Below are 140,888 nucleotides of genomic sequence, written 5' to 3'. Positions count from 1 at the left end.
AAGATCTTTCCAGCAAGCTGGAAGAAACTATAACAGAAGGGGGTCCCAGGCTGGAAAAGAGTCCCAGCCTGTGTATTGAGGAACTAGACCATCTGTCAGGGGGAGACACTGCTTGATTCAAAGCCTCTTTAGTTTGTAGAACTTAGACTGGAAATTTATTTTCATTTCTTAGGTAACCAGCTTTGATCTCTACATTTGCTACATATAACCACTTAAAATCAATCTTTCTGTAGCCAATAAATCTGTTTGATATTTAATCTAAAACTGTGTGTTTTGGTTGAAGTGCTTGGAACATCTCAGCTACATTTACAAAGGCTAGTTCACGTCTTCTCCACATCAAGGGAGGGGGCGGACTGGGTAATGAGCTTATATTGGCCAGGCTTCTGACCAGGGCAGAACCAGGGCCGGTGCAAGGATATTTTGCGCCCTAGGCAAAACTTCCACCTCTCCTCCTCCCCCTGCACATCGGTTCATTGTGGGGCAAATTGCAATGAGCCTTTATAGACCCCAGGGGCCAGCCTGCCCTGGGGCTGCTCCCCAGACCAGGTTCCCCCCTCTCCACCCTCAGAACTCCCCTGGAGGATGCACAGCCCCCCGCGAGCCCTTCCCACCCCACTCCAGCGGCCCCCATCCCGAGTCCACTCACTGGCTTTGCTGGGATCAATATCATTCCCCATGCATCATCTGCAATGACCATCCCATAGGCACTTGCAGAGCCGGTGTACTCGCTGTGACAACCTGGCTGCAGACGCATACATTACACTCTAAACAGCACAGCAGCTGCAACAGTCACACACACTCCTCATTTGCACACACAAAAACCCAGCCCACAGCCACAACCAAACCTCACGCAGCCTGAATCTGTTAACTGGCCACTTCACCTTGAATCAGGGCCGGCTCCAGGCACCGGCCTACCAAGCACGTGCTTGGGGCAGCACCTTGGGAGGGGGCGGCGATCGGGGTTTGTTTCTGTTGTTTTTGGTTTGGCCAGGCGACGCTGGGGGAGTGGGGACTTGGGCGGCGCGAAGCGGCACTGTGGGGGCGGAGACACAGGCGGCCCAACCCGGTGCTGGGGGCGGGGACTTGGGCGGCACAACGCTCGGGGGGCGAGGACTTGGGCGGTGCGACGTGATGCTCGGGGGGCAGGGACTTGGGCAGTGCGATGCGGTGCTGGGGGGCGGGGACTTGGGCAGTGCGACGCGATGCTGGGGGAGCGGGGACTTGGGCGGTGCGATGCGGCGCTGGGGGTGGGGACTTGGGTGGCGCAACGCTCGGGGGTGGGGACTTGGGTGGTGCGACGCGACGTGGCACGGGGGGGCGGGGACTTGGGCGGCGCTACACGGCGCTGAGGGGGGCGAGGACTTGGGCAGTGTGATGCAGCGCTGGGGGCGGAGACTTGGGCGGTGTGACGCTCGGGGGGGGGGGACTTGGGGGACGCGACGCGGTGCTGAGGGGGCGGGGGCGGGGGGCAGTGCTCTTTTTTTTTTGCTTGGGGCGGCAAAAATGTTAGAGCCGGCCCTGCCTTGAATGGTCCCTTGAAATGCGTGTTAACTGCTTATGCTAAACAATCTGTTCCAATTTGTATTTAGCAGTGACTGAGTATATTTCCCAGAGGGAAGAAGAGCTCTGCTTGGCTCGGAAGCTCGTCTCTCTCACTAGCAGAAGTTGGTCCAGTAAAAGATATTATCTTGTCCCACAACCACACCCACCAGCTCCAGCCACAGACTCTCACCTCTCCCCGCTGCCAGCCGTGCAACACACACATGCAAACTTAATGTTGCGCAATGGATTTGGCCACATCCAAAAGTTCCTGGAACTCATGTGAGTCATTTGGGATGGGATGGTCAATGCCAGCCTCAAAGCAGGGGCATAGATTCAGCACTTATGTGAATTCCCAAGTCAGGCCTGTTTCTGAGGTCCTTAATGCAGCGCTGTTTGTGTACCCAGGACTGAGCCCAGTTGAGATGCCAGAGGCCAAAGCAGTACCAGGCCCTGAGCAGTGAGCTCTCAGCACCTTCCCCCTGGACACTCCTGGCTGCTAGTTCCTCTCCCCTGCTTGGCTGCTTCTCAGCACCCGCATCAAGAATTCCAAGATCATTGGGCAGCACTCATCTCTGCATGTCAGGAGCCGCTGCCGCCGGGGCGCGGGGCCCTGGGAGGGGAGGGGCAGCGGTGGCTCACACACCCAGGAGCTGCAGAACTGGAGCCCGGTGAAGGGAGGCGCTGGGGGGTGCGCCTGCCCAGGCTGCGGCCTGGCACACTCCCGGGGGCTCCTGCAGTGGATGCATGCAGGCAGTGCCCCCCGTGTGCTCCCCGGTTCCCCCCTCACCATGCTCGCGCTCAGTGGTTCCCAGGAGTGTGAGCTGCCACCGCCACTGCCCCTCCCGGCAGGCTCAGGGCCCCGCACCGCGGTGGCAGCTCACATGCCCGGGAGCCGCAGAGCCCGAGCATGGGGGCATGACAATGGGGGAGCTGGGGGGCACATGGGAGCCACCGCCCACATGCATCTGCTGCAGCCTGCAGAAGCCTCGGGGGGGGGGGGTTGCCAGGCCGCAGCCTGGGCAGGAGAGGTGGGGGGCACAGCTGCTCCCTGCCAGCGGCACCACTGCGTTTGCAGGGCTGCTGCCCCCACTGCACAGCACTGGCTATTCCATGGCTGGGGCTCGCTGCCCCCGCAAGCTGGTGCTCTGGCTCTCCGGTGCCTCCGGAAGGCGGATCCTCCCTGCCGAGCCAGGACACCGCTTTTTGGCACCCCCAAACACTTGGCGCCCTAGGCAACCGCCTAGTTCTCCTAGTGGTTGCACCAGCCCTGTGTGTAAATGCCCCTGGGAGCCAGGGAGGTTGGTGGAGTGCTGCTCCATTCAGTGTCTGAGCTCTGAATGATCAGCATGGCCTGACACGAGCCTCTGCCTCCCATAACAACCAGCTCCAACTAGCTAAGCCAGGGCCTCTCAAGGGTGCTGTTCCCCCCTCTTCCTGCCCCAGCCAAACTTATCCATGAAAACAGTTAACAACCAACACAAACACAACTTGGAATTTCAAATTCTTACAGCTAGAGCCTGGGGCATTCTCTTTATTGTTATAATTTTATGGTTTTTTTTGTGTGTGGGGGGGGGAAGAATTTCCTGTTATTTAATTGCATCCATGTGGGGGTGGGTCCTGCCGTTTGGGGTGGGAGGTCTGGAGTACTGTGAAGCATTCCTGCCCCACACTCACCCTGCAGTGGCAGCTCCTGTCCCATGGGGCTGAGCCCTGCCCCACATGCTGGCTGTTGTGACCTGGCACAAGGGATCACAGCACCACTCAGGTTGGGCCCAGCTGCCCTTCCATCATGATGACGGAGGATGCTGCAGCCCCATGCACCAGGCCACAATGTCACTCATTCAGATTTAACCCCCTGCCCTCACTGTCATGATCACCTCTCCATCAGTTGGATGCAAACAACAGAGGTGAGCTTAGGGGAGCTGGCCAAGGTGGACAGCCAGGAAAGGGCATTTCAAAAACATGAGGGGGAAGGTTTAAGGGGGAGCTGGGCATCTGGTCTCTGTGACCTCTACACAGAGGGCTTTACATTTATGAGCAGAGCAGTAACTATTGCAGGGACTGGGGCACTGTGGGGCAGGGGCTGGAGGACTGTTAGGGATCAAATAGGCCATGCAGTGTCTACATTCGCACTGTGCCAACCTAAGAAGATCAACCACAGCTCTGTGCCAGTCAGGGAGGTGGTTTTACTGCATCGCTGTGACAGGGTTTGATCAGCCCCGACACATACACAGGGCAATTTAGGTCAACTTAACTTTGTAGTGTAAACCCAGCTTCTGCCTCCCAGGGTCGTTTGTAGTGAGCCACTTTCCTGCCAGTTCCCAGCACTTTTCCCGGAGTCTGTCCCCTCAGCTGCAGGCTCTGGCTCAGTAGCTGGTGTCAGCAGAGCCCGGGGCTGCCCCAGGGACTGGTTCCAGCCACCCGAGAAAGTCCCCACCTGGGCTGGGCACAGAGGAGACTTCAATTAAAGTCTCTACTTAACTTAGCAGAGACACCTTTGGGGAACAGCAGCTGCTCAGCCAGGGATCCCAGCAGCAGCGTCTTATAACAGGCTTTAGCACTAACTCAGATTCAGGAGCCGCAGGGTTTCTTATTCCTGTTCTTTGTTCTCTCTACTTCACAGTCTCCCCTTTTCCCAGAACTAGCTACAACAACTCTCGGCTGCTTCGTCCCCTTCAACTTTATCCCAACCTCAGCTGCTGCAGCCCTCACTGGGACAGCGACTTTCTGCAGCTGGAAGGAACCAGCCCCAGACCCTGCACAGATTGTCTGGGGGAGAAGCCTGCATTAACCCTTCACTAGACCTGGCTCTGTCTCCCCAGGCCCCCGGGCTGTGACAAGAGGGGTGAGTCACTGCAGCTCAGCTCAGCTCAGCTCAGGGCCTGCTGGGAACAGGAGGAAGGAAACGCCCCAACTCCAGCCAAACAAGCTTCTCTGCTCTCAGGAAAGTGAAACTAAACTGCAGCGGCTGTTTCCCGTTTGCAGAGGAGCCATGGCTGCCGGGGACCTGGCAGGGAGCTTCCAGGACGAAGTGACTTGCTCCGTCTGCCTGGAGTATTTCACAGACCCGGTGACTATTGAGTGTGGGCACAACTTCTGCCGGGCCTGCATCAGCCAGTGCTGGGGGGAGTCGGAGTCAAACTTCTCCTGCCCCCAGTGCAGAGAAACCGCCCTGCAGCGAAACCTGCGGCCCAACAGGCAGCTGGGGAACCTGGTGGAGTTAGTGAAACGACTGAGGCTCCAGGCGGTGACAGAGCCCGAGGGGCAGAGAATGTGTGAGAGGCACCAGGAGGCTCTGAAACTGTTCTGTGAAGAGGATCAAACCCCCATCTGTGTGGTGTGCGACAGATCCCGGGCTCACCGCGCTCACACGGTGGTTCCCATCGAGGAGGCTGCCCAGGAGTACAGGGTAGGGAATAGCTATTGCCGGGGCTGGGAGTTACTGGGGCAGCTTCTCTGTGGCTACAGAGCCCCTAGCGCGTGTCTGCGCATCTCTGGATTAAAGCCAGGGAACTGCCTGATAACGGGACTGGGAGCTGGGGTGACCAGATGTCGTGATTTTATAGGGACAGTCCAGATATTTGAGGTTTTTTTCTTATATAAAAGCCTATTACCCCCCACTCCCATCCCAATTTTTCACACATGCTGTCTGGTCACCCTACTGGGAGCTGGGGTCATGTTTTCAGTGGGTTGGAGAAGGGGGACCTGCTCCCACAGCATCGCTCTGCTCAGTGATGATGATGTTATCGCTGGGCACAAACCAATGCACCCAAACCAGCCCCCAGAGCCATTGTCTCTGTTTGCAGGAGCAAATTCTGAGCCGCCTGCAGCATCTGCAGGAGGAGAGAGAAGAGCTCCTGGGACTGAAATCCGACTGGGACAAGGAAAGTGAGAGGCTCCTGGTAGGTGCCCCTGCCCAGCCCAGCAGGTTTGCACAGGGGCTTCAGCGACAGCAGTAGGGGGGGTCTCTGCGCTGGTTGGTCTCTGAGTCATTCAGAAGGTTAAAGGATTTCCAGGGTTGATGGAAGGAGACTGTTCAGGGCCATTTTAAACAGTGGGAGGCCAACAACTGCTCTCAGCTATCTGGTGTAAATCAGGAGTGACAACACTGACGTCATTGGGGTCAGGGTCAGACTCCTCTGTGCCCCTGGTGTTAATTCCCAATGGAGTCAAGGGGTTCACCCCAGGGTCGCTGGGAGCAGCCTCTGGTTCTGCCTCCTTAGCACTGGGGGGCAGGGGACAATGAAACTGCTGAACATGCACAGATGTTGCAGGGGTCAGGTTGAAGCAAGAGGAGATTTGTGCTGATCCCAGGGTGTGTGTGTCAGACGTTTCCAGTGATGCCATTGGGTGGTTTGGGCAGCAGCATTTGCCAAGGCCTGATCGACAGTTAAATCTGTTGCTGGTACAGAAATGGGTACTGGGGGGGCATTGGGGGGATGATTTTTGGTGACATTTTTACCCTGGGAAAAGCCCTAGTGCAGGCACAGTTCTGCTGGCAAAGATATCAAATGAAACGCTCTGTGCAGCCCGGACAAGGCTTTGTGCCATTTCCCATGATCCCCCACTCACCCTGTGTCCCCACCCTGTCCCTGCGTCTCTCTGTGCACCCCAGAGGCAGACGGAAGTGGAGAGGCAGCTGGTGGTGTTTGAGTGCGAGCAGCTGCGCCAGTTCCTGGCTGAACAAGAGCGCCTCCTGCTGGCCCGGCTGGGAGAGCTGGACCAGGAGATTGGGAGGAGGAGGGAGGAAAACGCCACCCACCTGTGTGAGGAGATTTCCCAGCTCAGCGCCCTGATCACAGAGCTGGAGGGGAAGTGTCAGCAGCCTGTGCCGGAATTGCTGCAGGTGAGACTGTGTCAGACATGCCCAGAGTCCAGTGCAGGGAGGGGACGGCCCTCGAGTCATTCGGGGCTCACAGGGTAACTCAGTGCAGGGAAAGTGGCCTTGGGTGTCTGCAGGGCCAGGAGCCCCAAGGCTGCAGACAGACAGGAGTTTGGGCTGTCAGGGAGACGGGGGGAGGCCGGAGAAAGGCTCTTCCAGCCCTGAGGCTCAGTTCAGGGAGACCAGCCACCTCTGCAGAGCAGCTGGTGTGAAAGGGGCTCTGCTCCCGCTAGCACAGCCCTTTAGTTCCACCATCCCACGAGGGGAACAGCCTGTGGGGCTGGGGATGGGAGAGCAGAGTGACCCATCTGGAGCAGGTGGCTGGGCTGCACCATGGGCACTGACTTTCTGCTCCATCTCTCCTTCCCCTCTAGGGTGTCAGAAGTGCCGTGAGAAGGTACGTCCAGGATCTGTCTGCCCCTCACGCCCCGTCATGCTGGGAAGAGGCTCAGAAGCCAGGCTAAAAACCCAGCCCTCTGACCATGGGACAGTCTCACCCTCTGGATCCAGCCCCCTTCCGTCCCCATTACCCGGGGGCTGCTGCTGCTGTGGCTGTGTGACCCACCCTGGGGAGGGGATTGCCCCACAGCTCTGGGCTGGAGAACCCTCCCTGGGGGCTAGGCCGCCACAGGGGATCGTTACTGGGGCTGGAGCCCTTTCACCCAGAGGGCCCAGCTGGGACCTGGCCCCAGCTTTGTCATGGTCCAAAGCCTGTCCCGTGCGAGGGGGGCCTAGAGGCCTTTGGGGAAAGAGCCGAGTGTCCCAGCCCAGGCCCCAGTGGGGCAGTTTCCATGTCCCAGAACCCCCCACCCCATGGGGAGTGACCAGACCCCTTGGAGGTTGACGGGAGAAGCTGAGGAGTGGCTGGGCCTGGAGAATGGGCCCCTCTCTCAGCCCTGGGTGCGGCCCCTCCAGGTCCTGGTGGGGCTCATGGGCCGGGCCGGGTCTGAGGGGAGCTGGGGTTGGCACTGCCCAGGCTGTCTTTTCTCTCTGGCTGGAGAGATGCCCCCAGTCCCCAGGCTGGGCCCCAGCAAATTGTGCAGGCACTAAATTCCCTGGGCAGCAGAGGTCAGGGCCCTGTTAACTCTGCCTGTGGCCCAGCTTCCACTCCCCTTTCTGGCTTTGGGGGGCGGGAACTTACGGCCGAGGAGGGAGAGAAATAAGCGCACTCATTTCCCTGCAGGGGCGAGAAGGTGATGTCTCCACATCCGGCTCCCAAGTCCCCTGAGCTGGAAAAGCGAATCAGGGATTTCCCTCGAGAGAACAAACTCCAGGAGGCTGTGACGGGATTCCTGGGTACGGGACGCTGCTGGGGGGTTGTGTCTCATAGTATTTGGGTCGGGGGAGAGGCTCCCCCAAGGCAAGCTGGGACTGCAGGAAGTGACAACGCCTGCTGTTTGCGTTATTATCAGTGCCTGTGTGTTCATATTCCCCATGCATCAGAACCAGACTCAGACTCCTGTGTCCCAGCCCAGAGGAACCCAGATCCTGGGAGAGCCCGTGTGGTCCCAGCTCCCCTGGCTGCACAGAACAAGGTCCTATGGGAAAGTTTAGATTTGAGTAAATAATTCATAATCACTGACCTGTGTGACCAGTGCTGCTTCCTGCTCTGTCCATGGCCAACTGAGCACAGGGGCTAATGCTCTCGGCTGTATTGACTGTTCACAATTGTGTATTTCGCTCACTCTGATTTGCCGCTTGATGCGCCGATTCTGATATTCGGGTCTGGAATTCTGCAGTGTGAGTTGGCAGGTTGAATGTGGAGCTGCGCCACTGGGCTGTGACTGTCTCTGTTCTGGGGGGAGGTGCACAGAGAGGGAGCTGGGAGTTCACTTTCCAGGAGTATTTGTGCTGATCAGTTAAACCCAGGCACATCAGCCTTCAGAGAAATGCAACCCAAAAGGCCATGAAAAGCTGTATTCACTGAGAAAACCCAGTGCTCCTCATGGGGAGGGGTTGGTGGATTTCTGAGCTCAGGGAAGCTGTTTTGAGCAGAAAGGAAGATTTCCTATAAAGACGTTAATGGCTGAGAACAGGAGCTTGGAGTGAAAGTTCCTCTCCCACTGTCACTATTTCTGCAGCAGTTCCCTCCTGCTGCTCAACGAGAGAGTCTCCCTCCAACGCATCCTGCATGGGGCCGAGAGACAAGGGGAGATTTCTTGGTAATGTTTGTAGCTGGTCGATGTGAGAGACATTATCACAGACTCGGGGCTGGATTCTCAGCTTCCTGGACACCAAAGGAGCTTCCTTGATTGACACCAGCTGAGCATCTGGGCCCTAGTATCTGAGCACCCTAGGCCAGATTTTCAGAGGTATTTGAATCATTAGGCACCTAAACAGGCACCTGTTGGGATTTTCAGAAGCACGAAAGCAGGTTAGGCACCAAACTCCCATTGGTGTCTATAGGAGTTGGGCAACTCACCTGACTATTCTGACACTTGTGAAAATCCCAGGGGCCTTTCTGCATCTTTCAGTGCTAAAATGAGAAGGGTGAGTCACATGACAAGGTGGCTCCTTGTCCTTAGTCCTTGTGGTCCCTATCACAGCATCTGACAGAGCTGTGACTTCTAGTCCTGGTCACACTGACCCATGCCAGTGATGGATTTTTCTCTCTTTCCTTCCAGAGGGGCTGGCTGCAGAGAGAGGTGAGAACCCTGGTCGCTGTTCTAGGGCACAGCAGGGGCCTGTTCCCCTGTATGGAGCAGCCCCTGGACTGGGCGCGTGTGACGTGATCTGCACAGGAGAGAAACCCAGCTGGTGAATGTGGCACAGAAAAAATGAGGAGGGGTCAGAGCCTGTTGAACCCTGCTCTGTTGTGAGATGGTGCAGAGCTGAGTGCTTTGGGGTGGAGGGTCCATGTACGTACCTGATCCGGATGACTCTGCTGTGTGAATTCTCACCTCTCTCTCTCTCTCTCTGCTGGTTGTTCCAGGACTCAGAAGAGCCCGAGGATTCGCAGGTAACTGAAGTTGATCTTGTACTGGTGACTCCAGCACCTTCCCCAGGGAGAGATTCACTCCCTACAGCCCCTCCTGGCACCATTCCCTGTGCCCCAGACCTGGGAGATGATACAGCTGGTGTGGGAGGGTTTACACCCCCAGTGGGGGAGGAGGAGGAGCAATAACAACAAACCCTGGAGCCTACTCCCGTGCAAGGATGACACAGGAAGGGGTGAGAGCAGCAGCATGACTCCAGCCCAGCCCTGGAGAAATGAGTCCCCATCCTCCCTGAGCCTGTCTCCTCTGCCTTGTTCGTGGGAATTGCCAGGAGCAGGTCAGTTAAATGGGTTCCGGTTTGTGCCCAGACTCCTGTACTTCGCTCTGGCAGAGGCTGAGCTTGGTTCAGCTCAGGTTGGTGCCTGACCAACGTGAAGCTAAACCCGATCAGCCGCATCCCACAGCTGGAGAGTCACACGGGTTTGTACCACGGTCTCTGCAGTATTTTTAAAGCAATTTAAATGAACCCAATGCAGCTTTCTTGAGGGACACGCTGTGGGGCTCTCAGGAATGGAGCAGGCTCTGCAGGGCCACTGGCCTCCTCACCCTGCTTGTCTGCAGCTGGGAAATCTGTCCTGTCCCAACCCTCACCCCCCACACATACGCTCCCAGCAGTGCAGAGACGTCACAGCCACTGTGGGTCAGACTGGACTGGAGCAAGGCTGATCGCTGTGGAGCCCTGCACCGAGCCAGTCTGCACCGAGATCACTGGCATAAGAGCCCCAGCAGTGCACAGAGCCCCCAGCACTACCCCACAATGCTCCTTCCCCATCAGTGACGCTCTGACAGCTCAGGGCACTGGCTCTGTCACCTGTTGAGCTGGCTATATACAGGCCGATAGCAGCATGGGTGGCTCAAGGCCCCCTCTCCTCCCAGAGTGGGAGGGGGTGAGTTCCAGCCCCGGCCCCTGATCTCAGGGGTTGCTGGGTGCACAGAGCTCTCCGGGTGGAGACACTTTCACAGACCCATGAATCTGTTCTGAGCAGTCCCACTGCCCAGGAGGCCGAGGGCTCTCGCTCCCCTGCTCTGGGGGGTGAAGGGAGGGGTCCTGGGGCTGGTGTTCCCTGTGCCAGGAATGGGGGGAAGGGAATGTGGACGCAGACAATGTCCCTGCGTGTGCTGTGAGGGCCAGACCCGGATGTCCCGGTGGGTGCAGCCTGTCAGCACGGCAGGGCAGGGAGAGCCGGGCCAGGAGCAGAAACGCTGTCAGAGCTCAGGGTCCTGGAGAAAACTCTTCCCGTCGGGGCCTGCGGAGCCTGTAAACTCCGTGGAGAGCATCAGGGCAGCCCCAGCCTGCAGCAGGTGTTTGAGGAGTGCATGAGCCCTGCAGACTCAGTGGACAGCATGTCAGCGCCGTGGGCCAGAGATCTCCCTGGAGGAGACTCACATGCTGTGCTGGCAAAGCTGGGGTGTCTAGATCCCAGGGGAGGAGCAAGGGGGGTTGTTATTATTGTGCCTGGTTGTGACTCTAGAGCTAAGCCCAGGAGACCCTGATCATCCCCCCCTCTGCCTGGGACATTAAACTGCTTCCTCCTACAATGTCCCTTAATGCTCTCCAGCCTGGGGAGAAAACTCTGAATATTTCAAGCCAATCTGGCCTGGCCCAGGGAGAAAACTGTTTGGCTTTGGGGCTCTGAGATGAGCTTTCTGAGCATTGTCCATTTTGGGACTCACCCAGAATGACACATTAAGCTGACTTGTCCTCCAGCGTAGATAGCACAAGGTCAACGGAAGAATTCTTCTGTTGACGTAGCAACCACATCTTGGGGAGTTGGGTTACTGATGCCAATGGGAGAATGTAGCATTTCTAGTGTAGACAAATCCTCAGGTTGTCCGCACAGGGTTTTCTTGCATCGATGTAGCTGCCCCTGTTCAACCCTGCTGCAGACTTGATGTGCAGGTGTGATCTGAGACTGGTACCCTGTCCAGATTGCTACAGATGGTCTCTGTTCCCTGCACTGTCCACTTAAACTCCCCATCACCCAGCCCTGCCCCCAGCCCAGCATGCCCCACCCAGACACACTGCTCATGCCCTAGGGGAGGGCCTGGCTGTGGGGTTTGCCTGGCTGGAAGGCGGTGTCCATGGGGACAGCCACTATGGAGAGTCCCAGCTGTGCCCCCTAGGGCAGGGCTTCCAGGCCAGTGTGTGTGGGGATGGCACCGACCTGCTCTTAGCAACAAACCCACCACACACAGCCCCAAAGCAACAGAGATTCCCTGGGGCCTGCATCTCCCTCACCCCCACTCTGTCCACTGGTTTCTAACCCTAATCTCACCCTTCTCTGACTCTCTGGCATCTTCCCCACTCATCCTCTCCTTGCTGGTGCCTGCACCTCTCCTCTCTGCTCACCTGGTGCCTGGACCTCTCCCCCATCCTTCGTCCTTAATACCTGCCCCTCTCCTCTACCCCACCTCACTCCTCCCCCATGTCCAGCTGGTGTCTGTCTGCATCCTTACACCCCTCTGCCCCAAGCAATGAACATACCACTCTCCCTTCAGGAGATATTTTGCCTCCATGTCCAATTCTGGGTGACTGATTGTATAATCAGAGATTAAACAGCAATTAATTGGGACACAGGTTGATTTCCATTAGTCTGAGTAACCAGCCCCTGCCCCTGGCACTATCTCTGTGACTCTCTCCCCAGTGGATGTGACTCTGGATCCAGACACAGCAAATCCCAACCTCGTCCTGTCTGAGGATCGGAAACATGTGAGACATGGAGACGAAGAACAGGCTCTGCCTGACAATCCTGAGAGATTTGACGCTTACCCTGAAGTTCTGGGCACTGAAGGATTCACGGGCGGGAGGCATTACTGGGAGGTGGAGGTGGGAGACAAGCCTGACTGGATGCTTGGGGTTTGTAGGGATTCTGTCATCAGGAAGGGGGAGAATGATGTATCACTTGAGGATGGATACTGGGTCGTGCAGCTGGCGGATGGGAAATACGAGGGCCTCACCTCCCCCACAACCCCCCTCCCCGTGAGCGTCAGGCCCAGCCGGGTGGGGATTTTCCTGGACTATGAGGCGGGCGAGGTCTCGTTTTACAATGTGACTGACAGGTCCCATCTCTACACTTTCACTGGCACCTTCCACGGGAAGCTCCGCCCTTATTTCTATCCTGGTCTCAACGCTGGGGGTACAAAGACGGCTCCCCTGATAATCTGCCCGGTCTCAGCTCAGGCCGAAGGGAATCTCTGTCCCTGACAGCAACACCGATAGCAGACGCTGTCCCCTCCCAGTGCTGACCATCCCCCAGGCCTGTTCCCATGGGGATGGTACAAAGGGCATCACCTGCCTGTCCCCCCCACTTCCTCCCGTCATGACCTTGGGGTTCATTAAGCAACGAACCAGTGAATGAGACAGGAATAAAACATAAAAAAAAAAAAACTAGAGAGCTTCTGTGGTGACCAGCTGTGCACAGCTACCCTGTGTTCTCAACCCCACCTTCCAGGCATATATCTAAATCTCTGTATTCCTAATCCTGTCCCTTATGAGGGAGCAGCTCTAAATTATAATCTTCCACAAAGATATCACTGTGCTCTCCCCTCTTGATCCCCAGCACCAGGCCTGTGAGCTGGGAGAGTGGAGAGGGGCAGAGAAGGAGGTGGTGAGCAGGCTATGAGCTGTAGGGGTGCAGGGGCAGAGGGGTATGCATGCAATGTCAAGGGTGGCTGTGTGGCCAAGGCTGCGGTGGGGAGGGGGCTGTAGCAGCAGGAAGAGAAGAGCCCAGGTCACAAAAGGAAGATTCCAGTGAGGGGGGTGAGGATGTGATGAGAGGGGGAGGGGAGAGAGGCCATAAGGAGGAAGAGCCCCTGACAGAGAGGATGAGATCCCAGTGTGGTTAGCGGGAGCTCTGAGAAGGTGGGTAGGGGGTTATGGGAATGGTGAAGGGGCAAAGTGGACAGAAGGGGGGATTCAGGAACAGAGAAGATTGGAGCCAGGGGAGGGAGGGATGTGAGGGAGAGATCTGGGCTCCACCAGCATTCTCAGTCTCTTGTTCTAGGGGAGTCATTGAGTGTATGGTCGCTCCAGACATAGGGTGACCGTCCGTCCCGTTTTTAACGGAACAGTCCCGTATTTAAGCCCTATTGTAGGTGTCTCGCCTTTTTTTAAAAAACGCACAAATTGTCCCATATTTTCTGCTCCCCCTGCTGGTCAGTCAGTGGTCAGTCAGCGCAGCCCCAGCCGTGTCTTGTTTGTGGCTGGCGAGCGAGTGTGGGCAGGCAGTGGCTTGTCAGTGAGAGCATGTGCTGCCCTCAGGCCGGGTGAAGAGGCAGGAAGATGACACGTCAGGTAGCCCCTGGTGCGAGAGGCTAGGCGTGTGTGTCTGTAAGGCACACTATATAAGGCCCTGGAAACACCCCCCCATTTTGTCTTCAGATGGCTTAAAAGATAATCTCTCCCCCCCCCAAAGAGATACCTGAAAGAAACTGGAATAAAGGTGAGTAACTGCAAGGGTGGGAGGGATTGCTGGACTCAGACTAGGAAGGAGTCTAGTCTGTCAAAGAAGCTTATTGGAACATCTCTGAGGATGAGATTTACCTGCATTTAGTTTCCTACTGTATTAGGCTTAGACTTGAGTGTTTTGTTTTATTTTGCTTGGTAATTCACTTTGCTCTCTCTGTTATTACTTAGAACCACTTAAATCCTACTTTTTGTATTTAATAAAATCACTTTTGGCTTGTTAATTAACCCAGAGCAAGTATTAATACCTGGGGGAGCAAACAGCTGTGCATAGCTCTCTATCAGTGATATAGAGGGCGAACAATTTATGGGTTTACCCTGTGTAAGCTTTATACAGGGTAAAACGGATTTATTTGTGGTTTGGACCCCATTGGGAACTGGGTATCTGGGTGTTGGAGACAGGAGCACTTCCTAAGCTGTTTTTAGTTAAGCCTGCAGCTTTTGGGGAACGTGGTTCAGACCTGGGTCTGTGTTTGTAGCAGACTAGCGTGTCTGGCTCAACCAGGCAAGGCACTGAAGTCCCAAGCTGGCAGGGAAAACAGGCTCAGAGATAGTCTCAGCACATCAGGTGGCAGTTCCAAGCAGGTCTCTGTGACCCAACCTGTCACAGTGGGACTGAAGCCCCCAATTCCCAGCCCCTGCTCCAGGACTGAAGCCAGAGCCGCAGGGGGACTGAAGCCTCGATTCCCAACGCCCGCTTCAGAGCTGAAGCTGGAGCCGTGGGGGAGAGGACTGAAACCCTGATTCCTAGCACCTGCTGCAGGGCTGAAGCCAGAGCCACGGGGCTGAATGCCTGAGCCTTGGTGACATCCATAAGGCTGAAGGTAGGAGTCATGGGGCTGAATCTTGGATCCCCGGTGCTCTCCATGGGACAGAAGCCTCCTGAGCCCATGGGCAGAGTTGGGGGGCACTGGGAATGTTGCCACCCCAAACTGCAGTGTGCATGAAGGGGTATCCCAGGGGCACTCCACACCCTGCACACTTCCTTCTCTCTCTGCCTTCCAGCCAGTTTGGAGGCAGGAAGCTGGAGCCGGGCAGTGCGGGGCAACTGTTCCTCTGGCTGGTGCCATGGAGCAAGCAGCCCTGGTGTTCCCTCTTCTCCTGCTGGCTGCTGCTCAGCTCCCAGCCCCGTTTTCTCACACAGCCGGTAACAGCCGTAGGGGTGGGGCTGGCAGAGCCCTCAGGGAACAGGGACTGCACCCTGAGCTACCCCCTGCCCATACACAGCCCCTAGCTACCCCCCTCCCTGCAACCTCAGCTACCCCCATGCCCACACACAGCCCCCAGATACCCCCTTCCCTGCACTCTGAGCTGTTTTCAGCCTTTTTGAGCTCAAGCCTCCCCCCCACACACATACCTTCGAGTTATAATTTTTAGTTGTGCCTCCCTCCCGTCACAACCCAGACAGGCTGGGTGGCCTCCTGAGGTGAGTCAGGGGGTGAAGGTGGCACTCCCTCCCCGGACCCACCATGTGGAGCTGGCTTGAGCCCTGCTGGCCTCTGCCCCCCAAAATAGAAGTCATACCACGCTTATGCCCAAGACCCTCCCCCGGACCCCTGAGGCCCCCCCTTTCCCTGCTGGGCTCTGGAGTTTTTATAGCATGTTGTGGGGGCTACTGCATAGTTCTGATTGATTGCTGTTGAATACAAGCAGTTTTACAAGGTGTCCTGTATTCAGCATAGGGAAATATGGTCACCCTAGCCATGGGAAATGGCAGGGGAGGGGCCAGCACAACCAGCTCTGTCTCTGCATGGTCCCAATTCCCAATTCTGCTCATTGTCAGGCAGCCAGGCCAGAAATTAAAGCCAGGAAAACCAGAATAAAGTACCATGGATCACAATGACATCTCCATTGGGTCTGTGAAATGACAGGGGTTAATGTCTCACCCAGCATCAGCATCTCAGCACACAAGGGAGCCGTGCGGTGCCTGGCTGTGTTAGAGCAGGGGTGGGGGGGGGGGTACAGAGCGAGAAACACAAAGGAAAGTGAATGTCTGTGAGGCTCTCAGGACTCCCATAGTGTGCTGCATCATTAGGAATGTACGATGAAGCCCTTTTAACACTACAAAACCTGCTTCCAGCCTCCCTTGTCTGACCTCCGCACAACACTCACCCACCTCAGGCTCACCGGCTCCCTTCCCACAGATGGCACTGAGGGAGGGAGCTGCTGGGTACAGAGCAGGGCAAGGAGGGGTTAGGGGTGTGGTTGTACAGGAAGGTGCCGAGGTGCAGGACGTGGATTGGGGATGAGCCATGTGGTCGGGTGAACACGTGGCGAGAATGGGAGACAAGCTGCCCAGGCTCCTTCCTGTGAGCGGGTCCCATTTACCCAGCCTGGGCCCATCACTCACACAGCCCTGGGCCTGGGGTCTCACTCCCCTTACCCTTGCCCAGCCTGGTCATTGTAAGTTCATTACCTAGTTTGCCACTTCGTCAAAGGAAAGTGGACATGCACCAGCCTTTGTTACCTGAGCAGATTTCCCAAGCACTTTAGACAAACTTACTGGTCAGGATAAAACATTAAAATAAGTTTGTTAACTAGAGAAAGATAGATTGTAAGTGATTGTAAGTGGTAGGCATAAAGGTCAGAGATAGTTACCTTAAGAAAATAAAAAGTAAACACACATTCAAACTCCTAAACTTGTAGTCTAAGCAAGAGTTGACTCAAACAGCTTTTCTCACCCTGACAAATGGTAAAAGCAGGTTACAGTTCCTCAGTACACAGGCTGGGACTGCCTTCCAATCTGGGACCACCCTTCCCCAGTTCAAAGCCTTGTCTTTCAGCTGTGCTGCCAGGTGTTGTGATCAGAGGGGAGAGAGGCCAAGTGATGATGTCACTGTCTCTCTTTTATGCTTTCTTCCAGCTTGCTAGAAAGATCTTTGCTGTACGTGGGTTAGGTCCTCCCCCATGGTGTACGTGCCTTCTCTGAGAAGCCTCCAGGATAGTGGTTTGTGTGATGATGAGCCATAAAAGCCATTTGGCTATTGATGGCTCCTCATTTGCTGTACCTGAAAGGCTGGTTGTGGCTTTTCCCAACCTCACAACATATTTCAGAGACACACACAGCAACACTTCATAGCTTTCCATACCATGATAGCACAGACAATCCAACAGGATATTATTTTTCAACAGATGAAGACTTTTAGAATGGTGCCTCGCAAGGCCTACTTAGTACAAAACCTATCATAGTCATATCACAGTGGTGAATATGGTGGTTCCAGGGTGCTGCTTTGAGGAACAGAGTGTCACACCCGGACACTGACACCTAGCAACCAGCCACTCAGAGGCAGATGGAGTCCCCCACACCTCAGCAAGGAAGCTGAGCAAGTATCCCCCATCTCGAGAATAAAGGACTGGAGTGGTTTGAGGTGGGGAATAAGAGTTGGCTGCTGGAAGGAGTTGGCGCTCTCCCCTGGGATCTGATCTGATCAAGGCTCAAGGGGGTCAGAGGGAGAGACAGACAGAGCTTGAACAATGTTTTATTGAAAAGAAAGGGAAATGTGTTTGCTTATTGTGTGGGGGTACTATTGAAGTGCTGAAAAAATTAATGTCGAACACCATTTCCAAACTAATCACGGTTCTTTTGACATTAGCCATCCACTTAAATCTGAGTTGAGAAAGGTTTGATCTGAGTTGATTAATTTTCTTCTATCTCTCCAGCAATCTGTTTTCACTAGACAAGTGGTAAAGTCTAAAGGTGCTACTATTGCTTCCTTTAAAATTGCTTATCTGCTCACAAAGAAGAAAAAACCCTTTCAAGACGGTGAATTGTTGAAGGAAGCATTTTTGACTGGTGCTGATTGCCTGTTTCAAGGATTTCCTAACAAGGGCAAGATTTTGTCAGCAATACAAGACTTGGAGTTATCAGACAACACAGTTACAAGGAGGATACATGCAATTTCAAGCGACATGCAAACTCAGCTAAAGGATGACTTGGAAACAAGTGACTGGTTTTCACTGCAATTCGATGAGTTGACAGATACATTGGATACAGGGCAATTGGCAGTTATGGTGAGGATGGTATTTAGTGACTTCACCATAAAAGAAGAGTTACTAAAAGTATTGCCTATGAAAGGGTGAACAAAGGGTGAGGACATCTGTAATTTATTCAAATCATATGCAACATCAATTAGTTTGCCACTACTCAAGCTGTCTGCGATCCCCACTGATGGGGCACCAGCAATGATGGGCAGTGCCAGTGGATTCATTGCACTCTGTAAGAAGAATGAATCCTTTCCAAACTTTGTCTTATTATTGCATTATCCACCAAGAAGCTTTGTGCGTCAAAGTTCTTTCTTTTCAGCATGTCCTGAAGTCATTATTAAAATAATTAACTATTTGAGCGAAACCTTTGCAACACCGACTTTTTAAGGCCCTGTTGGAAGATGTTGATGATAAACAATCTATCTTATCTTGCACACAGAAGTACGATGGCTGAGCAAAGGTAAAGTTTTGCACATTTTTTAAGCCTAATTGAAGAAATCAAAGAATTTCTGAAGTCCACAAATCAGAACTTTGAGCAACTAGAAGACTCCAGCTGGTTAATGGACTTCGCTTTTCTTGCCGACATCACTGACAAATTGAACATTTTAAATCTTGAGCTCCAGGGAAAAGACAAACGTGGCTCAAATGAAAACTTTTGGAATCTGGTTGATCGAAAAAAGTTTCCTACCTTGAAAAATGTAGCATACAAAATAAAATCGTATTTCGGTTCCACTTATCTATGTGAAGTTCTGTTTTCAACAATGAACATCATAGAATCAAAATACAGATCTCAGCTTACAGATGCCCATCTTGATGAATGCTTACGAATGGGAATATCATCCTACTCTCCCAACTACGAAAAATTGGCTGAAGAAATGCAGTGCCAAAAATCACACTGACTTTATTAGAAAAACCACGTGAATTAATGAGACCTATTTTCCTTTAAGTGCTGATGAGCGCGTATGATTGACTTGTGTTTAACTTTTTTTCATGTTTGTTTGTTTATTGAAATCCAGATACAAGTAACAATACAAAGAATATTTTTAATTAACCGTAACTGGCTATGTTAAAGTAAGAATAATAAATATATTTGGACCAGCAGTTCATCAATGTTTAACTTTTTTTAAATAAATAAGATGAAAACTGTTTATGATATTTATTTTGTAAAAACTCCTTAATTTTTCTTACAGGTAGATAAAAAAGAGCAAATTCACATGGTAAGGTGAAAGAGTAATTGACAAATAATTTAATAAATACCTTTTACATGTAAAATTACCTTTTTTATCTTATAGATTCATATATTATGCAATATTAAATATGATGTTTTTCATATTATTTAATGTACAAATAAAAAATAAGCCTTGACAAATTGTTGGTGCCCGCCACACTCTTCTGAAAACATGAATGTGCTACTGGCCACATAAAGATTGGGGACCACTGGTGTAAAGCCAGGCAGAGCTCAGCCACTTCACAGCCTCTGCTGGCATCATGTGGCCACCTCGTCCCAGTCACTTGCTACTGTTACTGTGACTTTACATGTGCTTGTCTGTAGCCAGATGATGAACCCAGGGGACACAATGTCTGTTCCAGTTCACCTGCCTTTTACAGTGAAATCCCCACAGAGAGCATGGGGGGGGGGGGCAGTGTGAGGAAGACACTGGCTGGTCACTGGACACAGGGGCATGGGGCACTCGGCCAGGCTGAGTGAGGCCAAAGCCAGCCCTGACAATGCCCTGGGCGCCCAACACCCATGTGAGCCCAAGGATGGCACCCGAAGGACTATTAGCACCAGCCCTAGGTCCTGAACATTGCAGCCTTAGGAGCAGGTTGTCAGAAGGAGCATCGCCCACATCCCGCTGTGACGGCTCCCCTTGGTGTCTGAGTGCCCAGCACGGGGCACCCACATCCCCCTGCAAACACCCTGTGCAGCGCCCTGTAAATCTCTCCTGTTCCCTCGATTTCTCCCCACTCCACTGTGTCCACCCCATGCCACCCAAAATAACATACTGCGCCTTTACAAAGCACCCTAGACAACCCCACTATGGAACTGGACATATTAACTCTGAACTAAAACAAACCCTTTATAGTTTCACCCACGAAAGCTCATGCTCCAATACATCTGTTAGCCTATAAGGTACCACAGGACTCTTTGTCCCTTTATGGTACGTTTCTCAAAGAAGTAAATATCCTTACAAATCTGATAGTGATTTAACATTCCTTGCTTCATGGACAGAGGCCCAGTCTGTGTAACTCAACATCTGGCTCACGTTTTCTCTGTGCCTTTCCTATTTTTCTTTCTCAAGAGGAAAGTGAAGAACAAGAGAGAGACGATTGCAGGTGAATTTAACAAACTGCACACACTGCTGAGAGAGGAGGAGCAGCTGCTTCTTCAGAGCCTGGAGGAGGAGGAGAAGGAGACTCTGCAGAGACTACAGGAAAATGTAACCAAACTCTCCCAGCAAAGCTCCTCTCTGCAGCAGCTGATCACAGAGATCGAGGAGAAGTGTCAGCAACCAGTTATCGAGCTGCTAAAGGTGAGACAGCATCAAAATTCATCTCCACAATTCAGAATGAGAACTCAGATCCCTGGGTCTGGATTCCAACAATTAGAGTAAATGTGTTCTGTGGTTTACTGACAAACAGAACATCCGGCTAAGGGCTCCATCAGTTCCAAAATATCCCAGTTCATGTTAGAGGGGAATTCTCCTCATGGAGACCCAGTGAGGCCATGGGAGATTAAATGGATGATACGAGAATGATACTGAGCTGAACCCATCCCTGCTCTGACTCCAAAACATTGAACCCAACACAGGTGATAAACACAGATACTGATGGGTTGGGTCCCTAGAAGGAAGAATCCTTTAGCTAAATTCCTGTCTCACCTACATAAATGAAACAAGTGTTAATGCAAAATGTCATAGGAGTTTTTACCACAAAACAGTGACGCCTGAGAGGGTTGATTTGTTTTCTAGGTGAAAGGTTGATGCGCAGAGTGAAAATTCACTGGCTTTTACACATGGTTTTAACTAAGAATATTGATTCTCTTTCTCCTTCCAGGATGTGAAAACCACATTGAGCAGGTACGTTTCCGATGTTCATTGCTCTTATATCCCCGGTAGCGCCTCTGCGGTGATGTGTGTACAGAGCAGCTGAGTGATGATGGGACATTTTCTTCATAGGAGTGAGAATGTGAAACTCTGGGAACCAGAAGCTGTTTCTACTGACCTGAAGAATGTGTATAAAATCCGGAGCGCTGCCTGGATATGCGAGAAATCCTGAAGAGATTCGCAGGTGAGTGGAAGCTCCTGGGACATTGAGCTGTGTTGTGCCTGGGGATCTGGACAGAGCCTGGTACCCCGGGACACGCACGGACCCAATTGACAGGCTTGGAGCTGTGATAGCTGGAGGCTGATGAGCTCAGTGCTGGGCAATTTGCCTGATATTCGCACTCACTAGGGTTGTGAACTCTTCCAGACAGGATGTCATTGACACAAATGGGGATGCGCCATCACCACAGTATGGCGTCCGGTCCATTTGGTCCGGGAGAGTTGGCAACCCTAGCACCCACCTGCTGGTACTTGCCCAGGTATCTGACCAGACCCCGTCACTCTGACATCCTGACCCCTCCATGGCTGAGTTAATGGGTGTCACTGAGCCAAGTGCTGTGAGGCCTGGACTGGGCTCGTTGTGCTGGGAGCTGCACAGACGGGTAATGGATGACGTGTCTGTGCCTCTGTCCTGGGACACGTGAGGGCTGCGTTGTGTGGCCACCGCTCAGCGCTGCCCCAGCCCCCATTAGCCAAGGCTGGCCCAGCTTTCTGAGCTGGAGGAGGGGCCGGTCTGGCTGCTGTGGTCTGACCTGGGCCGTGTGTTACTGGGTAACAAGCTGAATCCTACTGGCCCCTCGTCGGCTCTGAGCACAGCCCAGTGTGAGGTTGGGTCAGTGGTTTGCTGCTCAGTGAGTGAGACTCACTCACAAGTGTGTGACCCTGTCACAACGGCTGAGCGTGAGCTGCCCCCATCCAAACCCCTCCCACAACCCCAGCACGGAGACTGGGGGCAAAGGCAGAAACCTGACAGCGAGGAGGGATAGAGAAGAAACTAAGGCAGAGGAGAGGGGGGACTGAGAAGGTTCAGTGAGCTCGGTCTGTGATTGTTGAACTGGCCCTTTCATCCTACCCCCGCCCCCACCGCTCCTCTCCTCCCACCCACCCCCAGCAGGGGCAGTCGAAGGGGCCAAGCTGGGTGTGTCTGTCCCGGCCGATGGAGGCTGCACAGTCAGTGCCGGCTGCAGGGCCAGGATCTCAGGGCTCTGGGGAGCAGGAACCCCAGGTTGTGGGGGAAGCAGCTTCCTGTCTGTGAGTGGCTGGAGCCAGCACATCCCTGCTCCCCTCCACGCTCACTGCTCCCAGCCCAGCACAGTCTGTGCCCACTGGGCCCTGAACCCGGCTGGGCTCTGGGCCATTCCACACCCCTGGCCCCTGAGCCTGTCGGGATCCTGAGCCAGTCAGCTCAGTGCCTCGTTCTAGGGGATCACCAGCCCCTGGGGAGCCTCCTGTCAGCCCCCCAGAAGCTCCTTCCTGGGCAGGGTCCCAGGCCCTGAGTCACTCGCTGGCTGCTCCAGGCTGGCCAGGCCCAGGGTCTCCAGCAGGGCCGTTGGTGCTGGCACCGCGCTCGCTGCCAGAGCTCCCAGCCCCTGACCCAGCCTGGCCTGTTGTCCCAGCGCTGACCCCTCCCCTGCGGGTGGGGACGCTGCTGCTCTCAATGGCTGAGCCCCTCTCTCTGCCGCTGCCTCTGCTGCTGCGCTCGCAGGCTCAGCCCGGGCCAGGGCCAATGCGGCTGCTGGGGCTGCTCCTTCCCTCGGCACCTGGGTTCTCTGTGTCTGGGGCAAATGGCGGGTGAGTGGGCAGGGACCTGCTCAGAGACACACGCCCTGAGCTGCACCCAGAGGGCAGAGACCAGCCAGGGCCGGGCAGCAAAGTGCCACCGTGCTGGGATTAACCCTTTCCTTCCCCCCACCCCAGCAGCCCCGGCCGGTCAGTGCCACTCGACTGCCTGTGCTCTGACCCAGGGACCCGGGTCCAGCAGCTCAGGGGAGTCTTTGGGTAAATGTGTGGGGCAGAATAACCAGGGCTCCCTGAGGCCCAGGGTCCCCGTGTGCAATGGGGAAGGCCCCGCGCTGTCATGCAGATCTTAGGGGCTGGGCAGTGAGTGTTATTGATACCCTGAAATGGCTGAGGCTGGTATCTTGGCAAGCATCTTGCCTCAGTTTACCCTCTTCAGCACTCCTTAAATTACGCCTCACGGTCCAAAAGATCTGAGAGAAAAGTCCCCTCCTGGGGTCCGCTCTGAGTCCAAGTAAACCCCAAAATAAAATCTTTTCCCTCACTCTGCTCCAGCCTCCAGCTCTCGCTGCAGCTCCTCACTGTCCTGAAGTCAGGAGCCCTCAGTCCTTCCCAGAGCTGGGCTTGGATTAGTTTCCATCCTGGAATCAGATGACTCCAGCCCCCGCTCCTGGAGCTGGGTCTTTTCAGACTGTGCCTTTATTCTCTGCATCCACTTTCTCCAGCCGGGGGCCGCTCTCCAGGGCTCTGTCCTGCTACAGCTGCTGCTGTCATTGTCATCTCTGCAGCTCCTCCCCCTTAGGGGAGCTCCTCTGCCTAGGACAGTGGTCGCCAAACTGTTTTGGTCCTGCCCTCCCTTACCTGGTTTCTGTCCCCACCCTGGGAGCTGCTGTCAGGAGCTGGGCCAGGAAGGGGGCTCCAGTTGGGACCAGAAGCTGGGGGCCATGGCTGGGAGTGGACCCGCAGTTGGGGCCGGGAGCAGGGGGCTTCGGCCTGGGGCAGAACCATGTTTGGGGCTGGGGCTGCAGCTGGGTTCTCAGCCTGGAGCAGGACAGGGAGTCGGTGGCTGAAGTCAGGGCCGGAGATGCAGCTGGGGCTGAGGGTGGGGCCGGAGTGGAGCTGGGGGCAAAGCAGGGCTGGGTGATGTTCCCTTCCTGCCACCCATGGGGGCTGGTCCAGGCCCTGTCAGGCCCCCCAAATGTTCCTCCACACCCTCTAGGGGGGCACAACCCACAGTTTGGGGAGCACTGCTCTAAGAGCCCCTTCCAGGCTCGTTGCTCTGGTGAGCTCTCCTGGGAGCTCCTCTCCTCAGCAGCTTCCTGTCCCTAGGATCCCTTCAGCTGAGCCCTGGTTACCCTTTATCAGCCTCATTAGCTGTTTCGCTGCTGACTAGCCACCTAGGGATTTAATTACTTCCTGGTTGGTCTGGGTTGTCTCATTCTCCCTTACAGGCGCCTGTCACAGGTGGTCTGGTCCCTGACTCCCCTAAAAGGACCAGCCCTCTTGATAGATTTCCTCCCACCCTCAGAGCCAACCTGTATTCAAAGGGAAGCTTGACCATGGTTGACACCAGCGGACAGGAGCTCACATCGTAACTCACTTTAACGGCAGCCTCACCAGTCATCTCCACAGGGAGGCCAAGGCCTGAACGGGCCGCAGGGACGATTCCTCCCCAGGGAGAGGCTCCGACAGTTGTCAGGGCTGAGCCATATTGGCAGGACAGTGTGGGGCTGACACGGCCTCTGTCTCCTTATACCCTCAATACACAGAGCTCCAGCAGCCGGGGTGTAAAACCCAATTCATACCCCCAGCACTGAACTCACTGACACTGCCCCCAGGGTCCTCTCCTACTGGGGTTGGGGAGTGAGTAAGGGGCACTGGAAGAGGAGGGCCAGAGGCCACGGCCCCATCACATTTACCAATGGGAGGGCTATTTCCTCCCACATTTTACCAGCTGTAAGAGTGAGCGACGATGGGGGAGGGGGCCAAGAGGAGACACCAGGGGGTCAGGGTGTTGGGGAAGAGGTGGTGTGAAGGCAGGGGCTCAGGAAGAAGAGGCAGTGTGAGAGCGAGGGTTCAGGGGTGCGGGGACAGGAGCTCAGGGAGAAGGGCTGGCACGAATAGGGAGAGCACCCCTCTACTTTTAGGGAGCTTCCATCACTCCTGGGGAGAGCACCATCCCGGATCCTGATCTCATCTACGGGCACATCTCTGTATTTGCCGGGTGTACAGAGCTCTCTGTGTGGAGACAGTTTCACGCTCACCCAGGAACCTGTGCTGGGAGGCCCCACTGCCCAGGAGGCTGAGGGCTCTCACTCCCCTGCCCTGGGGGTGAAGGGAGGGGCCCTGGGGCTGCTGTTCCCCATCCCAGGAAGGGGGTGAAGGGGATGTGGACACAGACAATGTCGCCTCTTGCACTGTGAGGGGCAGACCTGAGCTCCAGCCAGAACCTGAAAATCTTTGTGGCTATTTTTAATTCCAAAGACGGAGCCCTGTAAGCCTGAATGTGTCCACCCTGTTCCAAGACTCGCTGCTGCAGGCTGTGTAGAGGGACCCAAAGTGTCTCCAGAGTCTGGGTGTGAAAGTTCCCAGCATGTCTGACCCAGTGCTGGTTAATGGGAGCGAAGGGGGTGGCTGGCGCAGTCATTAGATGGAGACACCTGAGCTCCTGGGGCTCTGAGACGGTCTCTGTGACTGTTATCCGCCCTGGGAGATGCCCAGGTGCAGCTGCAGAGGATCTGGCCACTAGCATCATCCATGGGACAAATGGCTCTAGGCAGAGAGTTCAGGCTGGAGCCAAGTCTCCATTTTCAGCCTGATTTGTGGGGGTGAGATCAGGGGCCCAGGGGGCATTTGCCTGCAAAGGGCAAATTAACCAGCAGCTCTGGAGTGTTTCATAGCTGATGTCCTGAGCCTGGCCTGCCTGTAACTGCGTTTCTGGGGATGTTGACAGTCTCTCCTTGCAAGTCACTGGGATTGGGGCTCCTAAGTTGCTCAGACAGGTTTGCAGTGGAGCTGGGTGAAATGTTTTGGACAAATAGTTTATTTGCTGCAAATATTTTGGGTCAACAGAAACTATTCGTGAATCCATGTCAGGTTTGCTGACTGGTTTCAAATAAGAGAAAAAGGTGCCGCCACTTCCCTTGTAGCCTTTAGCCCAGTGGCTGGGCCCTCAGCTGGGAGCTCCAGGTTCAATCCCCCGTGTGATGCCATGGGGGCTTGAACCGCTGAGCTCCAGATATCTGATGACGTCCCCCTGTGTCTCAACACTGCCATGGGCACTGGGCCAGAGCGTGGGAGTGAGAATGACTCTGCAGCCGAGTGGGTTGAGCCTGCACCTGGGAGCCCAGAGTCCAGCTCCTCTGCTCCAGTGACCCTGTAATTATTGATCCATAACCCCAGTGAGGGCCGGCTCCAGGCACCAGCCTACCAAGCACGTGCTTGGGGCAGCACCTTGGGAGGGGGCAGCGATCGGGGTTTGTTTTTGTTGGTTTTGGTTTGGCCAGGTGATGCTGGGGGTGGGGCGGGGACTTGGGCGGCGCGGCGCGACGCGACGCTCGGGCGGGGCGGGGACTTGGGCGGCCCGACGCGACGCTTGGGGAGGGGTCGGGCGGCACTCACGGGGCATTTTTTTTTTGCCTGGGGCAGCAAAAATGTTAGAGCCGGGCTTGACCCCAGTGAGGGGAGGGGTTACGGCCCCTGGCACAGCAGTGTCTCAGGCCATATCTGCCGGGGTTTCCTTGCACTGATGTAGCTGCACTGGTGCAAACCCCTAGTGTAGACACGCTGTGCAGGTGTGAACTGGGACTGGTCCCCGGTGCAGTTTCTCCCAGATGGAGGGGGCAGTAAGTGGGAAAATGCCCCCTCCCCTCCCCACTGCCCTGGCCTTATTGGCAACAGCCCATTATTACGCATTTATACCCCTCCCCCAGTGATGAGCTGCCAAATTTTTAACAACGGGTTCCCTCCTCCCTCCAAAATTTTAACAACGGGTTCCCTCCTTCCCCCCCCTCCGTGGGGGGGGGGGTCGTGCCCCATCCAACCCCTCATGTTCCTTAACACATACACTACGAGACCCCTGACCCATCCCCCCCTTCCCTGTCCCCTGACTGCCCCTTGCCGCCCCACCCAACCCCTCCTCTCATTCTCAATGGCCCCCCAGAATCCCTACCCCATACAACTACCCCTTCTCTCTGTCCCTGAGTGCCCCCACCACCTCATCCAACCCTGCTCTTTCCTGACTGCTCCCCGGGACCCTTGCCCCCATTCAATCCCCCTGTTCCCTGCCCTCTGACTACCCTGACTCCTATCCACCCCCCCCACAACCCACCCCCTCCCTGCCCCCTTACCACACTGCCTGGGGACCGGGTCCACTCTGCCAGGACCACGACCGACTCCCCGGGCCGCTCGGGCCGACTCCCCGGGCCGGGCCGGCACCGGGGCCGGGCCGCTCGGCCCGACTCCCCGGGCCGGGCCGGCACCGGGGCCCGGCCGCTCGGCCTGACTCCCCGGGCCGGGGCGGCACCGGGGCCCGGCCGCTCGGCCCGACTCCCCGGGCCGGCACCGGGGCCCGGCCGCTCGGCGGCAGCCGCGGGGCCCGACTCCCCGGCCGGCGCTGGGCTGGAGGGAGCCGCGGTCTGGGACCGGGAGCTGCTGAGCCAGCCGCACCTCCCCTCCCCCTCCGCGCCCCAGCTTACCTGCTGGCTGCCTCCATGCTGCTTGTTCAGGCTTCCCGCGAACATCTGATTCGCGGGAAGCAGGGGAGGGGGAGGAGAAGGGGGCGGAGCAGGAGAGGAGTGGGCGGGAACTTTTGTTAAATTTAGCAGCCCTTAACAAGCGGTTCTAAAATGGCTGCTAAAATTTAACAACGGGTTCCCGCGAACCCGTGCGAACCCGCTGCAGCTCACCCCTGCCCTCCCCCCGAAATGCAGACAACTGCCTCCGTGGGGGTGGGGCTCAGCCCGGCGAGGGGAGGGGCTGGCTGTGGGGTTTTCTTGGCTGGAAGGTGGGGCCTGTGGGGCCTGCCAGCATGGAGAGTCCCAGCTGCTCCTCCTGGGGCAGGGCTGCACCCCCAGTGTGTGTGGGGACAGCACCGAGCTGCTCTGAGCGAGAAACCAACCATATATGGCCCGAAAGCAACAGAGATTCCCTGGGACCTGCCTCTCTCTCCCCCCTCTCTGGCTCCCGCCCCTCCCTTCCCCTTCCCCCACCCCTGTGAGGGACCCTGGACCCTGCGTCTATTCTGACCCCTCACCAACATCCCTCGCGCTCTTCTCACTCCCTTTCTGCTCACCTGGGCCCCTGCCCCTCTACTCCCACTTTGCCTCCCTGGCACATGCCCCTGCCCTCCACCCATCTCTGCCCCGCTGGAACAGCCCATCCCTTCTCCCCCTGCCCTCCTGGCATCTGCCCCTCTCCCCAAACAGCCTCTGCACCCTGGAGCCCTCCCATCACTTCACACCCCCGCTATGTCCTGGCATCCACCTCTCCCCTTTCCCTCCTCTGTGCCATGTCTCCCACCCCTCCCCTCACCCTCCTCTGCTGTCATGACTTTCGCCCTTCTTACTCCCCTCAGCCCTCCTGGCACCTGCCCCTTCCCTCACCCCCCTGTGCCCACCCCTCCTCTAGCCCCACTCTGACCCCTGGCACCTGACTCTCCCCAACCCCCTCCCCTAACACCTCCCTCTGCCCACCTGCCCTGCCTCTCACCCCTCTCTGCCCCCTGGTGCTTCTCCCTCCCCTCCTCTGCCCTCCCTGTGCCTGCCCTTCTGCTCAATCCTCTCAACCCCCTGGCACCTGCCCTTTCCCTCCCCCCTGCACCCTCCTGCTGCCTGCCCCTTCCCTCATCCTGCCCCCCAACACTTGACCCTCCCCTTGGCTCCTTCCTTCCTGGTGCCCAGCCCCTCACCACCCTCTGCCTCACTGATCCTGCTCTCCTCTTGCCCCTCTGCCACCATCACCCATGCCACCTTCCCTTTATTTGTCACCCCCTGCAGCCCCCTGGAACCTGCCCTTCAGCCCCCTCTGCCCCCTGGTGCCTGCCCCCATCCCTTGCCCCCTGCAGCCTCCTGGGGTCTGTCCCCTTCTTCTCCCATGGAGTCCACCCGTCCCCTCTCCCCCTGCAGCCCTATGGAACCTGCCCTTCCCTTCACACCCCTGTCTGGTGCCCCTCCCTTCCCTTATCACCCCATAGCCCTTGTGCCTGCCCCACCCCTATGTCCCTCCCTCTGCCCCAGCTCCAGTCACATCCCCCTCCCCTTTCCTCTCCCAACATCAGTATGTCACCTCCCCTCCCCCACCTCCCCCGCCACCTTCTCACCCCTCCCCTGCTCCTCCTGCCCTTCCCCCTCATTGTCTCCTCACAGGCAGAGGGGCCCTGACTCCCCTCAGGCAACGCTCCCTCCCCCCCCCAGTGATTAATGGGGATGCAGGTTAATTTCCCTTTGATCCCAGTGGCCAGTCCCTGCCCCCAGCCCTGACTCTGTGATTCTCTCCCCAGTGGACGTGACTCTGGATCCAGACACGGCTCATCCCTACCTCGTCCTGTCTGAGGATCGGAAACGTGTGAGACACGGAGACAAACGCCAGGATCTGCCCAACAACCCTGAGAGATTTGATACGTACCCTGAAGTTCTGGGCGCTGAGGGGTTCGCGGGCGGGAGGCATTACTGGGAGGTGGAGGTGGGAGAGAAGACAGGCTGGGACCTGGGGATTTGTAGGGAATCTGTGAGCAGGAAGGGGCAGGACACATACAGACCTAGGAATGGATACTGGATTCTGTGGCTGAGGGGTGGGCGATACAAGGCCCTCACCTCCCCTCCGACCCCCTTCCCAGTGAGCGTCAGGCCCAGCCGGGTGGGGATTTTCCTGGACTATGAGGCGGGCGAGGTCTCGTTTTACAATGTGACTGACAGGTCCCATCTCTTCACTTTCACTGACACCTTCTCCGGGAAGCTCCACCCTTATTTCTGTCCTGGTCACAACCCTGGGGGTACAAACGCGGCTCCATTGATAATCTGCCCTGTCCCAGCTCAGGCCGGAGGGAATCTCTGTCCCTGACAGTGACCCCGCGGCACAGACTGGCCCTTCCCAGCCCTGCTGCTCTTCCCACCCCCAGTGGTGGGGGCCAGTTACTGCAACAACTGGACTTTCTGTGCTGACCGGACGCTGCCAGTTTCCCTTTTCAACTGGAGGTTCCAGTCGAAAACCAGACACCTGGGAACCCCCAGCCCCCACCTTCCCCATCCCCTGCCCCAGGGGTAGCAGATGGTGGGGGATGGGGTCATTCACTCCTGTCAGAATTTTCTACCCCTGTGAAATCTCAGTGTAAAATATGAAAGGAAAAAGATTATTTTAATTTAGAAAATATTATTGTAACAAGTTGTAAATACAAGAATATTTTAATTTACATTTCAACAGTATTTCAAAAAACAAGCATCTAAATATATTTGTAGAAATGGAATTATTTACATTTTTTTAATTTTTCCCTCAAATCTATAGTGAAGTTTAACTTCTCTAAATAACATCATTTGTATTTCAACTGTGGAATTTCAAGAAATCCAAAATATTTATCTTAACAAAATAAACTATTAAATTGTCAGACTGGGTTGTTCAGGTACAATATACATGTCATAAACATCATAACTACACATATGTGCAGCTGCTCTCTGTTCTGTCTCTCCCCCACCATTGTCTTGACTGGTTCTCTCTGGAAGGCAGTGCACATACACCCACCTCCTGCACTACACCTTTAACAATTAATAGTTGAAAAAATGATGAATTAATTAAGCAATATATTTAAGTTAACTCACACAAGCTTATATAATAATCTTTGAACTTCTGTCAGCATTAATTCATGTGATTTTTAACTTTCTAGCTACATATAATCAGTAATCAAGATATGACCCTTCTTTTTTCTTTTCTCACATCAATTAACAAAACATGGTCCCCAACCTCAAATGCTCTCTTCCTATCGATAGAAATCTCTTCTACAATCTCCAGTTTTTAGTTTATTTTTCTTTAGACATATTTGCAGGCAATGTACTGTCACTGTGCACTATTGATTTCAATGTACTGCCAGGCTCTCCATGTTCTTGGTTATAAGGACACAACAAATGCAGTTTGATAAAGAAATAGAGAAGGGGTTGTGTTCCTTTACTGAATCATCACAAATTAACTTAATTGTATTAAAGATGCCGGCACATAATGACACATAACATGAAATTTGGTGAAGCTTTTTGGCAAACCTTCCTTCTTGGCCATAAATCAGTCGAAAGGGTGATATTTTTGTTGTCATGTGAGGTTTAGAGTACAAAGAAAATAAAGTTTCTCCAGGAAATTCATCACAATTCCTCTGGGTTCTGTCCACCACTTTCTCTAAAGCTCTGTAAAAATAGATTCCTTGAAATTAGCTTTTGAACCTAATTACTTGAAGATCTAGCTGAGCAGAGTCTGAGGGGAGGCACATCAGATGGCATTACTAGGACTCCTTTTTGTTTTAAACCTGATGCGTTATGAACATTTTCAATGTAATAATTCAGTTTTGAAGATTTAGTCACAATATGCCATCCATGCCAGAGTGTCCTAAACTTACCTTGATTATTTGAAAATAAATACCCAAAAATTATCTTTTAATGGAGTCATTTGTGCTTTTTATCCAGTCTACTGGTGTCTAGGTGGGATGGGCTCCTGAAGCTTTGTGTTTTTCCTAATTTTTAACACAGTGGAATATTAATCTAAAAATAGATAATTTTTCCATAAAATTTCCTTCAGAAATATCTGCATTCCTTTCCCTAGTTCTCACTGAATTATGTGCAATTACTGTGTTCCCTTATCCAATTTTATTGTGTTATTACATGGGGAAATATGTTGGCAAATAGGTTAATATACAACATGGTTTTTACTATCTGACAAGACACAAAAATGTGTTGTCACTCACAATTTACAGCATGAAGTCTCATGAAGAGATTGCAGGCAATGTTCATTTTTAAATTTCTAACTGTGAATGGGCTCCCCCATCAGTTCCTGCAGCCCCTGGCTGGCAGACCTCTGTGTGAATTAAGCAGCATGCAGTCTGCCAAGGAACTTCCACCAAGCGTCTTTATGACTTTTCATGGTGCATCACAACATAACAGCAGTTACGAGGAGCCCCTTCCTGCTCCAATTGAGAATTTTATACTGCTGCTTTCTTCTCAGCACTGAGCTAGTGACCTCCTCAGGCTCCCTACAGCTGCAAGTGATCCCCTCTACCCTTCCAAACCCAAACTGCTCAGTCCCTCCTACTCTAACTGCACCCGGTGCCCTGGGTATTCTCAGTGACCAGGGTGCTGGATTTCAAAGGGCTCAGTTTGTAGCTGCTAACAGCCCCTGGCACACGGCCATGATTGTGTAATTGACCATATTGTGGAAATAACACGCAAATGGAAACTGTTACATTGTTCAATTCAGAACCTAGATCTGCCAGTATCTGCTCTGCACAGCTATGTTGATATATAATTTTACATGTCTTCTTCTCCACCTCATGTGCTGTCATAGTTCTAAGTGGAAATTCTTCTACCTCTTTTGAAAAATCATCTGTAGCTGTCAGTACATACCGGTATCGAGTCTGTGGTACTGGATATAGTCCGATTAAATTTGCTCTCAGCAGTTCCCAGGGTTTAACAACCTGTGTGCAATAACACAGGCTAGAGTTATCATTTGGATCTTTCCTATATAGTAAGCATAGTAAACATTATAATGTGGTTTCTATAATAGTTGATGTCTCCACACAGTCAGAATCTAACTTTTGGTGTTTTTCAGATGTAAATAAATACAGGCCAAACTTCCACAACTGAAAACTTGCATAAATACGCTGTCACTGTGCCAGCACAGCGGGCAATAGAAGTGGTTGCTGCACTGTGTTAGAGCTGATTAGAGGCTTTATTGTGCAGCAATAATAAATACAGATCATGATAAACAGTTAGCTTGGCTAATGTTTAAAAACACTTCAGATGTATTTAACATGGGGAAAGATGCAAAGTGTTTGATTTAATGGGAAGCCATCCACTCAGGTCCACTTCATTCCAGGGGTTGTAAAGTTAAGTCCAATCCAAGCAGGACATTTGCCTGGCATGAGATCCTGTAGGAACTCCTGCAAAGCATGTGACAGAGACAGCAGGGTGACCAGAACCTGCTGTAACTCCCTGGGTTCTCTGCTGTCTTTCCAATGAAACCAGAGAACGTTACCCAGAGCACTCAACGGTCTCCTTGGAGATCTAAGAGAGACTCAGACCAAGCAGTGGAGACACAAACTGCCTGATGGAAACAGCACAGGATAATTGAAAGGATCTCAAATGCCACAGCTCTGGACAGTTTCTTGTCCCTTAAGAAGTCAAACCTATTTTAATCTACTGTCTGTGCACTAAGAATTTCTGACTTACCCAGCAAGGCAGAAATAGAACCCAGGTCTCCTGATTCTTAGTCCAGTGCCATAATCATTAGACCATTCTGACAACCATGGAACATGGTTTCTTTACACCCTCCATGCTGGGCCAAGGGACAGTCCCTCTGTACGTGTCCCATCTCCTGGCAGAGGTAGCACCGGGCCTCCCCCGTGGAATAATGCACCCGGTAGTGGGCTCCATGATAGGGGACGAGGAAGAACCCCTCGAGCGCCTCTCCATCACATGCAGCCGGCGGCAGTTGAATTGCACCTGCCTGCGGAACGAGAGGACGTGATGGAGGGTGATGGCAGAGATTGGTCGCCCCAGGGTAGAAAGGGCAGGCACAGGGCAGCATTGGGCAGGAAGGGAGGGACGGAGGTCAGGACTAACTGAACATTCAGGTCTTCCAACGGCTCCAGGGGGCCCCCACCGCCAGACCCTTCACCACCTCCTGAGCAGCGGCCTCCGATGCTAGGAAGAAGACGACCTTTCCATACATTTTGGAGGCCGTCTCAATGGCAATGGGCCCCACCACCCTTGCCAACGCCTGCACGTAGTTCTCCACTTGGGGCAAGGCGGGCACCAGGAGGCAATGGATGCCGTGCTTCCTGGTCACAGTGGGGGGCCCCGGCCACTATAGATGGTTGCGGAGGAGATGATGTAGTGGCAGGTGAGGGAGTTGCTGCCACCTGGGCGTATGCCCTGGGGTTTGGGGGAGGGGCATCTGCAGAGCTGGTAGAAGGAGCAGCAGGAAGGGACGGCGCGGCCCTAGAACGTGTGTATAACACAGGCCCTAGAACGTCACCAAGTGCTTCCTCCAGAAAACCTATGACGTGCCTGAGCCAGAGCACATCTTCTGGAAAGACATCTACATGCATTAGAGCCAGCTGGTAAGAAAAAATCTTTCTTCTGCAGTGACGTGAAGTTAAAGAACATGGAGAAGAAGAAAACCTCTATTTTGGTTGTTACTGGAGCTGAAGCAGAGAGGCCAGGATAAACACGGCTAGGGCCCAGGACTGACTATCAGCAGATCTGCCATTTTCTATTCCTGGCTTTTTGACCATCTCTTTGCTTCTGTGTCCCTCAGTTTCCACAACTATAAAATAAAGCTAATCAAGGTTATGTTTTTTCTAGCCCCTATTTTGCAAGGCAGGAAACTTAGATACATTTGGGGCCTGCCTATGCTACCAGTCTAGAGTGTCTTTGTGAGCTGATGACCCCCACATGTTGTTCAGAACCTATTGATAACACAAGCTCCTATGTTTGTTCTGTGCTTAGCCCCTATGGAAAAGTTGGGCTGGGCGGCCTTTTCTCGCTGGGCTGTGCGGAGCAGGTTCTGGGCACTAGGGAGATGAAGAGGCTCTCAAGGAATAATTCTTGAAAATAAATATCAATGAACTGCAACACAATATAAAATCACTGCCACTAACATTGGTGGGTGATAAAATACTAGCAGAGTGGTAATTAATGCTGAGGACAGGGCAGTGACACAGAGCAATCGGATCCCTTGATAAGCTGGATTTAGGGGCCATGCTGGGCAAGCCATTCAACATGAGCACCCAGTGTGATGCTGTGATGAACAGGGCTAACGCCATCATTAGATGTAGGAAAAGAGCAGTGAGTACCATAGGGAGGTGACATACCATTAGTAAGACTGATCCTGGAATACTGCATCCAGTTTTGGCATCCACCTTTGAAAAATATTTTGAAATATTGGAGATGGGGCAGCAAAAAGCAATGAGTGCTGGAGTAAAATGCCTGCTAGCGAGCTATTGAAAGAGCTCAGCCTGTTTAGATTATCAAAAAGATCGGGAGGTGACGTCACTGAAGTGTTGAAGTGACTTCATGGAGAGAAAATATCGGGTATTAAAAGGCTCATTAATCTAGCAGAGAAAAGCATAACAAGACCCAGTGGCTGGAAACTCAGAAGAGACCGATTCATATTAGAAATAGGGCACAAATATTCAACAGTGAGGAATCACCAAAGGAACAAACTAGAAAGGGAAGTGGTGGGAATTGCCCATTTCTTGATGTCTTCTAATGAAGACTAGATGCCTTTCTGGAACGTGTTTAGTCAAAAACTAGCTACTATGCTATACAGAAAGCATGTGATATGCAGGGTGTCAGATTACATGCTCTAATTGTCTCTTCTGTCCATAAAGTCTGCTAATTTATGAACAACTGAGCGTAGCACGGGGAAGAGCGTCTCATGTTCTACTGTGTAGTCGGTGTCATCCCCACAATGAAGAGTCATTGAGTGGGATGATCCAGGGGAAGCAGCTCAAGCATCCAATGTGGCTGGACACAGTGATGAGCTGCCAAAATATTAACAACAGGTTCCCTCCTCACCCCACGAGGGGGTCATCCCCCCCCGGGGAGTCATGCCCCATCCAACCCCTCCTATCATTTCTGATGGCCCCCCGGGACCCCTGTCCCATCCAACCACCCCTTTTCTCTGTCCCTGACTTTCCCCCACCGCCTCATCCAACCCCTGCTCCTTCCTGACTGCCCCCCCAGGACCCTTGTTCCTATTCAATCCCCCTGTTCCCTGCCCTCTGACCGCCCCAACCCCTATCCACCCCCCCACAACCCACCAAACTCCCCTGCCCTCTTCCAACACCCCCTCCCTTCTCCCTGCCCCCTTACCACACTGCCTGGGGCCGGGGCCACTCGGCCGGGACCGGGACCAGGACCAGCACCCCGGGGCCCGACTCCTTGGGCTGGGTCGGGCTGGAGCCGCTCGGTGCTGTGGGGCCCGAGCTGGGCCGGGTCAGAGCCGCTCGGCCGGGACCAGCCCGTGCCAGGGGTGCTTGGCTTGGACCGAGCTGGGGTGCTCAGTCGGGGCCAGGCCAGGGCCAGAGGGAGCCGCTCAGCCGAAGCCGGACTGGGCCCCGTTATGCCTCCCTGGAGCCCTCCTCAGGCCCCCCACCCGCCCGCCCCAGCTTACCTGCCTGCTGCTTGGTTCAGGCTTCCCGCGAACATTTGATTTGTGGGAAGCAGGGGAGGGGGAGGAGAAGGAGGGCGGAGCGTTCAGGGGAGGAGAGGGACGTGAGCTGGGGCCGGGGCGAGGTGGACAGCTGCCAGAGCTTTTGTTAAATTTAAAAGCTTTTTTAGAACTGGTTGTCCTGGAACAACTGGTTCTAAAAAGGCTTCTAAATTTAACAACTGGTTCCTGGGAACCGGTGCGAACCAGCTCCAGCTCACCACTGGCTGGACAGGGGCAGGACATCAGCACTGCAGGGGAGCGGTGGGAGTGGCAGTGACATCACAAGGGCCTTTTATAAGGACCGCAGCCTATTGGACAAAGATGGTGGGGAGGCGATGATCTCACACAGAGATCTTGACATCAGCCAGGCAGGACAGGGGTGCAGGACAGGGACAACCTTGGAGATCCCTGTGGTTTTGCTTCAGCACGTCTCCTTCTCGAGGTCTCTCCTTGAGGACTGAGAGAGAATTCACTCTCACGTACGTGAGCGCAAGGAGGACCCTCTTTGGAGTTTTCTCCTTTTCTTTTCTTGATTTTGCTAGAAAACAGACGTCCCTGTATAGAAGGTAAGAGCCTCCGAGAGGTTTGGAACCTGTTCAGTCTGATCCATCAGGTGCCGGCTGAATTCTAGGAAAGGAAAACACTAGATTGTGGGGGCAGCATTTTATTTCCGTCCTAGGACTTTGTCCCTTAGAATCACTGGGGACATTGGGGTTTCTCCTTTTTGTTTCCCTTTTCCTGTCCCTTCCTCCTTTCTCTTCTTCTCTTGCATCTTTGTCCTTTCCCCCTGCTCTCCTTTCACCACCAGGACTTGTCTGTGCATGTGGAGTGGAGGGCAGTGCGGGGGAGGTTCCACACCAACTCTCATTGCGGGAGGCCCTCCCAAAGACATGTGGCTGGAATAGTGCTCTAAGAGTGACTCCCTCCGGTGGTGACCTGGGACATCTGGTGAGAACTCTCAGCTTTCTGATTCTCAGAGTCTCAGTGCTGATTGGGCGAGCATGGGGCTATTGTGAGGGAGGAGACTCAGGTCCTTGTTACTCGCTTTTCAGACCAAGGAAATAAGCCATAACCAAACATGTGTTCGATTGCTCTTGCTGCTTTTCTCCATTCATTGTCTTTGAGCAATTCATGATTCTCTCTCTAAGGGGCTAGCTCTTCTAAAATACTTACTGAATAATTAGGTTTTAATAAAGCCATAGGCAAACCCATACTTCCAGTCACAAAGGAGTCAGGCGGCACCCTACAGAATGGGGGACAGTCCGCTGGAAAGCAGTGATCCTAAAAAGGATTTTGGGGCCATAGTGGATGAGCTGCTCAACATAACCTGTCCATGTGAAACTGTGGTAAAAAAGGTTAAAGCCATTCTTGGATGGATAGAGTAGTGAGTATGGAAAGGGAAGTGATCCAGCATTGGTGAGACTGATCTTGGAATGTTGAATCCAGTTCTTGTGTCCACATTTTGAATATTATGTTAAAAAAATTGGAGAGGGTACAGAAAAGATTCATAATTGAGTGATGGGGATGATGCCGTGTAATGAGACATTGAAAAAGCTCAGTCTGTTTAGTATGTACAAAAAAAGAATGAGAGGTAAGTTGCTTGACTTCATGGAGAGAAAATGTTGAATATAAAAAGGGATGACAAGACCCTGTGCATGGAAGCAGAAATCAGAAAAAGTATAATGACAGTAAGACCCAGTAAGACCCAGATTTGTAAGAGGGTGATTCATCATTGGAACAAACTACCAAGAGAAATGATGGCTTCCACATCTCATGAGATCTTCTAATAAAGACTAGATGCCTTTCTAGAAACTGTTTGAGTAAAAGAAAAAACCCCGCTCTTCTGACATACAGGAGGCCTTAGGATACGCAGGGGATCAGATTAAATGCTCTAATGGTTCCTTCTGGCCATAAAGTCTACTAACTTATGAAAACCTGATTGTGGACTGGGGAAGAGCCTCTTGTGTTCTACTGTGTAGTGGGTGTCATCCCACAGTGAAGAGTCATTGAATGGGGTGAGCCAGGGGAAGCAGCTCAACCATCCAATGTGGCTGGACAGGGGCAGGACATTGGCACTGCAGGTGAGGGGTGGGTGTGGTAGTGACATCACAAGGGCCTTTGGCAGGACCTCAGCCTATTGGACAAAGGTGGTGGGGAGGCGATGATCTCACAGAGAGATCTTGACCTCAACCAGGCAGGACAGGGGTGCAGGACAGGGGCAACCTTGGAGATCTCTGTGGCTTTGCTTCAGCACATCTCCTTCTCGAGGTCTCTCCTTGAGGACTGAGAGAGAATTCACTTTCATGTACGTGAGCACAAGGAGGACCTCTTTGGAGTTTTCTCCTTTTCTTTTTTTGATTTTGCTAGAAAACAGACGTCCCTGTATAGAAGGGTAAAACCCCTGGCTCAGGCTGCCTCTAGAGACTCAGCCCAAAGGCATTGACTTCTAGGTCTGATTAGATGCCAGGGGCCAACCAAAGGAAGCCAATCAGGGGGTAGCAGAGCCCCCTGAAAGCCCACATCAGGAACTGGTGATCTCACCATTATCACCTGACTCTGCACAGACTGGCCTAGTGCCTGTGGGGAGGGTCAGTGAGATGATTATCAGACAAACTCTGTGTCTGGGCATGTCCATCCGTCTCCTTATCCTCTTCTCCCAGGTTCTGGCTGCAGAGGGAAAGGTTTGCCCCGTAGTTAAGGTGCAACGTTAACCTGCACAGATCCAGGTTTTGCTCTGTGTGAAGTCAGATAAGTCATTTATTTTGTCTGGGCCTGACTTACCCCTCTTCTAAATGGGGGTAACAACCTTCCACATTGCACAGCAGCAGAGACATTGTGTGAGGAGGCGAAAGGGACAAATGAACCCATGTGCCTTCCCCCCTGATTTGCTGCTTGGCTTGTAGTGAGCATGCTCAGTAACCTCAGCTGAAGGCACTGCCCTGACTCTGCCCCCACACTACTGGCAGGTACAGATGTCTCTGCACAGCAGTATGTGAGTTTAAGCACATGGAAGTTTGTGAGTTGCTCAGACAGTGCAGGGATGGGGGCCAGGTAAGGACCTGCAATAGCTAGATATGCAGCTCTTTCCTGTCCACATTAAATCACAAAAACGTCACATTGGGATTGTCGCAAGATTTCCTAATTTCACACTGACTCCTTCACTAGCTGGTGTTTCTCTTAATGCCACAGCTCTTGGAATCCTGTGATTACGTGGCAATCTCAGCTCTCACTTTAACAAAAGTAAGTTTCTTGCTCTCAGGGCTGAGTAGAAAAGGTTGAGTACGTGACCAGAGCGAATCCTGCCTGCTCACAAACAAACAGTCCAGAATATAATTTTTTAGAAGAAAAACCCTCATGTTTTCTTCAGCAGCCTCTTGATTTTTGCTTACATGGTGCTGGCAATATTGCCTTGGCAGTGATCAGTTCAGGTTTTCAGGCCTGGCTTCTCCAGCAAAGGCTCTAAAGACCTAAATATAAAACTGAGCATTCTGAGTGATTCCTTTACTTCACCCTTAATCCAGGGGGGGCTGTGCTCATTTGCTGCTTGGGCCCACAGCCCGGTGTAGCCTGATTTGGGGAGGGTTAGTAGGGACAGTGGAATTTATCCACTTAATTTAGTTTTATTTAATAATTAATTTTCTAATTAATTAAGAATGTTAATAATAATTGATAGATATTAATAATATGGATATGGCTTGCCAATATGTGTGATCAGAAGATAAAGTTCGTCTTGAATCAGGCTTCACAGAATTTAATACAAGGAGATTGGGGTATATAACAGGAAATTGCACTGAGACGAAGTTTAGTCAAACAAGACCTTTTATTTAAAACCAATAAAACAAGAAGTAAATGTAAAATGTTAAAAGCAGTTTGATTACAAAGTTACAAAATATCACAGTTCTTTAAGAGATATGATATGATATTACACAGTTCTGAATGCACTCTGCAGCAAAGAGGGTGTTGTTCACACCTATTGATAGAGGAAGTTATAAAGAGACTGGTTATGAGTAAAACTCTCTTTTTAACCTAAATGCTCTAGCAGAAATAAGAATTTGTTCATACTCACAACTTTGAAAAGAATTAATACTACGACTTAGTATTGACAGCTTTCGTAGGAGAAAGAGGCTTCGAAGCAGGTTGAGACGACAAGGAAACAGAGAGATGTATCGCCTGCCCTAATGGAGGATTGTCACCCTTTTTATAGGGAGAAATCCTTCCTCCTATGCCCAAATTTGTCTTTCCCCCATGGAAAGGTGAGGGTACCTGTTTTCATAGGCTGACCTTTGTGTACGTATTAAATGACAACTATCTACGTATTTTGTGGTGTACTTGTTAGATTTTGTGGGCAGAAATACTCTCCTTTTGCACCTAACTAGGTGAAAGGTTAGCAGATATTCGAAAAGTCCCTAGACAATTTGCGTAGGTTTGTCTCCTATTATTACTTTTCTGAGTAAGGGTCTTAAAGGTTGCTTTCAGCATCACAGAGGAAATAGGCCAGGATGTCTGGCCTAGAAGTTTCTAGGTATCTTATATTACTGCTTATTGCAAATTCTATTAATCTATGCAGCCTACACACTTTTATCAAAAAGACATTTTATACAGACCAACAGATTAATCCTCAGGGCTACACCGGCTCCATGCGCATTCCCACACCTCGCCCTCTCTGTTTCCCTATCTGTTAACTCTGCTGTGTTAGATAAATGATGGCACGAAATTAGGGGGTTTTCCATGGGGGATGGGGATTTAAGGCCTGAGTTCTCAGTGGCACAGTATTGCCAACCCCAAACTTTTGAAAATCATGAGTCAGGATCCCCAGAATGATGTGATGCCTTTTGTGAGACTAAAAAATAAAAATACTAATAAATGTTGAGTTCTTTCAATTTGCCTTCTGATTCTCACACTTTAGGCTGACTCAGGTCACATTTTAAGTTTTTTTCTGCAACCAAGAAAACTAGAAACTTCCTTTGTTTAGGTGTGTCCCTAAGTTCTGTTTGCTAGAAGCTGGGAATGGGCAACAAGGGATGGATCACTCGATGATCACCTGTTCTGTTCATTTCCCCTGGGGCACCTGGCATTGGCCACTGTTGGAAGACGGGATACTGGGCTTGAAGGACCATTGGTCTGACCCAGTCTGGCCATTCTTATGTTCATGAGATTCATTATAAAATCATCAATGTTGGCAACACTTTTGACACTGTGTCTCCTTTACACTGAGGCAGAGCTGCCTTAGTGTATGTCACAATCAGGCCTTTGAAACATTGATTTCAGTTTAACCACGTTTTTTGCCTGTGAATTGAATATCCCTAGACTCAGAAGGATTAGATTTTATCGGTAGATGTCAGCAAATGTTGATTTCACTTTGTGCACACAAACCAATGAAAAAATATTTCCATTGATAAGAACTGAGATTTACAAATAGCTACAGTATGAAAAATGCTGCTTGAGAACTTACTAGAGTTTAATTTAAGGAGATTTACTTTGCATGTTTTGACATGAGATGTTGACAGTTTGTGTTTTAACAGTTACACCTTTTAACTTTTTGAATCTCTGTGTCTACTGTCATAAAATAATTGTCTGAATAAAATATTGTCTGAACCCCCCCCCAATTTCCCACAACTGTGAACAATATTGATAAAAACTGAAACTGTGAAAGTTTAAATAGATAAATATATAAACATTCTTACAAATTAATATTAATCTTATCTGTCAAAATTACATATTAAATCAAATGAATTCTGCCAAGGCTAAATATCACTCCTTAGACAAGCAGTTCTGTCAGCTCAGCAGGACAAGGGGAAGCTGATGTCCATGTGAAGCCCCAGTGACTCCCCACACACACACCAGCAGAGGGGGCTGATTGCAGGATCAGAGCCTTGTTGGGATGTTTCTCACCAAAGCCTCCAGGGCTGGAACATTATGGGTGATCTGGCTCCTGCTCAGCAAACAGCCTGAGTCAGTTCCAGGAAGGGAAACACCCAATTGCTGCTGCTGCAGGCGGGACCTATTTCTGAGCTCAGGAAAGTGAGACTAACCCTGTCACACTGTCCAGAGGGAACCATGGCCACAGACAACCCCGTGGAAAGTCTCCAGGAGGAAGCCACGTGCCCCATCTGTCTGGAGTATTTTAAGGACCCGGTGATTATAGACTGTGGGCACCATTTCTGCCGAGCCTGCATCGCCCAGTGCTGGGGGGAGATACCAGATACAGACGTCTCCTGCCCTCAGTGCAGAGAAACTGTGCAACAGGGAAACCTCAGGCCGAACAGGAAGCTGGCAAATGTTGTAGAAATGGTCAAACGGCTGAGTTTACAGGCAGCAAAGGGAGCAGGAGAGGAGAGGGTGTGTGGGGAACACCAGGAGACTCTGAAACTGTTCTGTGAAGAGGATCAAACTTCTGTCTGTGTGGTTTGCCATCTGTCCCGGGCTCACAGAGAGCACAGGGTGGTTCCCATAAAGGAGGCTGCCCAGGAGTACAAGGTAGGGAATTGCTGTCACGTTTAATGGGTAATAACTTTGGATTTTAATTACAGGCTGATTTCACTGAAAGTTGCCTGTCACAGGTGTGATGCATCATTCAGCTCTGTAAAGCCTTCACTGTATGGGAGATGCTATCACAAAAAATCAAGTCTTCAAAGATACCTGCTGTGGGAAACTTTTCTCTGAGATTCTGAATGTTTTTCACACTCAGCTTCCACTGCTGAAATAAGGGGACTTTTTCCACCACGGCCGGTGTTAACAATCAGTGAGGTTTAAATCACACGAGCTGCAGGCCAGTCTAGTGAGTGTGTTACCTTCAGACTGGAGAACTGATCATTTAAATATCAACACTGTTAATTATTTCGTTTCCCTGTGAGAGCGGAGAGGGAGAATTACAGCTCGGCACCATTTATTGCCAGTGACGCCTCCTTCCAGTGCCACAAGCGGGTGATGTTTGGGAGATGCCACCTCTTATTTCCCCCCAGTAAAGGAGGCTCGAGCCCAGCAGAGCCCAGGGGTACATTCTAGCCCCATGGGGGGAGTCCGGCCCCAGGAGCCCCTTAGAGCCAATCAGCAACTCCATCCTGTTTTGAACAATGCACCATTTGAACAGATCACGTGCCTCCATTTAGTGACTCACGTGGGCGGAGCTTCAAAAAATCCAGCCACCTTTGCCCATCCCCCATTCTGATCCTGGCTCATCCATGAAGCTGTTTTGCTGGATGCAAAGGCTGCTTTTCTGCCTCCTGTCTCTCACTAGCTCCTGCTGGCTCCCTTCCTGCTTCCCTGCAGCAGCACCGCAGGGGTGTCACCAAACAGCTCCCCAGGAGCTCTCAGCAGCAGCAGCTGCAGCAGCAGCCTGGGCCCTTGGGCAGAGGGCAGGAGAGAACTCGAGGGCTCAGAGAAAAGAGAAAAAGTTAAACGGGGAGATCTCAGCAGGCGGCTCTGGGGGGCTGCCAGGGGTGTTGCACAGAGCGGGGCTGACGGGGCAGGAGCACGTTGCTGTGCCGGGTGAATGACTCACACGCTGTCAAAGGGGAAGAGAGCCCTGGATTGTTACAGCTCTGGAGCAGTTATAATTATGGGTGGCACATTCCCCCAGACCGAGTGTTCCCTGGTCCTCACTGACCTCCAGCCACATCACAGCTTCACCCTGTGCAGTTAATGGGACTGCGCTCGCTCAGGTGCTCAGCCGCTGCCTGGGGGAGGCCACGTGGGAGCCTGGACAGAGGAGAGCACAGTGGGGTCTTGTTCCTGGCCTGGGTCTGGGTACAGAGCAGCGAGGTGCTGCCCCAACCTCTTCACTGGCACCGGCAGGAGGGACCGTTCAGAACCTTCCCAGCTGTTTCCCCTCTGGCCTGTGCTCAGTGATGTGAAGCTTTAGCTCAGACACAGGCTCTGAGAAGTCCTGAGTGTCTGCAGGGAGCAGAGCCCCTGCTCTGAGACTGGCGTCTGCTCCCATGAGGCCTTTGGGGCCGGCTGAGCCGAGTCTGCTGCCTCCTTCCAGGGTATTTACTGCTCATGTGTGCAATGCCAATATGGACAGTACTGTCCACCCATCGGACAGGCAGACTAATGGCTGTTTATCGCACATGATGTCCCTGCAGGAGAAACTCCAGGGAGCCTTGGGCCCTCTGAGGAAGGAGCTGGAAGAGGCCCTGGCTCTGATGTCTGCAGAGGAGGAGAAAACCACAGAGTGGCAGGTGGGTATCTGGGTTTATTCCTCCCTGAGCCCTTCCCCTTGAAGCGTTCCCAGGAATGACGGGGCCGTAAAGCTCCAGGAGGAGGTTATGACCCTGCTCTGGTTGTTTGCTCCGTTGCACAGGCTTGGTGCTAGCTATGGGCCGGAATCTCCCCTGCGCCCGGCTCATTGCCCTGCCCACTGCTCCACCCCCATTAGGCCTCCTCTCCCCGAGGCACCACCCACACTCCCCTCCTGCTCTGCCCCATGCCCCACTCCCACTCAGCCCCATCCCCAGCCGCAGCCGGCATCCCTCACCCCTTCCACGGCACCGAGACCAAAGCCTCTGCCTCCTTCCCCCGGGGAGGGGGGATTTGGGGAGGGATCCAACAGGGGAAGGAGGGGGCGGAGTCAGGGCAGGGGCGCGAGTCCCCTCCGGGCTCTGCCTGTGGAGGCAAAATAACTGCCTATTCGCATCCTGACTGAACATCGGTCGGGATGCAGCACAATGAAGTAAATATCGGGACAGTCCCGATAAATATCGGGACGTCTGGTCACCCTAATCCCATGCCACCTGCAATAACAGACTGCGTCTTTACAAAGCACCCTAGACAACCCCGCTATGGAACTGGCCATATGGACTCTGAACTAAAACAAACCCTTTAGGATACGTTTCCCAAAGAAGTAAATCTCCTTAAAAACCTGATACTGATCTAATCCCCTGCTTCATCGACAGAGGCCCAGTCTGTGTAAGTCAGCATCTGGCTCACGTTTTCTCTGTGCCTTTCCTATTCTTCTATTTCAAGGGGAAAGTGAAGAATAGGAGAGAGATGATTGCAGGTGAATTTAACAAACTGCACACACTGCTGAGAGAGGAGGAGCAGCTGCTTCTGCAGAGCCTGGAGGAGGAGGAGAAGGAGACTCTGCAGAGACTAAGGGAAAATGTAACCAAACTCTCCCAGCAAAGCTCCTCTCTGCAGCAGCTGATCACAGAGATCGAGGAGAAGTGTCAGCAACCAGTTGTGGAGCTGCTAAAGGTGAGACGGCATCAAAATTCATCTCCACCCATCCAGAATTAGAACTCAGATCCCTGGGTCTGGATTCCAACAATTAGAGTAAATGTGTTCTGTGGTTTACTGACAAACAGAACATCCGGCTAAGGGCTCCATCAGTTCCAAAATATCCCAGTTCATGTTAGAGGGGAATTCTCCTCATGGAGACCCAGTGAGGCCATGGGAGATTAAATGGATGATAGAAGAATGATACTGAGCTGAACCCATCCCTGCTCTGACTCCAGAACATTGGACCCAACACTGTCGATAAACACAGATACTGATGGGTTGGGTCCCTAGAAGGGAGAATCCTGTAGCTAAATTCCTGTCTCACCTACATAAATGAAAGAAGTGTTAATGCAAAACAGTGTACTAGATTTGATAACAAAACAGTGAAGCCTGGGAGGGTTGATCTATTTTCTAGATGAAAGTTTGATGCCCAGAGTGAAACTCTCACAGTTTTATGCACATTGCGTTAATACAGAACATTGATTCTCTTTTTTTCCTTTCAGGATGTGAAAAGCACATTGAGCAGGTGTGTTTCCTATTGTCATTGCTCTTATATTCGTGGTGGTGGTTCTGGGATGATGTGTGTACACAGCAGCTGAGTGATGATGGGACATTTTCTTCATAGGAGTGAGAATGTGAAACTCCAGGAACTAGAAGCTGTTTCTACTAACCTGAAGAACGTGTATAAAATTTCCCTTGACATGAGGGAAGCGCTGAAGAGATTCGTAGGTGAGTGGATTCTACTGGGACATTCAGCTGTGTTGTGCCTGGGGCTCTGGACAGAGCCTGGGACCCCAGGACACGCATGGGCCCAGCTGACAGGCTTGGAGCTGTGATAGCTGGAGGCTGATGTGCTCAGTGCTGGGCAGTTTGCCTGCTACTTACAGCCACCTGCTGGTACTTGCCCAGGAGTCTGAGCAGGCCCCGTCACTCTGACATCCTGACCCCTCCATGGCTGAGTTACCACGTTCAGTCATTTCAGGGTGTCTTGGCAAGGTTCCTGCCTCAGTTTATCCTCTGCAGCACTCCTTATATTATGCTTCACAGTCTAAAAGGTCTGAGAGAAAAGTCCTGTCCTGTGGTCCACTCTGAGTCCCAGTAAAGCCCAAAATAAAATGTTTTCCTTCACTCTGCTCCAGCCTCCAGCTCTCAGTCCAGCTCCTCACTGTCCTCAAGTCAGGAGCCCTCAGTCCTTCCCGGAGCTGGGCTTGGATTAGTTTCCATGGTGTAATCAGATGACTCCAGCCCTCCCTCCTGGAGCTGGGTCATTTCAGACTGTGCCTTTATTCTCTGCATCCACTTTCTGCAGCCGGGGGCAGCTCTCCAGGGTTCTGTCCTGCTACAGCTGCTGCTGTCATTGTGGTCTCTGGCAGCTCCTCCCCCTTAGGGGAGCTCTTCTGCCTAGGACAGTGGTTGCCAAACTGTTTTGGTCCTGCCCTCCCTTACCTGGTTTGCACCCCCACCCTGGGAGCTGCTGTCAGGAACTGGGCCAGGAACGGGGCTCCAGTTGGGGCCAGAAGCTGGGGGCTATGGCTGGGAGTGGACCCGCAGTTGGGGATGGGAGCTGGGGGCGGAACCATGTTTGGGGCTGGGGCTGCAGCTGGGTTCTCAGCCTGGAGCAGGGCTGGGAGTGAGTGGCTGAAGTCGGGGCCGGAGATGCAGCTGGGGCTGAGGGTGGGGCCGGAGTGGAGCTGGGGGCAAAGCAGGGCTGGGTGACATTCCCTTCCCGCCACCCATGGGGGCTGGTCCATGCCCTGTCAGGCCCCCCAAATGTTCCTCCACACCCCCTAGGGGAGCACAACCCACAGTTTGGGGAGCACTGCTCTAGGAGCCGCTTCCAGGCTCCTTGCTCTGGTGAGCTCTCCTGGGAGCTCCTCTCCTCAACAGCTTCCTGTCCCTAGGATCCCTTCAGCTGAGCCCTGGTTACCCTTTATCAGCCTCATTAGCTGTTTCGCTGCAAAGTAGCCACGTAGGGATTCAGTTACTGCCAGGTTGGTCTGGGTTGTCTCATTCTCCCTTACAGGGGCCTGTCACAGGTAGACTGGCCCCTGACTCCCCTAACAGGACCAGCCCTCTTGATACATTTCCCCCCACCCCCAGAGCCAACCTGTATTCAAAGGGAGGCGTGACCATGGCTGACACTTGGTTATGTTCTGCTAGAAAAGTTTCAAACTCCAGAGAAGTAAATTGGTGGCTACTTCCAGGAGCTGCACGAACCTAGGGAGGCAGGGAGCCTGCCTTACCCCTGGGCCCCCGCTGCGCCACTGACCAGACTTTTAATGTCCCAGTCAGTGGTGCCAACCGGAGCCGCCAGGGTCCCTTTTCGACCAGGCATTCCAATAAAAAAACAGACGCCTGGCAACCCTATGGACAGGTGCCAACCGCTAGGTCCTGTCCACATGGCCCAGTAACACCCTGCTGAGCCAGGTACAGGCAGCCACATGCCAGCCCAGGCCCCTGGCAAGGATGCTGAGCTGCCAGCTGCCACGGTCACTAACAGTGTTAACACTGTCACATGCCACTCACCAGGCTTAGAGCCCCCAGGGCCCAGCCCCAGGAACTGCTGTAACCTAGAACCAGAGCAATGCAGGGCTGGAAGGGCCCTTGAGAGGTCACCTAGTCCAGCCCCCCACACTAGGTCAGGGACTAGACTATCCCTGGCAGGGATTTGTCCAACCTGTTCTTACAAACCTCCAGTGACGGGGATCCCACAACCTCCCCTGGAGCCGGGTCCAGAGCTTCACGGCCCTTAGAATTAGAAAGTGTTTCCTAATCTCCAGCCTCAACCTCCTTTGCTGCAGATTGTGCCCATTGCTCCTTGGACAGGCCATCACCCTGCCCGCTGGGGGCACTGGCTGTGTCACCAAGCCTGAGCATCGCTGTTATTGCACTGAATGGCTGGCGGCGCTGGGCTGGCTCAGGGGGGCAGTGAGGGCAGCTGGGGCCTTTAACTCCCCAGTCACCAATCTCAGCCCAGGCTCAGAGTCCAGTTCCCAGCGGACAGGAGCTCACATCGTAACTCACTTTAACGGCAGCCTCACTGGCCATCTCCGCAGGGAGGCCAAGGCCTGCACGGGCCGCAGGGACGATTCCTCCCCAGGGAGAGGCTCCGGCAGGTGTCAGGGCTGAGCCATGTTGGCAGGACAGTCGGGGGCTCACACGGCCTCTATCTCCTTATACCCTCAATACACAGAGCTCCAGCAGCCGGGGTGTAAAACCCAATTCGTATCCCCAGCACTGAACTCACTGACACTTCCCCAAGGGTCCTCTCCTACTGGGGCTGGGGAGTGAGTAAGGGGCACTGGAAGAGGGGGGCCATTGGGCCATGGCCCCATCACTTTTACCAATGGGAGGGCTGTTCCCTCCCACTTTTTACCAGATGTAAGGGTGAGCGAGGTTGGGGGAGTGGGCCGAGAGGAGAGACCAGGGGGTCAGGGTGTGGGGAAGAGGTGGGGTGAAGGCAGGGGCTCAGGAAGCAGGGGCAGTGTGAGAGCGAGGGTTCAGGGGTGCGGTGACAGGAGCTCAGGGAGAAGGGCTGGCACGAGTGGGTGACCCCTCTACTTTTAGGGAGCTTCCATCACTCCTGGGGAGAGCACCATCCCGGCTCCTGATCCATGGGCACATCTGTGTATTTGCCGGGTGTACAGAGCTCTCTGTGTGGAGACACTTTCACGCTCACCCAGGAACCTGTGCTGGGAGGCCCCACTGCCCAGGAGGCCGAGGGCTCTCACTCCCCTGCCCTGGGGGTGAAGGGAGGGGCCCTGGGGCTGCTGTTCCCTGTCCCAGGAAGGGGGTGAAGGGGATGTGGACACAGACAATGTCCCCTTTTGCACTGTGAGGGGCAGACCTGGCTCCACCCTGGGCTTCAGAGCCTGAGCTCCAGCCAGAACCTGAAAATCTATGCGGCTATTTTTAATTCCAAAGAGGGAGCCCCGCAAGCCTGAATCTGTCCACCCTGTTCCGAGACTCGCTGCTGCAGGCTGTGTAGAAGGATCCAAAGTGTCTCCAGAGTCTGGGTGTGAAAGTTCCCAGCGTGTCTGTCCCAGGGCTGGTTAATGAGAGCAAGTGGGGGTGGCTGGCGCAGTTGTTAGATGGAGACACCTGAGCTCCTGGGGCTCTGAGACGGTCTCTGTGACTGTTATCCGCTCTGGGAGATGCCCAGGTGCAGCTGCAGAAGGTCTGTGCCGCTAGCAGCATCCATGGGACAAATGGCTCTGGGCAGAGAGTTCAGGCTGGAGCCGAGTCTACATTTTCAGCCTGATTTGTGGGGGTGAGATCAGGGGCCCAGGGGGCATTTGTCTGCAAAGGGCAAATTAACCAGCAGCTCTGGAGTGTTTCATAGCTGCTGTCCTGAGCCTGGCCTGCCTGTAACTGCGTTTCTGGGGGTGTTGACAGTCTCTCACTGCAAGTCACTGGGATTGGGCCTCCTAAGTTGCTCAGACAGGTTTGCAGTGGAGCTGGGTGAAATGTTTTGGACAAATAGTTTATTTGCTGGAAAATTATATTTCGGGTTAACAGAAACTATTCGTGAATCCATGTCGGGTTTGCTGACTAGCTTCAATTAAGAGGAAAAGGTGCTGCCTCTTCCCTTGTAGCCTTTAGCCCAGTGGCTGGGCCCTCAGCTGGGAGCCCCAGGTTCAGTCCCCCCCGTGTGATGCCATGAGGGCTTGAACCGCTGGGCTCCAGGTGTCTGATGACGTCCCCCTGTGTCTGAACACTGCCATGGGCACTGGGCCAGAGCGTGGGAGTGAGAATGACTCTGCAGCCCAGTGGGTTGGGCCCCCACCTGGGAGCCCAGAGTCCAGCTCCTCTGCTCCAGTGACCCTGTAATTATTGATCCATCACCCCCGTGAGGGGAGGGGTTACGGCCCCTGGCACAGCAGTGTCTCAGGCCATGTCTGCCGGGGTTTCCTTGCACTGATGTAGCTGCACCGGTGCAAACCCCTAGTGCAGACGCGCTGTGCAGGTGTGAACTGGGACTGGTCCCCAGTGCAGCTTCTCCCAGATGGAGGGGGCAGTAAGTGGGGAAATGCCCCCTCCCCTCCCCACTGCCCTGGCCTCATTAGCAACAGCCCATTAGTGCGTATTTATACCCCGCCCCCGAATCTTCCACTGCACTGCTCCCCAAGTGAGCCCAATCCAGACAACTGCCCCCGTGGGGCTGGGCTGGGCGAGGGGAGAGGCTGGCTGTGGGGTTTCCCTGGCTGGAAGGTGGGGCCTATGCGGCCCACCATCATGGAGAGTCCCAGCTGCTCCCCCTGGGGCAGGGCTGCACCCCCAGTGTGTAGGGGACAGCACCGACCTGCTCTGAGCGAGAAACCAACCACACATGGCCCGAAAGCAACAGAGATTCCCTGGGCCCTGCCTCTCCCTCCCCCCTCTCTGGCTCCCGCCCCTCCCTTACCCTTCCCCCACCCCTGTGAGGGACCCTGGACCCTGCGTCTATTCTGACCCCTCACCAACATCCCTCCCTCTCTTCTCACTCCCTTTCTGCTCCCCTGGGCCCCTGCCCCTCTACTCCCACTTTGCCTCCCTGGCACATGCCCCTGCCCTCCACCCATCTCTGCCCCACTGGGACAGCCCCTCCCTTCTCCCCCTGCCCTCCTGGCATCTGCCCCTCTCCCCCAAACATCCTCTGCACCCTGGAGCCCTCCCATCACTTCACACCCCCGCTGTGTCCTGGCATCCACCTCTCCCCTTTCCCTCCTTTGTGCCATGTCTCCCACCCGACCCCTCACCCTCCTCTGCTGTCCTGACTTTCACCCTTCTTACTCCCCTCAGCCCTCCTGACACCTGCCCCTCTCCCCACCCTCTCTGACCCCTGGCACCCGCCCCTTCCCTCGTCCCCCTGTGCCCACCCCTCCTCTAGCCCCACTCTGACCCCTGGCACCTGCCTCTCCCCAATCCCCTCTCCTAACACCTCCCTCTACCCACCTGCCCTGCCTCTCACCCCTCTCTGCCCCCTGGTGCTTCTCCCTCCCCTCCTCTGCCCTCCCTGTGCCTGCCCTTCTGCTCAACCCCCTCAATCCCCTGGCACCTGCCCTTCCCCTCCCCCCCACACCCTTCTGCTGCCTGCCCCTTCCCTCCTCCTGCCCCTCAACACCCGACCCTCCCCTTGGCCCCTTCCTTCCTGGTACCCAGCCCCTCCCCACCCTCTGCCCCACTGACCCTGCTCTCCTCTCGCCCCTCTGCCACCATCACTCATGACACCTTCTCTTTATTTCTCACCCATGCCCCTCCCCTCCCCCTCTGGCTCCGTGACACCTGCACCCCTCACCACCCCTCCAGTCCCCTGGTGCCAGCTCCTCCTGTGCCCCAAGTCCCAGCTCTACCCTGGCCCCATCTGCCTCCCTGGTGCCTGCTGTTTCCTTTGCCCCCTCTGCCTGCCTGGTGCAAGTCCCTTCCCTCACCCCCCTGGTCTCAGCCCTTCCCCTCACCTCAGCCCTGCCCCACCCCTCCCCTCCCCCTCTCCTAACCTCTTGGCCCCACCTTCCCTTCATCCTCCCTGGTGCCCACATCTCCCTGCACACGCCTCTGCCCCCCTAGGGCCTGCCCTTCTCCACACCCCTCTCCCTGCCCCCCTTCTGCTCACCTGCTCCCTCACCCCACATTCTGCCCCTTTGGCATTGATGCCTGTTCATTCGCTCCCCCCCATGGTTCCACCTCCCCCACTCCTCATCATCTCACCCCCTGGCAGCTCACCCGCCCCTTAATTTGCCCTGCCCCATTGGAGCTCCCCCATTCCCTCACACCCCTCTGCCCCCTGGTGCCTGCCCCTTCCCTTGCTTCCCTGTGCCCCCTGGGGTCCATCTACTTCTGCCCTGGTGCCCACCCCCCCTCATCCCCTGCAGCCCCCTGGAACCTGCCCTTCTCTTCTCACCCCTGTCATCCTGGTGCCCCTCCCTTCCCTTATCACCCCATTGCCCTTGTGCCTTCCCCACCCCCATGTCCCTCCCTCCTCCCCCTCTGCTCCTGTCACCTCCCCCTCCCCCTCCCCTTTCCTCTCCCAGCATCAGCCTGTCCCTTCCCCTCCCCCGCGTCCCCTGACACCTTCCCACCCCCTCCCCTGCTCCTTCTGCCCTTTCCCCTCATTGTCTCCTCACAGGCAGAGGGGCCCTGACTCCCCTCAGGCAACAACCCTCCCCCCCCCCAAGTGATTAACGGGGCTGCAGGTTAATTTCGCTTTGATCCCAGTGACCAGCCCCTGCCCCCGGCCCTGACTCTGTGACTCTCTCCCCAGCGGACGTGACTCTGGATCCAGACACGGCTCATCCCAACCTCGTCCTGTCTGAGGATCGGAAACGTGTGAGACACGGAGACACACGCCAGGATCTGCCCGACAACCCTGAGAGATTTGATCCTTGTGTCTGTGTCCTGGGCGCTGAGGGGTTCGTGGGCGGGAGGCATTACTGGGAGGTGGAGGTGGGAGAGAAGCCTGTCTGGGTGCTGGGGGCTTGTAGGGAATCTGTGAGCAGGAAGGGGCAGGTCACAGCCACACCCAAGAATGGATACTGGGTCATGTGGCTGAGGGATGGGCGATACGAGGCCCGCACCTTCCCCCCGACCCCCCTCCCCGTGAGCGTCAGGCCCAGACGGGTGGGGATTTTCCTGGACTATGGGGCAGGCGAGGTCTCGTTTTACAATGTGACTGACAGGTCCCATCTCTTCACTTTCACTGGCACCTTCTCCGGGAGGCTCCGTCCTTTCTTTTGCCCAGAGCTCCATAAGGCAGGTACAAATGCAGCTCCTCTAATAATCTGTCCGGTCCCATCTCAGGCCGGAGGGAATCTCGGTCCCTGACAGTGACCCCGCGGCACAGACTGGCTCCTCCCAGCCCTGCTGCTCTTCCCACCCCTGTGGTGGGGGCCAGTTACGGCAGCAACTGGAGTTTCTGTGCTGACCGGACGCTGCCAGTTTCCCTTTTCAACTGGAGTTTCCAGTGGAACACCGGACACCTGGGAACCCCCAGCTACCACCTTTCCGCACCCCCCCAGGGGTAGCAGATGGTGGGGGATGGGGTCATTCACTCCGGTCAGAATTTTCTACCCCTGTGAAATCTCAATGTAAAATATGAAAGAAAAAAGATCATTTGAATTTAGAAAATATTATTGTAACAAGATGTAAATACAAAAATATTTTAATTTACATTTTAATAGTATTTCAAAAACAAGCATCTAACCATATTTTTAGAAATGGAATTATTTACATTTATTTTTGGATTCTTCCCTCAAATCTATAGTGAAGTTTAACTTCTCTAAATAACGTCATTTGTATTTCAACTGTGGAATTTCAAGAAATCCAAAATATTTATCTTAACAGAATAAACTATTTAATTGCCAGACTGGGTTGTTCAGTTACAATGTACATGTGTCATAAACATCATAACTACACATATGTGCAGCTTCTCTCCCCCCCCCCCTTTATTGTCTTGATTGGTTCTCTCCAGGAAATTCATCACAATTCCTCTGGGTTCCGTCCACCACCTTCTGGAATGCTCTGTAAAAATAGTGACCGACTGGTCTAATTCCTTGAAATTAGTGATTAGGAAGTTAGGTAGTTAGGTACCTTGTGGGATTTTCAAAAGTGCTTCTGTTTAGGCACCTAACTCCCTTTGGTTTCAATAGCCCTTGGGTGCCTAGCTCCCATTGGGTTCAATAGCTCTTAGGTACCTAACTCCTATTGATTTCCCTTGGGCGCATTACTTGCTTAGAAGCTTTTGAGAACCCACTAGGCATCTGTCTGTCTCTGTAGGCACTGCTGTACCTTCAAAACTCTGGCCCGTAGTGAAATTCCATGGGCCGGACTGGTCGGGACATCTGCCTCTGTTAGACCTGGACCCCGCTGTGCTTCCTGTGCCCAGCTCTGGCAATCAGGAGGCCATGCTCTGTGCTTCCTGTGCCCAGGCCCTTCCCTCTGGGCAGCCAGGGGCCAGCCAGGGCCCTCAACCTCTGTGAGCATGTCCCGTTGTCAGCTTCCCCAGGACCTGCTGCGCCCATTCTGTGCTGGCACCGCAGGAGGAGCCCTAGGAAAAGCCAGACCGGGAGGAAAGCTGGGGCTGGAGTTCCCATTGTGTTATTGTGAGTTACCTTATGAATAAAGCAAAGTCCCAGGGCAGGGTGAGTTTGACCCCACACAGCATGTGCAGACTCTGGAGCGGTGTGTGAATGCTGCTCGTTTACAGCATCCTGTGAGCAGGAGTTCATAGCTCCTTGGTCAGTTTCTAACCACCTGTCCAGTGACAGAAGCAGATCGTCCAGCAGATCCCTTAAAGCAGTTGCAGTTCAATGGCCTGGCCTCAATCCAGAGCGAGCCATGTCTAGAGTGTAGCTCCAGCTAGATGAGCTAGTGGGGGGCCGTTTGCTAGCTCCCCTCTCAGCTTGCTCAAGAATAGATACGATGCTGGTAATAGTGGTGAAAACTGAAGCATCCAGGGTGGGTTTGCTCAGTGTTGGTTGGACTATTACATGTTTGAAAGAGGGAGAGAAGATTCCTTCTCTTACTGGGGCATTGGCTGTTTAGGTGAGGGGGTGTCTCCCCCCACTCCTGTCTGCAGCAGGGCAGGGACACAGAAGATAAAACTTGGGGTAACCTGTGAATTGTGGCAGACGCGCAGAATTCCATGGCATCACACGTCCCCTGCACTGTGAGGAATGGAGAAGTTCCCATTTCTTAGCGCTGTGGTTTCAGGCTGTCTGCAGACTCAGGCAGGCATCACTGCATCACTTACACTCAGTTCCTTTTCAGGGTTATCTCTGCAACCACAAGGTCTAGAAACACAGGGTGCGATACTGTGCCGGGCCTCTGGGACGTGCAGCACAGAACTCACAGCTCTGGGGGAGATGGCAAAGATCACTTGACACCACTTCTGCACCTTTGGCATTCCAGGCTGCTCTGGGGGGGGGGGGGGGGAGATAAACCATCCCCCAGTGTAATTTAAGGTAGCCAGGGGAGCTACCCTAAGTCACAGGAGCCCAGAATGGGCCGCCTGGAGGCAGCACTCTCAGAAATGCCCATTGTGCAAACAGTATGGACACACCTCCTTCTACTTGCAGCACATTCCTTACTGCCTTTCTGCAGAACATCCCTGTTTGGAATGTGAAACTGTTTGGTGGGTTACCAAAGAATTGTGGTGAGCGAGGCAGGACACGTAGATATAGTGGGTGGGGAGTGACTTTTGGAATGGCTGCCTTGAGCTTTGGAAACAGGACACACCTGTGTGTAACTGTCATAACTATAAAGGGAAGGAAACAACCCTCCTGTGTACAATACTATAAAATCCCTCCTGGCCAGAGACACCAAAATCCTTTTACCTGTAAAGGGTTAAGAAGCTCAGGTAACCTGGCTGACACCTGACCCAAAGGACCAATAAGGGGACAAGATACTTTCAAATCTTGTGGGGGGAAGGCTTTTGTTTGTGTGCTCTTTGCTTTGGGATTGATCGCTCTTGGGACTAAGAGGGACCAGACATCAATCCAGGCTCTCCAAATCTTTCTGAACAAGTCTCTCATATTTCAAACTTGTACGTAACAGCCAGGGAAGGCGTGTTAGGTTTATCTTTGTTTTCTCAACTTGTAAACATTCCTTTTTGCTGAGAAGATTTACCTCTGTTTGCTGTAACTTTGAATTTAAGGCTAGAGGGGGTTCCTCTGGGCTCTACAAATCTGATTACCCTGTAAAGTTATTTTCCATTCTGATTTTACAGAGATGATTTTTACCTTTCTTTCTTTAATTAAAAGCCTTCTTTTTAAGAACCTGATTGATTTTTCCTTGTTTTAAGATCCAAGGCGATTGGATGTGGACTCACCAAGAATTGGTGGGGGAAAGAAGGGGGGATGGTTAAATTCTCCTTGTGTTAAGATCCAAGGGATTGGATCAGTGTTCACCAGGGACTTGGTGAAGAAGTCTCTCAAGACTATCCAGGGAAGCTGGTAATTCAGTTTAGGGGTTCACATGCAGGTCCTCATATCTGTACTCTAAAGTCCAGAGTGAGGAAGGAACCTTGACAGTAACGGTCTCTGTTTGTATTTGTGTCTGTTTGCTCTCTGTGTACTTGAGGTCTATGAGAGTGTCCATGTAGAGAGAAAGTTTTTAAAAACAAAATTTCTCTGTTGTTAATCGATGATTGCTCCAGGTGTGGCAATCATACAAAATATTTACTAGTGAAGCACTTTGGAGCTGTGGAGTCTTAGCAGAAACATTTATTTGTATGAACTTCTCCTCACCTCTGTACAATTCTTCACAAACCACTCAGACCAGTTCCCTGGGCTGAGTCAGAGATTGACAATGGCTTGTTGTTTACATTCAGGTTGCTTTAAGCAGGTATCTGAAGAGACATGCAGCTTCCTGATTCATGGTCTGCAATGTAAATGCCTCCGAGTGATGTGAAACACTCAGGAGTCACCTCTTTGCTTTGGGCTTTCTGGTAGTTGATAAAGAAGTTTTATTTCCTCATTCTGTACTGGGACTGGCCGGCAGGAACCTGCTGTACCTAATCTGGGGGCTGCATTCTATGCTAACAGCAGAGGCACTGACTCCGAGGGTGCTCTGGGGCCCAAGCACCCATGGAAAAAAATAGGGAGTGTTCAACACCCACCAACCACAGCTGTTTGGTGCTGGCCGCTAATCAGCTGCTCTGCAGGAGTCCTGGGGCTGGCCACCAATGAGCTGTTCCCCGAGCTCTATTTGGCTGGCCCTAGGGCTGGCCGCTGATCAGCAAGCGGCTGGTGGGAGCCTCTTGGGGAGGGGGCAGAGAGGAGTGAGAGGTTGGCGGGTGGGCGGGAAGGCTCAGGGAGGGGGTGCAGAGGAGCAAGTTACAGGTACAGGAGGAAGCAGAGTAGGGGCAGGAAGAGGTGAAGTGAGGGCGGGGCCTGAGGGAAGATGCCCCGCGGGGACAGGGCCTTGGGGTGGAGCAGGGCCAGAGCGTCCCGTCGGAAAAACAAAAGTTAGCGCCTGTGTCTAACGGGCTCTGTCTCCATGGCAGAGTTAACTCAGGCTCTAAGTCAGGCACTGCCCTAACCCCCCTTCTGTCCACACACAAACCCTCTCATCCCAGTCTGGTGGTGCTTTCAACCCAGGTGACTTAAGTGACCAATCACATCACACATAATGAATATACAAGATGATTTGCTCCATGCCTGCTCACATCACATGGTTTCTGACAGGTCTCGATGCCTCTTTGGCTGAGCAGCAGTTGAAATTTTAGACCTGGCCGGGGGAGCAGGGATCTGTTTGGATGAGCAATTGCAGACATGAAGTCAGGGTTATCTTCAGTGTCATCTGGTTATTTACAGAAAAACAGAGTAAGTCCTGTTCCCCTGAAAAGCAGTGGGGATGTACAGTGCACAGGCGCCTACAGAAATCCCAAGCCCAACACTCCAGCGCTGTGCCTGAGAAGCAGCTCTCTCTGCCTTTGCTGCCTTCCAGCATCACCCTGCCACTGCGAGGGCTCAGTCACACAGCGCAGAGCCAACCCCCAGCCCCTGCCCTTGGAATCTAGGGGCTTATCTCTGGGGCGGGGGTTAAGTCCAGACTAACTCAAGTTAATGCGGATTGAAAATACCTGTGTGCACATAACACAAACCCATAAAGCGCACTGACTCCCCACTTGTTGTGAATTCTGGATTCCACTTTAAAAGTGCGCTAAATTCAATGTGAATTAAGGTCGTTTGCAGACCATTGCTCATGTGGATGCAATGATGCCACCATATGGACAGTGGAGCCCCGAAGCCGAGCAGCAAGAGTCACTGGAGGAGGAACATGGAGAGGGCTGTGAGGAGATCTCCCTGGAAAGCCAGGATCTCTTCGGGACTCAGGCCTCTGAGCGTTGCCTTGTAGGAAGCTGCCCTGATTCCCAGCCCCAAACCCAGCCCAGGACACAGAAGGGAGATCTGATTGAGGGGAGCTTGGCATGTAAGGATCTCTCTTTGCAATGTATTATTGTTATGCTCTACTGCTGGGCTCACTGCTGTTCTGGGTGCCCCATGGCCTCAGCCATTTCTGGTGGATGTGAGCTAGGAGCCTTTCCGAATTTCCAGCTCCCTCCTTCCTCTCTCCCCCTACACTCTCCCCCTTCGTTCAGCCCCCTGAACAAGTTTTCAAACTGAGAGTTGGATGCCCAGGCAATTGGCTTCTAACTCGGACTGAAGCCCCAACCACTGACTGTTAACATGCCCATGCCATGGTGGGCACATCTCCAGCTACTAATTGTCTTTTCCCTTTGAGCATCTGTCCATCCCCCAGCCTCCATCTGTGAGCTCAAAATGGCGACCTCCTGGAGCAGTCACAGCCTCTACCTCCCCTCCTCTCCCTTACAGGGTAGATTCAAATAATGATTCTGTTCACTTGTGCAACTTTTCAAAGTTTATTGAGAGAGTTGGTACAGGAAAAACAGTCTGGTTAGTATCATTATGAACTGGGTGAAACCTTGATATGGGTCAAGTTAAAAATTCTCTGAGATTGATGGATGTGAATTCATCCTTCAGTTAACATAACTGTAAGGATAAATTTATCACCAGCCCCTACCTAAGACAAAGGAGGTATGTGAACCCACCCAGGGGCTTTGGACAGAAGGGCTTTGCTGAGCAGTATTTTGGGTAGGAGGGCGTGTGTGTGAAAATATGCAAAATGCAGAGGACCAGCGAACAGACAAGAACAGAGAGGCAGAGGCAAAAGACAAGCAGCCACTGTGAGCACAGTGTGACCCCGGACAATCTAGAGAGAGCGTCTGGTGTTGACTAAACGGGCTTGGAGCTGCAAGCTACGAAATTGGTCTTGTTCTTGGTTCCTGGCTCCTTGTCCCTAATGACTATTCCCAAACCAGCCCCCAGCAGTGTACGGGGAGATCTCGGCAGACCAATAAAGTGCTGAACCACGACTGCTTATTGGTAAAAGTAGCCAAGCCAGCAGGCTGTAAGTGGGCATATGCCAGAGCTGTAACTAGGTATTTTTGCACCCGAGGCAAGAATATAAAATTGCGCCCTCCCCCAGGGCTGGCTCTTCGGAAGGACCTGCCGCCAAAGAATGAATGAAGTGGCGGCGGTAAAGCCTGTGATTTTGAGGGGTCAACTCATTATTTTTGACTGCTTGGGCTGGTAATGTTGCTTCCAAGATGGTCTTTGATTCCAGTCCAGTTCCAAATCAGAGAGAGACTCACAGGTTAAGAGAGGTGGGAGGTGCTGGATATCAGCAGTGGCCACTAGGGATTAGCAAGTGTCTTGAGAATGCTGGGAGTTCAGGTCTGCAGGGCAGGATCAGGGGTGGCAGGTTTGTAGAAATTTTGGTTGTGCCCAGAACTCGCCCCTGCCCAAACTCTGCCCCCCCCCACCCGCCCAAGGCTCTGGGAGGGAGTTTGGGTGATGGAGGAGGTCTGGGGTGTAGGCTCTAGGCTCGGGCAGGGGATTGGGGTGCAGGCTCTGGGAGGGAGTTTGGGGATGAGAGGGGTGCAGAGGGATGGGGTGCAGGGGTGAGGGATGTGGGTTGTGGCTGCAGATGAGGGGTTTGGAGTATGGGGGGGCTCAGAGCGAGAGTCGGGGTGGGGGCTCTGTCTGAGGCTGGGGATGAGGTGTTTGGGGTGCTGGAGGGGCTCAGGGCTCGGGCAGAGGGTTGAGGGTGTGGTGGGGGGGTGAAAGCTCTGACTGGGGGTGTGGGCTCTGGGGTGGGGCAGGGCTGGGGATGAGTTTGGGGTGCAGGCAGGCTGCCCTGGGACAGGGACCAGAGAGGAGGACTCCCCCCAGCCCTTTCCCTGCTGGCAGCAGTGAGTTCTGGGTGAGGGAGCCTCCCTTTCCTGCCCCCCCGGCAGCACACTCACCCCCACCACTGTCACTGCATGTGCTTCTAGGGCCCCTCTCAGATCCAGCCTCACTGGGGCTGCCTCCTTGCCCAGCATGGGGCAGGAGCAGTGACTGCGGGCGGGGTGGGAGGCTGTGCTGCTGGAGGGTCCCATTGGAAAATGAAAGGGTCTGAGGGGGAAGGGCAGGCTCAGAGTCAGTCTGCCCTGGCAGTGACATGGGGGGCAGTAGGACCCTACAGCAGCAGTAGCTGCAGGGAGGCAGCATGGAGCTGCTCTGCTTCAGGTCTGGGAAGGGGGGTGGAGGACACTCAGGGGTGGCGCAGGGGGAAGATCACCTCGGTTATAGATATCTCTGTGCCTGCCAGCGGATTTTTTTTTCTCCACCACTTTCTGCGCCCCTGGACTTTTTTGCACCTGAAGCAAGTGCCTCACTCGCCTCGCCCTTGTTACAGTACTGGGTATGCAACAGCATGACCGAGTCAGGAGGGGAGGGGGTTTGTGTGTCACAGAAAGGGCAGCTTGACCCGCATCCTTCCTGATGTCAAGTATCAGAGGGTGTTAGTCTGGATCTGTAAAAGCAGCAAAGAGTCTTGTGGCACCTTATAGACTAACAGACGTTTTGGAGCATGAGCTTTCGTGGGTGAATACCCACTTCGTCAGATGCAGGTAGTGGAAATTTCCAGGGGCAGGTATATATATGCGAGCAAGAATCAGGCTGGAGATAACAAGGTTAGTTCAATCAGGGAGGATGAGGCCCTCTTCTAGCAGTTGAGGTGTGAAAACCAAGGGAGGAGAAACTGCTTTTGTAGTTGGCAAGCCATTCACAGTCTTTGTTTAATCCTGAGCTGATGGTGTCAAATTTGCAGATGAACTGAAGCTCAGGAAAATAGGAGTAACCAATACACTCCTTTAAAAAGGAATTAAAAATAAATAACTAAAATAGAGTGACGCTGCATTTACAGTGGCTTCTAGGAAACAGAGTAACTGTCAGGCCATGCAGCCTCCAGACAGGGACGGCTCTAACATTTTTGCCACCCCAAGTGAAAACAAAGAGCACCGCCCTGCCCCTCCCTAGCCCCCGAGCGTCGCCCCAGCCCCAAGCGTCGCGTTGCCCCAGTCCCCGCCCTCCGAGCGTCGCACCGCCCAAGTCCCCGCCCCCCCAGCATGGCGCCACGCCTCCCAAGCCCCGCCTTCCCCCAGTGCCGCCCAGCCGAACCAAAAAAACCAAAAACAAACCCCGATCGCCGCCCCGTCCTAAGGAGCCGCCCCAAGCACGTGCTTGGTAGGCTGGTGTCTAGAGCCGGCCCTGAGGCCATGGGAACAGCAGGTCAGAGCCACATCAAGTGACAATAAATTATTTTATGTAACAAAGACATATGGGGCAATGGGCTTTAACACCACAGCCCTGGGGGAGGGGTGCTGAGATAGGCCAGCAAGGAACCAGCCTCTCTGCCACATGGCCTATTTTGGCAACCACTGCAGATGGCTCACCCCACTGTGGTAACTTTTATCCCCTCTGCTCCCAGTAAGTCTATTTAGGCTTTTTGGGGGGGGTGGGGTGGAATATCCTGCCGGAGCACATGATTGGCTCCCAGTTGCACAGTCTGCTAAAAGAAGCTTTAAAAGGCTGCTTGCCCTTGATTTTTTCCCTTTTGCTTTCGGGTTGCCTGCTGGTGTGGTTGGTTGGGCTGCTGGCTGCCTGCAAAGGGCAGAGAGAACAGACACCCACCCAGCTGCGATGGCCTCTCCAGCTACAGCAGGGGAAGTTCAAGATGACGCTATTTGCTCCATCTGCCTGGGGTATCTGACAGAGCCGGTGACTATCACGTGTGGGCACAACTTCTGCCGAGCCTGCATTGCCCAGTACTGTGTGGAAAAGGGAGCAGGGACACCCCTGACCTGTCCCCAGTGCAGAGCCCAGTTCCAGAAAGGGGAGTTCAGGCCCAACACCCAGCTGAGCAACATTGTACAAAAGCTCAAACAACTGGGGTTAAAACCAGGAAAAGGGCAAAAGGAGGATCTGTGTGAGAGACACAAGGAACGTCTCAAACTCTTCTGTGAGGAGGATGGAGAAACCATTTGCTGGATGTGTGAGAAATCCCAGGACCACAAGTCTCACACAGTGGTTCCCATTGAGGAGGCTGCCCAGGAGTACAAGGTAGGAAATGCTGTTGACTTTGCTTAATTAAATCCCTTAAGGACACCAGAGTTGGTGCCGATCGTAGAGAAGAAACTTTAAATGAGAGGGGGGAAGTCACCAGGCGTTGATTAAGGAAAATGCTGCAAGCAGGATTCATGAACATAAAACTGTGAGCAAAACCCCCACCCCAGAGTGTGATGGGCAGTGTCTTCTGCCTCAGGTTTTTTAGTTCTACAACCAAAAGTTCCTTTAACAAGTCCCTCACCACACCCCACTCACAGTGGTTGTCCCAGGGTAGTGAAGACTCAGAGGTACACCTGGTGGAGGGGAGGAAGAAGGCACCTTGCTTGCTCCTCTGCGTCACCTGTCAGTCACCACCCTGCTACATACCCAACTGATCCACTCCACTGGCCGCCCCACCAGCTGTTACCTGCTTCTCTACTATAAGCTCTAGAGATCAGTCTCTTGAGGTTCTACCCTGCTCTTAGTGATTGTCAGCTCTTTGGCTTTGTCTACACTACAAAGTTTTGTTGGTAAAAGTGATGCCACTTTAAAGCCGCTGTTGCATGTGCACACTAGCTCCTTGTGCAGGCAGAGCACATTCACACTAGCAGCTCTTACATCCACACAGAGAGCAGCACAGTTCATAGCAATCCCGCTCTGAAAACTGGCCACCAGGGTGCTTTCCAGAGGTGAAAGTGGGCCGGTGCGGGCCGGAGCAGTGCTCTGGCAAGAGCCGGCCGCCAGTCCGGCCCGCACACAGCTGAAATTTGCTCCCCTGTCGGCGGCCCTGCCGGTAGGTCCCAGCAGCACGGACGCAGAATCAAGGCTAAAGTGCTGGCTTGGCAGCGCTGCCAGACCGTACCAGCAGAGCCGCCGAAAGGGAGGAGCAAAAGGGGCCCAGGGTAGCCTGAGGGACTAGCAGGAGGCCTGGCGCTGGCCGGCAGCAGGGGTTGGGTGTACCCCCGCACCCACTGCAGCCGGCGGGAAGCGGAGCCACCCGGCCCCAGCCGTGTTGCTGGGGGTGGGGTGGGGGGAGGAATGGAAACCACCCCACTCCCTGCACTCACCAGTGGTGGGAAGCGGAGCCCCCTTGGCCCTTCTGCCCCAAGGCCCCATGTTGTGTATTTGGTTGTCATGGTTTTTGGTTCCTATGGTAACTGAGTTAGATTATTAGGGGATAGCTCAGCCAGCTTCAGCTGGCTGGGTGAGTTCTCTGAGTCTGTAAATAAAATGGTGGTTTTGTTAGCTGTCTGCTGTCTGGCCTCAAGTGATTTCTTCCTAAACCGGCTGCCCCCAAAGATATAACACCCCACCCCTTCCAGGGGGCCAGAGCCACCCACCCTGTTAAGTAAGCCGGGTCTGGTGCAGGGAGCACTGATACGTCCCAGCGTCTACTTTCACTGACAGGGCTCAGAAACAGCCAGGAAGTACTGGCACTTCTCTGCGACTGCCTTGTTCTCCAGGATCTCAGCTTTCACTTTGTGTTAAACTGACTCTCCAGCTGTTCTGGTTGTGAAGAAAACTTCAAAACTGACCCACATGTAGGGATACAGAGAGCTGGGCACAGCAGCTCGGAGAGGTCTGAACAGCTCCAGTCCCTGAGTGGGGGGTGGGCTCAGGTCCCTGGGGATGATCCTTTAAATATCAGCATTGTTAACAATTTCATTCACCTTGTGAGAGCGGAAAGGGAGAGTTACAGCCCAGCACCATGTACTGCCAGTGACACCTCCTTCCGGTGCCACAGGCGGGTGATGTTTGGGAGATGCCACCTCTTATTTCCCCCCCAGTAAAGAAGGTCCAGGCCCAGAGAGCCCAGGGGTATATTCTGGCCCCATGAGGGGAGACCGGCCCCAGGAGCCATTTGGAACCAATCAGCAACTCCATCCCGTTTTGAACAACGCACCATCTCCTGTGAACAGACCATGCTGTCTCCTTTTGGTGACTCGCATGGGCGGAGCTTATTTTGTGGGTGGATCTTCAGAGAATCCAGACATTTTTGCCCCAGCACTACAAGTTTCAATGCCTAATAGAGAGAACAGGGCTGATGGCTCTTTATGAGCCCTCGAGTTCTCTCCTGCCCTCTGCCCTTTGTCCCTTCGCCCTCTCCCCCAGTCTGATCCCTGCTCATTTATGAAGCTGTTTTGCTGGATGCAAAGGCTGCTTTTCCGACTCCTCTCTCTCACTAGCCCCTGCTGGCTCCATCGCTCACTGCTTCCCTGCAGCAGCACGGCAGGGGTGTCACCGAGCAGCTCCCCAGGAGCTCTCAGCAGCAGCCTGGGCCCGTGGGCAGAGGGCAGGAGAGAACTCAAGGGCTCAGAGAAAAGAGAAAAAGTGAAACGGGGAGATCTCAGGAGGCGGCTCTGGGGGGCTGCCGGGGCTGTTGCACAGAGTGGGACTGAAGGGGCAGGAGCATGTTGCTGTGCCGGGTGAAGGAATCACACGCTGTCAAAGGGGAAGAGAGCCCTGGATTGTTACAGCTCTGGAGCAGTTATAATTATGGGTGACACATTCCCCCAGACCGAGTGTGTCCCTTGTTCCTCACTGATCCCACAGCTTCACCCTGTACAGTTAATGGGGCGGCGCTGGTGTCAGGCTCCCAGCTGCTGCCTAGGGGAGGCCACATGTGAGCCTGGCAGACAGGTGAGAGCACCGTGTAGATCTTGTTCCTGGCCTGGGCCTGGGGCACAGTGCAGTGATGCATCGTCCTAAGCTCCTCGCTCTCACTGGCAGGAGGGATCGTTCAGAACCTTCCCAGCTATTTCCTCTCTGGCCTGTGCTCAGTGATATGAAACTTTAGCTAAAAACACAGGCCTTGAGAAGTCCTGAGTACCTGCATGATGCAGAGCATCCCCGCTCTGAGACTGGCGTCTCTGCTCCCACGCTGCCTTTGGGGCCCGCAGAGCTGAGTCTGCTGCCTCCTTCCAGGATATTTTACTGCTTGTGTATGAAAGGACGATATCTATGGTACACGGGCACCAATGATGCTGCCAAGAACGACTTTGAGCGGATCACTGCAGACTATGTGGCTCTGGGAAGAAGGATAAAGGAGTTTGAGGTGCAAATGGTGTTCTTGTCTATCCTCCCTGTGGAAGGAAAAGACCCAGGTAGAGACCGTCTAATCATAGAAGTCAACAAATGGCTACGCTGGTGGTGTCGGAGAGAAGGCTTTGGATTCTTTGACCATGGGATGGTGTTCCAAGAAGAAGGATTGTTAGGCAGAGATGGGCTCCACCTAATGAAGAGAGGGAAGAGCATCTTTGCAAGCAGGCTGGCTAACCTAGTGAGGAGGGCTTTAAACTAGGTTCTCCGGGGGAAGGAGACCAAAGCCCTGAGGTAAGTGGGGAAATGGGATACCGGGAGGAAGCACGAGCAGGAGAGTGGAAGAGGGGAGGACTCCTGTCTCATACTGAGAAAGCAGGATCATCTGCGAGTTATCTTAAGTGCTGTGGCAAAGTACCTGCTTCTCCTCTGCTGGCTCAGTCCCTTTTTGCCTTGGAGACACAGGCTTGGGCAAAGTAAAATCCTTCCCAGTCACGCAGGGTCTGGCTGATCCTCCTCTCAGTCAGTCCCTTGCTGTTTTTCTCCCCTTCTGGGGACAGAGTGCAGTCTTCCTTGCTGGAAGAGGGCAGAGCCTTGCTGCACCTATTCGCTGGCAGCTTCTCTGCTTCTCTCACTCCCCCGCTGTTTCCCTGCCAGGGAGGGTTTAAAAAGGTCACCAGCAATTGGGGCCAGCTGATCCAAATTAGTTCCCTGGTAACCCCTGTTCCAGCTGAAGCTAATTTCTCATGGATGTCTCTCCTCAATGGATAGGGAGAAGCCTTTTAACCCCCCTGGGACTAATTCCTACCCCTCCCTTTGTAGCCATTTGGCCTGGGTTTGCCACATATCCCCCCCCCCCCGCCCGCCCCGCTCAACACTACGGGGTTGGGCTACTTGGGTCGGAAAGCAGTGCACCCTCGACAGGCCATCTGCATTGCCATGTTGGGTTCCAGACCTATGTCATACTGTGAAGTGGAAGGGTTGAAGCGACAGAAACCATCTTGTTACCCTCGCATTTTTTCCTTGTTTTGGGGCATCCACTGCAAAGGCGCATGGTCCGTGACCAGGATAAACCTCCGCCCAAGTAGATAGTAGCGGAGGCTTTCTATGGCTCATTTTACTGCCAGGCATTCCTTCTCCACTATGGCATATTTCCATTCCCTAGGTAGGAGCTTCCTACTGAGGAAGAGGATGGGGTGTTTGTCATCTCCAACCATTTGTGAAAGCACCGCCCCCAGCCCTACTTCAGAGGCGTCCGTTTGTAAGATAAACTCCTTCGCCCAGTCCGGAGCTACTAGTACGGGGTCTGTGCAAAGGGCCGTCCTCAGATCGGCAAAAGTGGCTTCGGCTGCAGCAGACCATTTTACTATGTCTGGGCCCCGAGCTTTGGTTAGGTCTGTTAATGGGCATGTCCTGGTGGCGAAGTGGGGAATGAACCGTCTATAGTACCCCACTAGTCCCAGGAATGCTCTGACCTGTTTTTTCCGGAGTGGTCGGGGCCACTTCTGTATAGCTTCTAACTTGTTGAGTTGGGGCTTCACCACGCCCCTCCCCACTATATACCCAAGGTACTTAGCCTCAGCTAACCCGATTGAACATTTGGAGGGATTTGCAGTCAGTCCTGCCTTCCTCAGAGTGTCCAGGACTGCTTCTACCTTCTCCAGGTGTGTCTCCCAGTCAGGGCTATAGATAATGACGTCATCGAGATAGGCTGCCGCGTACTTTCCATGGGGTCGTAACAGTTTGTCCATTAGCCGTTGGAAGGTAGTGGGAGCCCCATGCACCCAAAGGGGAGAACAGTGTACTGATATAGTCCTTCTGGAGTTGCAAAGGCCGTCTTCTCCTTGTCGGCCTTGGCGAGGGGGATCTGCCAATAGCCCTTGGTAAGGTCAAGGGTAGACATAAACCGTGCCTTTCCCAATCGGCCAATCAGCTCATCTATCCTTGGTGTAGGGTATGCATCGAATCGGGACACCTCGTTCAGCTTGCGGAAGTCATTGCAGAACCTCAAACTGCCGTCTGGCTTAGGCACTAAAACCACGGGACTGGACCATTGACTATGAGATTCTTCGATGACTCCTAAGGCCAACATCTTCCTGACCTCTCTCCTAATCTCTTCTCTCTTGGCCTCCGGGATCCGGTATAGCTTGATGTTCACCTTCACTCCGGGCTCTGTGAAGATGTGATGGTGAACCTCAGTCGTCCTGCCTGGTTTTTCCGAGAACACATCCTGGTTGCGTTCGATCAGGCTGATCACTTCTGAACGTTGTTCCGGAGTCAACTCCAAGGATATTCCCACCAGGTCGGGCTGGTTGCTTGTAGGGGATGGTGCCCCCAGCGCAACCACCGGAGCTTCTCTATCCTGCCAAGGTTTCAGCAGATTTATATGGTAGATCTGCTCCAGCTTCCGGTGACCTAGCTGTCGGACCTTATAGTCGACTTCTCCTATAGCTTCTATTACCTCATATGGCCCCTGCCACCTGGCCAGGAGCTTGCTCTCCGCTGTGGGGATGAGCACCATCACCCGGTCACCTACCTGGAACTTCCGGGTCCTTGCTTGACCATTGTAGTACGTCCGTTGTGCCCCTTGGGCCTTCTCCATGTGTTCGCGCACAAGGGGAGCGACTTGGGCTATTCTGTCCTTCATCCCCAGCACATGTTCCACAATGTTTCTCCCCAGGTTCGGCTGTTCTTCCCAGTCTTCTTTAGCCAGGTCCAGTATGCCCCTGGGGTGGCGACCATATAACAGCTCGAAGGGGGAGAATCCAGTGGAAGCCTGAGGGACCTCCCGTACAGCAAAAAGTACATAAGGCAGCAGGGCGTCCCAGTCTTTCCCGTCACAACTAATCACTTTCCGTAACATGTTTTTCAATGTCCTATTAAAACGTTCAACAAGGCCGTCGGTCTGGGGATGGTAGACCGATGTTCTAAGGGTCCATATGTGGAGCATGGTACATAGGTCCTTCATCAGTTTAGACACAAAGGGGGTCCCTTGGTCCATCAGGATCTCCTTAGGTATTCCTACTCTGGAAAAAATTTGGACTAATTCTTTGGCTATGGTCTTGGACATAGTATTCTGTAGGGGTATGGCCTCAGGGTATCGAGTGGCATAATCTAGCACTATCAGAATGCACTGATGGCCCCGGGCTGACTTCTCTAATGGCCCTACTATGTCCATAGCTATTCGCTCAAATGGAACCTTGATAATTGGCAGAGGTACCAGAGGGGCCCTTAAGTATGGTCGGGGCCCATGTATTTGGCATTCCGGACAGGAGGTACAATATCGCCGGACTGCCGCATAAATGCCAGGCCAAAAAAACCTCTGTAGGATCCGATCAAGGGTCTCATCTACCCCTAGATGGGCCCCGAACAGATGACTATGGGCCAGATCCATTACCGCCCTCTGATGCTTCCGGGGGATCAAGAGTTGTTCTATAACTTGCTCTTGGACCCGGACTACTCTATATAGCAGATCTTTCTTAATCATGTAATATGGCCCTGGGCCCTTAACTCTCCCCTCCACTGGGACCCCATTTACCTCGACTACTTCCTTATGAATATTGTGGTATATGGGATCATTGGCCTGATCCTGACTAAAATTCCCGTGTGCGGTCCCCATTTGACCAAATTCTATGGGGTCTACCTCTGTCTCCCCCTCGGGGAAAGCCCCTGGGGAACCAGGCCCGACGATAGGGTTGTTGATGGCCGACCCAGTCCCGCTGTCAGCCGAGTCCCTTCTTTCCGCTGCCAGCGTAGACTTCTGGTACTGGGTCAGGATCCTCGTCCCCCTCCTTTTATCCGCCCTCCGTTCCCTACAAGTCTTCCTGGGCTTCCCCGGCGGGGAGAACAAATACTGGCTAAACTCATGGAAGGCTGGGGAAGGGTCATCTATCTGGACCACAGCTTGGGTCCCAGGGTCATTATTTTCTTCTATCTCGTCCCCGGGGAGTAGGCCATCAAACCCCGGGAAATCTCGTCCGATAAGGACAGGGTAAGGGAGTTTCGGAACTACTCCCACCGTCAACTTAGTGGGGTTTCCGAGAACTTCTATGCGTACGGGGATAGTTGGATAATAGTTGACATCCCCATGCACACAGGATATTCCCGAGCGTTTGGCCCGGGATAGTTGGTCCTGCCTGACCAGCTTCCCCAAGACTAATGTGATTGCACTTCCTGAGTCAATTAATGCTGTGGTCTCTATACCGTTCATCTTAACGGGCCTAGTGTATCTATGCGGGACCATCGCAACCCCAACCAGACTTATTAGATCACATAGTCCCCCTATATCTCCCAGTTCACATTGTATAGGCTCTCCTAGATTTGGGCATTGGGCAGCAATATGCCCCAATTCGCCACAGGCATAGCATCGGTACCCCGCTTGGGGCAGCCCCCTATTTTTCGGGCTGCTGGGATTTATCCCCCAAGTCTTTCTCCCCCAGTCCTCCAGCCTCTCCGGGACTGCCAGCTGCTCTCCCGCCTCCTTCTTCCCCTCCATTGTCCGGCCTGGCGCTAGGGCAAACTGGGGCCTTGGCGCAGAGACTGGTCTCCGATTCTGGCGCCTCCCTTCCTCGGTGGTCCGAGAAAGTTCTTGGGCTGCTAAGTGTCTCTCTATGAGAGCAACTAGTTCATCACAAGAGGAGGGATCATTTTGACAGACCCATCCTCGTATGTCTGGCAGCAACCCCCTCATGTACCTGTCCAATACCAGGATTTCCACTACCTTCTCCGGCCCATGGGTCTCGGGGTGAAGCCACTTCCAGGCGAGATGTATCAAGTCAAATAGCTGGGACCTTGGAGCTTTGTCATCCCGGTATTTCCACTCATGGAAGCGCTGGGCCCTTATGACCGGCGTCACGCCTGCCTCGCCAGGTTTTCCGCCTTCAGCTGGGGGTAATCCATAGCTGCTTCTGTGTCAAATCAAAGTAGGCCTTCTGGGCCTCCCCACACAGGAATGGGGCCAGGAGGCCTGCCCACTGGTCTTGGGGCCAGGCCTCCCGCAGTGCCGTCCTCTCGAATGCGAGGAGATATGCCTCTATATCGTCATCTGTAGTCATCTTCTGTAAATAGTTGCTTGCCCGTAGCAGCCGGGTCCCCTGGGCCCCGTGCGTCAGCGTAGCCAGGGCTTTCAGCTGGTTCACTACTTCATTTAGGGTGGCTCGATCTTGGGCCACCTGGTTCATCAGCAGCTGGTTTGTCTCCTGTTGGACACGTACTGACTCTTGCTGGGCCGCCACCTGTACTCTGGTAGCCTCTTGCTGGGCCGCAGTGGCCTGTAACAACGCCTTCACTACATCCTCCATTTTTTTTTCTTTTTTTCTTTTTTTTTTTTGTGATTTACCTTGCCCTGAGATGGCTTGCCACAGAGCCACACTCACTAGCACATCCCACTCCTGACACCACGTGTGGCAAAGTACCTACGTCTCCTCTGCTGGCTCAGTCCCTTTTTGCCTTGGAGACACAGGCTTGGGCAAAGTAAAATCCTTCCCAGTCACACAGGGTCTGGCTGATCCTCCTCTCAGTCAGTCCCTTGCTGTTTTTCTCCCCTTCTGGGGACAGAGTGCAGTCTTCCTTGCTGGAAGAGGGCAGAGCCTTGCTGCACCTATTCGCTAGCTGCTTCTCTGCTTCTCTCACTCCCCCCTGTTTCCCTGTCAGGGAGGGTTTTGAAAGGTCACCAGCAATTGGGGCCAGCTGAACCAAATTAGTTCCCTGGTAACCCCTGTTCCAGCTGAACCTAATTTCTCACAGCTGTTTCTCCTCAATGGATAGGGAGAAGCCTTTTAACCCCCCTGGGACTAATTCCTACCCCTCCCTTTGTAGCCATTTGGCCTGGGTTTGCCACAGTGACTATACACAAATGCAAGAAGCCTGGGAAACAAGCAGGGAGAACTGGAAGTCCTGGCACAGTCAAGTAATTATGATGTGATTGGAATAACAGAGACTTGGTGGGATAACTCACATGACTAGAGTACAGTGATGGATGGATATAAACTGTTCAGGAAGGACAGGCAGGGCAGAAAAGGTGGGGGAGTTGCATTGTATGTCAGAAAGCAGTATGACTGCTCAGAGATCCAGTATGAAACTGCAGAAAAACCGGAGCGACTCTGGAGTAAGTTTAGAAGTGTGAGGTGTTGTTGTGGTGGGAGTCTGCTATAGACCACCAGACCAGAGGGATGAGGTGGACAAGGCTTTCTTCTGGCAACTAACAGAAGTTACTAGATCACAGGTCCTGGTTCTCAGGGGGGACTTCAGTCACTCCAGTATCTGCTGGGAGAGCAATACAGCGGTGCATAGACAATCCAGGAAGATTTTGGCAAATAAATGTAGGGGACAATTTCCTGGTGCAAGTGCTGGAGGAACCAACTAGGGGCAGAGCTCTTCTAGACCTGCTGCTCACAAACCGGGAAGAAATAATAGGGGAAGCAAAAGTGGATGGGAACCTGGGAGGCAGTGACCATGAGATGGTCGAGTTCAGGATCCTGACACAAGGAAGACAGGAGAGCAGCAGAATATGGACCCTGCACTTCAGAAAAGCAGACTTTGACTCCCTCAGGGAACTGATGGGCAGGATCCCCTGGGAGAATAACATGAGGGGAAAAGGAGTCCAGGAGAGCTGGCTGTATTTTAAAGAATCCTCATTGACGTTGCACGAACAAACCATCCTGATGTGTAGAAAGAAGAGTAAATATGGCAGGCGACCAGCTTGGCTTAACAGTGAAATCCTTGCTGATCTTAAACACAAAAAGGAAGCTTACAAGAAGTGGAAGTTTGGACTAATGACCAGGGAGGAGTATAAAAATATTACTCAGGCAAGCAGGAGTGAAATCAGGAAGGCCAAATCACACTTGCAGTTGCAGCTAGCAAGGGATGTTAAGAGTAACAAGAAGGGTTTCTACAGGTATGTTAGCAACAAGAAGAAGGTCAGGAAAAGTGTAAGCCCCTTACTGAATGGGGGAGGCAATCTAGTGACAGAGATGTGGAAAAAGCTAATGTACTCAATGCTTTTTTTGCCTCTGTCTTCATGAACAAGGTCAGCTCCCAGACTGTTGCACTGGGCAGCACAATATGGGGAGAAGGTGACCAGCCCTCTGTGGAGAAAGAAGTGGTTCAGGACTATTTAGAAAAGCTGGATGAGCACAAGTCCATGGGGCTGGATGCGCTGCATCCGAGGGTGCTAAAATAGTAGGCTGATGTGATAGCAGACTCATTGGCCATTATCTTTGAAAACTCATGGCGATCGAGGAGGTCCTGGATGGCTGGAAAAAGGCTAATGTATTGCCTATTTTTAAAAAAGGGAAGAAGGAGGATCTGCGGAACTACAGGCCAGTCAGCCTCACTTCAGTCCCTGGAAAAAATCATGGAGCAGATCCTCAAGGAATCAATTTTGAAGCACTTTGAGGAGAGGAGAGTGATCAGGAACAGTCAGCATGGATTCACCAAGGGCAAGTCATGCCTGACTAACCTAATTGCCTTCTATGATGAAATAACTGGGTCTGTGGATGAGGGGAAAGCAGTGGACGTGTTATTCCTTGAGTTTAGCAAAGCTTTTGATACAGTCTCCCACAGTATGCTTGCCAGCAAGTTAAAGAATCATGGGCTGGATGAATGGATTATAAGGTGGTGTGACAGAGCCAGGCCAGTGGGGTACAGGAGTCTGGTCATATTAGTATCCAGGAAGTGGGCGGGCGAAGCCCGCCCACTGCTAAAGGACCTCCCCCCAGCCTAAGGGGAGGATCTACAGGTCTGGGATACTAACTAAGTACATGGGACAACCAATGAAAAAAACCAGGATCGGGAGTGAGGTCATAGGGCTAAACGAAGGGAACCTGACGGGGACACCGAGCAGAGAACCCCAGACAACGCCCACTGCTCCTCGAAGGCATCAAGGGAGCCAGTGGACGCCGCCCAGAGGAACTCTGCCCGGATGCATGAAAGGACGGAGGAGCGGAAATAGGCCCCACAGTCACAGGAAATCCCGTCGGCCAACCTCCTCTCCCTGGTGTTATAGATGGCTAGTTTGGCCAGGGCCAAGAGGAGGTTGACAAGGAGATCCCGCGACTTTGTGGGGCCACGGATGGGGAGTGCATAGATAAACAGGAGAGGGGAAAAGTGCAACCAAAAACGTAAGAGGAGAGCCAAGAGGAGCCGGAACAGGGGCTGCAACCTGGCGCACTCTAAATAAACGTGCACCAGGGTCTCCTTCATGCCGCAAAAGGGGCAGGTGTGGGGGACAAGGGTAAACCGCGCCAAGTACACGCCCGTGCTCACGGCCCCGTGAAGGAGCCGCCAACTGACATCCCCGGCGGGCCTCGGGACCAGGGCAGAATACAGGCTGGCCCACCGGGGCTCCTCACCCTCGAGAGGTGGCAGAAGGTCCCGCCATTTCGTATCGGGGCGGGACGCGAGGGTGAGGTAGTGAAGTGTGTGGAGCACAAGCGTGTACAGATGTTTTCTTGGCGCGGTCTGGAACAGAACCGGCTGCAGAGTAGGCAGCCGGCTCGCCATGAAAGGGCGAGGGGGTCGATTGGGTCCACGGGGCAGGGGCCCGATAAAAAGGTCCACGGGGCCCGGGGTGGAAGGTGGGCGGGGCGTGCCCTCTCGCAGGACCCGGTCGAGGTAGGCCCGAGCAGCGGGCAGTAAAGCGGCCTTCACCTCCTGAAGTACGCGCCGGGGAGTACGAGGGCTGGAGAGCCCCATGCGCTTAGCGAGCGTCAGGGGATCCAGCCAGCCTCCGCGGTCGTAGTCCAGGAGGTCTCCGACCCCGGTGACTCCTGCCAAGACCAGCCTCTGGCGCACCGCGGGGGACTCCGCCACCTGCACACGGAGCTGGGGGTTGTGTAGCAGGGGCTCCACGAGGAGATCAACCCCCATGGTGGCTGCCACGGACCTGGTCGTCGAAAAGAGCTTCCAGGTCCGGAGGAGGTCTTGGTAGAAGATCGGCAGCCCAGAGAGGTCTCGCGGAAGACCTCTCGGATGGAGATAAAAGAGCTGCCAGTCGTATCGGAGCCCTCGGAAGCAGCGGAGGAAGGCGTGCGCCAATACGCTCCACGCCGGACTACCAGCACCATACAGGAGTCTCTGCAGGGCCTGGAGGCGGAAGACGTGGACCTGAGTGCGCAGGCACTTCAGGCCCTGCCCCCCCTCCTCCAGGGGCAGGTGGAGGACCCCTGCAGAGACCCAGTGCGTTCCTGGCCAAAAGAACTACAGAACCGCCGTCCGGAGGTTGGCCAGGAAATCCGGGGCCGGGACCAGGGTGTTGAGCCGGTACCAGAGCATAGACAGGACTAATTGATTCAGCACCAGCGCCCTCCCTCGAAGAGAGAGGCACCAGAGTAGTCCTGTCCATTTCCGGAGCCGCGCCCTCACCCCGCCCTCTAAACCATGCCAGTTCTCTGGCGGAGATAGATGCGTGGCAGAAAGGTAAATGCCGAGATAGAGCAGCGGACCCGCGCTCCACCGGATGGCCTGAAGCGCGGTTGGGAGGGAGCTCGCCTGCCACCCGTCCCCGACCACCAGGCCAGAGCTCTTGACCCAGTTGACTCGGGCGGAGGAGGCCGCCAAATAAATGGCCTGGCAAGCCTCCACCCGCACCAAGTTGCCCGGGTCCTGGACCACGAGGAGCACATCGTCGGTGTACGCCGACAGGACCAGCCGCAGCTCCGGCTCCCGGAGCACCAACCCCGTCGGCCTCCGACGGAGGAGACAGAGGAAGGGCTTGATCGCCAGAGCGTACAGCTGACCCGAGAGGGGATACCAGTGCCGTACTCCTCACCCGAAGCTGACCGGCTCGGTCAGGGTCCAGTTGAGCCTGACCAGACACTCCGCGGAAGCGTACAGCACCTGGAGAAAACCCACAAACTGGGGTCCGAAGCCAAACGCTTGCAGAGTGCCCAGGAGATACTCGTGGTCCACCCTGTCGAACGCCTTCTCCTGATCCAGGGACAAGAGGGCGAACGACAGACCATCTCTACACCCTAATTCCAGAAGTCCCGGACCAGATACAAGTTATCAAAGATCATGCGGCCCGGGACGGTGTAGGTCTGGTCTGGGTGGACCACGTCCGCCAGCACAGACCCTAGCCGCATCGAGATGGCCTTCGCAACGATTTTGTAGTCCGGGCTGAGGAGCGAGATGGGACGCCAATTCCGTAAATCACGGAGGTCCCCCCTCTTCGGCAATAAGGTGAGCACAGCTCGCCTGCACGAGAGAGGGAGGACCCTGCCCCGCAAAGACTCGGCCCAGACGGTGACTAGGTCCGGGCCGAGGACGTCCCAGAACACGCGGTAGAACTCCACGGTCATCCCGTCCATGCCCGGAGATTTATTGGTGGGCATGCGAAGGAGGGCTTCCGAGAACTCGGCCAGAGTGAGAGGCAGCTCTAGCCGGTCCCGGTCGCCCGCGCTGACCATCGGGAGTCCATCCCAGAGCACTTTGCAAGCGTCAGGATCGGTCGGATCCGGGGAGAAAAGAGCCGCGTAGAAGGCCCTGGCCCTCCCGCATATCTCCACCGGATCCGTGAGGGGGGTGCCGTCCTCCGCCAGGAGGCAGGTGACGTGCTTTTTGGCCCCCCTCCTTTTCTCCAGGGTGTAGAAGAAGCGGGAGCCGCGATCCATCTCCCGAAGGAGGCGGATGCGGGATCGAACAAAGGCACCCCGGGCTCGATGATCCTCGAGGGCCCGGAGCTCCTCCCGCTTCTCCCAGCACGCTCCGCAGAGGGATGGATCCTCGGGGCTGGCGGCCAGACGCCTCTCCAGCTCCAAGACCTACCGTTCCAACTGCTCTATCGCCGCATCCCTCCGTCGCCTGGCGCCCCGGGTGTAGTCGCGGCAGAAGAGCCGGGCGCGCACCTTCCCCAGGTCCCACCATCGCCGCGCCGAGGGAAAGGCGTGCCTCTGTCCTCGCCAGGCCAGCCAGAACTCCCGGAAGGACGCCACGAAGCCCACGTCCTCCAGCAAACTATTATTAAAGTGCCAATAGGCCGGCCCCGGCCTCTCCGCGCAGAGAGAGGCCGTCACGGTGGCAAGGTGGTGATCCGAAAAGGGGGCCGGCCGAACGCTGGAGGAGTGGGCTCGTGAAAGGTGGAAACGTGACAGGTAAATGCGGTCCAACCAGGAGCGACCGACGGGCCTCCACCCGGACGAAGGTGAACGTCGAGACGTCGTCCGGGTGGTGGTCGCGCCAGACGTCCACCAGGGAGTGGCGTTCGACGATCTCCCGGAGGACGTCCGCTGCAGCCGGGCACTGCTCGGTCCCCGAGCGGTCCCGTTCCTCGAGGGTGGTGTTAAAGTCCCCGCCCAGGACCAGGCACTCACGAGGATCCAGGGAGCCGAGGAAGGCGGACGCCTGCTGATAAAAACGCAACCTCTCCAGGCCCGATGTCGGGGCGTAGACATTGACGAGATTAACCACAAGCCCCTCCATGCGGACCTGGAGGTGCAGCAGGCGGCCCGGCACAGCCTCGGCGACCCCGAGCACCTCGGGCCGTAGGTCGGGGGAGAACAGGGTCGCCACTCCTGCCGAGCGAACCGAGAGATGGCTAAAGTAGACCCTGTCCCCCCACTCCAGCCGCCAGCTAGCTTCAGCGGCCGGATCCATATGGGTCTCCTGCAGGAAAACCACAGAGTACCCCCCGACCCGAAGGAAGGAGAGCACCTGGCTCCTGCGGAGACCCATCCTACAGCCCCGGGCGTTCAAAGTGGCAAAGATGATCGGCGCCATGAGGAGTGCTGGGGGGGATCCTCGCCGGCAGACACGCCCACGGCCTCCGTCGGGCCGCGCAGCAATCCGTGACCAAACCCGTAGGTGAGTAGAGAGTCACGGAATAAGCAGACCCGCCGGTAGGCCGCGGCGGCCTGCTTCCCGGTCCCCTTACCCTCCCCCATGAGGGCCTTTACGGCCCGAAGGATCAGATGGAAATCCTCCCACCGCTGGAGCGCAAGTTGGACTTTGTTGCGGGAGCCACGGACGTCCTCAAGGAACTCCCGCAGCTCCTCCCTCAGTGCATGGGGGGCGGGGTAACGGATCGAAGACCGTCCCCCAGCGGGGCCCCCGTCACAGCCCCGTGGCCCACCGAGGCGGGCAGGCAGGGGGCAGACCCTCGACGTGGCGGCCGATGGGCCGACGCCACACGGCCCGCCCCGCTCCCCAGTTCAACAGGGGGCAGCGGAAGGAGAACAGCAGCCCCTGATGGGTCAGGGCAGGGAAAAACAACTAAGGCCGCGCCCAGTGGAGTATCCCCAGGGGTGGCAATGGCATCACGGGAGGTGGAGGGGACAAGGGTGGGGCCAGGGGTCGGTTGGCCCACACCCAAGAGGGACACCCCCTGGGAATCGGGTCCGGGCAGCGGGGCACCGGCCGTCGCCTCAAGGGGCTCGGCGGCCGTCAGTGAGGTGCCACCTGCAGCCGAGCTGATGAAAGACCCCAGGGGACCCTCAGAGGCAGGAGCAGAAGCGGCAGTCAGGGGAGGGGAAACCGGGGACAGGGAGACCGAGGTGAGGTCACTCAGATCGAGGCCCGCTAGTAAAGGGTCGTCCTCCCCCTGCGTAACCGGGGTCAGACCCAGGGCCTCGATCTCCTCGTAGATGGAGGGGAGATCGCCGTCCGCCACCCCGGGGCCCTCCCCGCCAACACCCGAAGCGACGCCCACCTCAGTCCTCGCGGAGGCTGCGGATGGCAAGCGGGCAAGGGGGGCTCCCTCGGGGGCTTCCTCAGGAAGGGACCCTGGAGAAGGGGCAGCGTCACCGTCCGGTGCTGCCACGTCGCGCCCAGCCGGCACCACAAAACGGGCGTCGTCGGGGGGCAAGGCGGAAGGCTCGTCATCAGAGACCCCCTTCCTGCTCTTCCGGGGGGCCTCCGAATCCGAAAGATGTAATGGGACCAGAGCCTTCCGCTTGCCCCGCTTCCCCTGCACTAAGGACCAGCCCTCCATGGCATCATCCGGGGGCTGGCTAACAGGGGTCAGGTCTGGGGGCAAGGGCAGCGGCTTAGGGACTCGGGGAGGCAACGGAGGGGCAACAGGAACGAGGGAGAAGTCTCCCTGGGGCGGGCCCTCTCCCACGCCCGGCGTTATCTCCGCCGCACCCTCTTCCACAGCGGTGGACTGAGAAGGAGGAGGGGCAGCGTCAGGTGCTGGGCAGCTAGGGGCACTGGCGGTGACGGGGCCGGCGCCATACCGGGGCTCGGGGGTCCCGGACGCTCCTCCGTGCCGGGCCAAGGGGCAGTCCCTCCGGACGTGCCCCATCGCCCGGCAGAGGTAGCACCGGGCCTCCCCCGTTGAATAATGCACCCGGTAGCGGGCTCCCTGGTAGGGGACCACAAAGGACCCCTCGATCGCCTCTCCGTCATGTGCCGCCGGCGGCAGTTGAAGCTGCACCTGCCGGCGGAACGAGAGGACGTGACGGAGGGCGGGGTCCTTGCAGCCCAACGGGAGAGGGCTGATGACAGAAATAGGGCGCCCCAGGGCAGAAAGGGCGGGCAGCAGGGCGGCATTGGGCAGGAAGGGAGGGACGGAGGTCAGGACCAAGCGGACCCCCAGGTCTTCCAAGGGCTCCAGGGGCACAAACACGCCCCCCACTGCCAGACCCGTCTCTACCGCTTCCTGGGCGGCGGCCTCCGACGCCAGGAAGAAGACCACCTTCCCGTACATTTTGGAGGCTGCCACAATGGCCGTGGGCCCCACTACCCTCGCCAACGCCCTCACATAGGTTTCGACGTGGGGCGAGGCGGGCACCAGGAGGCAACGGACGCCGTGCTTCCTAGTCAAGGTGGGAAAGGGGCCCCGGCCGCTAGAGATGGTAGTGGAAGCGGCAGGCGGAGGAGTAGCGGCAGGCGGGGGGGCCGCCGCCACCTGGGCATATGCCCTGGGGGCCGGGGGAGGGACACCTGCGGAGCTGGTAGAGGGAACAGCGGGGAGGGATGCCGCGGCCGGTAGCGGGACCACGGCAGCGGGGGTAGTCCCCGCCATGGAGGGCCTGGTCTTTATAGCTGGGCCCTTACCCTTCTTCCCACCCCGACCTTTCCCACCGGCTGGGGGAGCCTCTCCCAAATCGGAAGGGGCGAAGGACGTGGCAGCAGCGGACGTCTCCCCGATACTCGCCGTTGCCGGTGCCCCAGCGGGGGCAGTGGCAGGTAAACCGGCAGCGGCGGTCGAGGTAGAGGCTTGGGGATCGGACACGGGGGTTTCGGGAGGAGGGGCGGTGGGAGCATCACGAGGGGTCTCCCCTGCCGCGTCCCCCGCCATAACGAGAGCGGGAAGGGGGACAAACAGCGAGGGGAGGGGAGGGAAAGGAGGCGACCACCCCTCCCCGCTAGGCTGCAGGCAGGGGAGGAGGGTGCCAGAAAGGGAAGGCTAAAGGGGCGTGGGGAGCAAGCAAGGACCCAGGGGTGGGAGGGTGGCAGGCCACCGACCCAGAGGGGAATTCCGGCTCCTCTATTTGCACTAGGGGATCAGGGGGGCTAACAGCATAGGGGGGGGTGCAGTGAACAAGGGCAAACTCAAATGGGGGAAGGGCACAAGCGCATGGGAGGGGGCATGGGCGCACGAGGGGAGGGGCCAATCAGGGCTGGGGGATCACAGGGCTGGGGGGGGAAAGTCAAACTAGGAACAGGGCAGTGGGACCACGGGGCTAGCTGCAGGGCTGGGGCAGGACAGTCAGGGCCACATAGGAAATGGGTGGGGCAGACAAATGTGGCAAAGGAGAGGGGGCCAGGCCAAGGGGGTGGGGGTGGGGGGTGCGCCCACGGGCACTTGTGCAAAAAGTCAATGCAGCTGGCTGCTGCTGCAGGCCCAAAAGGTGGAGGCGGGCGTGGCAAGCCAGGTGAGCAGCTCAGTCCCAGAGGCAGGAGAATGAGGCAGATGGAAAAACGCCAGCGGGGGTGGTGGAGGGGGCAACGACGGTGGTGGGGGCGAAGGGGGACACAGATGGACCGGGGGTAGGCTCCACGCCACACCCCCAGTGTCCCAACAGACACAGTCCAAGCCCCCACCACAAGAGCACAGTCCGAAAAATACTCAGTCCTTAGGTGCCCCCTCCACGGTGGCCTTCAGAGTCTCTACGAGGTCCTCCAGCAACAGCAGGCAGCGCTCTCCTCCTCCTCGGGGCTCCAGCAGCTCCCCAGCAGCTAACACAGCAGCTCCAGCAGCTCCAGGCGGTGGTCTGGTGGCCAGGCAGGAGGGACCCCGCTCAGAAGATGGTGGTGGTGGCTTCCTCAGCAACAAGGCCTGGAGCTGGGGTCCCTCACTCCCCTCCTCCGGGGAGCAGGCCAGCAGCCCCCCCCCCAAGGGGCTGTGGGTGGAGCAACAGCAGCAACTGGGTGGTGGGGGGGAAATCTACTAGCCAGCCAGCAAGCAGACAGCAGAGAAATGGGGTGGGTGGTGGTGTCTAGCCCAGCCAGGGGAGCAGCAGCAGCAAGGGCCCAGCAGGAACAACAGCAGCAGCAGCAGCAAGGGCCCAGCAGGAACAACAGCAGCAGCAGCAGCAGCAAGGGCCCAGCAGGAACAACAGCAGCAGCAGCCCTCTCCCTCCTACCCTCTACAGCAGAGAAGTCAAAGGGAGGTCTTCTGGCCTCTGGAGACAGAGGTTTCTGTTCCCTGAGTGACCAGAGCAGGGGCTGCACTAGAGTAATCAGGAACCCGCTAGAACCAATTAAGGCAGACAGGCTGATTAGATCACCTGCAGCCAATCAAGGCAGGCTAATCAGGGCACCTGGGTTTAAAAAGGAGCTCACTCCAGTCAGGGAGGGGGGAGCCAGAGGAGAAGAAGTGTGTGAGGAGCTGGGAGCAAGAGGCACAAGGAGCTGAGAGTGAGAGGGTGTGCTGCTGGAGGACTAAGGAGTACAAGCGTTATCAGACACCAGGAGGAAGGTCCTGTGGTGAGGATAAAGAAGGTGTTTGGAGGAGGCCATGGGGAAGTAGCCCAGGGAGTTGTATCTGTCATGCAGCTGTTACAGGAGGCACTATAGACAGCTGTGATCCACAGGGCCCTGGGCTGGAACCCAGAGTAGAGAGCAGGCCTGGGTTCCCTGCAAACCTCCCAACTCCTGATCAGACACAGGAGGAGTTGACCCAGACTGTGGGGAAGATCACTGAGGTGAGCAAATCTGACAAATAAGCGCAGGACCCACGAAGGTAGAGGAGGACCTTTGTCACAGTGGATAGAAAGCTGGCTAGATCATTGGGCTCAATGGGCAGTGATCAATGGCTCCATGTCTAGTTGGCAGCCGGTTTCAAGCAGAGCGCCCCACGGTTCGGTCCTGGGGCTAGTTTTGTTCAATATCTTCATTAATGATCTGGAGGATGGCATGGACTGCACCCTCCGCAAGTTTGGAGATGACACTAAACTGGGAGGAGTGGTAGATACGCAGGAGGGTAGGGATAGGATACAGAGGGACCTAGACAAATTAGAGGATTGGGCTAAAAGAAATATGATGAGGTTACACAAGGACAAGTGCAGAGTCCTGCACTTAGGACGGAAGAGTCCCATGCACTGCCACAGACTAGGGACCGAGTGGCTAAGCAGCAGTTCTGCAGAAAAGGACCTAAGGGTTACGGTGGATGAGAAGCTGGAAATGAGTCAACAGTGTGCCCTTGTTGCCAAGAAGGCTAACGGCAGTTTGGGCTGTATAAGTAGGAGCATTGCCAGCAGATTGAGGGATGTGATCATTCCCCTCTATTTGGCATTGGTGAGGCCTCATCTGGAGTACTGTGTCCAGTTTTGGGCCCCACACTACAAGAAGGATGTGGAAAGAATCCAGCGGAGGGCAACAAAAATGATTAGAGGGCTGGAGCACGACTTATGAGGAGAGGCTGAGGGAACTGGGATTATTTAGTCTGCAGAAGAGAAGAATGAGGGGGGATTTGATAGTTGCTTTCAACTACCTGAAAGGGGGTTCCAAAGAGGATGGATCTAGACTGTTCTCAGTGGTACCAGATGACAGAACAAGGAGTAATGATCTCAGGTTGCACTGGGGGAGGTTTAGGTTGGATATTAGGGGAAAAAATTCACTTGAAGGGTGGTGAAGCACTGGAATGGGTTACCTAGGGAGGTGGTGGAATCTCCTTCCTTAGAGGTTTTTAAGGTCAGGCTTGACAAAGCTCTGACTGGGATGATTTAGTTGGGGATTGGTCCTGCTTTGTGCAAGGTGGTTGGACTCGAAGACCTCCTGAGGTCCCTTCCAACTCTATGATTCTATGATACTCTCCACCCATCAGACAGGCAGACTAATGGCTGTTTATTGCACACAATGTCCCTGCAGGAGAAACTCCAGGGAGCCCTGGGCCCTCTGAGGAAGGATCTGGAGGATGCCCTAGCGCTGACGTCTAAAGAGAAGGAGAAAACCACGGAGTGGCAGGTGGGTGTCCGTGTTTCTCTCTCCCTGAGCCCTTCCCCCACTGCAGCGCTCCCAGGACGAAGGAGCTGTGAAGCTCCAGGACGAGGGTATGAACCTGCTCTGGTTGCTTGCCCCGTGACAGAGGCTTGGTGCCAGCAGGATCAGGCTGTGTCTCTGTTGGGGGTCTCAGCACAGCAGCTCCTGTATGCGGCAGAGGAGGGGCAATTCCTGAGCATAGTGAGGTGGTGCAAACTCACCCCAGTGCTCTTTGATAGGGGCAAATTCTCAATAGTGGGTGCAGTGTTTTCACTATGACACGGACCCTGTTTCCCTCCTGCAGGTGGGTGTGGTGTGGAGGCTGCTGCAGCCAGTGGGATTCAGGGGCCTCCATGAAATAGCTCCACAGTGTGTCTGCAGCCTGGAGGACACAGGGATTGTTCCTTCTTCATCCTTCCCCCACCTCCTCCCCCACAGTCCCTGCAGAGCATCTGCCCAGTGCCTGGGCTGGACACTAGAGCTGGGGGGAGGATTTACCCCATGGGTGAGGTTCAAAATCACTCAGCTGGCCGGGCTGGGGCTGGGCTGGGAGCTGAGCTCCTCTGAACATCAAACCCAGTTGTGGGTGCTGAGCTCTTTGCAAAGTCTGCCCCAAGGGCACCAACAGGTAGCTGCAGGCTAGTCACTGAGTCATTACCCAGGAGGCTGGGTGGGCTTGTACAGCTCCTGCTGCTGTGGCTTCACTGCTACCAACACCCGAGCAAGCTGGAGTGTGTCTTCACCTGCTGCCTTCACTCCTCCATTGCAGTGTGGACACCCCCTGAGTCAGCAGAGCCAGAGGCAGATCAGTGTAAAGCCAGGCAGAGTTTACCAATTTCACAGCCTCTGCTGCCATCATGTGGCCACCTCATCCCAGTCACCTGCTACTGTTACTGTGACCTTAGCTGTGCTTGTCTGTAGCCAGGGGATGAACCCATGGGATACAATCAATGTCTGTGCCAGTTCACTTGCCTTTCACAGTGAAATCCCTGAAGAGAATTTGGGGTGTGTGAGGAAGACACTGGCTGGTCACTGGACACATGGGCATGGGGTGCTCAGGCAGGCTGGGTGAGGCCAAAGCCAGCTCTGACAATACCCTGGGTGCCAACACCCATGTGTGCCCCACTTCCTTGTGTCCATTCCATGCCATCTGCAATAACACACTGCGGCTTTACAAAGCACCCTAGACAACCCTGCTACCAAACTGGCCTTATTAATTTTGAACTAAAACAAACCCTTTGTGGTATGTTTCTCAAAGTAAATATCCTTACAAACCTGATAGTGATTTAACATTCCCTGCTTCATGGACAGAGGCCCAGTCTGTGTAACTCAACATCTGGCTCACATTTTCTCTGTGCCTTTCCTATTCTTCTATTTCAAGGGGAAAGTGAAGAACAAGAGAGAGATGATTGCAGGTGAATTTAACAAACTGCACACACTGCTGAGAGAGGAGGAGCAGCTGCTTCTGCAGAGCCTGGAGGAGGAGGAGAGGGAGACTCTGCAGAGACTAAGGGAAAATGTCACAAAACTCTCCCAGCAAAGCTCCTCTCTGCAGCAGCTGATCACAGAGATAGAGGAGAAGTGTCAGCAACCAGTTGTCGAACTGCTAAAGGTGAGATGGCATCAAAATTCTCCACCCATCCAGAAGTAGAACTCAGATCCCTGGGTCTGGATTCCAACAATTAGAGTAAATGTGTTCTGTGGTTTACTGATCAACAGAACATCAGGCTAAGGGCTCCATCAGTTCCAAAATATTCCAGTTCATGTTCGAGGGGAATTCTCCTCATGGAGACCCAGTGAGGCCATGGGAGATTAAATGGATGATAGAAGAATGATACTGAGCTGAACCCATCCCTGCTCTGACTCCAGAACATTGGACCCAACACAGATGATAAACACAGATACTGATGGGTTGGGTCCCTAGAAGGGAGAATCCTTTAGCTAAATTCCTGTCTCACCTACATAAATGAAACAAGTGTTAATGCAAAATGGTGTATGAGATTTTACCACAAAACAGTGAAGCCTAGGAGGGTTGATCTATTTTCTAGATGAAAGTTTTATGAACATTGTGTTAATACAGAACATTTTTTCTCTTTTTCCTTTCAGGATATGAAAAGCGCATTGAGCAGGTGTGTTTCCTATTGTCATTGCTTGGATATTCTTGGTGGTGGTTCTGGGATGATGTGTGTACAGAGCAGCTGAGTGATGATGGGACATTTTCTTCATAGAAGTGAGAATGTGAAACTCCAGGAACCAGAAGCTGTTTCTACTGATCTGAAGAACGTGTATAAAATTTCCCTTGACATGAAGGAAGCACTGAAGAGATTCATAGGTGAGTGGATTCTACTGGGACATTCAGCTGTGTTGTGCCTGGGGCTCTGGACACAGCCTGCGACCCCAGGACACGCTTGCACCCAGTTGACAGGCTTGGAGCTGTGATAGCTGGAGGCTGATGCGCTGAGTGCTGGGCAGTTTGCCTGCTACTTACAGCCACCTGCTGGTACTTGCCCAGGTGTCTGACCAGGCCCCATCACTCTGACATCCTGACCCCTCCATGGCTGAGTTACTGGGTGTCCCTGAGCCAGGTGCTGTGAGGCCTGGACTGGGCCCATTGTACTGGGACCTGCACAGATGGGTAACAGATGACGTGTCTGTGCCTCTCTCCTGGGACACGTGAGGGCTGCGTTGTGTGGCCACCATTCAGCACTGCCCCAGCCCCCATTAGCCAAGGCTGGATGAGCTTTCTGAGCTGGAGGAGGGGCCAGTCTAGCTCCTGTGGTCTGACCTGGGCCGTGTGTTACTGGGTAACAAGCTGAATCCTACGGGCCCCTCGTCTGCTCTGAGCACAGCCCAGTGTGAGGTTGGGTCAGTGGTTTGCTGCTCAGTGAGTGAGACTCACTTACAAGAGTGTGACCCTGTCACAACGGCTGAGCGTGAGCTGCCCCCATCCAAATCCCTCCCACAACCCCAGCGTGGAGACTGGGGGCAAAGGCAGAAACCTGACAGCGAGGAGGGACAGAGAAGAAACTAAGGCAGAGGAGACGGGGGTGGGAGGGTTCAGTGAGATCGGTCTGTGATCGTTGAACTGGCCCATTCCTCCTACCCCCGCCGCTCCTCTCTTCCCACCCACCCCCAGCAGGGGGCAGTCGAAGGGGCCAAGCTGGGTGTGTCTGTCCCGGCCAATGGAGGCTGCACAGTCGGTGCCGGCTGCAGGGCCAGGATCTCAGGGCTCCGGGGAGCAGGAACCCCAGGCTGTGGGGGAAGCAGCTTCCTGTCTGTGACTGTCTGGAGCCAGCACATCCCTGCTCCCATCCCCGCTCACTGCTCCCAGCCCAGCACAGTCTGTGCCCACTGGGCCCTGAACCCGGCTGGGCTCTGGATCATTCCACACCCCTGGCCCCTGAGCCTGTCGGGATCCTGAGCCAGTCAGCTCAGTGCCTCGTTCTAGGGGATCACCAGCCCCTGGGGAGCCTCCTGTCAGCCCCCCAGAAGCCCCTTCCTGGGCAGGGCCCCAGGCCCTGAGTCACTCGCTGGCTGCTCCAGGCTGGCCAGGCCCAGGGTCTCCAGCAGGGCTGTTGGTGCTGGCACCACACTCGCTGCCAGAGCTCCCAGCCCCTGACCCAGCCCAGCCTGTTGTCCCAGCGCTGACCCCTCCCCTGCGGGTGGGGACGCTGCTGCTCTCAATGGCTGAGCCCCTCTCTCTGCCGCTGCCTCTGCTGCTGCGCTCGCAGGCTCAGCCTGTGCCAGGGCCAATGCGGTGCTGCTGGGGCTGCTCCTTCCCTCGGCACCTGGGTTCTCTGTGTCTGGGGCAAATGGCGGGTGAGTGGGCAGGGACCTGCTCAGAGACACACGCCCTGAGCTGCACCCAGAGGGCAGAGACTAGCCAGGGCCGGGCAGCCAAGTGCCACCGCGCTGGGATTAACCCTTTCCTTCCCCCCACCCCAGCAGCCCCGGCCGGTCAGTGCCACTCGATTGCCTGTGCTCTGACCCCAGGGACCTGTGTCCGGCAGCTCAGGGGAGTAACTGGGTGAATGTGTGGGGCACCGTAACCAGGGCTTCCTGCACCCCAGGGTCCCGGCTCCCCCGTCACCTGGAGCCTCAGCGCATCCAGGAGCTTCCGTCGACAGCTGCAGCATGGCTCCGGTGAGGCCTGAGCTCCGCCCCGCTCAGAGCCGCGTGGTCAGGGGGCGGGGCTGCGAGCTCTAGGATGAGTGGAGGGAGCTGAGCTCAGCCTGGAGCTTGCAGCCCCACCCCCTGACCACGCGGCTCTGAGCGGGGCAGAGCTCAGGGGCACCGCCGGAGCCACGCTGCAGCGCTGTTCAGGGACGCTGCTGGATGTGCTGAGGCTCCGGGAGAGGGGCGGAGGCGGGCCGGGGCTGGGGAGGGAGCCTCAGCCATTCTCGTGGGGGCCCCTGCGGAGCCTGGGGCCTGGAGCAAATTGCTCCACTTGCCCCTGCCCTGGGCGGCCCTGCCTAGTCCAGCCCCCCACGCTAGGTCAGGGACTAGACTATCCCTGGCAGGGATTTGTCCAACCTGTTCTTACAAACCTCCAGTGACAGAGATCCCACAACCTCCCTTGAAGCTGGGTCCAGAGCTTCACTGCCCTGAGAATTAGCAAGTGTTTCCTCATCTCCAGCCTCAACCTCCCTTGCTGCAGATTGTGCCCGTTGCTCCTTGGACAGGCCCTCACCCTGCCTGCTGGGGCACTGGGGGTGTCACCAAGCCTGAGCATCGCTGGTATCGCACTGAATGGCTGGCGGCGCTGGGCTGGCTCAGGGGGGCAGTGAGGGCAGCTGGGGTCTTTCACTCCCCAGTCACCGATCTCAGCCCAGGCTCAGAGTCCAGTTCCCAGCGGACAGGAGCTCACATCGTAACTCACTTTAACGGCAGCCTCACCGGCCACCTCTGCAGGGCTGCAGGGACAATTCCTCCCCAGGGAGAGGCTCCAGCAGATGTCAGGGCTGAGCCATGTTGGCAGGACAGTGGGGGGCTCACACGGCCTCAGTCTCCTTATACCCTCAATAGACAGAGCTTCAGCAGCCGGGGTGTAAACTGCACTCGTACCCCCAGCACTGAACTCACTGACACTTGCCCAAGCCCCCTCTCTTCCTGGGGTGGGAGCGGGTGAGTAAGGGGCACTGGAAGAGGGGGGCCAGGAGGCCATGGCCCCATCACTTTTACCAATGGGAGGGCTATTCCCTCCCACTTTTTACCAGCTGTAAGGGTGAGTGACGCTGGGGGAGGGGGCCGAGAGGAGAGACCAGGGGGTCAGGGTGTGGGGAAGAGGTGGTGTGAAGGCAGGAGCTCAGGAAGAAGGGGCAGTGTGAGAGCGAGGGTTCAGGGATGCGGGGACAGGAGCTCAGGGAGAAGGGCTGGCACGAGTGGGTGACCCCTCTACTTTGAGGGAGCTTCCATCACTCCTGGGGAGAGCACCATCTCGGATCCTGGTCCATGGGCACATCTGTGTATTTGCCGGGTGTACAGAGCTCTCTGTGTGGAGACACTTTCACGCTCACCCAGGAACCTGTGCTGGGAGGCCCCACTGCCCAGGAGGCTGAGAGCTCTCACTCCCCTGCACTGGGGGTGAAGGGAGGGGCCCTGCGGCTGCTGTTCCCCATCCCAGGAAGGGGGTGAAGGGGATGTGGACACAGACAATGTCCCCTCTTGCACTGTGAGGGGCAGACCTGGCTCCACCCTGGGCTTCAGAGCCTGAGCTCCAGCCAGAACCTGAAAATCTATGCGGCTATTTTTAATTCCAAAGAGGGAGCCCCGCAAGACTGAATCTGTCCACCCTGTTCCAAGACTCACTGCTGCAGGCTGTGTAGAAGGACCCAAAGTGTCTCCAGAGTCTGAGTGTGAAAGTTCCCAGCATGTCTGACCCAGGGCTGGTTAATGAGAGTCAGGGGGGTGGCTGGCGCGGTCGTTAGATGGAGACACCTGAGCTCCTGGGGCACTGAAATGTTCTCTGTGACTGTTATCCGCTCTGGGAGATGCCCAGGTGCAGCTGTAGAGGGTCTGTGCCGCTAGTATCGTCCATGGGACAAATGGCTCTGGGCAGAGAGTTCAGGCTGGAGCCAAGTCTCCATTTTCAGCCTGATCTGTGGGGCTGAGATCAGGGGCCCAGGGGGCATTTGTCTGCAAAGGGCAAATTAAACAGCAGCTCTGGAGTGTTTCATAGCTGATGTCCTGAGCCTGGTCTGCCTGTAACTGCGTTTCTGGGGATGTTGACAGTCTCTCATTGCAGGTCACTGGGATTGGGGCTCCTAAGTTGCTCAGACAGGTTTGCAGTGGAGCAGGGTGAAATGTTTTGGACAAATAGTTTATTTGCTGCAAAATTATATTTCGAGTCAACAGAAACTATTTGTGAATCCATGTCGAGTTCGCTGACTAGTTTCAGTTAAGAGAAAAAGGTGCTGCCTCTTCCCTTGTAGCCTTTAGCCCAGTGGCTGGGCCCTCAGCTGGGAGCCCCAGGTTCAATCCCCCCGTGTGATGCCATGAGGGCTCGACCCGCTGGGCTCCAGGTGTCTGATGACGTCCCACTGTGTCCAAACACTGCCATGGGCACTGGGCCAGAGCATGGGGGTGAGAATGACTCTGCAGCCCAGTGGGTCGGGCCCCCACCTGGGAGCCCAGAGTCCAGCTCCTCTGCTCCAGTGACCCTGTAATTATTGATCCATAACCCCAGTGACGGGAGGGGTTACGGCCCCTGGCACAGCAGTGTCTCAGGCCATGTCTGCCGGGGTTTCCTTGCACTGACGTAGCTGAACCGGTGCAAACCCCTAGTGCAGACGCACTGTGCAGGTGTGAACTGGGACTGGTCCCCGGTGTAGCTTCTCCCAGATGGAGGCGGCAGTAAGTGAGGAAATGCCCCCTCCCCTCCCCACTGCCCTGGCCTCATTAGCAACAGCCCATTAGTATGCATTTATACACCCGCCCCCCCAGAATCTTCCACTGTAATGCCCCCCAAGTGAGTCCAATCCAGACAACTGCCCCCGTGGGGGTGGGGCTGGGGCTGGTGAGGGGAGGGCCTGGCTGTGGGGTTTTCCTGGCTGGAAGGTGGGGCCCGTGTGGCCCACCATCATGGAGAGTCCCAGTTGCTCCCCCTGGGACAGGGCTGCACCCGCAGTGTGTGTGGGGACAGCCACTGACCTGCTCTGAGCGAGAAACCAACCACACATGGCCCGAAAGCGACAGAGATTCCCTGGGGCCTGCCTCTCCCTCCTCCCTCTCTGGCTCCTGCCCCTCCCTTACCCTTCCCCCACCCCTGTGAGGGACCCTGGACCCTGCGTCTATTCTGACCCCTCAACAACATCCCTCCCGCTCTTCTCCCTCCCTTTCTGCTCCCCAGGGTCCCTGCCCCTCCACTCCCACTTTGCCTCCCTGGCACATGCCCCTGCCCTCCACCCATCTCTACCCTGCTGGAACAGCCCATCCCTTCTCCCCCTGCCCTCCACCCTCTCTGACCCGCTGGAACAGCCCCTCTCTTCTCTCCCTGGCATCCTGGCATCTGCCCCTCTCCCCCAAACATCCTCTGCACCCTGGAGCCCTCCCATCACTTCACACCCCCGCTATGTCCTGGCGTCCACCTCTCCCCTTTCCCTCCTCTGCTGTCCTGACTTTCACCCTTCTTACTCCCCTCAGCCCTCCTGACACCTGCCCCTCTCCCCACCCTCTCTGACCCCTGGCACCCGCCCCTTCCCTCATCCCCCTGTGCCCACCCCTCCTCTATCCCCACTCTGACCCCTGGCACCTGCCTCTCCCCAATCCCCTCCCCTAACACCTCCCTCTACCCACCTGCCCTGCCTCTCACCCCTCTCTGCCCCCTGGTGCTTGTCCCTCCCCTCCTCTGCCCTCCCTGTGCCTGCCCTTCTGCTCAACCCCCTCAATCCCCTGGCACCTGCCCTTCCCCTCCCCCCCCCGCACCCCCCTGCTGCCTGCCCCTTCCCTCCTCCTGCCCCCCAACACCTGACCCTCCTCTTGTCCCCTTCCTTCCTGGTGCCCAGCCCCTCCCCACCCTCTGCCCCACTGACCCTGCTCTCCTCTCGCCCCTCTGCCACCATCACTCATGCCACCTTCTCTTTATTTCTCACCCCTGCCCCTCCCCTCCCCCTCTGGCTCCGTGACACCTGCACCCCTCAGCACCCCTCCAGTCCCCTGCTGCCAGCTCCTCCTCTGCCCCAAGTCCCAGCTCTACCCTGGCCCCATCTGCCTCCCTGGTGCCTGCTGTTTCCTTTGCCTCCTCTGCCTGCCGGATGCAAGTCCCTTCCCTCACCCCCCTTTGGGACCCCTGGTCTCAGCCCTTCCCCTCACCTCAGCACTGCCCCACCCCTCCCCTCCCCCTTTCCTAACCTCTGGGCCCCACCCTCCCTTCATCCTCCCTCTGCCTCCCTGGTGCCCACATCTCCCTGCACACGCCTCTGCCCCCCTAGGGCCTGCCCTTCTCCACACCCCTCTCTGCCCCCCTTCTGCTCACTTGCTCCCTCACCCCCTATTCTGCCCCTTTGGCACCAATGTCTGTTCATTCGCTCCCCCCCCCAATGGTTCCACCTCCCCACTCCTCATCATCTCACCCCATGGCAGCTCACCCACCCCTTGATTTCCCCTGCCCCATTGGAGCTCCCCCATTCCCTCACACCCCTCTGCCCCCTGGTGCCTGCCCCTTCCCTTGCTTCCCTGTGCCCTCTGGGGTCCATCCCCTTCTTCTGCCCTGGTGCCCAACCACCCGCCTGCAGCCCCCTGGAACCTGCCCTTCACCCTCCTCCGCCCCCTGTTGCCCCTCCCTTCCCCTGTCCCCCCATTGCCCTTGTGCCTGCCCCACCCCTATGTCCCTCCCTCCACCCCTCTGCTCCTGTCACCTCCCCCTCCCCTTTCCTCTCCCAGCATCAGTCTGTCCCCTCCCCTCCCCCGCCTCCCCTGACACCTTCCCACTCCTCCCACGTTCCTCCTGCCCTTCCCCCTCATTGTCTCCTCGCAGGCAGAGGGTCCCTGACTCCCTTCAGCCAACAACGCCCCCTGCCCACCCCAGTGATTAATGGGACACAGGTTAATTTCCCTTTGATCCCAGTTGTTACCGAAATATCGGGTCTGCCTAGCTGAGAGCCAATAACAGCCTGACAGGGATAAGGAAAAATGCTTTATTCTGCAGAAGAAAGGAGAGCTCTGTAGTAGATACAGAAAACTCTACTGCACACAAGTTTCACAAGCTTTTTATACACTTTCAGACAAAGACCATACCGTGTTAACACTTCATTGGGGGGTGTCAAGCCCCGTAACACGCTATCTGTTCAAGAAAGATTGGCTTGAAGCGGAATGTTTTTCTGTCTCTGCCAGCAAAAGAAAGATTAGTTACAAAGTTCAAGGTACTGTGTATGTGAGGCCTTGTGGAGGCTTCTGCCTCCTCCTACTGGCCGTTTGCAAAACTATGAAAAGGCGGGGGGGGGGGACTATAGCTTTCACAGTTCCCCCATTCGGGCCTTACAATCTGAGCTATCAATCTGTCAATCCTTTCCGTGTCCAGGCCAGGTGAGGTTTCCCGGGCCCTCCCCCAGCTCAGATTGTCAGGCCCGTTACGTAACTTACGATCAAGCTGAAGAGACAGGTATTCGGTTGTCTTAGGGTACGTCTACACTACGGGACTATTCCGAATTTGCATAAACCGGTTTTGTAAAACAGATTTTATAAAATCGAGTGCGCGCGGCCACACTAAACACATTAAATCGGTGGTGTGCGTCCATGGTCCGAGGCTAGCGTCGATTTCTGGAGCGTTGCACCGTGGGTAGCTATCCCGTAGCTATCCCATAGTTCCCGCAGCCTCCCCCGCCCCTTGGCATTTCCGGGTTGAGATCCCAGTGCCTGATGGGGCAAAAATCATTGTCGCGGGTGGTTCTGGGTACAGCCTCACCCCTCCCTCCCTGAGCAGCAGACAACCGTTTCACGCCTTTTTTGCTTGGTGAACTGTGCAGACGCCATAGCACAGCAAGCATGGACCCTGCTCAGCTCAATACCGCAATCGTGAATGTTTTAAACACCTCGCGCACTCTCGTGCAGTCTATGGTGAACCAGGACCTTCAATCCGAGGCGAGGAGGAGGCGGATACGGCAGCGCGGCGATGACAGTGATGAGGACGTAGACACAGAATTCTCTCAAACCGCGGGCCCCTGTGCTTTGGAGATCCTGATGGTAATGGGGCAGATCCTATCCATTGAACGCCGATTTTGGGCCCGGGAAACAAGCACTGACTGGTGGGACCGCATTGTGTTGCAGGTGTGGGACGATTCCCAGTGGCTGCGAAACTTTCACATGCGTAAGGGCACTTTCATGGAACTTTGTGACTTGCTTGCCCCTGCCCTGAAACGCCATAATACCAAGATGAGAGCAGCCCTCACAGTAGAGAAGCGAGTGGCGATAGCCCTGTGGAAGCTTGCAACGCCAGACAGCTACCGGTCAGTCGGGAATCAATTTGGAGTTGGAAAATCTACTGTGGGGGCTGCTGTGATGCAAGTAGCCAAAGCAATCACTAAGCTGCTGCTACGAAAAGTTGTGACTCTGGGAAACGTGCAGGCCATAGTGGATGGCTTTGCTGCACTGGGATTCCCTAACTGTGTGGGGGGGGCGATAGATGGAACCCATATCCCTATCTTGGCACCGCAGCGCCAGGGCACCCAGTACGTAAACCGGAAGGGGTACTTTTCAATGGTGCTGCAAGCACTGGTAGATCACAAGGAACGTTTCACAAACATCCACGTGGGATGGCCAGGGAGGGTTCATGACGCTCGCGTCTTCAGAAGCACTACCCTGTTTAAACGGCTGCAGCAAGGGAATTACTTCCCAGACCAGAAAATAACAGTTGGGGATGTTGAAATGCCTGTCGTTATCCTGGGGGACCCAGCCTACCCCTTGATGCCATGGCTCATGAAGCCATACACAGGCAGCCTGGACAGTGGTCAGGATCTGTTCAATTACAGGCTGAGCAAGTGCAGAATGGTGGTGGAATGTGCATTTGGCCGTTTAAAGGCGCGCTGGCGGACAATACTGACTCGCTCAGACCTCAGCCAAACCAATGTCCCCTATGTTTTTACTGCTTGCTGTATTCTCCACAATCTCTGTGAGAGTAAGGGGGAGACCTTTATGGCGGGGTGGGAGGCTGAGGCAAATCACCTGGCCGCTGATTACGCGCAGCCAGACACCAGGGAGATTAGAAGAGCACACCAGGAAGCGGTGCGCATCAGAGAAGCTTTGAAAACGAGCTTCATCAATTGCCAGGGTACAGTGTGACTGCTGTGTTTGTTGATGAACACCCAACCCCCTTGATTGACTCAGTCCCTGTAAGCAACTCCCCCTCCCCCTTCGAGTACAGCTTACTTATGCAAATAAAGTCACTCTCATTTAAAAAGCATGAATTCTTTATTGATTCATTATAAAAAGAGGGAGAGAAGTAAGGGTGTGGTTTGGGAGGAGGATAGGAGGGATGGAGAAGGCCATTAAAAAAAATTCACAGTAACGACATCCTTCTGGTTGGTCTGTCCACGGGGGTGGAGTGGGCGGGTGCACGGAGCCTCCCCCCACGCGTTCTTACACGTCTTGGTGAGGAGGATGTGGAACATGGTGAGGGTTGAGGGTGGTTATACAGGGGCTGCAGCGGCACTCTGTGATACTGCTGCCGTTCCTGAAGCTCCACCAGACGCCGGAGCATGTCAGTTTGATCACGCAGCAGCCCCAGAGTTGCATCCCGCCACCGCTGATCTTCCTGCTGCCACCGCTGATTTTCCTGCTGGTCTTCCTGCCGCCACCTCTCATCTCGGTTGTCCCTCCTGTCCTCACGTTCATCCCTTCTGTCCTCACGTTCACTGGCCTCTTTCCTGTAATTTGATACCACGTCCTTCCACTCATTCAGATGAGCTCTTTCATTGCGTGTAACTTCCATAATATCCGAGAACATCTCATCTCGCGTCTTCTTTTTCCTCCGCCTTATCTGTGCTAGCCTTTGGGATGGAGGAGGGATGGTTGAAAAATTTGCAGCTGCATGAGGGAGATAAATATTTAGAAAGATACATTTTACAGAACAATGGTTATACTCTTTCACAGTGAACAGCACTATTCACCTAGCACATGTGATTTCCCTACAAGGTCGCATTTTTCATCTTAATAGTGAGTGCTTGCAGCTCTGGAGTTACAGATCTCACAGACACAGGTCCAGGCATCAGAATTCAGCTTGCATGCGGCCATGGTAAGCCACTGTCTTTCAGCTTCCTAAGTGATTTACCCCTCCCCCCCAACGCATGGCTAATACCACGCTAGCTCCCTGCTAATCAACAACCTTCCCACCCCCCCCCCACCCACTGCGTGGCTGGTAGCTTGGGGAAGATCGCCGGTGACCAAACACAGAAAAGATAATCGGCATTTCACTCCTCCCCTCCCCCCACTTCGCTACGTGCAGGAAAGTTTTTTTTTAAGCTGCTGCACTCCACGAACCCAGTAGAAAAATGGCCACCCCCCTTACTTAAATTCCTGATTTTTAACCAGGTTATCCTGAACGATATCACTTTGCTGAGGATAACAGAACAAGATAAAGAGCGGATGCTTCTTGAATGCCAGCAGTCACCGGGACCATACGCTGCTATGCTTTGCCACGCAATGATACCTGATTACTTGCTACATGCATGGCGTGGTAAAGTGTCCTACCATGGTGGGCGGAACAAGGCTGCCTTGCCCAGAAACCTTCTGCAAAGGCTTCTGGAGTACCTACAGGAGCGCTTCATCGAGATGTCCCTGGAGGATTTCCTCTCAATCCCCGGACATGTTAACAAACTTTTCTAAGTAACTATACTGTCTGTGAATGCATCCCAAGTCCTCAGGGCAAATCAATCATTAAAAAAGGCTTGGTTAAAAAACAATGTTTGCTATTTGCAAAGGTACACTCACCAGAGCTCCCTTCCATGGCGTCATTGTCTGGGATAGTGGCTTGTGAGGGCTGGGAGGAGGGTAATTCCGTCAGGGTGATAAAAAGCTCCTGGCTGCTGGGGCTCACGGAGTGCTGTGTGCTCTCTGCTAGGTCTTCCTCCTCTTCTTCATCTTCATCTTCCCCGTCTGCATAATCCTCAGCCATGGCAGAGATTACAACCCCCACCTCGGAATCCACGATCAGGGGTGGGGTACTTGTGGCGCAGCCCCCTAAAATTGCATGCAGCTCAGCATAGAAGCGGCATGTTTTTCGACCTGCCCCTGACCTTCCGTTTGCTTCTTTGGTTTTCTGGTAGGCTTGTCTGAGCTCCTTAACTTTCACTCTGCACTGCACTGAGTCCCTGTTGTGGGATTTTATCCGTCATAGCCTTAGAAATTCTTTCAAATACTTTTTCATTTCGTCTTTTGGAACGCAGTTCTGTTAGCACTGAATCCTCTCCCCAGATAGCGATCAGATCCAGTACCTCCCGTGCAGTCCATGCTGGGGCTCTTTTATGATTCTCAGGAGACTGCATTGTTAACTGTGTTGATGAGCTGTGCATGGTCACCTGTGCTGATGAGCTCTCCACGCTGGGGAAGCAGGAAATGAATTTCAAAAGTTCGCGGGGCTTTTCCTGTCTACCTGGCCAGTGCATCCGAGTTCAGAATGCTGTCCAGAGCGGTCACTGGTGCACTGTGGGATACCGCCCGGAGGCCAATACCGTCGATCAGCGGCCACACTAACCCTAATCCGTTATGGTAATACTGATACTAGCGTTACTCCTCTCGTTAGGGAGGAGTACAGAAACCGGTTTAAAGAGCCATTAAAATCGATATAAGGTGCCTCCTAGTGTGGACGGTTGTGGCGTTAAATCGGTTTTACGCTCCTAAAACTGATTTAAACGCCTAGTGTAGACCAGGCTTTACAGACAGCAGAGCTTTTGGTGACAGTATTACACAGACATTTTGCACATTGAATCATCATCCAACTAACACATAGGAAGAATAGACTGAAAACAATCCATTTAACAATAGTACGGAAAAGGTCAGTGAACCAAGACCCAAGGTCTGGCAGGAGGTCCTCAAAACTAAAGGCGTGATCAAGAGATACAGCATGAAATACAACAGCAGCATTCTTAATAGCTTGTAAATCCTTTCGTGTCCGGTACGTCGGTTTGGGCACTCTCTCCTCCAGTGACCAAGTTGCTTACAGTAATGGCATACATCATTTGCACGGCTTGGGGCCCCCCCCTATCTGCCTTCAGTTGCCACTTGGGGGGTCCCCACCTCCCTCCTTGTTTTTCGCTCCCCGCGTTCACAAGGGCTGCTAGCATTCTCACCTGTTTGGTCTCTTGAATTTTATCTCTTGTGTGATACACACGGGTGGCTACGCTTACCAGTTCCTCCAGGGATTTTCCCTCAGCGCCTTCGAGCTGCTGCAACCACTTCTTAATGTCCGGAGCTGACTGAGAGATAAAAATAAGCCTGACCGTGGACTGTATGTCCACAGCCTTGAGGTCTATATTAGTAAAAGTACAAAATGCTTTACAAAGTCTCTCATAAAAGTCAGAAGGGTGTTCTTCTTTCCCTTGCACAGTATTATGGACTTTTGACCAATCTAGAGTTCTTTCTCCTGCTTGTTTTATACCTGTCAAAACATGGGTTAAAAATTTCTTTAAGGTTGCCTGGTGGGTTGAATTATTCGGATTCTATTGGGTAGGGTTAGTGAGAGCTATCAAATCACACCTGTCACCGGCAGCCTCCGCTGCATCCCGGGCCCCCCTTAGGACCCGCTCTTTCTCCTCCATGCACAGTAGGCAATCTAAAAGTTGGCCCACGTCTTGCCAATCAGGATTATGAGACTGAAAAATAGCACGGAATCGCCTGTGAATGATGTCCGGGTCGTCTCTGAGGTGAGGTGTAGTGTTTTTCCAGTTCATAAGATCTGCTGTAGTAAAAGGGACATGTACATAATGGTCCACAACCTCTCCATCTGTAGTGGGTACCGGGATGGTCCGAAGGGGTGCCTGAATTTTAACTGCATCCTCCTCATAGATTACTCCCTGTCTCGTACGAGATGGACTAATGGCGGTAGACAGAACAGAAGTGTACCCACTACCCGTCGCTCCACTAGTGGATTCATTAACTTGAATTGTGGTTGCCTCAGTCTTCAGTGGGAGGATCACTGTCTTGGGCCCCGTAGACAAGGAAACCTGATCCGTCACAGCATGTGATATTGCTGCCGAGGGTGGCCGCGGTCTAAGACAATACATTGGGGGGGTATCTTCCCAACAATCGGCTTCACTTGGGGCAGAAGCTTTTGGGAATAGGGGGTTCTGGATTTTTATCTTCTTTAAACAACGATGAGCCTCATCGTCCCACAAAAACCAATAGTCCATTTGACCAGGCGCTTGATTCTCTAATATCAGGCGCAAAGGAGTTAAATAAGTCAGAATATCAAAGGAACCAAATTCGGGCCATGCAGTCCCCAGGGTTGGCCAGTCCTGGGTGCAAAGTTGTACAAAGCGCTTCCTTGATATACCTTTCTGAACACCGGGTAAAGGCCATTTACTTAACATATAATCTAAAGAGCTATCCTTAGAGGGTTTTTCCAGAGACCCACCCATCTGTCTGCTGACACTCAACCTGAAAAGAGAATTACTCAGAGATCAGTGGGAATTACAGTCTAATCCAGGTTTTCCTACTTCTATTACACTGTCCGTTACAGGGGGCGGGACAGAAGGATCTCAATACAACCTCAGAGCTTCATCGCACATATGGCTTCCACTCTGAGGAATTACGAACGAGAAGTTCAGTTCCGCCCACACACCTAACGCCCAAATGAACAGAGCAGAAAAACAACAGTAACCGGTTAAACAGAACAGAACAAAACCAGATAGTGCACCAAAACCAGATAGTGTTTCCTTATCCTATTAGGGCTCACCTTATTGGAACACGAACCCCAGGGGCCGCGGTGAAGCAGAGAAAGAGGGGCCAAACACCCCGTTGGTGCCGTTCCCAGTTCGCCGCAGCCGTCCGGAGTCCAATGTCCGAGCTAGGAGAGTCCCGTCTGGAGTCGCCAAAAACTGTTACCGAAATATCGGGTCTGCCTAGCTGAGAGCCAATAACAGCCTGACAGGGATAAGGAAAAATGCTTTATTCTGCAGAAGAAAGGAGAGCTCTGTAGTAGATACAGAAAACTCTACTGCACACAAGTTTCACAAGCTTTTTATACACTTTCAGACAAAGACCATGCCGTGTTAACACTTCATTGGTGGGTGTCAAGCCCCTTAACACGCTATCTGTTCAAGAAAGACTGGCTTGAAGCGGAATCTTTTTCTGTCTCTGCCAGCAAAAGAAAGATTAGTTACAAAGTTCAAGGTACTGTGTATGTGAGGCCTTGTGGAGGCTTCTGCCTCCACCTACTGGCCGTTTGCAAAACTATGAAAAGGCGGGGGGGGGGGGGAGGGCTATAGCTTTCACACAGTGACCAGCCAGTGCCCCCGGCCCTGACTCTGTGACTCTCTCCCCAGTGGACGTGACTCTGGATCCAGACACGGCTCATACCTGGCTCGTCCTGTCTGAGGATCGGAAACATGTGAGACACGGAGACACACGCCGGGATCTGCCCGACAACCCTGAGAGATTTGATCCTTGTGTCTCTGTCCTGGGCACTGAGGGGTTTGCGGGCGGGAGGTGTTACTGGGAGGTGGAGGTGGGAGACAAGACAGGCTGGGACCTGGGGGTTTGTAGGGAATCTGTGAGCAGGAAGGGGCAGGTCAGACTCTCACCTGGGAATGGATACTGGGCCGTGGTGCTCAGGGATGGGGGTTACGAGGCCTGCACCTCCCCCCCAACCCCCCTCCCCGTGAGCGTCAGGCCCAGCCGGGTGGGGATTTTCCTGGACTATGAGGCGGGCGAGGTCTCGTTTTACAATGTGACTGACAGGTCCCATCTCTTCATTTTCACTGGCACCTTCTCCGGGACTCTCCACCCTTATTTCAGTCCTGGTCTCAACGCTGGGGGTACAAACTCAGCTCCCCTGATAATCTGCCTGGTCCCAGCTCAGGCTGGAGGGAATCTCTGTCCCTGACAGTGACCCCGCGGCACAGACTGGCCCCTCCCAGTCCTGCTGCTCTTCCCAGACCCGGTGGGGGGCCAGTTACTGCAGCAACTGGACTTTCTGTGCTGACCGGACACTGCCAGTTTCCCTTTTCAACTGGAGGTTCCAGTCGAAAACCGGACACCTGGCAACCCCCAGCTCCCACCTTTCCCATCCCCTGCCCCAGGGGTAGCAGATGGTGGGGGATGGGGTCATTCACTCCTGTCAGAATTTTCTACCCCTGTGAAATCTCAATGTAAAATATGAAAGAAAAAAGATGATTCTAATTTAGAAAATATTATTGTAACAAGGTGTAAATACAAGAATATTTTAATTTACATTTCAACAGTGTCTTAAAAACAGGCATCTAAACATATTTTTAGAAATGGAATTATTTACATTTTTTAAATCTTTCCCTCAAATCTATAATGAAATTTAACTTCTCTAAATAATGTCATTTGTATTTCAACTGTGGAATTTCAAGAAATCCAAAATATTTATCTTAACAAAATAAACTATTAAATTGTCAGACTGGGTTGTTCAGTTACAATGTACATGTGTCATAAACATCACAACTACACACATGTGCAGCTGCTCTCTGTTCTCTCTCCTCCTCTCTTTATTTTCTTGGCTGGTTGTCTCTGGCAGGCAGGGCACATATACCCACCTCCATCCTGCACTACACCTTTGAAAATTAATAGTTGAAAAAATGATACATATATTGCTTAATTAATTCTAAGTTAACTCACACAAGATTGTATAATAATCTTTGAACTTCTGTCAGCATTAATTCATGTGGTTTTTAACTAACTACATATCATTGGTAATCAAGATATGACCCTTCCTTTCTTTTTCTCACATCAATTAACAAAACACAGTCCCCAACCTCAACTGCTCTCTTCCTATCGATAGAAATCTCTTCTACAACCTCCAGTTTTTAGTTTATTTTTCTTTAGACATATTATTTACTGGCAATGTATTGTCACTGTGCACTATTGATTTCAATGTACTGCCAGGCTCTTCATGTTCTTGGTTATAAGGACACAACAAATGTAGTTTGATAAAGAAATAGAGAAGGGGTTGTGTTCCTTTACTCTACTATCACAAATTAATTTAATTGTATTAAAGACGCCGGCAGTTAATGACACATAACATGAAATTTGGTGAAGCTTTTTGGCAAACCTTTCTTCTCAGCCATAAATCAGTTGAAAGGGTGATATTTTTGTTGTCATGTGAGGTTTAGAGTACAAAGAATAGAAAGTTTCTCCAGGAAATTCATCACAATTCCTGTGGGTTCTGTCCACCACCTTCACTAATGCTCTGTAAAAATAGTGACTGATTGATCTAATTCCTTGAAATTAGCTGTTGAACCTAATTTCTTGAAGAGCTAGCTGAGCAAACTCTGAGGGGAGGCACATCACATGGCATTGCTAGGACTCCTTTTTGTTTTAAACTTGATGCGTTATGAACATTTTCAATGTAATAATTCAGTTTTGAAGATTTATTCACAATATGCCATTCATGGCAGAGTGCCCTAAACTTACTTGATTATTTGAAAATAAATACCCTAAAATTATCTTTTAATGGATTCATTTGTGCTTTTTATCCAGGCTACTGGTGTCTAGGTGGCATGGGCTCTTGAAGTTTTGTGTTCTTTCTAGTTTTTAACACAGGGAAATATTAATCTAAAAATAGATAATTTTTCCATACAATTTCCTTCAGAAATATCTATGTTCTTTTCTCTATTTCTCACTGAACTATGTGTAATTACTGTGTTCCCTTATCCAATCTTATTGTGTTATTACATGGGGAAATATGTTGGCAAATAGGTTAATATACAACATGGTTTTTACTATCTGACAAGACACAAAAATCTGTTGTCACTCACAATTTACAGCATGAAGTGTCATGAAGAGATTGCTGGCAATGTTCATTTTTAAATTTCTAACTGTGAATGGGCTCCCGCATCAGTTCCTGCAACCCCTGGCTGGCAGACCTCTCTGTGAATGAAGCAGCATTCAGTCTGCCAGGGAACTTCCACCAAGCGTCTTTATGACTTTTTACGGTGCATCACAACATAGCAGCAGTTATGAGGAGCCCCCTTCCTGCTCCCTGATTCAGACTTTTATGCTGCTGCTTTCTTCTCAGCACTGAGCTAGTGACCGCATCAGGCTCCATACAGGTGCAAGTGATCCCCTCTGCCCTTCCAAACCCAAACTGCTCAGTCCCTCCTTGTCTAACTGCACTCGGTGCCCTGAGTGTTCTCAGTTACCAGGGTGCTGGCATCCAAAGGGCTCAGTTTGTAGCTGCTAACAGCCCCCAGGGGCGGCTCCAGGCACTCGCGCTTCAAGCGTGTGCCTGGGGCGGCAAGCCGCGGGGGGCGCTCTGCCGGCCGCCGCGAGGGCGGCAGGCAGGGTGCCTTCTGCGGCTTGCCTGCGGAGGGTCCACTGATCCCGTGGCTTCAGCTGACCTCCCGCAGGCACGCCGAAGCCGCGGGACCAGCGGACCCTTTGTGCTTGGGGCAGCAAAATGTCTAGAGCCGCCCCTAACAGCCCCTGTCACACGGCCATGATTGTGTAATTGACCATATAGTGAAAATGTAAACGGTTACCTCATGATTCATTTCAGAACCTAGATCTGCTAGTATCTGCTCTGCACAGCCATGTTGATATATAATTTTACATGTCTTCTTTGCCACCTCATGTGCTGTCAGAGTTCGAAGTGGAAATTCTTCTACCTCTTTTGAAAAATCATCTGTACCTGTCAGTACATACTGGTATCGCTTCTGTGATACTGGATATAGTCCGATTAAATTTGCTCTCAGCAGTTCCCAGAGTTTAACAACCTGTCTGCAAGAACACAGGCTAGAGTTTTCATTTGGATCTTTCCTATGACATTTTTCTTATATTCCTATCTATAGTAAGCAAAGTAAACGTTATAATGTGGTTTCTATAATAGTTGATGTCTCACACAGTCAGAATTTAACTTTTGGTGTTTTTCAGACATAAATAAATACAGGCCAAACTTCAGCAACTGAAAACTTGCATAAATACGCTGTCACTGTGCCAGCACAGCAGGCAATATAAGTTGTTGCTGCACTGTGTTAGAGCTGATTAGAGGCTTTATTGTGCAGCAATAATAAATACAGATAATGATAAACAATTAGCTTGGCTGAAGTTTAAAAACACTTCAGATGTATTTAACATGGGGAAAGATGCAAAGTGTTTGATTTAACGGGAAGCCATCCGTGCAGGTCCACTTCATTGCAGGAGTTGTAAAGTTAAGTCCAATCCAAGCAGGACATTTGCCTGGCACGAGATCCTGTATGAACTCCTGCAAAGCATGTGACAGAGACAGCAGGGTGACCAGAACCTTCTGTAACTCCCTGGGTTCTCTGCTGTCTTTCCAGTGAAACCAGAGAACGTTACCCAGAGCACTCAACGGTCTCCTTGGAGATCTAAGAGAGACTCAGACCAAGCAGTGGAAGCACAAACTGCCTGATGGAACCAGCACAGGATAATTGAAAGGGCCTCAAATGCCACAGCTCTGGACAGTTTCTTGTACCTGAAGAAGTCAACCCTATTTTAAGCTACAGTCTGTGCACTAAGAATTTCTGATTTACCCAGCAAGGCAGAAATAAACCCCAGGTCTCCTGATTCTTAGTCCAGTGCCATAATTATTAGACCCTTCTGACTCCCCTGGAACATGGTTTCTTTACAACCTCTGTCCCGTCCCATGTAACGGACAATGTAATAGAAGTAGGAAAATCTGGCTTAGACTGTAATTCTCTCTGCTCTCTGTGTAATTTTCTTTTCTGTTTAAGTGTCAGCAGACAAATGGGTGGGTCTCTGGGTAAACCCCCTAAAGGGGCTTGGATTATATGTTAAGTAAATGGCCTTTACTCACTGGCCATGTATTTTTGCCCAGGTGGCAAGCCTCACAAGGGAGGACTCGGGTAGTCTTGTGAGTAGAAATGTTTTAGGGAAAAGACCAGAAGGGTGGGGGCTAGTTAAGAAGCCCACCCTCCTAGCTAAACTGGTAGTGGAACAAGTTGGTGCCCATGGAAGGGACGGTTCAGCGAGAAAAGCAGGATCGGGCCCAGGCGGGCAGGCAACAGATAGAGAGATTGGAAAACAGGTTGGAAACCTTTGAGGGTATAGTGGAAGGAAGGAGTAAGTAAGTATAAGCATGGGAATTTCAAATACTCAGGAGGATATTTGGAATGGTGATTTGAATTGGTAAGTGGCTGTTGGAAGACAAGCAAGTGATTTAAGGGAAGAGCAAGTGATTTAAAGGAAAGTGAAGAGTTAACTCTGTAGTTGCTGGAGGGAACAGCAGTTGAACTTTGTAAAAAATGCTAAAGAGAAAAGTTTTTGGTGTCCTTCAAATGTTTGTAAATAAATTCAGGCAAAGAAATTATTAAATTGCAATCATTTGGCTATGAACAATTTTGTTGAATTAGTTGAAGAATGTGTACAGTGCTATGTAATTAAGATTGTATTAGGCTCCAAGGGCACTGTAAGTGGTGATATTTTCTTTCAGTGTTTAAAAGCAGGAGTTAAAAGTAAAAAGCAAGCCAGAAAGCATCTGTATTAATGCAAATTATCTAACTGATAAGGTAGAAGCCACTGAAACCTGGGCTGCCTATAAAACACATACAAGAAAATATGGAGTAATTCCCCTGTTTTGCCTGAAATCAACAAGGGTATTTGTATATTTTAAGTAATGATTGACTGCCCAGAAGGGGTAGACCTCTGTTTTTGTCTTTCAGATAATCAAAGAAAACTAATGCCAGCTGAACAGCATTCAACGTACCATGATTTACTGGCACAGTAAAAATTATGTTTTGTGTTTTATGTTCTGTCTTGTGGTGTTTGTCTCGTGGCCAGAATTGTTGTGTTTAATATTTTCATGGGATGGTTTGGTCTGGTCTGGTTTGAAATCAAGCGGAAGGGTTGGATTGAAATGCAGATACTTGTTCTGTTCAACTTAGAATACAAAGTGTTTGGATACATCAGAAAAAATGTGATATACTAAAGTCTAATACATTTTCTTAAGTAAGAGAAAGAAACTACATTGGCCAAATCTTTTAATTGAAAATTGTTATTAAAATTTGCATACTAACAGTCTTTAAAAGCAAGGACATGAAAAGTTAACCCACTCCCCATATTGTACATGGGATCCTTCTGGCTACCTCAGACTTCTAGCCAGAGGGCTGGGGATGGTGGAAAGCTATTGGACTAGAGGTTGTATTGAATGAACTCATCAAAGTGGGTGTGCTTGTCCTGGTTTGTTGTTCCAAAGCTCTGTAATAAGGTTATTTTAGTAAAAGGATATATGTGGCATACATTAAATAAGACTAATGTACTGTATAACAGCAATGTATATGTGTTCATTGTTAAAAAAAAAGGTGTATAAGTAAAAAGTAACAGTTTCCTTTGTAGGTTAAAAAAAGCCAAGAAGGGAAAAGAAAAAAGAACGAGTTAACTGAAAAAAATAGCTAACATGCTCAGTCTAAGGATAAGGCGCTGGCCCCATTCAAGGACACTGCTCACAGCTAAGACTTGGCTAACAACCAAGAAAAGGGGGGCTTGAATGTGCCCAAACAGCTGTAAAGTCTGCAAATTACTGACAGGCACTAATGAAATGTGTTAGGTTTCTTTTTCACAGGTAAAGAAGCGCTACCCAAAGACCCTAGCAGCCCTGCCACTCCTTGGAACCAGGAGACGGGATCAATGTAAAGGTCTACCAACAAAAGACTGCTTTGACTCTATGCTGAAAAGACCCTTATTAAGTCCTGCTGACTACCGACACCGCTGTGAAGTGCCAAAGACTGACTGCCTGGACCCATGATTCTCACTGCAAAAAGTCCCCTCCACATCAGGAGAATTCTCCTACTGATGATTAGCCTATTTCTCCTTCTAGCTCCACTGTGCTTTCTGGACAGTAGGGAAAAAGGACAAGTGACGTGCTAGTTAACCTCTCCCTTGTCCACTGACAGATCTACTGTACCTTTAAACTTTTCTAGAAAAAGCAAAACCATTACAGGGTGATGTGCTGGCAACCTCTCCCCTGTAGAATGCTGAACCACAACTGTTTTGGGAAAGAAGAAGGAATACTCACTCCACTGACTTTGCCAAAGTCCAGGAATTCCTGACTAAAAAGGACATTGAGAACTGACCCTGGTGAAGAAACAAAGAATTATACACTGGCAGGAAGAAATTTGTGGGACCCATGCTTGGGAATGTGGTATTAATTGGATTTTGGGGTTTATTCTACAGGCTGCGCCCTGTGTTTTGGATAAATCCTTCAGTATGTATTGCCCTCCCTAATTGGATTTTAAATGACATTGCCCTTATCCAGTTTTCAGATCATTTCTACATACCCAAATTGCTCACAAGGGGCTGCCATTAGATTAGCACAACAAAAAGCCTGGGTTATTTCCTCTGGAAAGAAGGGAGAATTAACCAGAACCCTGTGGGCTAGGGCCAATAGTGCAGCAGCCATTTGGAATATTCTTAAAAGCCAAGAATATGATAAAAAATTGGGCCAACTAGAAAAGGCCACTAGCCTTATTTTTGAAGCTCAGCTATCTTAAGTACAGGCTGGAGTTGGTGAGTTACATGTCATTTCCACCCTTAGTTCTATGACCCAGAAGTTACTGACAGAGATGGTATTGAATATCACTGAGGCTGGGAAGGCATTGCAGTGGGATCTAGTATGTTTAGAAATTCAGGATTTCCTGAATGACCAGCTGATGGCCATTCCGAGTGATCTTGAGCACCAGACTTGGCCCACTGCCCTTACAGATGCATCAGGAGTACCATCTGACCTGTGGTCATGGAGACATATTTGGACACTTTCTGGATGGAAGTGTGGACATTCACAGTGCTCCTTCCAAGCATATGGACCGGTTAGGGGGGTGTGGGCTCCCACATACCGAATCCTGCCGGGTCCATGGGGAGGATGCATATGGGACTGAATTAACCTACCTGATTTATAGTCAGTGCCCCGATCCCTTAGTTGTTATATGAACAAAATTCCACTCTTTTGTCCATGCATTCATTCCTGCGTTGGGGGTGACTAAGCTCAAAAGAGCAGTTGTACATATTTCTGCAGAGTTTTATTGCTTTTTCTCTTTAAAGTTTGAGAAAACGTGCCAAAAGTTTGTTGAGTATTCTCAAAGGGGGGAATTGTTTTTGTCCCTAGGCCTAAGTAAACCAAAGTTGTGACTTTAGGCCTGAGTGAACCAAAGTTCTTCCATGCAGTGAACTTTAACCAGCCTAAGATGCTAATAAACAGCAAGCAAAATGTGTCACTGTGTAACTGTCAGCTTTCTTAGCTTGCAGCTGTAGGACAGCTCGAAACAGCAAAAAGCGGCAGTAAGTAAGGGGGAGAAGGGGGAGGAAAATCTGCATGCGTCTGTGCTGTGAAGGCCATAGATAAATATGCCAATGAGAACAGTTATAACCAGCTACATTATAGTGTTAAGTGTAACTGTTGCAAGGGGGAGGGAGGAAGGGGGAAAAACAAGGGGGGTATAAATGCTGGGACCCCGCCTGCGCGCGGGTGTGCAGGATTTGAGATTGTAATTTCTCCCTGGCACCTTTTTTTGAGCTCAAATAAACTTGGTTTGCTTCTCCACCCTGGTGTGTTAATTAGTGTGATGCACACCGGGCAACGAACCCCCACTGTTGCTGTCCTCGGGCCCTCTGGGCCGGCAACACAACCACCCCTTTTCTCTGTCCCTGACTGCCCCCCACCACCTCATCCAACCCCTGCTCCTTCCTGACTGCCCCCCCAGGACCCTTGTTCCTATTTAATCCCCCAGTTCCCTGCCCTCTGACCGCCCCAACCCCTATCCACCCCCCCGCAACCCACCAAACTCCCCTGCCCTCTTCCAACACCCCCTCCCTGCCCCCTTACCGCACTGCCTGGAGCCGGGACCGCTTGGCCGGGACCGGGACCGGGACGAGCGCCCCGGGGCCCGACTCCTTGGGCTGGGCTGGGCTGGAGCCGCTCGGTGCTGTGGGGCCCGAGCTGGGCCGGGTCGGAGCCGCTCGGCCAGGACCAGCCCGAGCCAGGGGTGCTTGGCTGGGACTGAGCTGGGGTGCTCAGACGGGGCCAGGCCAGGGCCAGAGGGAGCCGCTCAGCCGAAGCCGGACTGGGCCCCACTATGCATCCCTGGAGCCCTCCTCACGCCCCCACCTGCCCGCCCCAGCTTACCTGCCTGCTGCTTGTTTCAGGCTTCCCATGAACATTTGATTTGCGGGAAGCAGGGGAGGGGGAGGAGAAGGAGGGCGGAGCATTCAGGGGAGGAGGGGGACGTGAGCTGGGGCCAGGGGCGAGGTGGACAGCTGCCAGAGCTTTTGTTCAATTTAAAAGCTTTTTTAGAACTTGTTGTCCTGGAACAACCGGTTCTAAAAAGGCTTCTAAATTTAACAACTAGTTCCTGGGAACCGGTGCGAACCGGCTCCAGCTCACCACTGGCTGGACAGGGGAAGGACATCAGCACTGCAGGGGAGGGGTGGGTGTGGCAGTGACATCACAAGGGCCTTTGGCAGGACCTCAGCCTATTGGACAAAGGTGGTGGGGAGGCGATGATCTCACAGAGAGATCTTGACATCAGCCAGGCAGGACAGGGGTGCAGGACAGGGGCAGCCTTGGAGATCCCTGTGGCTTTGCTTCAGCACGTCTCCTTCTCGAGGTCTCTCTTTGAGGACTGAGAGAGAATTCCCTTTCACGTACGTGAGCGCAAGGAGGAACCTCTTTGGAGTTTTCTCCTTTTCTTTTCTTGATTTTGCTAGAAAACAGACGTCCCTGTATAGAAGGGTAAAACCCCTGGCTCAGGCTTCCTATAGAGACTCAGCCCAAAGGCATTGACTTCTAGGTCTGATTAGATGCCAGGGGCCAACCAAAGGAAGCCAATCAGGGGGTAGCAGAGCCCCCTGAAAGACCACATCAGGGACTGGTGATCTCCCCATTATCACCTGACTCAGCACAGACTGGCCTAGTGCCTGTGGGGAGGGTCAGTGAGATGATTATCAGACAAACTCTGTGTCTGGGCATGTCCATCCGTCTCCTCATCCTCTTCTCCCAGGTTCTGGCTGCAGAGGGAAAGGTTTTCCCAGTAGTTAAGGTGCAACGTTAACCTGCACAGATCCAGGTTTTGCTCCGTGTGAAGTCAGGTAAGTCATTTATTTTGTCTGGGCCTGACTTACCCCTCTTCTAAATGGGGGTAACAACCTTCCACATCGCACAGCAGCAGAGACATTGTGTGGGGAGGAGGGGGACAAATGAACCCATGTGCCTTCCCCGCACTGACTTGCTGCTTGCCTTGTAGTGAGCATGCTCACACAGACTGAGCATGCTCAGTAACCTCAGCTGAAGGCACTGCCCTGACTCTGCCCCCACACTACTGGCAGGTACAGGTGTCTCTGCACAGCAGTATGGTGAGTCTAAGCACATGGAAGTTTGTGAATTGCTCAGACAGTGCAGGGATGGGGGCCAGGTAAGGATCTGCAATAGCTAGGAGTGCAGCTCTTTCCTGTCCACATTAAATCACAAAAACGTCACACTGGGATTATCGCAAGATTTCCTGATTTCACACTGACTCCTTCACTAGCTGGTGTTTCTCTTAATGCCACAGCTCTTGGAATCCTGTGATTACGTGGCAATCTCAGCTCTCACTTTAACAAAAGTAAGTTTCTTGCTCTCAGGGCTGAGTAGAAAAGGTTGAGTACGTGACCAGAGCGAATCGTGCCTGCTTGCTCACAAACAAACAGTCCAGAATATAATTTTTTAGAAGAAAAACCCTCATGTTTTCTTCAGCAGCCTCTTGATTTTTGCTTACATGGTGCTGGCAATATTGCCTTGGCAGTGATCAGTTCAGGTTTTCAGGCCTGGCTTCTCCAGCAAAGGCTCTAAGGACCTAAATATAAAAATGAGCATTCTGAGTGATTCCTTTACATCAGCCTTACTCCAGGGGGGCTGTGCTCATTTGCTGCTTGGACCCACAGCCTGGCTCCATGCGCATTCCCACACCTTGCCCTCTCTGTTTCCCTATCTGTTAACTCTGCTGTTTTAGATAAATGATGACATGAAATTAGGGGGCTTTCCATGGGGGATGGGGATTTAAGGCCTGAGTTCTCAGTGGCACAGTATTGCCATCCCCAAACTTTTGAAAATTATGAGTCAGGACCCCCAAAATGATGTGATGCCTTTTGTGACACTAAAAAATAAAAATAATAATAAATGTTCTTTCTATTTGCCTTCTGACTTCTCACACTTTAGGCTGACTCAGGTCACATTTTAAGTTTTTCTCTGCAACCAAGACAACTAGAAACTTCCTTTGTTTAGGTGTGTCCCTAACTTCTGTTTGCTAGGGGCTGGGAATGGGCAACAAGGGATGGATCACTCGATCACCTGCTCTGTTCATTCCCTCTGGGGCACCTGGCATTGGCCACAGTCGGAAGACAGGACACTGGGCTAGATGGACCATTGGTCTGACACAGTCTGGCCATTCTTTTATGTTCATGAAATTCATTATAAAATCATCAGTGTTGGCAACACTTTTGACACTACGTCTCCTTTACACTGAGGCAGAGCTGCCTTAGCGTATGTCAGAATCAGGCCTTTGAAACCTTGATTCCAGCTTAAGCAAGTTTTTGTCCTGTGAATTGAATATCCCTAGACTTGAAAGGATTAGATTTTATCGGTAGATGTCCAGCAAATGTTGATTTCACTTTGCGCACACAAACCATGAAAAAACATTTCCATTGATAAGAACTGAAATTTACAAATAGCTACAGTAAGAAAAATGCTGCTTGAGAACTTAGGAGAGCAGGGGTCGGTAACCGATGGCACGCGAGCCGATTTTTAATGACACGCTGGAGCCTGCCGGGACTCCAGTGTGCCATTAAACATCCTGCTGACGCGGCCAGCTGCAGGGTCCGCGCTTCCTGGCCGGCCGAGAGCAGCAAGCCGCCTCCCCCCGCCCCCGCCTTCCCCCCGCTTCCTCCGGAGCCCTGCCGCTGCGCTCAGCGCTCTGGGGGCCGGGGCTCTGTGCTCCCGCGGGGCAGCGTTTGGCTCCGTGGGGAGGGAAAACCGCTCCCCGCTCATCCAGAGCCCTGTCGCCACGCGCGCAGCGCTCTGAGAGGCAGGGAGGGGCTGCGCGCATGCGGCAGCGACAAAACTCCGGATGAGCGGGGAGCCTCAAGGTAAAGGGTCCGGGGCTGGGGGGTGGAGTTGGATAAGGGGTGGGAGCAGTCAGGGGACAGGGAGCAGGGTGGGTTGGATGAGGGGGTGGGATCCCGGGGGGTGGTTAGGGGCGGGGGTCTCTGGAGGGGGCAGTTAGGAAGCAGGAGGGGTGGATGGGGCATGGGAGTCCCGGGGTCTGTTAGTGGGTGAGGGGTGGATAGGGGTCAGGGCATTCAGGGGACAGGGATCAAGGAGGGTCCTGGGGGGCAGTGAGGGTGGGGGGTCTCTGGAGGAGGTGGTCAGGGGACAAGGAGCTGGGGGGGTTGGATGAGTCAGGAGTTCTGGGGGGGGGTTGTCAGGAGGCAGGGGCGTGGAGAGGGGTTGGGGCAGGCAGGGAGCAGGGGGGGTTGTATGGGTCCAGAGTTCTGGGGTTCCTGTCAGGGGGCGGGGAGCGGTTGGATTGGGCATGGGAGTCCAGAGGGTTCTGTCTGGGTGCGGGGGTATGGATAAGGGTTGGGGCAGTCAGGGGACAGGTAGGGGGTAGGGTCCTAGGTGGGCAGTCAGGGGACAAGGGGCAGGGAGGCTTAGATGGGGGTGGGGTCCCAGGAGGGGGTAGTTGGGACAAGGAGCGGGGGAGCGGGTTGGGGGTTCTGGAGGGGAGGGCAGTCACTCAGCCCTCTGCCCTGAGCCCTGCCCCCTCCCACAGCCCTCTGCCCTGAGCCCTGCAGCCCCACACACCCGCCAGGCCCCTGCCCTGAGCCCTGTACCACCCAGCCCTCTGACTCCTTCACTCCCTCCCATGACCCCAGCCCTGACTCTTGCACCCCCCACATCCCCAGCCCCCCCACATCCCATGCACCCCCCGCATCCCTACCCTCACCCTGAGCACCAAACGGGAGCTCCTGCACCCCCACTCACATTCCCACCTGCACCCCTCACAACAAATGGGAGATGACCAGTGTCAAAGTTAGACTCAGGACTCACAGTTTGTCAGACCACTCTGTTTTATTAGCACAGCGCTCTGCTAATGACACCCAGATAATGTGAGCACCATGCAAGACACAAAGTATCTTATTTATACAGATAAAAGGGTGAGAACTTAACAAGATAACAAAGGAAGCAGAATCAGATAAGTTTACCTGGGCTAGGCATGCATATCTTATTTCCTTACTAACTATTACCCATCTTCTGTTAATGTTTCGCCATTAGCACCCTTGTTTATGCCTAATGTTTCTTTTCCTGGCACCTGTATTTCAACATTTCTTATCTCTGCTTAAAGGTACATACAACATTTCTTTAATCCATTCTTATTTTTACAATATGATTCATTCTACTTTCATACCAGGTAAGTGCCCCCACACCCAAACCTCCTGCCCCAACCCTGAGCCCCCTCCTTCATTCTAGCTCCTGGCCAGACCCTTCACCCCCAGCCTTGTGCTCGGTCCACTCCCACCCTCAGCTCAGTGCAGAGAGGGGAAAAGAATGGGCCAGAACCAGGGAGAAGGTAGGTACCCACTGTATGTGGGCAGGGCCGGGACCCCAGACCGGCAGCGGGCTGAGCGGGTCCGGCAGCCGGGATGCCAGCTGGCAGGAGCTGGCGGATGGAACCCCTGAACGGCAGTGGGCTGAGCCGCTCAGCCCGCTGCCGGTCTGGGGTTCTGGCTGCCAGACCCTTCCCAGCTGGGGTCCCGGCCGCAGGCCTCACTCAGCCCACTGCCGGCCTAGGTGAACAGAACCCCAAACCAGCAGTGTGCCGGCGGCATAAGATCAACATTTTAATTTAATTTTAAATGCAGCTTCTAAAATATTTTGAAAACCTTGTTTATTTTACAATACAACACTAGTTTAGTTATATAATATATAGACTTGTAGAGAGAGACCTTCTAAAAAACATTAAAATGTATTACTGGCACACGAAACCTTAAATTAGAGTGAATAAATGAAGACTCAGTGCACCACTTCTGAAAGGTTGCTGACCCCTGTATTAGAGTTTAATTTAAGGAGATTTACTTAGCATGTTTTGACATGAGATGTTGACAATTTGTGTTTTAACAGTTACACTTTTTAACTTTTTGAATCTGTGTCTACTGTGATAAAATAATTGTCTGACTAAAATATTGTCTGAACCCCCCCAATTTCCCACAACTGTGAACAATAATATTGATAAAAACTGAAACTGTGAAAGTTTAAATAGATAAATATATAAACATTCTTACAAATTAATATTAATCTTATCTGTCAAAATTACATATTAAATCAAATGAATTCTGCCAAGCCTAAATATCACTCCTTGGACACGCAGTTCTGTCAGCTCAGCAGGACAAGGGGAAGCTGATGTCCGTGTGAACCCCAGTGACTCCCCCCACACGCACCAGCAGAGGGGGCTGATTGCAGGATCAGAGCCTTGTTGGGATATTTCTCACCAAAGCCCCCAGGCTGGAACATTACGGGTGATCTGGCTCCAGCTCAGCAAACAGCCTGAGGGTATGGCTACACTGGCGATTTGCAGCGCTGGAAAGCCTCCACCAGAGCTGCAATTAGTAAGTGGCCACACCTGCAAGGCACTTCCAGCGCTGCAACTCCCTGGCTGCAGCGCTGGCCGTACACCTCACTCGGCATGGGGAATAAGGATTCCAGCGCTGGTTCTGCAGCGCTGGTCATCAAGTGTGGCCACACACCAGCGCTATGATTGGCCTCCAGGGTATAAGGATGTATCCCAGAATGCCTGTTCAGCCACTCTGCTCATCAGGTCAGACTCTACTTCCCTGGCCTCAGGTGACCCGCCCTTTAAATGCCCCCGGAATTTTAAAAATGCCCTTCCTGTTTGCTCAGCCAGGTATGGAATGCAATCAGTGAATCTTTACAGGTGACCATGCCTCCACGTGGCAAACGAGCCCCAGCATGGAGCAATGGTGAGCTGATGGATCTCATCAGTGTTTGGGGGGAGGAATCTGTGCAGGCACAGCTGCGCTCTAGCCGTAAGAATTATGATACCTTTGCCCAGGTATCGAGAGCCATGCTGGAAAGGGGCCATGAGCGTGATGCGCTGCAGTGCAGGGTAAAAGTAAAGGAGCTGCGGAGTGCCTATTGCAAAGCACGTGAGGGGAACCGCAGATCCGACAGTGCCCCCACGACCTGCCGGTTTTACAAGGAGCTGGATGCGATTTATGGGGGTGACCCCTCTGTAAATCCAAGGACTACGATGGACAGTTCAGAGCCGGTAGAGGAGGGGGAGGGGGAGGCAGACAGTGAGGCTACTGTGGTGGGGGAAGACACCCCGGAGTCCCAGGAGGCATGCAGTCAGGAGCTCTTCTCAAGCCAGGAGGAAGCTAGCCAGTCGCAGCCCCTGGAACTTGGTGCAGAAGAATCACAGGAGCAGGTCCCAGGTAAGCAGCTTTTATTGCAATGCAAAGGTTTTGGGAGAGGAGGGGGGATGGTATGGCTGCATGCCTGCATGCCTAGACATGGAATATCCCATTGATGTGGTCTATCACGTCGCAGTAATCTGCCTCTGTAATCTCTTCAAAAGTTTCTGCAAGAGCATAGGCAATTCGCGTGACCAAGTTTAAAGGGAGAGCCATTGTGGTCCCTGTCCCAGTCAGGCTAATGCGTCCGCGCCACTGTTCCAGGAGGGGTGGGGGAACCATGCCTGCACAGAGGCAAGCTGCATAGGGGCCAGGGCGGAATCCGCATTGTTGTAGGAGACCCTCCCTTGCTTCTTTGGTAACCCGCAGCAGGGAGATATCTTCAAGTATTAACTCCTGTGGGAAATGGAGGGAGTGTTTCAGTGCTGGTTTCCCCAACTGCATACTGTGGCAGGAACCCCAGGGTTAATTCCTGAGGGACATGGCAGTGCTGCCTTTAACAAAGCCCAAAAACAGGCAGTGTAGCCATGAAGCAAGAAGCACCCTGCCCAAGCATACCGTGGCAGGAACCCCAGGGTTAATTCCTGAGGGACATGGCAGTGCTGCCTTTAACAAAGCCCAAAAACAGGCAGTGTATCCATGAAGCAAGAAGCCCCCTGCCCAAGCATACCGCGGCAGGAACCCCAGGGTTAATTCCTGAGGGACATGGCAGTGCTGCCTTTAACAAAGCCCAAAAAGAGGCAGTGTAGCCATGAAGCAAGAAGCCCCCTGCCCAAGCATACCGCGGCAGGAACCCCAGGGTTAATTCCTGAGGGACATGGCAGTGCTGCCTTTAACAAAGCCCAAAAACAGGCAGTGTGGCCATGAAGCAAGAAGCACCCTGCCAAAGCATACCGCGGCAGGAACCCCAGGGTTAATTACCATTACCATTTCTGGGAGGCTGTGAATTCTCTAGCGGTTGCTGAAATGTCTGAGGAATGCTACTGTGTGAGACTTGAAACTAACTTCAGATTATACACAATGCAAGCTCTCTTAAAATGTATCATTTGCTGTATTTTTATAGTGACCTTGAGTAGTCCTGGGCCGGTCTTATCAGTGACTGAAAGAAAGCTTCAGAACCTGAGAAGGAAACCTAACAAAAGCAAAGAAGATTTGGTGAAGGCAGTTATGAACCAGTGTGCAACAGAGAATAAAACTGCGCAGGAATGGAGAGAAAAGATGCAGCACTGGAGGGAAACAGAAAGCAGGAGAAAGGCGTTGACGCTGAAGAAAACCACGAGGCAGCTTATAAACCTCATGGCGCGCCAAACAGACTGTATGCAGTCACTGGTAGCAATGCAGGCAGAGCACTACCGTGCCAAACCCCCACCCTCCCAAACCTCTTTCCCCTATGCACCAATGTCAGCTCCAAGTCCCGTTCCCCAGCATCCAGGTTCTTACCTACACCATCACCAGCTGCCCCCGACACCTGTACGGTCACCTATGAGCCCAGAGAACTACGACCCTTACTCTCTGCACTCAACCCCCATCACCATGCAACAGTACAATCCTGAGGTGCACAGCACTCCTGGCAGTACATATGCAAAACTATGAATGTACAGTTCAACAACCAACCCCCCTGCCCGTTTACTTCCTTTTTTTTAAATAAATGATTTCTTTGATTATGAAACAGTTTTTATTATTGCATAAAGTGAAAGATAACAAACCCCAATGAAAACACAGGTAACAAACATCAAGGAAAACACAGGCACTTAAAAGCACTGTAACCAGTGCACGTCACTCCAGGTCAAGGCAAAAAAACATTACTGTTGGCTTTCAGCCTCAAATTCCTCCCTCAAGGCATCCCTAATCCTTGTTGCCCTGTGGTAGACGTCTCTAGTAGCCCTGCTGTCTGGCTGTGCAAATTCAGCCTCCAGGACTTGCACCTCGTTGTTCCATGCCTGGCTGAATGTTTCACCCTTCCCTTCACAAATATTATGGAGGGTACAGCATGCGGATACAACCGCAGGGATGCTGCTTTCCCCCAAGTCTAGCTTCCCATAAAGCGCCCGCCAGCGCCCCTTTAAACGGCCAAAAGCACACTCCACAGTCATTCGGCATCGGCTCAGCCTGTAGTTGAAACAGTCCTGGCTCCTGTCCAGCTTCCCTGTATAGGGTTTCATGAGCCAAGGCATTAATGGGTAAGCGGGGTCCCCAAGGATCACAATGGGCATTTCAACGTCCCCTACTGTGATCTTTCGGTCTGGGAAAAATGTACCTTCCTGCATCTTCCTGAACAGGCCACTGTTCCGAAAGATGCGTGCATCATGCACTTTTCCAGGCCAGCCTGTGTAAATATCAATGAAACACCCACGGTGATCCACAAGCGCCTGGAGAACCATAGAGAAATACCCCTTGCGATTAATGTACTCGTAGGCTAGGTGGGGTGGTGCCAGAATAGGAATATGCGTCCCATCTATTGCCCCTCCACAGTTAGGGAAACCCATTTCTGCAAAGCCATCCACAATGTCCTGCACGTTCCCCACAGTCACAGTTCTCCTTAGCAGGATGCGATTAATGGCCCTGCAAACTTGCATCAACACGATTCCAACGGTCGACTTTCCCACTCCAAACAGGTCCCGACCGACCGGTAGCTGTCTGGAGTTGCCAGCTTCCAGATTGCAATAGCCACCCGCTTTTCCACCGTCAGGGCAGCTCTCAATCTTGTGTCCTTGTGCTGCAGGGTGGGGGCGAGCTCAGCACACAGTCCCATGAAAGTGGCTTTTCTCATAGGAAAGTTCTGCAGCCACTGCTCGTCATCCCAGACTTCCATGACAATGTGATCCCACCACTCACTGCTTGTCTCACGAGCCCAAAAGCGGCGTTCCACGGTGCTGAGCATTTCCGTTACCGCCACAAGCAATTTCATGTCACCCGCTTTAGGCAAATCCATATCATCATCGGACTCCTCACTGTCACTTTGGAGCTGAAGGAATAGCTCAACTGCCAAACGTGATGTGCTGGCGACAGTCAGCAGCAAATTCTCAGCAGCTCAGGCTCCATTTCACACACTGAAAGCGTGCTGCACTCACAATGGCAAGAAACGTGGACGGCGAAACTGTGACTGCTGGGAAGTGAAGCGATGCACCACGGGGCGTTGGAACAGGAAGCGGAATGACCCACACACTTCCTTCCCCTTCCCACAATACTCAGCGCCAAAACGGCACCAAAACGGGATGAGGTGCTCTGTGGGATAGCTGCCCACAATGCACCTCTCAGTACAGCGCTGGAAATGCTGCCAATGTGGCCACACTGCAGCGCTGGTAGCTGTCAGTGTGGCCACACTGTAGCGCTGGCCCTGCACAGCTGGACGACCAGCGCTGCAAACTATCAGCGCTGCAACTCGCCAGTGTAGCCATACCCTGAGTCAGTTCCAGGAAGGGAAACACCCAATTGCTGCTGCTGCAGGCGGGGCATATTTCTGAACTCAGGAAAGTGAAACTAACCCTGTGACACTGTCCAGAGGGAGCCATGGCCACAGACAACCCCGTGGAAAGTCTCCAGGAGGAAGCTACGTGCCCCATCTGTCTGGAGTATTTTAAGGACCCGGTGACTATAGACTGTGGGCACAATTTCTGCCGAGCCTGCATCGCCCAGTGCTGGGAGGGATCCAATACAGACGTCTCCTGCCCTCAGTGCAGAGAAACTGTGCAACAGGGAAACCTGAGGCCCAACAGGAAGCTGGCAAATGTTGTAGAAATGGTCAAACGGCTGAGTTTACAGGCAGCAAAGGGAGCAGGAGAGGAGAGGGTGTGTGGGGAACACCAGGAGACTCTGAAACTGTTCTGTGAAGAGGATCAAACTTCTGTCTGTGTGGTTTGCCATCTGTCCCGGGCTCACAGAGATCACAGGGTGGTTCCCATAAAGGAGGCTGCCCAGGAGTACAAGGTAGGGAATTGCTGTCAAGTTTAATGGGTAATAACTTTGGATTTTAATTACAGGCTGATTTCACTGAAAGTTGCCTATCATGGGTGTGATGCATCATTCAGCTCTGTAAAGCCTTCATTGTACGGGAGATGCTATGACAAAATTAATGATCTGGCAGTGTGGCGACAGACTCAGAATATCAAGTCTTCAAAGATACCTGATGTGGGAAACTTTTCTCTGAGATTCTGAATGTTTTTCACACTCAGCTTCCACTGCTGAAATAAGGGGACTTTTTACACCACGGCCGGTGTTAACAGTCAGTGAGGTTTAAATCACACGAGCTGCAGGCCAGTCTAGGTGAGTGTGTTACCTTCAGACTGGAGAACTGATCATTTACATTTCAACACTGTTAATTATTTCATTCCCCTGTGAGAGCGGAGAGGGAGAATTACAGCTCGGCACCATTTATTGCCAGTGACGCCTCCTTCCAGTCAGGGCCGGCTCCAGACCCCAGCGCGCCAAGCAGGCGCGTGGGGCGGCCTTTTCCCTGGGGGGTGGCATTTGGCTCCGGCGGACCTTCCACAGGCATGCCTGCGGGAGGTCCGCCGGAGCCCGGGAGGAGCGGACCTGCCGCAGTCATGCCTGCGGCAGGTCCGCTCGTCCCGCGGCTCCGGTTGAGCTCCCGCAGGCATGCCTGCGGCAGCTTAAGCAGAGCCGCGGGACCACGGCACCCGCCGCGGGACCGGGGAAGGGCGGCGCAGCGCGCTGCGCTGCTTGGGGCGGCCTATTTTATAGAGCCGCCCCTGCTTCCAGTGCCACAGGCGGGTGATGTTTGGGAGATGCCACCTCTTATTTCCCCCCAGTAAAGGAGGACCGAGCCCAGGGGTACATTCCAGCCCCATGAGGGGAGTCCAGCCCCTTGGAGCCAATCAGCAACTCCATCTGTTATATCCTTGGGGGCAGCCGGTTTAGGAAGAAATCACTTGAGGCCAGACAGCAGACAGCTAACAAAACCACCATTTTATTTACAGACTCAGAGAACTCACCCAGCCGGCTGAAGCTCCCCAGGAGCTCTCAGCAGCAGCCTGGGCCCTTGGGCAGAGGGGAGGAGAGAACTCGAGGGCTCAGAGAAAAGAGAAAAAGTGAAACGGGGAGATCTCAGGAGGCGGCTCTCGGGGGCTGCGAGGGATGTTGCACAGAGCGGGGCTGACAGGGCAGGAGCACGTTGCTGTGCTGTGCGAATGAATCACACGCTGTCGAAGGGGAAGAGAGCCCTGGGTTGTTACAGCTTTGGAGCAGTTATAATTATGGGTGGCACATTCCCCCAGACCGAGTGTACCCTGTTCCTCACTGACCTCCAGCCACATCACAGCTTCACCCTGTGCAGTTAATGGGACTGCGCTGGCTCAGGTGCTCGGCCGCTGCCTGGGGGAGGCCACATGGGAGCCTGGACAGACGGGAGCACAGTGGGGTCTTGTTCCTGGCCTGGGTCTGGGTACAGTGCGGCAAGGTGCTGCCCCAACCTCTTCACTGGCACCGGCAGGAGGGATCGTTCAGAACCTTCCCAGCTGTTTCCCCTCTGGCCTGTGCTCAGTGATGTGAAGCTTTAGCTCAAACACAGGCTCTGAGAAGTCCTGAGTGTCTGCAGGGAGCAGAGCCTCTGCTTTGAGACTGGCGTCTCTGCTCCCATGAGGCCTTTGGGACCGGCAGAACCGAGTCTGCTGCTCGCTTCCAGGGTATTTACTGCTCATGTACAGTACTGTCCACCCATCGGACAGGCAGACTAATGGCTGGTCCCGCGGCTTCGTTGGAGCATCCGCAGGAGCCGCGGAACCGGCGACCGCCAGAGCGCCCCCCGTGGCGTGCAGCCCTGCTTGGGGCAATTCCTAGAGCCACCCCTGTCTGCTCCCATGAGGCCTTTGCGGCCAGCAGAGCCCAGTCTGCTGCTTGCTTCCAGGATATTTACTGCTCATGTGTGAAATACCAATATGGACAGTACTGTCCACCCATCGGACCGGCAGACTAATGGCTGTTTATCGCACATGATGTCCCTGCAGGAGAAACTCCAGGGAGGCCTGGGCCCTCTGAGGAAGGAGCTGGAAGTGGCCCTGGCTCTGATGTCTGCAGAGGAGAAGAAAACCACAGAGTGGCAGGTGGGTATCTGGGTTTATTCCTCCCTGAGCCCTTCCCCCTGCAGCGTTCCCAGGAATGACAGGGCTGTAAAGCTCCAGGATGAGGTTATGAACCTGCTCTGGTTGTTTCCTCCATTGCACAGGATTGGTGCCAGCTATGGGCCGGAACCTTCCCTGCGCCCGGATCATCGCCCTGCCCACTGCTCCACCCCCATTAGGCCTCCTCTCCCCGAGGCACCACCCACACTACCCTCCTGCTCTGCCCCAGGCCCCACTCCCGCTCAGCCCCATCCCCAGCCGCAGCTGGCATCCCTCACCCCTTCCCCGGCACCGAGGCCAAAGCCTCTGCCTCCTTCCCCCGGGGAGGGGGGATTTGGGGAGGGATCCAACAGGGGAAGGAGGGGGCGGAGTCAGGGTGGGGGCGTGAGCCCCCTCTGGGCTCTGCCTGTGGAGACAAAATAACTGCCTATTCGCATCCTGACCGAACATCGGTCGGGATGCAGCACAATGAAGTAAATATCGGGACAGTCCCGATAAAATCGGGACGTCTGGTCACCCTAATCCCATGCCACCTGTAATAACAGACTACGTCTTTACAAAGCACCCTAGACAACCCCGCTATGGAACTGGCCATATGGACTCTGAACTAAAACAAACCCTTTAGGATACGTTTCCCAAAGAAGTAAATCTCCTTACAAACCTGATACTGATCTAATCCCCTGCTTCATGGACAGAGGCCCAGTCTGTGTAAGTCAGCATCTGGCTCACGTTTTCTCTGTGCCTTTCCTATTCTTCTATTTCAAGGGGAAAGTGAAGAATAGGAGAGAGATGATTGCAGGTGAATTTAACAAACTGCACACACTGCTGAGAGAGGAGGAGCAGCTTCTTCTGCAGAGCCTGGAGGAGGAGGAGAGGGAGACTCTGCAGAGACTTCAGGAAAATGTAACCAAACTCTCCCAGCAAAGCTCCTCTCTGCAGCAGCTGATCACAGAGATAGAGGAGAAATGTCAGCAACCAGTTGTCGAGATGCTAAAGGTGAGATGGCATCAAAATTCTCCACCCATCCAGAATTAGAACTCAGATCCCTGGGTGTGAATCCCAAGAATTAGAGTAAATGTGTTCTGTGGTTTACTGACAAACAGAGCATCTGACTAAGGGCTCCATCAGTTCCAAAATATCCCAGTCCATGTTAGAGGGGAATTCTCCTCCTGGAGGCCATGGTCAGATTAAATGGATGATACAAGAATGATACTGAGCTGAACCCATCCTGCTCTGACTCCAGAACATTGGACCCAACACAGGCGATAAACTCAGATACTGATGGGTTGGGTCCCTAGAAGGGAGAATCCTTTAGCTAAATTCCTGTCTCACCTACATAAATGAAACAAGTGTTAATGCACAATAGTGTACGAGATTTTGCCACAAAACAGTGAAGCCTGGGAGGGTTGATCTATTTTCTAGATGAAAGTTTGATGCCCAGAGTGAAACTCACACAGTTTTATGCACATTGTGTTAATACAGAACATTGATTCTCTTTTTCTTTTCAGGATGTGAAAAGCACATTGAGCAGGTGTGTTTCCTATTGTCATTGCTTGGCTATTCTTGGTGGTGGTTCTGGGATGACGTGTGTACAGAGCAGCTGAGTGATGATGGGACGTTTTCTTCATAGGAGTGAGAATGTGAAACTCCAGGAACCAGATGCTGTTTCTACTGACCTGAAGAACTTGTATAAAATTTCCCTTGACATGAGGGAAGCGCTGCAGAGATTTGGAGGTGAGTGGATTCTACTGGGACATTCAGCTGTGTTATGCCTGGGGCTCTGGACAGAGCCTGGGACCCCAGGACACGCTTGCACCCAGCTGACAGGCTTGGAGCTGTGATAGCTGGAGGCTGATGGGCTGAGTGCTGGGCAGTTTGCCTGCTACTTACAGCCACCTGCTGGTACTTGCCCAGGTGTCTGACCAGGCCCCGTCACTCTGACATCCTGACCCCTCCATGGCTGAGCTACTGGGTGTCACTGAGCCAGGTGCTGTGAGGCCTGGACTGGGCCCATCGTGCTGGGAGCTGCACAGACGGGTAACGGATGACGTGTCTGTGCCTCTCTCCTGGGACACGTGAGGGCTGCGTTGTGTGGGCACCGCTCAGCATTGCCCCAGCCCCCATTAGCCAAGGCTGGCCCAGCTTTCTGAGCTGGAGGAGGGGCCAGTCTGGCTGCTGCGGTCTGACCTGGGCCGTGTGTTACTGGGTAACAAGCTGAATCCTACGGGCCCCTCGTCTGCTCTGAGCACAGCCCAGTGTGAGGTTGGGTCAGTGGTTTGCTGCTCAGTGAGTGAGACTCACTCACAAGAGTGTGACCCTGTCACAACGGCTGAGCGTGAGCTGCCCCCATCCAAACCCCTCCCACAACCCCAGCACGGAGACCGGGGGTAAAGGCAGAAACCTGACAGTGAGGAGGGACAGAGAAGAAACTAAGGCAGAGGAGAGGGGGGTGGGAAGGTTCAGTGAGCTCGGTCTGTGATTGTTGAACTGGCCCATTCCTCCGACCTCCACCGCCCGCTCCTCTCTTCCCCCCCCACTGCAGCAGGGGGCAGTGGAAGGGGCCAAGCTGGGTGTGTCTGTCCCGGCCGATGGAGGCTGCGCAGTCTGTGCCGGCTGCAGGGGCAAGATCTCAGGGCTCTGGGGAGCAGGAACCCCAGGCTGTGGGGGAAGCAGCTTCCTGTCTGTGACTGGCTGGAGCCAGCACATCCCTGCTCCCCTCCCCGTTCACTGCCCCCAGCCCAGCACAGTCTGTGCCCACTGGGCCCTGAACCCGTCTGGGCTCTGGGCCAGTCCACACCCCTGGCCCCTGAGCCTGTCGGGATCCTGAGCCAGTCAGCTCAGTGCCTCGTTCTAGGGGATCACCAGCCCCTGGGGAGCCTCCTGTCAGCCCCCTAGAAGCCCCTTTCTGGGCAGGGTCCCAGGCCCTGAGTCACTCGCTGGCTGCTCCAGGCTGGCCGGGCCCAGGGTCTCCAGCAGGGCTGTTGGTGCTGGCACCGTGCTCACTGCCAGAGCTCCCAGCCCCTGACCCAGCCCGGCCTGTTGTCCCAGCGCTGACCCCTCCCCTGCGGGTGGGGATGCTGCTGCTCTCAATGGCGGAGCCCCTCTCTCTGCCGCTGCCTCTGCTGCTGCACTCGCAGGCTCAGCCCGTGCCAGGGCCAATCCGGCGCTGCTGGGGCTGCTCCTTCCCTCGGCACCTGGGTTCTCTGTGTCTGGTTCAAATGGCGGGTGAGTGGGCAGGGACCTGCTCAGAGACACACGCCCTGAGCTGCACCCAGAAGGCAGAGACCAGCCAGGGCTGGGCAGCAAAGTGCCACCGTGCTGGGATTAACCCTTTCCTTCCCCCTACCCCAGCAGCCCCGGCCGGTCAGTGCCTCTCGACTGCCTGCGCTCTGACCCCAGGGACCTGGGTCCGGTAGCTCAGGAGAGTCTCTGGGTAAATGTGTGGGGCAGAGTAACCAGGGCTCCCTGCGCCCCAGGGTCCCCGTGTGCAATGGGGAAGGCCCTGCGCCGTCATGCAGTCCTTAGGGGCTGGGCAGTGAGTGTTGTTATTGATACCCTGAAATGGCTGAGGCTGGTATCTTGGCAAGCATCTTGCCTCAGTTTATCCTCTTCAGCACTCCTTAAATTACACCTCACAGTCCAAAAGATCTGAGAGAAAAGTCCCCTCCTGGGGTCCGCTCTGAGTCCAAGTAAACCCCGAAATCAAATCTTTTCCCTCACTCTGCTCCAGCCTCCAGCTCTCAGTCCAGCTCCTCACTGTCCTCAAGTCAGGAGCCCTCAGTCCCTCCCGGAGCTGGGCTTGGATTAGTTTCCATGGTGGAATCAGATGACTCCAGCCCTCCCTCCCGGAGCTGGGTCATTTCAGACTGTGTCTTTATTCTCTGCATCCACTTTCTCCAGCCAGGGGCAGCTCTCCAGGGTTCTGTCCTGCTACAGCTGCTACTGTCATTGTCATCTCTGGCAGCTCCTCCCCATTAGGGGAGCTCCTCTGCCTAGGACAGTGGTGCGCAAACATTTTTGGTCATGTTCTTCCTTACCTAGTTTGTGCCCCCACCCTGGGAGCTGCTGTCAAGGGCTGGGCCAGGAACGGGGCTCCAGTTGGGGCCAGAGTCTGGGGGCCATGGCTGGGAGTGGACTCGCGGTTGGGGCCGGGAGCTGGGGACTTCGGCCCGGGGCAGAACCATGTTTGGGGCTGGGGCTGCAGCTGGGTTCTCAGCCTGCAGCAGGGCCGGGAGTCGGTGGCTGAAGTCGGGGCAGGAGATGCAGCTGGGGCTGAGGGTGGGGCCAGAGTGGAGCTGGGGGCAGAGCAGGGCTGGGTGACATTCCCGTCCCGCCACCCATGGGGGCTGGTCCAGGCCCTGTCACGCCCCGCAAATGTTCCTCCACACCCTCTAGGGAGGCACAACCCACAGTTTGGGGAGCACTGCTCGAGGAGCCGCTTCCAGGCTCCTTGCTCTGTGAGCTCTCCTGGGAGCTCCTCTCCTCAGCAGCTTCCTGTCCCTAGGATCCCTTCAGCTGAGCCCTGGTTACCCTTTATCAGCCTCATTAGCTGTTTCGCTGCCAAGGGATTTAATTACTTCCAGGTTGGTCTGGGTTGTCTCATTCTCCCTTACAGGAGCCTGTCACAGGTGGTCTGGTCCCTGACTCCCCTAAAAGGACCAGCCCTCTTGATACATTTCCCCCCACCCCCAGAGCCAACCTGTATTCAAAGGGAGGCTTGACCATGGCTGACACTTGGTTATGTTCTGCTAGAAAAGCTTCAAACTCCAGGGAAGTAAATTGGTGCCCACTTCCAGGAGCTGCACGGACCTAGGGAAACAGGGAGCCTGCTTAGCCCCGGGCCCCCACTGCGCCACTGACCAGACTTTTAATGTCCCAGTCGGTGGTGCCAACCGGAGCCGCCAGGGTCCCTTTTTAACCAGGTGTTCCAATAAAAAAACAGATGCCTGGAAACCCTATGGACAGGTGCCAACCCTAGGTCCTGTCCACATGGCCCAGTAACACCCAGCTGAGCCAGGTACAGGCAGCCACATGCCAGCCCAGGCCCCTGGCAGGGATGCCAAGCTGCCAGCTGCCATGGTCACTAACAGTGTTAACTCTGTCATGTGCCACTCACCAGGCTTAGAGCCCCCAGGGCCCTGGGCCCAGCCCCAGACCAGCTGTAACCTAGAACCAGAGCAATGCAGGGCTGGAAGGGCCCTCGAGAGGTCACCTAGTCCAGCCCCCCACGCTAGGTCAGGGACTAGACTATCCCTGGCAGGGATTTGTCCAACCTGTTCTTACAAACCTCCAGTGACAGGGATCCCACAACCTCCCCTGGAGCCGGGTCCAGAGCTTCACTGCCCTGAGAATTAGAAAGTGTTTCCTTATCTCCAGCCTCAACCTCCCTTGCTGCAGATTGTGCCCATTGCTCCTTGGACAGGCCCTCACCCTGCCCGCTGGGGCACTGGCTGTGTCACCAAGCCTGAGCATCGCTGTTATCTCACTGAATGGCTGGCGGCGCTGGGCTGGCTCAGGGGGGCAGTGAGGGCAGCTGGGGCCTTTCATTCCCCAGTCACCGATCTCAGCCCAGGCTCAGAGTCCAGTTCTTAGCGGACAGGAGCTCACATCGTAACTCACTTTAACGGCAGCCTCACCAGCCATCTCCGCAGGGAGGCCAAGGCCTGAATGGGCCGCAGGGACGATTCCTCCCCAGGGAGAGGCTCCGGCAGATGTCAGGGCTGAGCCATGTTGGCAGGACAGTCGGGGGCTCACACAGTCTTCTTATACCCTCAATACACAGAGCTCCAGCAGCCGGGGTGTAAAACCCAATTCGTATCCCCAGCACTGAATTCACTGACACTGTCCCAAGGGTCCTCTCCTACTGGGGTTGGGGGTTGATAAGGGGCACTGGAAGAGGGGGCCCAGGGGGCCATGGCCCCATCACTTTTACCAATGGGAGGGCTGTTCCCTCCCACTTTTTACCAGCTGTAAGGGTGAGTGAGGATGGGGGAGGGGGCCGAGAGGAGAGACCAGGGGGTCAGGGTGTTGGGGAAGAGGTGGGGTGAAGGCACGGGCTCAGGAAGAAGGGGCAGTGTGAGAGCGAGGGTTCAGGGGTGTGGGGACAGGAGCTCAGGGAGAAGGGCTGGCACGAGTGGGTGACCCCTCTACTTTGAGGGAGCTTCCATCACTCCTGGGGAGAGCACCATCCCGGATCCTGATCCACGGGCACATCTGTGTATTTGCCAGGTGTACAGAGCTCTCTGTGTGGAGACACATTCACACTCACCCAGGAACCTGTGGTGGGAGGCCCCACTGCCCAGGAGGCCGAGGGCTCTCACTCCCCTGCCCTGGGGGTGAAGGGAGGGGCCCTGGGGCTGCTGTTCCCCATCCCAGGAAGGGGGTGAAGGGGATGTGGACACAGACAATATCCCCACTTGCACTGTGAGGGGCAGACCTGGCTCCACCCTGGGCTTCAGAGCCTGAGCTCCAGCCAGAACCTGAAAATCTTTGCAGCTATTTTTAATTCCAAAGAGGGAGCCCCGCCAGCCTGAATCTGTCCACCCTGTTCCAAGACTCGCTGCTGCAGGCTGTGTAGAAGGACCCAAAATGTCAATAGAGTCTGGGTGTGAAAGTTCCCAGCGTGTCTGTCCCAGGGCTGGTTAATGAGAGCGAGGGGGGTGGCTGGCACAGTCTGCAAAGGGCAAATTAACCAGCAGCTCTGGAGTGTTTCATAGCTGATGTCCTGAGCCTGGCCTGCCTGTAACTGCGTTTCTGGGGATGTTGACAGTCTCTCATTGCAAGTCACTGGGATTGGGGCTCCTAAGTTGCTCAGACAGGTTTGCAGTGGAGCTGGGTGAAATGTTTTGGACAAATAGTTTATTTGCTGCAAAATTATATTTCGGGTCAACAGAAACTATTTGTGAATCCATGTCGGGTTCGCTGACTAGTTTCAATTAAGAGAAAACGGTGCCGCCCCTTCCCTTGTAGCCTTTAGCCCAGTGGCTGGGCCCTCAGGTGGGAGCCCCAGATTCAATCCCCCCGTGTGATGCCATGAGAGCTTGAACCGCTGGGCTCCAGGTGTCTGATGACGTCCCCCTGTGTCTGAACACTGCCATGGGCACTGGGCCAGAGCGTGGGAGTGAGAATGACTCTGCAGCCCAGTGGGTTGAGCCTCCACCTGGGAGCCCAGAGTCCAGCTCCTCTGCTCCAGTGACCCTGTAATTATTGATCCATAACCCCAGTCAGGGCCGGCTCCAGGCACCAGCCTACCAAGCATGTACTTGGGGCAAAAGCTTGGGAGGGGGCTGCGATCGGGGTTTGTTTTTGTTGGTTTGGGTTTGGCCAGGTGATGCTGGGGGTGGGGCGGGGACTTGGGTGGCGCGATGTGGCGGTGGGGGGGCGGGGTCTTGGGAGGCGTGACGGGGCGCTGGGGGGCGGAGACTTGGGCGGTGCAACGGGGCGCTTGGGGAGGGGTCGGGCGGCACTCGCGGGGGCACGGCGGCGCTCTTTTTTTTTTTTGCTTGGGGCTGCAAAAATGTTAGAGTCGGCCCTGACCCCAGTGAGGGGAGGGGTTACGGCCCCTGGCACAGCAGTGTCTCAGCCATGTCTGCCGGGGTTTCCTTGCACTGATGTAGCTGCACCGGTTCAAACCCCTAGTGCAGACGCGCTGTGCAGGTGTGAACTGGGACTGATCCCCGGTGCAGCTTCTCCCAGATGGAGGGGGCAGTGAGTGGGGAAATGCCCCCTCCCTTCCCCACTGCCCTGGCCTCATTAGCAACAGCCCATTAGTGCGCATTTATACCCCCGCCCGAATCTTCCACTGTAATGCCTCCCAAGTGGGCCCAGTGCAGATAACTGCCCCCGTGGGCGTTGGGCTCGGCCTGGTGAGGGGAGGGGTTGGCTGTGGGGTTTGCCTGGCTGGAAGATGGTGCCGTGGGGCCTGCCAGCATGGGGAGTCCCAGCTGCTCACCCTGGGGCAGGGCTGCACCCCCAGTGTGTGTGGGGACAGCACCGAGCTGCTCTGAGCGAGAAACCAACCACACATGGCCCCAAAGCAACAGAGATTCCCTGGGGCCTGCCTCTCCCTCCCCCTCTCTGGCTCCCGCCCCTCCCTTACCCTTCCCCCACCCCTGTGAGGGTCCCTGGAACCTGCGTCTATTCTGACCCCTCACCAACATCCCTCCCACTCTTCTCACTCCCTTTCTGCTCCCCTGGGCCCCTGCCCCTCTACTCCCACTTTGCCTCCCTGGCACATGCCCCTGCCCTCCACCCATCTCTGCCCTGCTGGAACAGCCCCTCCCTTCTCCCCCTGCCATCCTGGCATCTGCCCCTCTTCCCTCTCCCCCAAAATCCTCTGCACCCTGGAGCCCGCCCATCACTTCACACCCCCGCTATGTCCTGGCCTCCACCTCTCCCCTTTCCCTCCTCTGTGCCATGTCTCCCACCCGACCCCTCAGCCTCCTACGCTGCCCTGACTTTCCCCCTTCTTACTCCCCTCAGCCCTCCTGACACCTGCCCCTCTACCCACCCTCTCTGATGCCTGGCACCCGCCCCTTCCCTCACCCCCTGTGCCCACCCCTCCTCTAGCCCCACTCTGACCCCCTGGCACCTGCCTCTCCCCATTCCCCTCACCTAGCACCTCCCTTGTCCCACCTGCTCTGCCTCTCACCCCTCTCTGCCCCCTGGTGCTTGTCCCTCCCCTCCTCTGCCCTCCCTGTGCCTGCCCTTCTGCTCAACCCCCTCAATCCCCTGGCACCTGCCCTTCCCCTCCCCCCCACACCCTTCTGCTGCCTGCCCCTTCCCTCACCCTGCCCCCCAACACTTGACTCTCTCCCTGTCCCCTTCCTTCCTGGTGCCCATCCCCTTCCCCACCCTCTGCCCCACTGACCCTGCTCTCCTCTCGCCCCTCTGCCACCATCACCCATGCCGCCTTCTCTTTATTTGTCACCCCTGCCCCTCCCCTCCCCCTCTGGCTCTGTGACACCTGCACCCCTCAGCACCCCTCCAGTCCCCTGGTGCCAGCTCCTCCTCTGCCCCACGTCCCAGCTCTACCCTGGCCCCATCTGCCTCCCTGGTGCCTGCTGTTTCCTTTGCCCCCTCTGCCTGCCTGGTGCAAGTCCCTTCCCTCACCCCCCTTTGGGACCCCTGGTCTCAGCCCTTCCCCTCACCTCAGCACTGCCCCACCCCTCCCCTCCCCCTCTCCTAACATCTGGGCCCCACCCTCCCTTCATCCTCCCTCTGCCCCCCTGGTGCCCACATCTCCCTGCACACACCTCTGCCCCCCTGGGGCCTGCCCTTCTCCACACCCCTCTCTCTGCCCCCCTTCTGCTCACCTGCTCCCTCACCCCCCATTCTGCCCCTTTGGCACCAATGCCTGTTCATTCGCTCCCCCCCCCATGGTTCCACCTCCCCAGTCCTCATCATCTCACCCCCTGGCAACTCACCCTGCCCTTGATTTCCCCTGCCCCATTGGAGCTCCCCCATTCCCTCACACCCCTCTGCCCCCTGATGCCTGCCCTTCCCCCTCCCAGCATCAGTCTGTCACCTCCCCTCCCCTGCCTCCCCTGACACCTTCTCACCCCTCCCCCGCTCCTCCTGCCCTTCCCCCTCATTGTCTCCTCACAGGCAGAGGGCCCTGACTCCCCTCAGGCAACAACCCCCCCCAGTGATTAATGGGGACGCAGGTTAATTTCCCTTTGATCCCAGTGACCAGCCCCTGCCCCCTGCCCTGACTCTGTGACTCTCTCCCCAGTGGACGTGACTCTGGATCCAGACACGGCTCATCCCTACCTCGTCCTCTCTGAGGATCAGAAACGTGTGAGACTCGGATACAAACGCCAGGATCTGCCCGACAACCCTGAGAGATTTGATAGATGTCCCTGTGTCCTGGGTGCTGAGGGGTTCACGGGCGGGAGGTGTTACTGGGAGGTGGAGGTGGGAGACAAGACGAGATGGACTCTGGGGGTTTGTAGGGAATCTGTGAGCAGGAAGGGGCAGGTCACATACACACCTGGGAATGGATACTGGGCCGTGTTGCTGAGGGATGGGGGATACAAGGCCTGCACCTCCCCCATAACCCCCCTCTCCGTGAGCGTCAGGCCCAGCCGGGTGGGGATTTTCCTGGACTACGAGGCGGGCGAGGTCTTGTTTTACAATGTGACTGACAGGTCCCATCTCTTCACTTTCACTGACACCTTCTCCGGGAAGCTCCACCCTTATTTCTGTCCTGGTCTCAACACTGTGGGTACAAACACGGCTCCCCTGATAATCTGCCCGGTCCCAGCTCAGGCCGGAGGGAATCTCTGTCCCTGACAGTGACCCCGTGGCACAGACTGGCCCCTCCCAGCCCCGCTGCTCTTCCCGCCCCTATGGTGGGGGCCAGTTACTGCAGCAACTGGACTTTGTGTGCTGACCCGACGCTGCCAGTTTCCCTTTTCAGCTGGAGGCAGGGGCGGCTCTAAGAATTTGGCCGCCCCAAGCAGGGCAGCATGCCGCAAGGGGCGCGCTGCCGGGCGCCGGTCCCGCGGCTCCGCGGCTCCGGTGGAGCTTCCGCAGTCATGCCTGCGGGAGGTCCACTCGAGCCGCAGGACCAACAGACCTTCTGCAGTTATGCCTGCGGGAGCTCCGCTGTCCCGCGGCTCCATGGGTCCTCCCGCAGGCATGACTGCGGAAGGTCAGCCGCCTGCCGCCCTGCAGGTAAAATGCCGCCCCACGCGCGCGCTTAGGTCTAGAGCCGGCCCTGGCTGGAGGTTCCAGTCGAAAACCAGACACCTGGGAACCCCTAGCCCCCACCTTCCCCATCCCCTGCCCCAGGGGTAGCAGATGGGGGTGGATGGGGTCATTCACTCCCGTCAGAATTTTCTACCCCTGTGAAATCTCAGTGTAAAATATGAAAGAAAAAAGATGATTCTAATTTAGAAAATATTATTGTAACAAGGTGTAAATACAAGAATGTTTTAATTTACATTTCAACAATATTTCAAAAACAAGCATCTAAACATAATTTTAGAACTGGAATTATTTACATTTATTTTTTTATTCTTCCCTCAAATCTATAGTGAAGTTTAACTTCTCTAAATAACATCATTTGTATTTCAACCGTGGAATTTCAAGAAATCCAAAATATTTATCTTAACAAAATAAACTCTTAAATTGTGAGACTGGGTTGTTCAGTTACAATGTACATGTGTCATAAACATCACAACTACATACATGTGCAATTGCTCTCTGTTCTCTCTCCCTGTCTCTTTATTGTCTTGATTGGTTCTCTCTGGAGGGCAGGGCACATACACCCACCTCCTACACTACATCTTTGAAAATTAACTTGTACAAGATTATATAATATTCTTTGAACTTCTGTCAGTATTAATTCATGTGATTTTTAACATTCTAGCTGCATATAATCGGTAATCAAGATATGACCCTTCCTTTCTTTTTCCCACATAAATTAACAAAACAAGTCCCCAACGTCAAATGCTATATTCCTACATACCAGGGTCAGCAACCTTTCAGAAGTGGTGTGCTGAGTCTTCATTTATTTACTCTAATTTAAGGTTTTGCGTGCCAGTCATACATTTTAACGTTTTTGGAAAGTCTCTTTCTACAAGTCTATAATATATAACTAAACTATTTTTGTATGTAAAGTAAATAAGGTTTTTAAAATGTTTAAGAAGCTTCATTTAAAATCAAATTAAAATGCAGAGGCCCCCAGACCGGCGGCCAGGACCTGGGCAGCGTGAATGCCACTGCAAATCAGCTTGCGTGCCGCCTTTGGCATGCATGCCATAGGTTGCCTACCCCTGCTATATATAAAAATGTCTTCTACAATCTCAATTTTTTGGTTTATTTTTCTTTAGAAATATTATTTGCAGGGAATGTACTGTCAGTGTACACTTTGATTTCAAAATACTACCAGGCTTTCCATGTTCTTGGTTATAAGGACACAACAAATGTAGTTTGATAAAGAAATAGAGAAGGGGTTGGATTCCTTTACTCAATCATCACAAATTAACTTAATTGTATTAAAGATGCTGGCATTTAATGACACATAACATGAAATTTGGTGAAGCATTATTGGTAAACCTTTCTTCTCGGCCATAAATCAGTCGAAAGGGTGATATTTTTGTTGTCATGTGAGATTTAGAATACAAAGAAAATAAAGTTGCTGGAGGAAATTCATCACAATTCCTCTGGGTTCTGTCCACCACCTTCTGGAATGCTCTGTAAAAATAGTGACAGAATGATCTAATTCCGTGAAATTAGCAATTGAACCTAATTTCTTGAAGATCTAGCTGAGCAGAGTCTGAGGGGAGGCACATCACATGGCATTGCTAGGACTCCTTTTTGTTTTTAACTTGATGCTTTATGAACATTTTCAATGTCATAATTCAGTTTTTAAGATTTATTCACAATATGCCATTCAAGGCAGTGTGCCCTAAACTGATGTTGACTATTTGAAAATAAATATCCTAAAATAATCTTGTGATGGATTCATTTGTGTTTTTGGCCAGTCTGCAACTGTCTAGGTGGCATGGTCTGCTAAAGCTATGTGTTTTTCTTAGTTAATAACACAGGGAAATGTAAATCTAAAATTAGATAATTTTCCCCTAAAATTTCCTTCAGAAATATCTACGTTCCTTTCCCTATTTCTCACTGAATTGTGTATAATTACTGCAGTTTCTTAACCAATCTTATTGTGTTATTATATGGGAAAATATGTTGGCAAATAGGTTAATATACAACATGGTTTTTACTATCTGACGAGACTTAAAAATGTGTTGTCACACAATTTACAGCATGAAGTGTCATGAAGCGATTGCAGGCAATGTTCATTTTTAAATTTCTAATTATGAATGGGCTCCCGCACCAGATCCTGCAACCCCTGGCTGGCAGACCTCTGTGTGAATGAAGCAGCCTGCAGTCTGCCAGGGAACCGCCACCAAGTGTCTTTATGACTTTTTATGGTGCAGCACAGCAGTTACAAGGAGCCCCTTTCCTGCTCCCTGGTTCAGCCTTTTATACTGCTGCTTTCTTCTCAGCTAGTGACCTCATCAGGCTCCCTACAGGTGCAAGTGATCCCCTCTGCCCTTCCAAACCCAAACTATTCAGTCCCTCCTACTCTAACTGCACCCGGTGCCCTGGGTGTTCTCAGTGACCAGGGTGCCGGCTTCCAAAGGGCTCAGTTTGTAGCTGTAAAGTAAATGTTCTAATGTGGTTTCTATAATAGTTGATGTCTCCACACAGTCAGAATCTAATTTTTGATGCTTTTCAGAAGTAAATAAATCCAGGCCAAACTTCTGCAACTGAAAACTTGCATAAATACATTCTGCAGAGGTGGTGAGTTATATGGGCCAGTTACGCCCATGCTCCAACAATACTCAGGGCTCGGAGGCCCGGCTCCACCAATGTTCAGGGCTGGGTCTCTCTCACGGCCCCACCTGCTGCCCCCCACATGCCTCCCCTGGAACTTCCCTGCCTGCACCCTGGGTAGCTGCGCTGCTGCTTCACACTGCACTTCCTCACTGGTTGTTGCTACAACAAAGGGACCAGCACTGGCAGCAGGCTGAGGTGACTGCTGTGCTTGCGGAGAAAGGAGGAGTGGAGGTGCACATGTGATGGCAGCCCCCTCCCTCCCGGCACCCACTAGGAGACGACTTCGACTGCAATGGGGCTTCCTGGACTCTGGACCTGAGCAGCTGGGGCTTGGGTGAGTTTCGGAGTCGTGATACCCTCCCCTCCGCTTACAATCACCACTCCTGCCCCACTCTTGGCAAGTGTCAGCCCCATCCCCCACCCCCCATGAGGCTACAGTAAGGGGCAGCAGCAGCAGGGGAGGAGGCGCAACATGACGGCACCAAACACCACGGAGGTGAGGGGGCTTCCTGGACCTGAGCAGCTAGGGCTTGGGTGAGTGTTGTGACACCCTGACCTGCCCCCGCCTGCAGTCACCACTCCTGCCCCAGTCTGAGCAAGGGGCAGCCCCATCCCCCACTGAACAATGACCAAAAGTGTTTGCTGCTCCCTGGAGAACATCACAAAAGAATGGGTTAAATTTTGTTTTAGTTTTAGAAAGTATTTGCTTTTGAGGGTTATTGATCCAAGAGTGCTGGGTTGTTTCCTTATTCAAAAGCGTATTAATAAAGTTGATATTCTTAGCTGAATATATTTTTCTTACAATAGTGATGTTGCGCAATAGAGGGAAACTGTTAAACACTTACTGCTTCCAGTCCACTTTTACATTATTTTAAAAAATATAGATCAGCTTACAAGGCAGGTGTGGGGTAGAGGAGGGGGACTTGGACCCATTCTAGGCATCACCAAAAATGATACAAACCTGCCACCAGCACAATGGGCAATAGAAGTCATTGCTGCACTTTGTCATCTATTAGTTCACAGGGGCACTTGTTAGAGCTGATTAGAGGCTTTATTGTGCAGCAATAACAAATACAGATCATGATAAACAATCAGCTTGGCCGATGTTTAAAAACACTCCAGATGTATTTAACATGGGGAAAGATGCAAAGTGTTTGATTTAACAGGGAGCCATCCACTCACATCCACTTCATTGCAGGGGTTGTAAAGTTAAATCCAATCCAAGCAGGACATTTGTCTTTCATGAAATCCTGTATGAACCCCCTCCTGGGGTGTCCTCATTTCTGTCCCCACCAACTGCGTCTGAAGAGGGGGAAGACTGATGCTAATGTGGCTGCATCCTCCAGACTTCAGAGTCCCCCATCCTAGCTGGTGGGGGAGGGGGCTGCATGAGGGGATTTGCACATCCCAGCTGTGGAGAGACCCATCCAGATAAGCAGGACTGGGGTCAGAGATATGACTGAGAACAGGAGGTCTCATGGGGAGGGTGAGATGTGGATGGGGAACTGGTCCTAGGGTCAGTATTTTCTGTGGCCACCATCTGGGGGTTCTATTTTTTCTGGTTCTGTTTTTGAAAATAAAGAATTTAGGGGCAAAAGAAGCAGGAAGATGGGGAGAAATTAACAAAGGGGAAAGTGAGGCTGAGGCCCAGGGGAAACATCCTGGCAGTGAGATCTGTGGGGTTGGGGAACCATCCCCCCAGGGCCAGTGCTGGGCACCCCATTATTCCATGTTGCCTCTGGGAACCCTGCATCACCAACCCCCCCTGAGACCTCACAATGCGTATGAGCTGAAACAGCCCCACAGCCACCTCTGTGCCCCGCTCTGGGCTTCTCCCTGTGCTGCCTGCAGGCTAAGTGAGGCACGGGCATCGGTAGCAGCCTGGTGTGTTGCAGCCTCCAGGATACATTACTGCTGGGACTTCACTCCATCCTCCCCCAAGGAGGAGCTGCCCCTGCTGGCATAGGCAGTGAGTTATATGGGCCCATGGTTCCCATGCTCCACCAATATTCCTGAAGGTGGGCCCAGATCCATCAATGTTTGGGCCCCAGGTCCCGTGCTTTGGGGTCCCCGTGCCATGGGTCAGAAACGTGGGGGCTCTCACCTCGGTGGCAGCTCCCCCCAAGCAGCTCCCCCCATTCCCGGAGTCACTGTGTGCTGAGGAGAGGCCTCAGCGCTGACCCGACTCACAGCCCATTGGCCAGGAACCCCGGCCAGTGGGAGCTGCAGGGGCTGATGCCAGAGCTGCCTGGCCGCGCCGCCACAGCAGGGAGTGGGAGGGAGCCACAGGAAGCGGCTCTCAGCCCTGGGCAGAGAGAGAGCAGCAGGAGCCTGTCACTGTCAGGCAGAGACACACAGACACAGCCGGGGGATTGTGGGGACAGACAGCTGGAGCTGGGAGAAAGGAGCAGTGATGGGCACCCTGGGGCTGGTATAAAATACACAGGACAGAGGGGGCTTCCTGACAGGGCTATAGCAACACCCCCCTGCAGAGCAGACCCGGGCTGCGGCTGGCTCTGTCCATCAATCCCCCCCACCCCACAGAGACCCACACCACCCTCTGCCTCCCCGAGAACCCCAATGACTCCTGTGCCCTGTCACCCCTCTCCAGAGAGCCCCCCCTTTGTGCCAAACAATTCCCCTCCCCCACTCCAGAGCTCCCTACAATCTCCCTCTTTGCCTTTGCCCCCAGCCCAGCCCAGCCCATTCCATTGGCCAGGAGGCTCCCAGTCTATTGGCCAGCATGGGCAGTGGGACCTGCACCTGTGGCGGTGCCTGCTTGCAGATGCAGACCTGCCTGGCCGTGCTGCCACAGCACGGTGTGGGAGGAGAGCCACAGGTGAGCAAGCCCTGGTCATCATCATCACAGGCCCAGCAATTCTCCGGGTATTTAATTTCACTGAGGCAAGTAATTCAGTCTACTCTTCCTTTCCCGACACTTTGTGACTTTTCCTCTAAGAAAACTTACAATGTCTTTGCCAAGAAGTCCAGTTATAGTTTTTTTCACTTGAGAAGTAGATTTTCTGATTGTTCATAAGCTCATTTATTTTATTAACTCAGTTCCATAGGCAATTTTAAAAGTCATTTGAATTGTACCTGGTTTTTTCCATTGGTCCAAAAACACATGGAAGACGTGCAGATTTTTATTTCTGTGGGCCAAACCACCCTGTGTAGAAATGTAAATGTAAGAGCCAGAAAAGTTCTGCAAGGGTAAAGGTCCCTTCAGGAAATTGTCCTCAAGTCATTCATTCTTCTGGGCATTTCATTCTCTTGTTCCCTCCTATAGTGATAGTGATCAGTGTTTCTACCCACAGAGGAGAGGCAGAAGACTGGATCAACCCTGCAGTGACGCTGCCTCTACCATTGTTCTCTGTCTGCTCCCTCCACCAGCCCCTTTGGTCTCCCTAGGATTGCCCCTACCGTTACTCTCTCTGGGTCTTCTCTCTCTGGAGCTTCTCATGAAGTAAAGTCTGTCATTACAGGTTCTTATCTCTGTAATGTATTTAATTTTGATGTGTTTATTAAGTGTTAGTTAATGCACTATGGGAGTCCCCTTCAGCCCTCTGTATAAGTTGATCCTCTTCTTTCCATATGTTTTGCCCATAAGGTTTTCTGCAGCCCTAGGGCAGCCAGCAATAACCCCTGTGCCTTTGCAATGGGTGAGGGAAGGGGACCATGAGATCCCTATTTATGTGATTTGCAAGAAGTGTTATCATTACTCAAGGTACCAAATGTGTTTAAATGATTAATATATGGAAATATACCCATTTCCTAGAACTGGAAGGGACCCTAAAAGGTCATGAATTCCAGCCCCCTGCCTTCACTAGCAGAACCAAGTACTGATATTGCCTCAGATCCCTACGTGGCCCTCTCAAGGATTGAACTCATAACTCTAGGTTGAGGAGGCTGATGTGCAAACCACTGAGCTATTTCTCACCCTAAATCATATAAGTGCCTTGTAAAATCCCAACATGAGCTCATTTTCATTTCTCATATAATATACACACATTTTTCATTAATTATATGAGTTGAATTTATTATTAATTATTATTATTTTATTATTGTTGTTATAATTAGCTAGGTTACTATTGTTGTTTTTTTCAGTGTAGCAAAATGTGTGCTATTTTATGGGTTGAATGATTGAATGATATAATACCCACCTGCCCCCATTTTCCGTCACTAAGGCTGGTAATTTTGTCAAGTGTTCATCGCACAATGTGGTGGTGCCTACCCCTGTCTTGTGCATCAGGGGGGTCACGGGGTCCAGGGCTGCCTGAGGAGTTAACGGGGGGCCTGGCGCTGGCAGCAGCGAGTGACCTGGCCCCAGCCCACTCCACTCCACCTCGCCAGCTCCCGGCATTGCTCAGGGGCAGGGGCTTTGGGGAAGAGGTGGAGTGGGGGTGGGGTGGGAAGAGGCGGGGCAGAGCACGGTTGCTCGCTGCTGTCGGCGTCAAGCACCCCGCTAACCCCCCAGGCCACCCTGGACCCAACATCCCCCTCAAGTGCGGGGCCGCCCAAAGCACGGGGCCTGGGGCAGTTGCCCTGGTCCGTCCTATGGATGGGACGGATCCACTTGGGCACCACCAAAAATTATACAAATCTGCCACCCATGCCTGCTGGTGACAATTCTCTGCAGGGCCAGAGCCCCTAAGCAAGAGCCTGTGGTGCGTCACACTGGAACACACAGTGCAACAGGAGAGAGTCTAAGGGGAGATCCTGGGGGATGCAGAATCAATTGTGAACAGGCCCTAAAGTGCCAGGGTTCAGGGCTTTTGGCTTTTCTGCCTGTAGCTAGTTTCATGAGGTGAGGCCCTTTGTTGTGAAATGAATGAATGAGACTGAATTTCCCCTCCCCGTTCCTCTCCCAGGTGCCCTGGCTGCTGCAGCCCCCTACCCCACCCCCGCTCTATCTCCAGGGGGTTCTCACCTGCCCAGTCTGCCTCGATTTTGAGCTGTGGGCAGAATTTCTGCTGAGTCTGCATCACTCGCAGCTGGGAGGAGTTAGAGGGAGACTCTCACGGACAGGTGTAAATACCGTCCACCGTCCTGGCAGGGTGTGTGGAGGCCTCCTGCAAAATCCCTGTCCTGTTCACCAGAACCAAACTGGCTGGGGCTTGGGCTTCCCCATGAGGAGTTATTGTCTCTCCCACTGCTGTAGGTGGCTTCTCAATAGACCTCAGAGGGGATTAAAGGTGCTGTTACCCCCAACTCTTTCATCAAGGGCCCCCATTTTCCCACCCCACCCAATGCCAGGGGCCCCAAGTATCTCCCATTTTCTGCTTCCAGATTTCTGACACAATCAGCACAGTTCTGCCCGCTGATGGCTAGAACATTCGCTGAAGTGTTGGAATTGATCAGATGCAGCATTGAACCATTATTGTGTTACACACAGAGAGGTGAAATGCATTGAGTTGAACGTAAGGCCTCTGTACCTCAAAGCAACACTCTGGAGCCCCCATGTTCACCACTGTCAGATCATTATGATATGTTTAGTACAAAGTATGTGTTGTGAGGTATCATTTTTAAAGTCTTGATCTGTTGGATTGTATGTGTTATGGTATGTGACGTGATGAATTGTTGCTATATGTGTTACTAAAATATGTTGTCAGGTTGGGAACACCACAACTAGCCTTTCAGGTACAACAGTGGAGTAACCAGACAGCGGTTAATGGCTCATCAACACCCATCAAGGAAAGAACCCACTCTCCAGAGACTGTGTACAATGGAGACTGCTTGACCAATGGGGACTGAGTGACCCCCATGTCACAGCAAAAGGTCCAGCAAGCTGAAAGAAACTATAAAAGAAGGGGGTCCCAGGCTGGAAAACAGTCCCAGCCTGTGTATTGAGGAACTAGACCGTCTGTCAGGGTGAGACACAGCTTGATTTGAATCCTGTTTAGTTTGTAGAACTTAGCCTGCAAATTTATTTTCATTTCTTAGGTAACCAGCTTTGATCTCTACATTCGCTACATATAACCACTTAAAATCGATCTTTCTGTAGCCAATAAATCTGTTTGATAGTTAATCTAAAACTGTGTCTTTTGGTTGAAGTGCTTGGAAAATCTCAGCTCAGTTTACAAAGGCTGGTGCATGTCCTCTCCACATCAAGGGAGGGGGCAGACTGGGTAATGAACTTACATTGGCCAGGCTTCTGACCAGGGCAGGACAATACAGTTCTGGGGTGCAAGGCTGAGGAGCTGGGAGGAATTGGCTGGAGCCTCCCTATTGATAGTTCATGAATGTCTGGGAGCAGGGCCAGCTTTTGACTGATTCGCCCAATTCCCTGGAATTGGGCCTTGCGCCTAAGAGGGCCCCACGCTGGCAGCATTTCGGTGGCGGATCCTTGAGTGACGTCAAAGACCCAGCGTGAGTGAAGGACCCCATGCCGAAGTGCCACCGAAGACCCGGAGCGCCGCTGGGTGAGTATGAATCGGGCCTCGCACTTGCTAAAGCCGGCCCTGTCTGGAAGATCATTCATGTAACACAGTTGGGTGTGCCCCTGCCTGTGGATGTCAGTGTAAGTGTAGCACCTGCCAGAGGTTTGTGGCTTGACATCAGTATCACAGCGTGAGAGGGATGCCCCAGGTTGGTTGGAAAGGGGGCTCAGTGATCCTACAGTCCAGGTTGCACCTCTGGGACCCCGTCACAGCCTCTCAAACGTGGCCAAATATGGAGGAAGGGCTGAACACTCCAAAGAGTCAAGTTCCCAAGTCTCTATTTTAGGCACTAAATCCTGGTTTTGGACCAACCGTGATGCTCAAACCCTCTGTCAAACCTGTAGGTGCCTAAATTCACTTGGCCCCTAAGTTTTTTAATGAAAATGTTCCCTTTGCATCTGTGCTTGAGTCTCTAGGCACATGCAATGCTGCCTCCCTGTGGGCATCTGGAGGCCTATCTCCTGCCTAAGTCCCAGAGTGATGTGCAAACCAGTGGACGATAAGCTGACGAACTTCTAAGGGTCTGGCTGCACCGCATGAAAAGACTCGAAGCAAAACTTGAGTCTACAGACTTGGGCTTGTGCTATGGCACTAAAAATAGCCCTGTCATAGGTTCCACTCAGGCTGGAGCTTGGGCTGTGAGACAAACTCCCTGGCTGGGTTTCAGCACCCAAGTGGGAACATCGACAGAGCTATTTGAGTGCCACAGCATGAGCCCCGTGTGAGCCTGATGCTGTAGAGCTGGG

At 53.7% G+C, this 140,888-nt stretch overlaps 4 protein-coding genes across 4 annotated transcripts; all 4 read left to right on the top strand.

Moving 5' to 3' along the window:
• The first annotated feature begins 3,908 nt into the window (after positions 1-3,908).
• Positions 3,909-29,848, top strand: LOC123346809 (E3 ubiquitin-protein ligase TRIM39-like). Its single transcript, XM_044984264.1, is given in 14 exon segments — positions 3,909-4,951; positions 5,349-5,444; positions 6,158-6,388; positions 6,799-6,821; positions 7,608-7,720; positions 9,049-9,069; positions 9,357-9,383; positions 12,066-12,617; positions 12,949-13,028; positions 20,173-20,403; positions 20,927-20,949; positions 21,049-21,121; positions 21,124-21,160; positions 29,213-29,848. Coding segments are annotated over 14 exon segments (2,484 nt in total). The 5' UTR covers positions 3,909-4,534; the 3' UTR covers positions 29,773-29,848.
• Positions 29,849-42,099: 12,251 nt separating this feature from the next.
• On the top strand, positions 42,100-53,369 carry LOC123345955 (E3 ubiquitin-protein ligase TRIM39-like). The gene is made up of 6 exons (XM_044983095.1): positions 42,100-42,597; positions 44,205-44,300; positions 45,085-45,315; positions 45,843-45,865; positions 45,965-46,068; positions 52,580-53,369. Exons 1-6 carry the CDS (start codon positions 42,178-42,180, stop codon positions 53,137-53,139), a joined length of 1,434 nt encoding a protein of 477 aa, XP_044839030.1. The 5' UTR covers positions 42,100-42,177; the 3' UTR covers positions 53,140-53,369.
• Positions 53,370-61,850: 8,481 nt separating this feature from the next.
• LOC123345980 (E3 ubiquitin-protein ligase TRIM39-like) lies at positions 61,851-99,702 on the top strand. The gene is made up of 6 exons (XM_044983123.1): positions 61,851-62,285; positions 82,560-82,655; positions 84,052-84,282; positions 84,777-84,799; positions 84,899-85,002; positions 99,143-99,702. The coding sequence occupies exons 1-6, from the start codon at positions 61,866-61,868 to the stop codon at positions 99,700-99,702; spliced, it is 1,434 nt and encodes a 477-aa protein (XP_044839058.1). The 5' UTR covers positions 61,851-61,865.
• Positions 99,703-117,687: 17,985 nt separating this feature from the next.
• On the top strand, positions 117,688-130,645 carry LOC123345962 (E3 ubiquitin-protein ligase TRIM39-like). The gene is made up of 6 exons (XM_044983101.1): positions 117,688-118,202; positions 120,239-120,334; positions 121,118-121,348; positions 121,861-121,883; positions 121,983-122,086; positions 130,086-130,645. Exons 1-6 carry the CDS (start codon positions 117,786-117,788, stop codon positions 130,643-130,645), a joined length of 1,431 nt encoding a protein of 476 aa, XP_044839036.1. The 5' UTR covers positions 117,688-117,785.
• The last annotated feature ends 10,243 nt before the right edge of the window (positions 130,646-140,888 follow it).

The sequence above is a fragment of the Mauremys mutica genome, chromosome 12 (genome assembly GCF_020497125.1).
Source record: "Mauremys mutica isolate MM-2020 ecotype Southern chromosome 12, ASM2049712v1, whole genome shotgun sequence".
Taxonomy (NCBI): domain Eukaryota; kingdom Metazoa; phylum Chordata; order Testudines; family Geoemydidae; genus Mauremys; species Mauremys mutica.
Note: the sequence above shows the minus strand (reverse complement) of the source record. Positions and strands in the feature narration are given on the sequence as shown.

Coding starts and splice junctions, on each gene's coding strand:
- LOC123345955 (XM_044983095.1), top strand. CDS start 42,178: ATGGCCACAGACAACCCCGTGGAAAGTCTCCAGGAGGAAGCCACGTGC. Junction 44,301..45,084: donor AGAAAACCACAGAGTGGCAG/GTGGGTATCTGG, acceptor TTCTATTTCAAG/GGGAAAGTGAAGAATAGGAG. Junction 45,866..45,964: donor GTGAAAAGCACATTGAGCAG/GTGTGTTTCCTA, acceptor TTTTCTTCATAG/GAGTGAGAATGTGAAACTCC.
- LOC123345962 (XM_044983101.1), top strand. CDS start 117,786: ATGGCCACAGACAACCCCGTGGAAAGTCTCCAGGAGGAAGCTACGTGC. Junction 121,349..121,860: donor CAGTTGTCGAGATGCTAAAG/GTGAGATGGCAT, acceptor TTTTCTTTTCAG/GATGTGAAAAGCACATTGAG. Junction 122,087..130,085: donor AGCGCTGCAGAGATTTGGAG/GTGAGTGGATTC, acceptor CTCTCTCCCCAG/TGGACGTGACTCTGGATCCA.
- LOC123345980 (XM_044983123.1), top strand. CDS start 61,866: ATGGCCTCTCCAGCTACAGCAGGGGAAGTTCAAGATGACGCTATTTGC. Junction 84,800..84,898: donor ATGAAAAGCGCATTGAGCAG/GTGTGTTTCCTA, acceptor TTTTCTTCATAG/AAGTGAGAATGTGAAACTCC. Junction 85,003..99,142: donor AGCACTGAAGAGATTCATAG/GTGAGTGGATTC, acceptor CTCTCTCCCCAG/TGGACGTGACTCTGGATCCA.